Here is a 144,179-nt window from a genome sequence, read left to right on the forward strand (position 1 = left end):
GCACTCCGCTGTCTGACCAGTGTGGAGAGGGTGGTCAGGGTTATCCAGGATAGACAAAAGCTTGGTGAGAGTCCTCCTCTGGCAGCAATGCGGCGCATGGTTGGGTTGAACCAACCATGCGCCTATTTGAGCAGAAACAATCTGTTTGAAGAGTGTCAGTCTGGATTTAGAGCTCATCATAGCACATTGACAGCACTGATGAAAGTCACAAATGATCTTCTCATGGCCTCAGATAAAGGACATCTGTCTGGACTCATTCTTTTAGATCTCAGTGCTGCATTTGACACTATTGATCACAATATTCTGATACAGAGGCTAGAACATGTTATTGGGATTAAAGGGTTTGCATTAGGCTGGTTCTAGTCATCTTTATCTGATCAATTTCAGTTTGTTGATGCAAACGTTCAGTCTTCTTCACACCCTAGGGTAAGTCGTGGAGTTCCTCAGGGTTCTGTACTTGGATCAATACTTTTTACATTGGAAAGAAAATGGCATTCATCAAATTCAAAATTCATAAAACAATTAAACCAAAAACAATCCAATTTAACATCATTAAATATAAACAATGAAACAAATAAAAACAATTAACAATAAAAGCAATAAAAGCAAACTCATTCTGGGTGAAATGCCAGTGAAAATAGGTGGGTCTTAAGAAGGGATTTAAAACTGGATAGTGGAAAAAAGTTCCACAGAGCTGGTCCCGCCACAGAAAAAGCCCTGTCCTCTCCGAGCTTCCTCCACGTTCTCGAGACCTTATGGAACAGATGATATGCTGACCGGGTCCGGGAAGGGAAGGACAAGTGTAGCAGCTAAGAGTGGTAAGGTGGGGAAAGGTCATTTAAAGACTTAAAAACAAATTATAGGATTTTAAAATGAATCATAAAACAAACAGGCAGCCAGTGCCATGTGGCTAACATCCGTGTTCCCTTCAGTAGACAAGCTGCAGCATTTTGCACCAACTGCAGATGGGACAAACATTTTTGCGTGACACCAAAGTAAAGGGAATTGCAGTAATCGAGCCATGTTGTTATAAAAGCGTGAATTACTGCCTAGAAACAATATGTTTAGCCTTTGCCTGTTGCCTCATTTGGAAAAAGCTAGATTTAACCACTGCAATGATCTGCCTGTCCAGATTAAAATCACCTAGATTTGCGACAACAGGTCTTCAATATTGTGCAAAATGGCCTAAATCAGCAGGAGAAGACCCACTAGCACCAGGACTAAAAAGCATCACTTCTGTCTTCTGCTCATTAAAATGAAGAAAATTAAAGGTCATCCAGGCTTTGATCTCGTCAAGACAGTTTAAAAGTTTTTGTAGAGTCCTTGCGTTTAAGGGGAACATAAACCTGACTGTCATCAGCAGAGATGGAAAGCACAATTGTGCTTCCTAATGACCGACCCAAGGGGACGGTGGTATAATGAAAAAAGCAGAGGCCCCACACAGTGGGTACGGTTACATGGTGTTTTTTTAATTCGGAATTAATGATTCGGAATTAACTTAATTCTCTTACGATTTTACTTGAAGATAATAACTCCGAATGAAGGTTTATATGAAACACGTCCTCACTTAATTCCTCTTTAGAGCGGCGGGTGGGGAAGGGTTCTGATTGGACAGAGGGGGCACATGACGTATGACATATACCAGAAATAAACAAAGTTGGCTCCCTGCTTCTCGTCTTTTCAGTCGTAACTTGTAGAAACTACATAATAAGTACCAGTTTGACCAATCTGCTATTCTTATTATGATATTGAAGTAGCTGCTCAAAACGAGTATACTACTTCACTTTTTGCAGCAACTGAGAAGAAGAAAGATATACCACCGAACACGGGAGGCAAAACAATGTCATCCCAACAGGACAAGGTAACGGGCATGGTCAGAGGGAACAGAATTAACTTAGAGCCAAATTAAGGTTTACATGACAGAGGAATTAAATAGTTCAGAATTAAAATGCGAATAAACCAGCCACTTACATGGGAATTAAGTTTAATTCTGAATAAAAATTAGCATTAAGTGTTTACATGGTCATTTTTCATCAGTTTAAAGCAGAATTAACTTTTATTCTGAATTAAACAGGAATTAAAATTCTTATGTAAACGCACGGTGTGTGGGATAGTGTTATTACCTTAACAAGTGGGTTGCATTTAATACAAGCAACATTTTACTGGGTGGTAAAATAGTTCAATTTTACTAGTGTTTGAGTGGAAGGCCTTATTCGCCATGCTGCAGGGAGTCTTGCAAATTACTTTTGCCAAAGAACGAACATGCTTTCTTGTTTTTTCATCTTCAGGTTTGACATATTGTGAATCTAGACAGACAATCACTGGCTCCTATCGAATTGTTGTTTGGACAGGCTCCAGTTCCCCTACACCAATTCTACATGGAAAGTGGCTGGTTGAGATAATGAATGGATGAATAAAGTTTGGGGCGTCAGACTGGTTGCTTTTTTTTCCTCCTTCAAAGCAAATCTGTTCCAGTTTGTTCAGCCTTGAATAGATCCCACTGCAGGTTTTTCTTGTACCCCCCTATCTCAATGGTATATTCTTAGCAAAGCAAAGTACAGATGCAGTAGAGAAGCAGAATGATGATCTGGATGCTGTATTCTGCTGAGCAAATTTACTTTGCCATGGTTAAAATTCTTGATATTCTGGATTCTTATTTTATTTTTCTTTATTTGCATAATTTTTTGTATTACAGAGTTTGTACTTCTGGTCCGGACCAGAGGGGATAGAAGAGGAACAGAAAGAGAATCGAAAAAAAAGAGAAAACAGAAAAATACCTTGTAGAGAGAAAGACAGAAAGAAAGAATGAGAGAGAAAAAAAAAAAAAAAAAAAACCTCCATACACACACACATATATATATATATATATATATATATGTGTGTGTGTGTGTGTGTGTGTGTGTGTGTGTGTGTGTGTATATGTATGTATACATACACATATACACATTAGATTCTTGTTCCCTTGGTGGCAGGACGAATCACTCAACTGTCAGGAGAACATGAACATAAGAAGCTAAATCAAAAATAACTACATGTATATGACTAAAGCATGTGTCTAACTAAGTGCATCCCGCTGTTTATTTGTGAGCATGTGAGCATGCTAACTGAACAAGTCTGCATATTCAATGTTCTCTTATGTGCTGTAATGTATTTTCCTCGTATATAGATTGTGTATGTGCTTGTGTGCACCTTGTGAAGCACTGGTGTGTGTCAGCAGGCTGAACCTGATGTTCAAATGTCTGCGCACGTCGCAAGTCGGATTATTATAACATGTAAAATCACGGTTAACAGTAAAAGGGTGAAATAGAGAAAAAGTGAAAAGTGATTAAACTGACAAGATAAAAAAAAAGATAATGAAAGAGGCACATCAATGGTGTGACAGTGTAGTGAGGAAGGGAGGTGTATTTACTTTTAGGGCAATTATCCTTAAAGGCAGATTTGCCATTCACAAAATATAAGGAAAACTAGAAATGCAGCACCTGAGATCAGTAGAGGCATGGACCGGTGTCCAGGTCACGGTACAGCTATCCATTAATAAATAATTTGTCCACCGCGATCGTGGACACCGTGATCAAAGATCTCTTTAGGAAACTGATCACTTATCCCATAACTAAGGCCTTTAAGTTGGCAACCCTGACTCTTCACCTACTCTTTCTGTTTGTTACAAACAAACTTTGCTATAATGGCTCTTGGTCTGCTGGCACCAGGTTGTTTTCCACCCAAACGATGGACTCTGTGGAAGATGTTTTTCACTGTTTCTTCCAGGACCTTCAGGTGAGTTTGGATGAAGGTTTTCACCGTGGTTTCAGGGTCCTCCGCAGTCTGTTCTGGTATTCCAGAAAACCCCAAATTCTCCCTCATGCTCTGAGCCTGCAGATTGATCACCGCTTCTTTCATTTTTTTGTTTTCGTCCGAGAGTTGGACGAGTCATTCCTTCCACCTGTCTCTGGCTAAATTCCCGTGAGTCGCGGATGGCCTGGAAGCCCTTGTGGAGGATTTCCAGGAGGTTCAGATGGTTGTCATGACTGGATAATTTCTTATCAATGTTCTTCTCCAGGTGGTGAAATGGCTTCGGGTGAACCTGCATTTCTCGGTTGCTTTGCCTTGGCTGAGGTGGTGGAGTGGATGTCTGAGTCAGCTTCCCAATTACTGGTCTGTCGTAACACCAATCTACATAATTTGTCGGACTGGTCAAGTCCCCCTCTCTGTGCTTCAGAGTGTACCCTTACCTAAACTATTTTCCTAGTTTACAGAGTAAATTAGGAACAGGTGTGCATTTCAATAGGCAAATTAAGCAACGTTTAAGCACGCTTTGTGGTTTGTATCTACCCACTCACAGCAATTACGTCACTACAACATCACTTACCTGCACCCCAGCGTCACTTACCTCCCTCCATCCTTTGTCTTTTTTCTGTGGAGTGCAGTTTAAATAAAAATGGATTCCACATAAGTCGTGCCAAAGTCAGCACTCAGATCTTTTCTGCAGATATAATTATAGGCATCCAACACACACAATGACACTCCTCCTGATCTGTCCTTTTGACCAACATGAGATGAATTATAATGTGGCAGAGAAAAAAAACAAAGATTGTCAGTTAATCAAGTTTCAGAAAACGCTAAAACAGAGAAGGAGTGTGAAAACGATGATAAATGGATTCACAGATGATCATGGTTTTTCGACATGAATTCAAACAGAATACAAGTGTATTGTTTAAACCAAAACATTAAACGGAATGGAACTGTATCCTTTGAACCGTGGCAAAAATCAAAGGGAATGCAACTGTATTGTTTGAACCAAAACAACATCAAAAGGATTGGAACTATATTGTTTTAACCACGGCAACGTCACACAGAATGGAATTGTATCATTTGATCCACAAAAACATAAAAAGTAATGGAACTGTATCACTTAAACCAAAACAACATCAGACAGAATGAAACTGTATCTTTTGAACCATGGCAACGTCAAAAGGAATGGAAGAGTTTGGTTTGAACCACAATAACATCAAACAGGGAGAACTGTATTGTTTGAACCATGGCAACATCAAACGGAATTTAACTGTATTGTGCCCAAGGACATAGCAGTAAAAGGAGTGGGGAGCACATGTGGTGTGGGCAGCACTCTGGTTGGAGCTTGAAAGATTTGAGTCTTTTAGAAGCACTGAAGTGATGAACTGCAACTCCCGGTCATCTTCAGAACCTTTTTCTTCGTCCTGCTCCTCAAGTTGATTATTATTTACTACAATATTGAATTTCCCTTTGGGGATTAATAGAGTATTTTTCTTTTCTTTTTTTTCATTTCATTTCATTTTCCACTCAGCCACTCCCCCTCAAGAAAGATAGAGGGCTTGAAATTGAGGTGCTGTCCAGTCTGGCTCAACATGTAACCAGCCAAATGTGCTGTCCTGTGAAAACTGTCAAGTCAGACACCATGCATGTTATTAGTTCTCACATTATTTCCAAATAAAAACTGACTTGTACTGTGTTGTGAGTGCATAATTGCTTTAGTCACACAGAAGTTGATCTAAATGACTCATACCAGTGTCTTTGGTTGGAGGCCTGAAGGCTGGCAGATATGGTCTTCCCAACTTAGTGTTGACACACTAAGCCACATCCCCAGCATAGGTAAGGAGAACATTGGCATTCATGGTTAAATTAGATATTCCGGTTTAATACAATACACTGATCCAATTAATGTAAGGTAGGTATGTTGGAACAAGGACACATAGAAAAGTTGTGGCACAGCGGCCCTATAGGACAGATTCTGGACACCTGTAAGCTGTACAATCCTTGCCCAAGAAATGTGACATGTAAGAAGACAGAAGAAGAGGTTACCTGTAGTTTAGGCCATCCATCATCACTTGGAAACTGATCACTTTCTCAGTGTCTGTTGACGAAAACCACGCCCACAACACGAGGCTAGCGCTGCTATGCCTAACTATGTGGGATTGTGTTCCAAATATAACCAGCATGGCTATTGGGATCAGCTTGGTAGTGTTTTGCAAATGTGGAACTGAACGGGTGACAAGTTCAATACTAATAATCACTGGGTGGGCTTGAACCAATATCCTTTTGATTAACAGCCGAACAGAAACTGAGCCATGACATTACACATTGCGGTAGTGGTTTTGAAAAGTACGGCTCTCCTTTTTCTGATGAATTGGATTCCTGGATTCTCGTATAGCCGTGATTCTCACTGTTAATTTAACATTCTCAATGTTAATTTAACTCAATATACTTAGACAAGAGCCTCGCTCCCCCAAAAATGTATCTTGTTATGTTGCCAAATCAGTAACATTCAGCTTGTTAGCAAGGAATCATTATCCTAAATATTGCACAGAGTAATGGCATTCTTATGCAACAGTATATGGTGAAAATACAATAATACCTCCGGAATTTGGGTGTTTCTTTTTCAACTCAACTCAACTTTATTTATGTAGCACTTTTGCACACCAGCTGCAACAGAGTGCTGCATATTAAAACATATAGAGAGATTAAAAACAGTAAAAGTTAAAGGAATAAAAAAAAAACAATACATAAGAGAGAAGAAAAAGCAGAATCTCAAACTGCATAAAATGGCAGATCATAAAAATGGGTCTTTAGACGTGTTTTAAAAGTTGTCAGCAATGTGCATTCTCTAATTTGTAATGGCAGAGAATTCCAACGTTTTGGAGTAGCAACTGCAAATGCTCTGTCCCCTCCGAGCTTCTCCCGAGACCTCAGTACCACTAGAAGGAGCTGATCAGCTGATCTGAAGCACCGGGCAAGTATGGGGTAAGCAGCTCAGAGAGATACGGAGGGGCGAGACTATGTCGGGACTTAAAAAAAAATAAAAGAACCTTAAAGTGAACTCTAAAATGTACGGGAAGCCAATGAAGTGCTGCTAAAATAGGTGAAATATGTTCCCTCTTATGTGCTCCAGCTAAAACACGAGCAGCAGCATTTCTGACAAGTTGGGGACGAGTTGGAGATGTGAGAGCAACAACTGGCCAACCCCAAGATAAAGTGCATTACAGTAATCCAGCCGGGAGGTAATGAAGGCATGGATTAATGTCTCAAAATGTGGAGTGGTTATAAATTACTTTATTTTTGCGAGTTGACGAAGGTTAAAAAAGCTTGAATTTACTATCGATTTATTTTGACTGTCCAGTTTAAAATCACTGTCCAATTTAAAACCCTGGTTAGTGATAGCAGGTTTTAGAAAGCTGGACATGGGACCCAGATCAACTGGGGAGGGGCCACTGGAACGATTTCTCCTTGTGAAGCACTGGTGTGTGTCAGCAAGCTAAACCTGATGTTCGAATGTCTGCGCACGTCGCAGGTCGGATTATTATAACATGTAAAATTATGGTTAACAGTAAAAGGGTGAAATAGAGGAAAAGTGAAAAGTGATTAAACTGACAAGATAAAAAAAAAAGATAATGAAAGAGGCACATGAGTGGTGTGACAGTGTAGTGAGGAAGGGCGATGTATTCACCTTTAGGTGAATTATCCTTAAAGGCAGATTTGCTATTCACAAAATATAAGGAAAACTAGAAATGCAGCACCTGAGATCAGTAGAGGCATGGAGTGGAACGATTTGGCCCAAACAATACAACTTCTATATTTTTTTCATTAAAATTTAAGAAACTCAAGGCCTTCCACTCTTTGATATCATGCAGGCATGAAAGTAGCGGTGTGACGGAAAAGACGTCCTTTTCCACTCCTGCTCTTAGCGAAGGCGGACGCTTTTTCTCTGCTCTCCTCTTCCTCCCTCCCTCCCACTCTGGCCTGCGACTTTGTCCTATCTGACTTGGAGCCTGTTTTTACATCTCTTTACTCTTCACTCAAATTTACATCCTGGATTTGATCAGCTGGTCTCTCAACACAATTGATCAAATTTTCTCATCTTTAGATTATTGGTGATCGGGATTCTGCTGATTGGCGCTAGCAGAGTTCTGATCTACCTAAAGACCCGTGAGATTCTGGCAACAACTAGCAGGTTGCCAGAATTCTGTAACGGAATCAGCTGAGCTAGCAGTGCACAGACACATGCGCTGACCGGACTCAACCGTAAGCAGGATGCCAGTCTCGCCCAAACTGGTCATTTGGCCGAGGTCCCGGAGCTCATCCGCAGAATTGACAACAACATGGAGAAGATGTCTGCTAGGATCGGTCGAAATTGACCTCCATTTGGCTGTCTGGAGCTGCTAGCCTAAGACCTGCTATGGACTCAAGGCCGAGGGCAAATTGTTTTCCTATCCTGGAACCCAAACAACAATCATATCTGGATTCGGCTTCCCAACGGTCTTGGGCTGGTGCAACCCCCCCTGAGAATGGAAGAAGAGATGTTCATAGACGCTCTGTCCCCCTCCTCCTCCACCCCTGGTCCCCTCACACAAGATTCATGTGTGTCTTGTTAGAGTTTGTGCTCAAGTGTATGAGGTTTTTTTCTCTGCCTCTTCAGATTGCATCATCTAGTGGTGCGGCCCAGAGTTACATGACCTTTTTTCCCTCGAGCCCCCATTATCCTACTGTATCACCGTTCTTATCTGTTACAAGGCGGTGCCGGTGATAAACTGGCTGCGTGGCCTAAGTTTGAACTTGGTTCTGTACTCTTCTTTTGTCATTAATGTTACGTGTCTGCATGTCTAAGCATGGATGAGCTGGCTTGAACTTTGAATTTTCCCTCAGGCATGAATAAAGTATTTTTGATTTGATTGATTTGATTTCTTCTTTAGGGGTAGATATATCTGACTGTCACCAGCATATAAGTGGAAAGAGATGCCATGTCATCGCAGGATGAACCCTAATGGGCATCGCGGCATATTATTGTTTTTATTTTTCTCTGTCTTAGGATGATTATTGTAATGTTGGGCTTGTTTGAATGTATATCCATTCTGGATTATGTTGGAATGTATAGTTGTTTTGCAGAACAACTGAAATTTAAGAGAAACTTTATATTTTGCCAGCTAATGGGATATATGCCAGACCCACTGATTATAAATTTCCGCTAGATTTTTTGCCAGTGCAGCCATTTCCAGCAAAAAACACAGAGCAGGCTATTGTACACTGTACAGCTAATCTTGTTAATGACTCAACCAAAAATATTAAAATTTCAGAAAGTAACAAGTAGTTCTACCCCAGAGCATTGTGTTCCCTCGTGTCAGGTTTCAAGTAGGGATAACTCACTTATTAGTTTTCACTCTGTACCTGCTGATCCTGAAACCAGAAGGAAATAGACGGCAGCCATTTGCCAGGACAACTTCTCCGTGACCAACCGTATCCAGGTGTGGAGTCAGCATTTTACCACCAAAGATTTCCGTGAAACAGCAGGACAGCAGCTACTGAAGAATAACGATGCCCCCTCACTGTTTGCATGGAATTCATTTACCCTTCCACCACAAAGACTGGGAGTTTGGCAAAGGATAGAGTGACCAGCGGGAGCGACAGACTTGAAGGATCCATCAGAGGAGGAAGAAGTTAGTATGAGCTCTGCCCCTGATCACGACTATGTCTGCCCCCTATCCTGCAGTTGAAGACATTGCTCTTGATTAAAACAGCTTCTTCCGAGACATCAACCACTTAAGGAAAGAGATAGCATCACTGGCATTGAGGCAGCGGTTTGGCATCCACCGTTTCGCCCACTCAGACCAAGACATTCAGTTTTTCACCAGGTAAATAGGCTACTCCGTTAGGCTCCAGCTAGGCTCATTTTAGCCGTTGTTAAGCCTGCAGCTACAGTATCAAGTAGCGATGATCCTTGTTTGGGTATTTGTAATGTCCTTATTTTTCATATGATAATACATCCATTGGCTTTTGTTTAGTTTTGTTTTGGGTTCTTTTAATTATTTTGTGATAAATTGTGAAGCACTTTGTGATTTTTAGCTTGATAAGCGCTAAACAAAATATACATTTTCTTACTTTACATCCCTGGTTGTGATACGTCAGTAACTTTAATGACAGCTGTGTGTGGTGGTAAGGGGAAGTGTATCAATTATCATATCTCTAAATTTGTATTTAACAGCAATACAAATTTAAATGCTAATATTATGAAAGAGCGTGAGTGGTTGTTCGTCTCTCTGTGTGGCCCTGCGATGGACTGGCGAGCTGTCCAGAGTGTACCCTGCCTGTCGCCCAAAGCCAGCTGGGATAGGCTCCAGCTTCCCCGCGACCCTGAATTGGATTAAGCGGTTTAGAAAATGAATGAATGAATGAATGAATATTATGAAATGTACACTTACAGGTTTGCATCATATTCTTCCCTCATGCACTTCTGGGCCTTGATAGAGCCTGCATTACCATCTATAGTCCATGTGAGACATGCATACCAAAGAACCTTCCCAGAGCACAGTTCAACATTAGTAAGTACTATTTACAATAACTAATCTTTACCGTGATGATTTATAAAGTAAATTATAAAGGTCAGGATTAATGGAATTAAGTTATCAACTAAAATGTCCATATATTTCTTTACTTCTTTCTAGTGCACTATTAGTAAAATAAGAAATGGGTCCACCAAGCTGTAGCAGCACTACAGAGGACTAACATTAAAAGTTAACTAAATGGTTACTATAAAAACATAACTACAAGTAAATATCATTTTTATGGTCAGTGAGAATCCGAATGCCAATTGGCATGCATTATTTTCATATATATGCATAGGTAGTTCAACAAGTTAAATTACTATTATATCACTCTGTTAGGGGTGTCAGCAACAACTGCATATCAGCTGGTTTAGATCAGCTGTCTTTTGACAGATAGATGAGAGAAACATGACTACAGTTGTTTTCCATCAAAAGTACATCAAGGTCAACATAAATTACTTCCAGTGCTTCAGCATTTTAGCAAGATTTGTAAAAGAAAAAAAGAGAATAATTTATTTATAGAAATTAACTGAGACTGTGGTATAATTGGATTCTATTCTAGATTGCGCTGTCTGATGGCAGCAAATTGTAGCAGCTCTGACTTGGTCTTCTCACAAAGATATTATCTCAAATTAGGTCTTTTTTTCTGAGGATTTCATGCCGGTTCGGAAGGTGTGCTGCAAGGGAGTTTTTTCTGCATATTTTTGGCTCTCTCAAGACTTGTTATGATGAGTCTCAATGGCAATGAAAGACTTGTTTACAATCGGGATCAACTAAATAAACTCTCCCAAATCAGGATATGGATCAGCGAAACAACACATCAAATCCCGATGGAGTTGAAAAGAAAGAGAAGAGGATGCAGAGCGGGAGTGAGACAGAGAAGAAAGCGATGGAGATTTAAACCATATCAACCAACCATCCTAATGGGTAATGTGAGATCGCTAGCTAACAAAACGGACGAGCTTGAGATGCTAACAAGGTCTCAGAGAGAATACAGAGAGTGCAGTATTATGTGCTTCACCGAGACATGGCTGCATGAACACATCCCTGACTGTAATGTGTCTGTACTGGGATTTAAAACGGTCCATGCAGACCGCAGTAGACAACACAGCGGAAAGCTAAAGGGTGGTGAAATTGCAGTGCTGGTTAATCAGCGTTGGTGTCATCCTGGACATATTACTGTCAAGGAGAAGATATGCACAAGGGACATGGAGCTGTTAGCTGTGAGCTTCCATCCATATTATTTACCCAGAGAGTTTACCTGTGTTATTCTGGTAACGGTTTATAATACCTGGTACCGCACCAGACACAGCCTGTGACGTCATCAGCTCCGTCGTTGCCCGGCTGCAAACACAGCGTCCAAACTCATTCATGGCGATCTCCGGAGACTTCAACAACATCTCCCTCTCTGCAACTCTACCAACATTCCAGCAGTTTGTCAGCTGCTCCACCAGATAAAATAAGATCTTGGACTTATTTTATGCAAGTATGAATAATGGATACAGTTGTTCTGCCCTGCCTCCTTTAGGAAGATCTGACCATAATCTGGTTCTTCTCACCTCCACCTACAAGCCCATCGTTCAGCAGCAACCAGTCATCACAAAGACTATCAAAATCTGGTCTGCTGAAGCTGAAGATGCTCTTAGAGGAGGCTTTGAGGCTACAGACTGGAACGTCCTCTGTGAACCTCATGGAGACGACATCAACGCCATGACTGAGTGTGTGACAGATTACATAAACTTCTGTGTGGACAGCATCGTCCCAACAAGAACAGTGAGGTGCTTCCCCAATAACAAACCCTGGATCACCAGTGACCTGAAAAAGCTGCTGAATATCAAAAAGAAAGCCTTCAGGGATGGAGACAAAGAGTTATTGAGGGCAACACAAAAACAACTTAAAACACAAACTAAGAAGTGCAAGGAGGACTACAGGAAGAAGTTAGAAAGTCAGCTCCAGCAGAATAACCTGAGGGATGTGTGGTCTGGAATGAAGAAGATCATCGGCTTCAAGTTAAAGGGGGACCAGCCTGATGGAGGTCTGGACAGAGCTAATGAGCTGAACATATTCTTCAACAGGTTCAGTTCACCCCCTACCTCCAGCCCAACAGACCACACACCCTCCATAAGCCCACTGCTTTCCTGTCACACCTCCAGATGGTGTCAGTCCCAGAGTTCTCAAGACCTGCTCAAAACAACTCTGAGGGTCATGTTCTTTCATTTCTCAAGTGTTTTTAATACCATTCAGCCTGCTTTGTTATGTGAGAAGCTCCATAAATTCCAGGTGGATACCTCCACAACCACCTGGATCTATGACTACCTCACAAACAGACCCCAGTTTGTGAGACTGAAAGGTTGTGTGTCTGAGATGGAGGTCAGCAGCACTGGTGCACCACAAGGAACTGTACTCTGGCCATTCCTCTTCACGCTGTACAGCTCAGACTTCCAGTAGAACTCTGAGTCCTGTCATCTGCAGAAATACTCTGATGACTCTGCAGTTGTGGGGTGTATCAAGGATGGACAAGAAGCAGAGTACAGAGAACTGGTCAGTCAGTTTGTTAAATGGTACGGTGACAATCATCTCATATTAAATAGCAGCAAAACAAAAGAGATGATTGTTGACTTCAGGAGGAAGAAGAATAAACAAAGCACTGTTTCCATCCTGGGAGAAGAGGTGGAGGTGGTGGAGGAATACAAGTATCTTGGAGTTCAGCTGGACAACAAACTGGACTGGAAATGCAACACTGACTACATCTACAAGAAAGGTCAGAGCAGACTGTACTTCTTAAGGAAGCTGAGATGGTTTAACGTCTGCACCAAGATGTTGCATATCTTCTATAAGTCTGTTGTGGAGAGTGCAGTCAGCTTTGCAGCCATCTGCTGGGGTAGTAGCACCAGAACCAGAGACTTGAAGAGAATCAACAAACTGATCCAGAAAGCTGCTTCTGTGCTTGGAGTAACTCTGGAGCCGCTGGAGCTGATTGTCCAAAGAAGAATGCTGCACAAGCTGATGAAGATGATGGAGGATTCTTCACACCCTCTCCACAACACAGTGAGGAAACAACAAAGTGTGTTCAGTGAGAGGCTTCTTCAGGTCTGATGTAAGACTGAAAGATACAGAAGATCATTCCTGCCAGCAGCCATCAGCCTCCAGAACAAGACCTCCTCAAGTTAATTATTATTATATACTACAATATTGAATTTCCCTTTGAGGATGAAAAAAAATATTTTTCATTTTTTCTTTTTCATTTTCATTCATTTTCATATCACCATGGTTCAGACAATCCAGATCCATTCCATTTGTTTTTGTTCAAATGATACAGTTTTTTTCCAACTGATGTTGCCATAGTTACCATGATTCAGCTCCATTCCAATTGATATTGCTTTGGTTTAAACTATACAGTTCCATTCTTTCTGATGTTGCCATGGTTCCGACAATCCAGTTCCAATCCATTTGATTTTTTTGTTTGTTTGTTTCAAGGATCTAGCTTCATTCATTTGATGTTGTTTTGGTTCAAAGGATACAGTTCAATTACCGTTTATGTTTTTATGGAAATATCATATATATATATATATATATATATATATATATATATATATATATATATATATATATATATATATATATATATATATATCATATAAAATTATATCTTTAAAATGAAATTATATGATATGAAATTATATATACACATATATATATATATATATATATATATATATATGTTTTTGTATGTTAGGGCCTGACCGATACATCGGCCGGCTGATATTATCAGCTGATATGGGGGTCCAGGGTGATATCGGCTATCAGTAAAAAATTGCCGGTTTATTTTTGTAACATATTTGTGTCTGCATCTCCATTAATGAGACTGCCCAGTTAAAAATATAATTGGGCGCCCCCGCTACTTATTTGTTGGATAAGTAGCGGGGGCGGGGTCATCCTTGCTCATGGCTGCCTACCGTGGATGCCGAGAGCAAACTGGACGATGAAACAGATTGAAGCTGAGCCAAGTAAAGTGAAGTCTGCTCACGAGCATTTTATATTTTGTCACTGGTAGGTTGAAATGTTAAATAAACAAACACAGTTATGTTTCCCCTCTTACATTCTCTACAGACTTGTCATTGCGTGCCTCGTGGCCGCGCTGTGTTTAAAGTTACAATAATTCTTACCTTGCTAAAAGTTAAGCATGCACAAATAAAATGTGAAGCATAGCTGTCTAAGTGCATAAAAGCATCATAACTGGTGTGTTTTTAGTGACATAAAGTTATCATGTTTCTTTCTCTCACTTAAAATAAGTGTAGTCTTCATCAAATGGCTCTTTGCCATCGTAAAAAATATGTAGCAACCTGCTCTGTTAATACATCCATCCACACGCTGGATTCTACTCTGTTACTGCAATAGCAGTGCAGTACATCACACCATGCAACATTTTCAGGCCCAAGCATGATTAATATTATATACAATAAGAAAGATGTTGGGGTTTTGTGACATATAGACAGACAGGACACACTATGATTAAGTTAACTAGCGACTATCATCATCATCTAAAAATAGCCATCATCCGATGACAATTTTTTCCAACGATGTCTTTAAAAATGACGACTTTACATGTTATAGAGGCGCCCCCAAAACACCCGCATTCATGAGGAAAGTCATAAGAGTGAGGAAAACTTGATGTTTTGCAGCAAGGAATGCAATGCTTAGTGTTTAGCCTCATGAACATGTGTGAAAGTTGGTGGCTGCGTGCCATTTACACAACTTCTGAATACTTATTATCATTAGTGGTGGAACGGATCATCATTGATCCGCGATCCGTTTGGATCAGTATCTATGGTTCGGCACACACGTGATCCGCCGATTGAAATAAAAAAAAAAAAAAAAAGCTGTGTGCATAATAGTTCCACACAAGTGCAGCGTGGTCATGGCGAGCAGAGGAACTTGAACGCCTCAGTTCATTCCAATCCCCTGTGTGGGAACACTTTGGTTTCCCTGTCAGATACGATGAAGAAGGAAAGAGGTCAGCTGATAAAACAGTGAGGGTGTGTCGGCACTGTGGAATAAAAAAAAACGTATTTACATTTTTTAAATCAGTGAATAATTCAGATAGTTCATGGTATCTAACAGGTAGACATGAGTTTAAGAATGAGCTTAGAATGTAGTGTTTAAGCTTTGAGTAATATTTTTGAATTTTTTTCTGGTGGATGGATTTATCAGCCATCGGCCTGCTCTAAAGTCTTTATATCGGTATCGGTATAAAAAATCCAAATCGGTCGGGCCCTCGTATTTATACAAGCACAACAAAACAATCTGCCCAGCGTCTCCTCCCCATCAGAGAAAAGCTAAGAGACATCCTCCTGGACCGCCAACAACACCATCCTGGGCCCCATCATCCTGTTTGTGTGATCATTTGGGACAATGTCCACTTCCACAGAACAAACCAAATCAGACTGGTTCACCACCAACAGTGACCAGTTTCTAAGTGTCTATCTGCCACCCTACTCCCCTTCTCTGAACCCTATAGAAGAGTTCTTGTCATCATGGAGATGGAAGGTTCATGACAGATAGCCATAACCACAGATAACCACCTCTTTTTATACAGTCAATGATTGAGATACATCCTTTTTTCTCCTCAGCATTCCTCTCACATTTTGCATACCAACGTTGACTGAAGGGGCGGCCATTTTCCAGGAGAACTGACTGGTTAGGATGTGGCATTTTTGTACTCATTAGCCTCTTATCCAGAGCATAACCTGTTCTGAAGCAGGTTAGCCATTCAGTGCAACTTAATATGGAGAGAAGTGAAGCAGTTTTGTTGTACAGAAATCCCTGTTCTGACTCTGAAGTCACCTCGATAAGAGAAAATCCAGCTTCATAGTACAGGCCTCAGGTGGTTTTTGCCAGGAGTTTGTTGGGAAGGAGGAGATAAGTTAAAATAAAGTGTACAATGTTTATAGAAATAAAACACAGATCAGCAGTGATTAAACATTTTTTCATCTGCATATCAAGTCTTGGCTTACAGAAGAGCAAATATTGGCATTTAAACTAAAATAAACATTTAATAACTTTTTCCTCCAGGGGGATTTTCTATTTAGCTATTTATGCCTCTCTTTATTCTCCCACGACCCGCTGCTTTTTGGTCCCACCTTGCATCAAAACTGTCTTCTTGGCTTTATTCCAGCCATGGAGGACCATTATTTTTCTTCATTTCTAGGTCCAAATCGAGGTGTATTAGCTACATAGTCGTGATAGTGGTCTTTTTTTATGACAAAAATATGATGAATAATGGTGTTATCATGGCTCACTCATTGTGGATTTACCAAATACCTGGAAAACTTCCAAAGATCACCTAAAGGGGAAGATATTCATCACAATTTACCCCACAGAGCGACACACAAATTCATAGGGTGTTTCTCAATTCAGGGTCTGCACACTTCCAAGTGCGCAGACTACGTAGGCAACGAAGTGTTCTACGTGGTCTGCACACACCGAAGTGCGCTTACTGCCAGTAAAATGAGACGGCCTCTCTAGTGGATGAGAATTACCCATAGTGCTCCAGTCCTCCGTTGCCTGGCAACTACATATGACAAGTTCATCTAATTACTGATCCATTCTTCCACAAAAAGACACTAAACTATTTTTTAAATAACAGAAAATGGTTCCAGTAATTAAACTTTGATTTATTTTATTTTCCTTTGTGTGTAAATGACCAACATGAGGCGGTTTAGACGAGCTCTCCTCTGGAGATATATATATATATATATATATATATATTTTTTTTTTTTTTTTTTTTTTTTTTTAAATTTATTTATTTTATTTTATTTTATTTTATTTTTTTAATCCTTTGTTTTCACTCCAGTCAGGTGTTTTCTGTTCCTCTCAGTCAGACCTCTGCACCTGTTGACAGGTATTTTGTTCCACTGTTCAACAGTAAGATGCTCTAATTTGTCCAGGATCGATTTGTTGTTTTTTTTTTTTTTTTTTTCTTTAACTCAGAATGACAAAACAGTGTCTTATATCACTGGATTATAATTTAGCACATTTTTAATTATTGTTCCTTATTCCAGTCTCCAGTTATCTGAGTGACTGTAATAAATTCAGCCTTTTCTTTAATGAAAGCTGACGAAGACATCTGCGGACGACTGGAATGAAATTCATTTGTGGTTATTGGACACAAATAAGTATGTGTGTATACATAAAAATAAATAAATAAATGGTCTGGCTGGTGTAGTACCTACACCAGCGCTCTGCTACTCATTATTTTATATCAGGAACACAATGAATTCTGGGATAGGAGAGGGTACAAAGGATACATCTCTTGTATTCTTCGTTTTAAGCTAATCTGGAGCCAAATGAAGTGCGCATTTGAAGGGTGGATTCGAAGGAACCTTTGAATTTACACAGCACTTGGCGCGCCACGATAACACATGCAGCCGACGAAGCCGCACTTCGAAGTGTGCAGAACCTGAATTGAGAAACACCCATAGATCAGGGGTCTGGGGAGGCCAACTCTGGTCCTCAAGAGCCTCAGTCCTCCATTTGTTGGGAGTTTCCCTGCTGCAACACACCTGGCGCACATCAGACCTAATTAGCTAATTTGTGCAGAGTTTGATGTCAAGTTCGGCCCAAGTGTGCTAATTACCAGTTGAGTTGGCCACCCTTGTAATAGATTAATAGATTCCACTTCCAGCACACACACTCACATACTACACACAACTATTGGACTGATTAAGAGACAGGACAGGAGAGACAGGACACCTGACCAGAACCCACAATGTCCACATGGATGCTGTAGGGCAAAGTTTGCAGACCAAACTCAGAAGAAAAGATTATGTTTATTGTTGAAAGAGATCAATGGAACAAACACTTTTTCACACAAGATTATGTTTATTGGTGAAAGAGATCAATGGAACAAACACGTTTTACACAAGATTATGTTTATTGGTGAAAGAGATCAATGGAACAAACACGTTTTCACACAAATATGAAAATATAAAACTCACCATTTTGTAAAAACCTGTATTTCTGGATTATGAGCACATATGGCTACGGGCACGTGTGCATGTTTATGAAGGCTACATGTTACCAGCTACATTAAAATATGACTCAGATATCATAAAATAATCAGTTCTGATGAATTAACATGTGTCAACTTTGTCATGTCCTCCTCAGCACGGTCCATCTTTGGTGATCAATATGTCAGCATTTTTCTCCCTAAGCAGAAAACACCAGCGATTAACACGAACATTACTCATGGAAAGGAACTAGGAGACAATAATCTGACGAAATTGTGACAGATAACTAAACCAAAGCAGATCCATGGGCCCTCAGCTATGGGTTCCTCTCTGCAGTTCAGATCTAACAGTAACAGAACATGTTGCTGGGGGTTTACATTACATGCTTCAATCGTCTTGAGCAGTTGCTTTGTCATTATTGGAAAATTCTGCCTGGTTATGTCCATTTTCATGAAATTAGGATGACAGGGAGGCTATGTTTTTATTAAAGAGATAACTTCTGGTCTCTCTGCATTTTCCCTGATTACAGAAAATGAACAAACATTGACATAATTCATGCTTAAGGAAGTATTGCGTACTCACAGCCTGTGGACACACAGAGAGCATTCGTTTGGGTAGGTCACACCATTGCTGCCACACACTGGTGAGTAGTTTAGAGGACACATCTGGGTGATACTCATTCCCACACAGGAGGGCTGCAGATGAGACAGATTAAACATATAAGTAAATTTCACAATTGGATATTTAGGGTTGGGCTACTAGAGACACATGAAGGTTAAAGTCTGGTACAATGATACATATTAAACATGTTAGATTCACAATAGTTTCCAGTGAGCAGACTACACATTGCAGAGTTCTCCACTGGCCACCGGGTGTCACTAGAAGCCAGATAAATATTAGACCTGGTTCAGCTAGCAGTCAGTCGTGTTTATCATTGTTCATGGAAAGGCAGAGGTGATAAGCTGTTCAGCTTATTTCCTGTAAGTTTGTTTATGTTTTACTATCGCTGCTTGGCTAATTTAAGTTTCTAATATCATCCATTAATCATATCTATGTTGAGATTGCATTAGCTTATGTTTATACTGTTGTACTGTTGCAGGGCTTCCTCATCATGTTTCTTTATACATCATCTCAGTTAATCAAGATTTTCACATTTGAAATTTAAATTAACCATAAAGATGCTGAAAACATCAGAATCCAAGTTACTTTATACAAATAAAGCTAGGGCTACATGACTTATATAAGGCAGAGGTTAGCAAACCTCTTACTTGATATAAAAGTAGCTACTGGATGGAAATGTGGACAAATATTTCCTGTAGCCAGTCTGGTTTTTGTAGAGGAAGTTATAAGAAGACAGAGGGAGGTATTTTAGACTTTTAGTCAATAGGAAGGACACAGTTCAGACTGAGACAGATCCCAGCCCCAGTATCAGCAGCTACCCAGCATATATCTCGCCACACAAAAATCCAGTCTACAAACACCAAATAGTAAACCAGAACTGATCCCCTACTACCACATCAAGCTCCACATACTGGACCCCAAATAACCAACTTACCTTTCTTTAGGCCTTTTTGGACATCTAGCAAATATTTCCACTTGGTGTACCAGATTATTTATTTTGAGATGTTTTATTTCTCGTGTTTCTCTGATGTGACCACAGTGTTAGAGAGAGACTCATTATCATTTCCTTGATTGGTTGGTAACCTAAGAATATGTCCCTTATACACATCCTGGTGAGCTGCAAGATCAGATTGGCACAGAGGAGGTATACCTAGCTCCATAATTGGGTTCTGGGGTATTTGGCCTCAGCGCTGGAGGACGACAGGGATCTCAGCCAATGCCATATCTTTTTAACACTTAGCCAACTTTCCAGGTGACAATAAGCAAATCAAGCCCTCTTGTTTCCATCCAGGCCTTTTGTCAGTAGCCTGGGACTCGGAAAAGCATGTCGTCTGATTTCAGCACACACCAGCTTGTGTTCTGGACGAGTCCTATGGTTCAGATCCTGGTGCTATATCCTCACTATCAAGCTCCCCAATGGGAAGACACGATTGAAGAGGCATTACAAAGGAAAAGGCTGTTATACACCAAGCTAGCGCCTGAGACATGGGCAGGCGTGTCTGGTGGAGGTGGGCTGGGCGGGATTTGTGGCCAAGTACACTAAAAGGCTCCTCAAGGATGTAAGTATTAGATGGTAGGCAGATAACTGACACAGAACTCATGACTACCTCTGACTGGAGTAGCCAATGGGTGTTACTGAAGCACAGGGATATTGAATAGGTTGCCAAGTGACATGTCCTCATATGAAACCATAGACTGTACATAAAGGATGGACGTAGCCTCCATGAGCTCACCCATAGGTTTCTGAAGAGATGCATTGAAGCTCGATGGGTGGTTCCTACCATCGCCATCTTGGCAGGGGCATGTGTGTCGTCTCGACCGGAAAATACAAATATGAGCAAAGAGGTAGAGCTGAGAGGGGGGCTGTGAGCGTCATGGTGGATGATTGACATCGAGCGAACTCCGAGCTTTCTGCAGCTAAGAGCTAACCAAGCTAGCCTGGAGATAACAGGAGCTAACCAGCAAATGGAGGTAAGGGGGCTACAGCTAAGTCACGTTGTTAACCAGCTAATAACCCCGGCTGTTCTACGTTCTTCTGACTTGAAGCGGGAGATTGGGTACCTGTCAATCAAAAGGACACCACCCTAAATGTGCTGTACTTCAAGATTAAATTACTTTTAAATGGGCGAGTTAGAAAAAAATTCACTCCCTCCACAGTTGTCATGAAGGTAAACCTGATCTATTAAACCTAAAATGAACCAGGCTGTAAACATGTTTATTTCTTCTGTGAAGTTGTTCTTTTTAACATGGGAGTCTACGGAGATTCGCTCTGTTTTGGAGCCCCTAGTGGATGGAGGGGGAACTGCAGTTTTATGGACTTCCGCATAGGCTTCACTTTTAACCACCGGAGGCTCCGTCCATCTTTCATATATGGTCTATGTATGAGACACACACCCAGGGAAGTTAATCAGACCAGACCAGCCATTGTTCAGCCCTTTATTCATCCACCCCTTATTGAGATAAAGGGTGGAAAAACCCAAATGGTACACAACTGACGCTGGTAAGTGTATGGCCATTTAAAACCAATCCAAAAGACTGTTGATGTCATCGTCAAGCCAGTGATGACCTATGAGTGATTGTAAGACCCTGTCCTTAAATTGAATTACATAGTAATTGTTGAAGTGGCTTTAAAAACTGCTTGTAACCAACAAACAGTAGCATTATTCAATTTGTCCCAAATTTTAAGTGTCATCCATGGTTCTAAATCAGGGCTTCAAACTCCAGTCTTGCAGTCCGGGAGGTTTTCGTTGTTTCGCTGGTTCAGCACAGCTTATTAAAATTAATGGGTCATTGTGATGAAGTTGACATCTGAGTTGGCTCAAGTGTGTTGGACCAAGGAAATAACCGTCCAGATTGCGGCCCTTGAGGACTGGAGTTTGAGATCTCTGTTTTAAAAAAGTATTTTTTCTTTCAGCAGCCAGTGAGGCTACTAGACTACTGAGGTTACTGGCCAATCAGAATCTCCACTAGCCACATTAGCCACAGTAGACTGAACCATACCAGTTTGTTTTTATTGATGTTTCTCTTATGAAAATGCAGCTGAAGGGAGCTGTGGGCGTATAGTAGTTTGTGCTTGTCCTGGCGGTAAACCTCAAAACTCGCTGGTTGGAGGAGTTCTGGGGAGTCCTGTTGGGCCTTTTAGCCTGTATGACTGGCAGCAGCTGATACGAACCCGATAGATGAAATGTGCCATCATCATTGTGTAGAGTAGACCAGCTCTACACTGGGGACTCCTCGTGGGGAAAAGGGGGTTCATCTAACCTGTCTACATGTACTTTGTGGATGTGGAGATGTAGTTCAGCTGTGCCATGAGAGGAGTGCTTTGGGAGTACGGCGCACCAGACTCTCTGGTAAGGGCCGTCTAGTCCCTGTTTATCCAGCACCAGGGCTTGATCTGGCAAGAAGTCATCATTGTTTCTGGTGAGGTTAGATTCCGTCAAGGCTGCCCTATGTCATTGGTTCTGTTCGCAGTGTTTATGGACAGAATTTCTAGGTCCAGCTGAAGTATTGGGGGCCCGGTTAGGCGGCCTGAGGATTGGATCTTTGCTTTTTGCAGATGATGTAGCATTCTCTTTGCTTCATTTGGCCATAATCATTTGCTCCCACTGGGGAGGTTTGCAGCAAAGTGCAAAGCAGTTGGGATGAGAATCAGCACTCCTAAAGCTGAGATCATGTCCCTCAGCCAGAAAACAGTGTCCTGTCCTTTCCGGTTCAGGAATGGGACTGCACACCAAGTGTTGAACTTAAAGTATCTTCAGGTCTTGTTCATAAATGAGGGAAGAATGGCGGATCGATGTGGTGTCTGTAGTGATGCAAACTTTGCATTAGTTTGTCGAAAAGTAACATGCCCAAAGACAAAGCACTTTATTTCCTGTGTGATCTAATGATCAATGTTCTTACCCTCAGCTACAGTAATTGTCACCAGATGGGGGTAATGACCACAGACTGTATTTACCTTCGGCGGTAAAGAGTTAAGCCTATGCGGAAGTGTATAAAACTGTAGTTCCCCCCTCTTCCGCTAGGGGCTGCAAAACAGAGCAAATCCCCATAGACTCCCATATTAAAAAGACCAACTTCACAGCAGAAATAAACATGTTTACAGCCTGGTACAAAAATCCATTGTAGGTTTAATAGGTCAGGTTTACTTTTATGACAACTGTGGGGAGAGTGAATTTTTTTCTAACTTGCCCGTTTAAAAGTAATTTAATCTCGAAGTTCGGTATATTTTGGGGCGTGTCCTTTTGATTGACGGGTACCCAATATCCCGCTTCAAGTAGGAAGAACGTAGAACAACCGCGGTTTTTAGCCGGTTAACAACGTGACTTAGCTTTAGGCCGCTTAACTCTGTTAGGTGTTTAATTCCTGTTATCTCCGGGTTAGCTCGGTTAGCTCTTAGCTACACGCAGCTCGGAGTTTGCTCGATGTCAATCATCCACCATGACGCTCACAGCCCCCCTCTTTGCTCTACCTCTTTGCTCTTATACATATTTTCCAGGCAAGACGATGCACATGCCTCCGCCAAGATGACGATGGTAGGAACCGCCCACCGAGCTTCAATGCAGCTCTTTAGAAACCTACGGGTGACGTCACGGAGGCTACGTCCATCTTTTTATATACAGTCTATGGTAATGACCAAAAGAGACTGCAGACACTATAAACTTAAATGAGTTTCCTCAGCAGAATTGCTGGACTGTCTTTTACAGGATTCGGAGGGGAGCTGAACTCCTCCACATCCAGAGGGGCTAGATCAGGTAGCTTGGGTTAGAATACCTCCTGAAGACCTCCTAAGACTTTCAGGGATATTGCACTGGAAAGAGGCCCCAGGGAAAACCCAGGCTATACTGGAGAGACTTTGTCTTTCAGCTGGTCCACTACTTAGACATCTACATGACTGCTATGAAACATACATGTCCAAATCAAACAGGACAAGAGTTCCATCACTGGTTCTGCTCATAAATGTAGGATACTGAGACATGCTCAGGTTATATAAAAAGATCTGTATAATGTACGTCTGTTTCTTACCTTCCTGTAGAGCCTGGATTTGTCCTCAGCATCTGAAAACAACACATTTATTTTATCACACATTTATCTCATAATATCTGTATAATGTCTTTATTAATCATTATTCATATGGTTGACCAAATTCTGTGACAATTCTTTCACTTTACTCGCAATATACGTCTGCTGCATGTCGTATTACCTGCTGAGAAGAGGACTGTCACACAGATGAGAAGGGTCCTCAGAAGCATCCTGAATGAAAATCAGATCAAATCCAATTGATGAAGAAACTGAATCTGTATTTTCCAACTGTGTGGTGGGCTGCTGATGTTTCCGTGTGCAGGTCCTCTGTAAATGTGATTCCACCTTTTACGTGTTGTCATATGGAGGATGAGTGCTGTGAAACAATGTGAGCTGCTGTTGTTGTGACGACGCCTTTTGTTCAGGCTTTAATCTCTGGATCAACATTCTGTCTGAGGTGAAATGTTGCTGACTGAGAGAAAAACTGTGGGGAAGACTGAAGCAGAGTAACTCGATGGTAAACACAAGAGCAGAAAAACAAACCTGGTGAAAAAAAAAGCTCAGCTCCACAAAATGCATATAAAAAAACAAAACAGTGATTGTTCGAGCAGACTGGTTTCTGTCTGAAGAAACCGTCTGGAACTTAAAAATATTGGCTTTGCCTTTCTGAAACCAGTTTTCATACTATCATCTGTGTGACTTGTTGTCTAAAGACTGTTTTTGCATTTGTTAAAGTCTGATTGATATTTATATCAGATTTAAAAACACAAAGGTCCACAAGTTTAGCACTTATTGAATTGGTAGAAAATATTGTAGTTGCAACTGAAAGGAAAGAATATACAGTCGGGCTGTTTACTGATATATGCAAAGCTCTTGACACTGTTAACCATGAATTGTTGTTATCAAAATTAAACAAATATGGCATTAGGGACACAGCACATCAGTTACTATAGTTACATTACAAACTGTCAACAGTACAGGTACATTTTAATGGGCTAAATTCAGATATAAGAAAAATCTCATGTGGAGTTCCTCAAAAGTCTGTTTTAGGACCTTTGCTCTTTATTTTGTTTATCAATGGCATGTGAATCATGTAAAGTGTAAAATTTTTGCTGTTTTTCATCCCTGCTGTATACTGTTTTTGGTCTATTGAATTTGTGATTTCCTCAGCTGAGTCAATTAAAGCTGTGGTAGGTAATGTTGAGGAGCTAGCGAGATGTGAAAGTGGCGCCATGTCTTGGCTCCTCCCCTCTGGTTCTGCACCTTGCGTGAGCCAAGTCTTTTTCATTTGCTGCTTTTTCCACCAACGATTTTCTTTTTCTCGGCTGTTTAGCGGGAGGAGGCAAATAAACCGAGCCAGATTGGAGAAATCCTTCCTGCATTTTCTCAGCCATGTTTTCCTTCCAAGTTTCTTCTTCTCTACGTTTTCTTTAATTTTTGTTTCCAAGAGTATCTCTACAGTAAAATTTTTCATATGCACAATTCATGTAATTGCTGTATACATTACCCCAGTTTTGTATCATTTAATCATTTTTTTTTAATGCAGTCATTGATACTTCCGTTCTTCTTCTTTATACATTTTTTTACTTCTAGGTAGACAAGTCTTGTAGTCAGTGTCATATATTGTGAAAACGGGCCGATGGTCACTAATGTCACTGATAAGTATTCCACTTTCTGTACTAGTTGCGATGTCATTTGTAAGTATATTATCAATGAGAGTGGCACAGTGGGAGGTTATCCTAGTGGGTCTGGTGGTCTGGTGGTAAAGGTTCATACTATATATTAGGGGTGAAAAATCGAATCAAAGAAAATATATCAGGATTTTTTTGCTTCACAATTTTAAAATAAAATTTTTTTGTTGTTGAAAAATAGATATAGATAATGCGTTATAAAATTTTTGTCCTTTTTTTATTTTCATTGATCTTTCTACTTGTATTTTTGAGCATTATAGCAGTAGAATGATGGTCTGGCTACTGTTGTTTTTTCCTGATTGAAATCTAGAAAAACGACAAGCAAATTAAGTTTTTTACTGTTTTGGTTTTTTTTTGTTGTTGTTTTTAGTCTACAAAATCAGTAATATTGAAGAATCATGAGATTTGCGAATTAAATCAGATGAAATTGGAACAAAAGCATATAGTCACAGCCCTACTATATATTGTGTCAATTAAATCATCAGTCATTTTATGTTTGTTTGAATTAAGATCAATATTAAAGTCTCCACATAGAACTTTTTTACAGCTCTTATTGACATACATTTCTTCCATCCAGTCCTTGAACAACTAATGAGTACAGGTTTATACTTTTCTTTGTGTCATTCAACTGACCGCCATATTTTACAAAACCCGCAAGTTAATATTTTGGTCCACATATATTGCAGATTCACCTCCTCCTTTATTTTGTTGAGCCATATGTCATGTGAGGCTTTACGCGTTTCAGGTTCCTGTTTTATTTTGTAGTTGCCTGTTCAGTTTCCTGTGTAGCCTTTTTGCCTCTGTTCATAGTTTTCAGCTGGTCTCGTTAGGTTAAATTACTACATCTGTTTCTTGTTTGGTTTCCAGGTATTTGTAGCCCTGTGTTTCAGTTCAGTTCGCTGATTCATTGTGTTCGCTTCCTTTGAGTTCTGAGAATAGTCTTCATCCAGCACCCCTGTTCCTGCATTTGGTTCCACAACACTATATGTACAAACTCTTCACCCTGCAGCTCAAATTTCACCCCTTTTTCTACATTTAACAATGTTTCAGTTACTGCAATGACACTGGATGATTGTGTGAATTGTTCCAAATATTCCTTAATGCTCATGAAGTTTGCATACAGACTCCTGCTGTTAATGTGCAAAATTAATAGCTTCCCATCTTTATTGATTTGGTTATATTGATCCTAGGTGAAGTAGCAGTACTTATCCGGGTCTATGTCTATGTTTCATATCAAATACATTGTGATCAGTATATTGAAAGGCACACTGAAAATCCATCTTGTCAAAGCGTCTTGAATAGAAGTCAGATCGTTCACTCCTGGGCCTGTTTAGACGAACACAAAGCTGCTTTTTAGACGAATTGGGTGAAGTTGGATCATTTCTCACGGCACACCTAATCTCACACAAACCAGTAGTATGAAACTGCAGTGGTAGAAAAAAGCTGCATTAAATCCAGGTCAAGATCGCTCACCTTCACCAGTTTCTTCGCAGTTTGACTTTTGAAAACCTATCAGGTCTTTTGTTGAGACTGTACTTATGTGGATTTATTTTAACGTATATTCTGATGTATGATGAATATATATGTTATGTTGATGAGCAGATTAATTAATCATCAGCTGTCTTTAACAGCTCTCAGTGGACACTAATTGCTCATGTGAAAAAAGTTAACAAGACACCTAAACAAAACTGATTTATTAACTATTACAAAAACAAGCATACAGAAAACTAAGAAATTTCTACTCCACATCCTGTTGAAACCTCACGCTTGCATCTGACTGGCTACGAGGACATCATACGAGGAGCGATGCTCATCGACATCAGCTCCTGGAAGAGAAGCTTGCAGGCGTACGGCATCCGGACCAGAGAGATCTGCAGCAACAGGAAATAAATTGGTAAAGTCAAACAATAAAAACCACAAACACCACTGAACAGAAGATGCTTCAGTTATTGATCGTGCGTACCTGCGTCTTGTTGCGGCAGCCGCGACACTCATACGTGTGCGTCCGTGTGTTGGCGATGGCCATCAGACCACACAAGTTGCAGACATGTACCTGATACGGGTCAGAAGCCTCAAACAGACGTTCTCTAAGGAACTGAGCGGCTCCGTGAGCAATCTGACAGTCACGTTCCATCTCACCGAAACGCAGGCCGCCATCACTGCAGACACACAGGTGACGTTCAGGTATCACAGGTGAGACAGGAAGCCAGCAGAGGACACATGATTTTATTCTCCTCTCGGTGTGCAAACAGGTGTGAGACTGAGTGCGAACAGGTGCGTAGACGCGTGCAAACAGGTGCGTAGACGCGTGCAAACAGGTGCGTAGACGCGTGCAAACAGGTGCGTAGACGCGTGCAAACAGGTGCGTAGACGCGTGCAAACAGGTGCGTAGACGCGTGCAAACAGGTGCGTAGACGCGTGCAAACAGGTGCGTAGACGCGTGCAAACAGGTGCGTAGACGAGCGAACAGGTGCGTAGACGTGCGAACAGGTGCGTAGATGAGTGCGAACAGGTGCGTAGATGAGTGCGAACAGGTGCGTAGATGAGTGCGAACAGGTGCGTAGATGAGTGGGAACAGGTGCGTAGATGAGTGAACAGGTGCGTAGATGAGTGGGAACAGGTGCGTAGATGAGTGAACAGGTGTGTAGATGAGTGAACAGGTGTGTAGATGAGTGAACAGGTGTGTAGACGAGTGGGAACAGGTGTGTAGATGAGTGAACAGGTGTGTAGATGAGTGCGAACAGGTGTGTAGATGAGTGCGAACAGGTGTGTAGATGAGTGCGAACAGGTGTGTAGATGAGTGCGAACAGGTGTGTAGATGAGTGAACAGGTGTGTAGATGAGTGGGAACAGGTGTGTAGATGAGTGGGAACAGGTGTGTAGATGAGTGCGAACAGGTGTGTAGATGAGTGCGAACAGGTGTGTAGATGAGTGCGAACAGGTGTGTAGATGAGTGCGAACAGGTGTGTAGATGAGTGAACAGGTGTGTAGATGAGTGAACAGGTGTGTAGATGAGTGGGAACAGGTGTGTAGATGAGTGGGAACAGGTGTGTAGATGAGTGAACAGGTGTGTAGATGAGTGGGAACAGGTGTGTAGATGAGTGAACAGGTGTGTAGATGAGTGAACAGGTGTGTAGATGAGTGAACATGTGTGTAGATGAGTGCGAACAGGTGTGTAGACGAGTGGGAACAGGTGTGTAGATGAGTGAACAGGTGCACCTCACCGTGATCTGCCCTCCATTGGCTGTCTGTTGAGGATCTGGACGGGGCCCCGGGCCCTTGAGTGGATCTTATCGTCCACCATGTGTTTCAGTCGCTGATAATAAGTCGGACCAATGAAGATCTGAGATGTCAGCTTCCTCCCAGTAAAGCCGTTGTACAGAACCTGATCACAGATCAATAACATTGATTACAAATCTGCTGAAGCAGGTCAGTGACTCATCAGTATAACTTGGTTTTTCACCAGTATGTGTTACCACATACCAGTAACAAATACCACTGGTTATTTTGAGTTAATTAGGCTCCGCCTTTCTCCTCGTCAGTGCACTCTGCACGATGTATTCACATGCAGAGCAGATGTTGCACAGCAAAGTATCCTACCGCTACAGCGCCTCTGGAGGTGGAAATGCAGGTCAAATTAAATTTAGGGACAATTCTAGCCTTTCGTGAAGGTTTTCAATCTTGCCTTTAAGTGCAACGTTTTTTTCCGGGAACTACGTGATTAATTACATTTTGTGATTAAAAAGGTGTCAATTATGTTAGCAGACCTCAATAATGAAGCCAGATGTAAACACTGATGACTTTCTGTCGGTCTCCTGACCAATCAAATGCTCAGATTTCTTCTTTTGTTATTATGACGGTGACATTCAATCCCTAAAGATCAGCGTTAATTCAAATTAAAATGGTTATCTTCTGGTATCGAAAACAAAGTAATAATAAAGTTTTTTTTAAAAAGTAAAACAAAAAGCAGGCCGGTCCAACAGTTCATCCCCGGGTAGTGTGAAAAGTGTGATGAAGGCTTCTGTCGTGTTCCAGACAGAAACTGTTCCAGGCACAAGAGGTGAGAGGAAACGCGAATGGAAAAATTTAAAAATGTGAATAGTGTTGTTTGCATTTATGTTAGCATGTTGGGATCTTTTTACTCCTGATAGTAAAGGCCTGAGAGAAACATATTTATAAATGAAAAAGCTTCCACATTGTTGATCTTTCCCTTTATTTTTTTAATTAAATTCTGTGACATTCAATTTTGTTTTTATACTCAAATACCGACAAATCCATCCATGTGGCATCAGTTTACAATACATACTATTATTGCTGCAGTTGTCCTGAAAATAAAGATGTTCATTAGTTGACTGTGTGTGAAACGGTTGAGATTATTGCATTAACAGACGGAGAGGTCAGGCAGAGAAAAAAAGAGCAATAAACAGCTTGGAGTTTTAAGGGTTAAGATATCTGGACTGACCTCATTTCCCCTCAGGTGGTATCCATACTCCGACAGCAGGTTCGACACTTTCTGCACATTAACGGCGTCGTTGAACGGCGTGGCGTCACCGATCTCACCTTTGTTGGCAGAAACCTGAAACCATTCCAGACAGTGACATCAGCGATGATGTCACAGGAAGCACAAACACAGCTAACACAATAAAAGCTTATTTAAAGCAAAAACTTTTATTTTCCAGCTTCAAATTTGAAAATAATCAACAACCAATCAGAACTGGTTCCTTCGAAGTCACAACTGATCCTTGATGGATTATTGATGATTACCTTTCCCTGCAGACACTCGATGAGATGGCCGACTGTCATTCTGGACGGGATGGCGTGAGGGTTGATGATGATGTCGGGTGTGATCCCCTCACAGGTGAAAGGCATGTCCTGGAAAACAAACCACATGTTTCAATCCAGAACGGCAGGTTGATTTTCAGCGATGACATCTGCTCTCGTCCTGGAAGAAGGCGGAGCTGCTGTGTGTTATCGTTATCCAATACTGATAGATTAATTATGAAGGGGGTGGTGGCTTCAGATCCACGTCTCCCAGCGGGGAGGAGACATCAGAGTGGTGGGAGGTATTTATGATGGGGAATAGGCACATCAGGGAGCCACTTAGGGTTCAGTGTCTTGCCCAGGGACACTACGGCACACAGTCAGGGGAAGCCTGGAATCCATCTCCCAACTTTTTTGAGTTGAAAGACGACTGCTCTTCCTCCTGAGCTACAATCCATAGCGATGGCGTTAAGGGTCCTCTGCCTCGTCTGGTGTTCATACTGCGTCCATTGTTGCAGTGGATTTCTGCAGTATACTTGCATAAGACACAATAAAAACCCAAAACAGCCATAGTTTGGTCTCCATGTTTAACTGGCAGGTGGAGGAAACAGTTTTCTTCTTCACGCCGGTCTGGTCCTCTCTTCTGCTAAATACTAGTGCAGCGCCACCTCTGGTGGGAATGGGGAGATATTATTCTAATGGTTTGACTGGTCTGACCAAAGTGCAGCGTGAACACGGTCTCGGTCTGCATTAGGATGAGGTATCGATTCCAGTTAGAAGAATTGATTCAATTCAGATTCTGAAAAATTACAATTGATTATCACAACTGGATCTGATTTGTTCTAATCTAATATGGTTTTGGGTCAGTATTATTAAACATTTGTTTGTTTAGTGACATGACTGTGTTGTCATATATGTGGTATATATACATATTAATATGAGTGTTATATTGACATTTAACCACAAATTAATGAAGTATTGGAAGTTAAAGATGGCTGTAAGGAGCAGTCCCTTTCCCAGAATGTTGCCTTCACAAGCATGATGTGGGGCAGAATTATCAAACCAGGGCAGCGGTGGAGTGTGTTATCACACTCGTGTAAGACTCTGTAGACACGGATGTCTAGGTATCACATGTAATTCCCACCCTCTCTGCTGACTGAAGTTTATTTTCACATTTTCTTTGACCGACTGGTCCATGTTTGGAATGACTTTCTCAGACAGACGTTTGTAAGGCACCATAACGTGGTGCCGTTCCACTACTTTCATTATCCACCTGAAACCTTCGTTTTCAACGACAGAATACATATCCCTAAAAATGAAGCCTGCAATCGCCTCAGTTATTTTGAGAAAATGTGCAGAATTGGCCGGATAATTGTAAAGTTTGCTTCAGTTTCATCTGTTGCGGCCCGGTGGACGACTTAGACACAAGATCATGTCTCAACATGCAGTTACTCAGGTTTGTCGTATTTCCAGAAAGCTTCACCTCCGTTTGGCATGTCCTGCAAATCGCTTTGCTTTTGTAGAGTTCGTCTTTCTGTTTGTCTTTTCGGAATCCAAAATGTTTCCAGATATCAGTCTTAAATGTTTCGGGCGTTTTCAAAGCCGGGGCTTGGCTAACAGCGCTAGTGCCTGACGCCATGGTCACTGTTTTAAAGTCTCCACACGCGTATGAGTGAATTCAGTGACGCAGCAAAAAGGTTAAAGTTCACCGGGGAAACATTTCTTTGGACTTATGTATCGATCTTTAGAAATTAATAAGAAAGCCGATTCAGAATTGCTGAATCGATCTTTCAAACACACCTCTAGTCCGCATGGATAAACCCTCCTACAACCGGACCGAGTCTCCAACCAACCGGACCAAGTCTCCAACCGGACCGAGTCTCCAACCGACCGGACCGAGTCTCCAACCAACCGGACCGCGTCTCCGACCGACCGGACCGAGTCTCCAACCGGACCGCGTCTCCAACCGGACCGCGTCTCCAACCGGACCGCGTCTCCAACCAGACCGCGTCTCCAACCAACCAGACCGCGTCTCCAACCAACCAGACCGCGTCTCCAACCAACCAGACCGCGTCTCCAACCGGACCGCGTCTCCAACCGGACCGAGTCTCCGACCGACCGGACCGCGTCTCCGACCGACCGGACCGCGTCTCCGACCGACCGGACCGCGTCTCCGACCGACCGGACCGCGTCTCCAACCAAGCGGACCGAGTCTCCAACCAAGCGGACCGAGTCGCCAACCAAGCGGACCGAGTCGCCAACCAAGCGGACCGAGTCGCCAACCAAGCGGACCGAGTCTCCAACCAAGCGGACCGAGTCTCCAACCAAGCGGACCACGTGTCCAACCGGACCACGTGTCCAACCAGACCACGTGTCCAACCGGACCACGTGTCCAACCGGACCACGTCTCCAAGCGGACCACGTCTCCAAGCGGACCACGTCTCCAAGCGGACCGAGTCTAGCGGTGTGTTTTTTGTTTTCTTCTATGAGAAATGGTTGTTATGCAAGTTAAATTACTTTTTGTATCATATTTTAGTATATTATGTTTTATTTCACAGATATATTTTTTATTTAAAGTCTGTTTTTTAGCTTTTGGATGAGTGTGAGAACGATGAGGGAAGGCCGGTGTGTTTTTTTGGTTGGAAATCAGTGTCAGGTGTGAGACAGGATGAAAGTATTTTTTGACCACTTTCAGGCCTTTTGTTGGTTTTTGTTGACTGGAACAAATATAGAAATAAATAAATATAATGATCCACCTTTAATTTATATTTCTGCTTAAAGAAAAATAAATTATTTGTAATTTTCTAAATCTTTTCCTTTTTTATTTTCATTTGGGTTTTAGAAGTGCGTACAAAAATCAGACAGTCCACGCTGCCACCGCCTCTTAACGGTGAAAAGGCTGGTAAAACCCGTCCTGATGTGAACGCACCTGAAGCAATCATCAGCGGTCCTTGTTTACCTCTTGTCTGTACTGGATCCCGCAGGTTCCCTTCTGTCCGTGTCGGCTGGCAAACTTGTCTCCAATCTGAGGAATCCGGACCGAGCGGACCTGCAGGGCAGCAGATGACGTCTCGTCAGAGAAGACAACAAGCGGTCAGAACCGTCCAGTTGCTGAGTGAACTCACCCTGATCTTACAGAACTTGTAGCCTTCCTGGTTCAAGGTCACCATGACCTGGTCCACAATACCCGTCTCACTGGTTCTGAGGAAGGTACTGCAGTCTCTCTTGGTGTAGCGACGGTTGGTGCTGTCCAGCTCGTCGTCGTTCTCTGGCAGCGTCACCGTCTTCCCGATGATCACGTCCTCTCCGGACACTCGGACACCGGGAGCGATGAGTCCGTCATCATCCAGCTTATCGTAGATGGCGTGTCTCATACCTGAGGACGGGTTCATTTCCTGTCAGTCTCTGAAGCAACTTCACCCCCGCTCCAATCGGAGCTAAGTCCCACCTGTCGGACCGGTCCGTCCTCACCTTGGCAGGTCTCCCGGGTCGGCTTCTCAAAGATCTCCTCCTGATCAAAACCCTTTTTAGACTCCTGCTCTTTGTAGGACCGATAGAAAACGGATCTGCAGGTGGAAACACAACTTCCAGATGCAGCACAGACTCAGGTAAGGTAAGGTACATGAAACAGGTCTGGTGAATACCTGAAGAAGCCCCGGTCCACAGCAGATCTGTTCATGATCACAGAGTCCTCCTGGTTGTAGCCGGTGTAGGAGGCGATCGCCACGATGGAATTGATCCCTGAAATTAACATGAAACAAACTGAAGGGCTCCACCTGACAGTCAGCAAGCAGGGCGTAAATAAACCCTTCATCCTTCACTCTGGCAGCAGAGGAAATGTGGATTACCTGCAGGAAGCTCTCTGAAGCGCAGGTACTCCATAGACCTGGTGGTGACCAGCGGCTTCTGAGGGTAGTACAACACGTGAGCCAGCGTGTCCATCCGAACATGGAAGTTGGTGATGTAGACGCCCATAGCCTGTTTGCCCATAGCGGACTGGTACGTGTTCCTGGGAGACTGAACGGGAAAACAAACAAACCTGAAAACACCTGAAGACGCCAGAGAACTGAACTCTGAGCCAGGTGTTGGTTTTCCACCAGCAGGTCCAGATCGATACGGGACGGTCTGGTTCGGTAAACGGCCAACGTGCCTCTAGCTGGCACAACGGGCAGAAGTAGACGCGTCGTTTACGTATGACGTCATGGCAGTATGAATCATAAAGCTGAAGCACGTGACATAAAGACAGAGGAGTGGTGGACTTCCAGCAGTTCATGTGGTTTTTAGAAAACAAGAAGAATCCATGTTTAAACATGGAGCTGTTCCTGCTTTGTGGACACGGCCACATCGCACAGGAAGGGACGATTCTTTCGACCAATCAGTGGATGGCAATGTGTCAAGCTCCGCCCTGTTGGGGTCAGACCAGTAAGATTGGCTCCATAATCAGACATTCTGGTCCCCTCGCCAGGTTTTTTCACCTGGAAACCCAAACAAATGGGAACTGTACTGAAAAGAAATTCAGTCCAAAAGCTACGATCATGTCTGTCAGAATGTGGTGTTTGTCTCGCAGAAACCTTCAGTTTCTGCAGATATAAACTAGTGGAGATGCGTTCTTTTAATTATATTTATTTATTATTTATTCAAATTTAATAATTCAATATTGATTTATGAAGCTTAGGTTTGTTTGTTTTAAAATATAAATGTCCTTTTCCAGTGGCAGCACTGCTGCAGTCACATGATGTTCTGGTGCTTTATGAAATTTTAGCAAATATACACAACTGTAAATTCCCCTGTGTCAATTCTGTCATGAATCAGCTTTTTAGCAAAGATGCCAAAAAAAACTATTTTTAATATTTATGATTTGGTATTAACTTTGTTTCAGGAAATCCAATGTTAAAATGTAAAACTAGAAAAGAATCAGAAACTTGCATGAATAATTAGCATAAAGTATTTTTTGCTGGATTATGTTGAAGATTCAGCTCCTCAATCCAGGAAAAGGCAAAATTCTGATTATTTTCAGTCATCGTTGGGTTACATTCACCTGTATACTATTGCAGCTTCGTACTCTCAGCAACTAGCAACTAACGCTAAGACGTGGGCTTTAACATTAGCAGCTAATGCTAAAACCATGTTCAACAAACACAAAATGTTTTGAAAATAACAGGAAGTAACATCACCATGCACGATAAAGGCTGGTAAATGTCAATCTTTTAAATATGCATTACCGGAGAGCATGTCAGATTTCAGTAATCTAATTACTCCCAGATATCTAGTCGTGCAAACAGATTTTTATTTAAAAAATAGCTTTCTCAAAATGTCTGGTGTTAAATAAATATCTGTAAATTCATATCTAACTGCATCGATTTGGGAAGTTTGTGCTGATACCAAGTCATCATTTCCTCATTCAGTTTATGGAGATTACACCAACTGAAAACTACACCGAACCAGAAAAACATGGAGAACACAACGATCAGCTGATCAATCCGTGTGAGAAACAAACTGATTCCCACAGGAACATCTGATGGACGCCTGGGTTCTGTTGGTACCTGGTTGTGGTCGGGGAAGGGGATGATGGAGGCGCAGACTCCGAGGATCATGGACGGGTGGATTTCGCAGTGGGTGTAGGTGGAGCAGTAGGCCACGCCTTTCTCCTGGAGGTCATCAGGAGTCATGGCGAGCATCACCGTCTCTTCCTCCAGGGTGTCGATGTACTCCACCACGCCGCTCGCAACCAGGTCCTGCCAGCTGAGACGCAAAGCACGTCACCCAAAGAGAAGGACCGAACAGAGTCCAGAAAGCCAGAGCCAGGCAGAACGGAGTCCAGAAAGCCAGAACCAGGCAGAACCGAGCCTCACCTGTAGTTGTTGTATTCTCTCTCCTTCAGCTGGTCGATGTGTCGCCTCTTCAGCAGCAGCTTCTGTTTCTCTACGATCAGCAGCGGTCTGCAGATCCGCCCAGCATCCGTGTAAATCCTGATCTCACGTTCTCGGATGTCTCGGATCATCGACACCTGGAAAAAACGCGCACAGTTCCCGACATTATTCCATCTCCGTGACGTCTGCTGTCGTTTCAGCGACAAACTACAAAATTCTAACATTTCTTCTTAAAAAACGAGCAGAACTGCAGACTCTGTTGGTTTTCTGAGGAAATCCAGTTCAAATATCTGAATAATTGATCCGGTTTCATCTGGTTACCTCGGAAACAATGATGTCCATCTGTCTCCGGAGTTTCCTCAGAGTATTCATCAGCTGTTCGGGATCTTTGTGGATTCCAACCCAGCAGCCGTTGACAAAGATTTTTGTTGCACTAAAAAACAAAAAAACACACATCTTACAGTCGCGTTGGTGAGTAAAGTGATTGATTACAACCTAATCGATTGAACGGACTCTGCTATGGCTGCAGGAGAGATCTCCTCCAGGTTCTCCATGCTCCACTCTTCCAGAAACTCCAGGATGGGTGATGGCTGCGAGCCCACAGAGATGTAGGCCATCAGGGCCAAGTTCTTCACCAGACCCACAGCGTGACCCTGAAATCAGGTATCAATAGCATCATCAATACAGCTGATCAAACACCCGAAGCAGGCCAGGCGAGAATTCCCAGCTGTTTGTACCTCAGGCGTCTCCGCTGGACACACCATTCCCCACAGCGTGTTGTGCAGCTGTCGGGGTTTGGCCAGTTTTCCGTCCCTGCCGATGGGAGAGTTGACTCTACGGAGGTGGGACAGCGTGGAGGCGAAGGTCAGACGGTTCAACACCTGGACCAGAGAAAACACGGGTCAGATCCTGATCCACATGTTGGATGACACCACGCGGGGCAGGTAAAGCATCTCACCTGAGACACTCCTGCCCGAGCCTGGTGAGCCTTCTTCACGTCGCCCCAGTTCCCAGTGGCCAGCGAGTACTTCAGTCCATCCGAGATGATCCGAGTTTTGATGGCGAGCTCCAGGTTGAAATCTTTTCCTCGGTCGATAAACTTTTGAGCGTAAATCCGGATTTCCTTCAGGAGATTCTTGAACATCCTGAACAAATGGAACAAAACCAGTTTTACAGCATTACAGTCTCAGTAAAACCAGTTTCAGTCGCAAACAGACCAGTTTCAGTCGCAATCAGACCAGTTTCAGTCCCAAACAGACCAGTTTCAGTCGCAAACAGACCAGTTTCAGTCGCAAACAGACCAGTTTCAGTCGCAAACAGACCAGTTTCAGTCGCAAACAGACCAGTTTCAGTCCCAATCAGACCAGTTTCAGTCACAAAACTGACTACAGCATTTTAATCTGAACTGGTTTTGCAGGATTTTATTTGAAAAGAAACCAGTTTCAGTGTTTCAACTGGAACAGTACTGGTTCCACAGCGATTCAATCTGCAAACCGACCCGCGGATCGTCTGTGTGTTTTTGGCGCCTACAGATCTACCACAGCGTCTGTAAAACGTGTTTGTTCCAGGTGAAACGGCGTGTAAAGGAAGCCCCACCCTCTGAACAGGAAGGCCAATAGTGGCCCTGCAAGGTCCAGCCTCTTGTTTCCATAGTGATCTCTGTCGTCCAGCTCTCGTCTCCCGAGAGCAGCGAGCAGCAGCCTGTGGACCATGTACCTGAAACACACAACACACACATGAAACACCTGACCCACCTGGAGGTCCGACACACACCTGGACAGGTGAGTCTCAGGTGGCATCAGAGCGGACTCACCCTAAGAAGTACGCCTTCTTGGTCTCGCAGAAGTCGCTGACGCCGACGTGCGGCAACATCTCTTTCTGCAGAACCTCTTTGGCGTATTTGATCCTTCGCTCTTTCGTCACTCCCGGTTTGGCTCCTCTGGACCCGATGAAGTTCAGCGCCACGTTCTGCTCCTGGATCACGAACGCTTCGTCCAGAGACGGCTTCACCTGAAACACAGCGCCATCACGGCGCTCTGCTGTCACCACGAAAACGGACTACAATGAACCGTTGAGAAGTGCTAAATCAAACGTGCCATCTCCATCATCTCGGGGTCGTCGAAGTCGTAGATGATGTGTTCCAGGATGTCGCGGTCCGACACGAAGCCCAGCGCTCGGAACACGATGATGATGGGGACTTCCTGTCGGATGTACGGCAGCGTGGAGACGATCCTCTGACCAATCGCGCTCTTCTTCACACCCTGAGAAACAGTTGGTCAGAGACCAGTAAGTGGACTGGTTACATCTGTCCTGTGATTGGTCAGACACGGAGCACGATGGGAATGTTTTGTTCCCTGCAGGCGAGCAGCGGAACCCACCTGTCCTCCTCTGGCCATCATGCTGACCCAGATGGTGCTGGTGGGTCGAGACGAGTTCTCCAAACAGGACCGGCACTCGGCCGTGTAGGCGTACTTGGAGTCCTTCTTGGCGAAGACGTACACGGTGTTGGTGGCCATCTTCTCCTGAGCGATGAGCACCTGAAGCCAAAGCAGATCCGGTTTCACGTTGTTTCCGGTGTGAAAACCAGAACCAGAACCTGGTTCTGATGTCAGAGCGTACCTTCTCTGAGCCGTTGATGATGAAATAGCCTCCAGGGTCCAGCGGACATTCGTTCAGCTCGCACAGGTCTCGGTCTGTCAGCCCACTCAGCAGGCAGTAGGTGGAGCGAAGCATGATGGGAATTTTACCGATGAAGGTCTTCTGGTGTTGGGTCTGCAGCTGGTCCTCCCCTTCCTTTATGATGGTCTTTGTGATGTCGACGTAGAGCGGTGCCGAGTACCTGGAGACGCACAGGAACACAGAACCGGCTCAGACCAGTTCAGACTGTGTGGAAGGGAAGGCGTCGTCGTGGCAACGTGAGCTGAGACCTACGTCAGGTTCCGCAGGCGAGCTTCGTTCGGCATCATGGGAGATGGGGCGCCGTCTCTCTCCCAGTGGGTCGGCTTGGACAGGTAGATCTGCTCGAACTTCAGCAGGTACCGAGGCTGAGGGAGGAGAGGAGGAGTTACAGAACCAGCAGAACCAAGGAAAACCAGAACCGGTCTCTTCAACAAGGAGCCAGGATGTAAAGGTGTGTGTGTGTGTTTGTTACGACTGCGGTCGTCTTGTGTGTATGTTTTCTTGTGTTCTTTGTTTTTTCAGGTGTGCACCGATGGACCGATGCGCCACCCGACATCAGCATTGGACCGCATTTTCTCTTGTTTTTTTTAGACAAGGAGGTAAGAACCTGATTTTTTTGTTTTCACATTTATTTTGCATCGGTAATTTCAGCACACACACTGCACTACGTTTTCTGCCCTTTTCAGTGTGAAATGGTCCCACACTTGAGACTTTTTCTGTCTTTTCCTCTCCTCTTCTTCATTCTCTGCCATTAGAGACCAAAGCAACGAGAATCTTCAGACAGAAAGCAAACCGCTCGCCGCTGCTGTTTGCTGTCTGTCATCAGTCCGGGTTAAACAGTCATACTGTACAGACACACCGTAGGCGACAGGTTCTGTTTTTATATATTTCATAAATGTTGAAATATTTTATATGTTTACTGAAACAATGATGTAGTCCCTCCGAACAGTGCAGTAGTCTGAGAGCGCCACGATGATGCATAAATCAAAATATATCACCACATGATATTAATTAAACGACACCTCGAGGCAGATAATTTGCCTCGATCAACTTTTGTACTCGAGTTACTCAAGTTACCCGAGTAATCGTTGCAGCCCTAAACCAGACGTGCTGTGGCGTTCTGAATCATCTGCAGAGGTTTAACAGAGCATGCAGACAGACCTGCCAGTAGGGAACTGCCGTTAATGATGTGTTAAATGACCAGAGCCTGAACCAAAAGCTGAGTCGTGTGTTCTGTCAGGTACGTCTGATTCTCTTGATGTTGTAGAGACCAAATCGGCAAGTACGGGGAACCGAGGCAACATGGACCTTAAAGGTCAACTGGTCATCCACCATGACCACAAGACTCCAGGCAGCAGACATGGGAAGTGTGATAGAGTCAAGCTTCACACTTAGTGGAGGGAAGGAAGGGTTGGCTTGTATGAAAGTTGAACATAAGAAACTAAACCTCACAGTGAAAACAGACTAAGATACCTTTTCTCCATTTCAGCACATGGGTCCAAGTCCTTGCAGTTTGTTTAATAGTCTCGTTTAATCGCCTGGACCTTGTCCACCACTTACCGGTTCCTCCACTTCGCCTGAGGTGTGCTGGGCCTCTGCCTGCAGGTCGATGGGAGGAGCATCCTCCACAATCCTCTGAACAGACATCTGGATGAATTCATCAAAGGAATCCAGCTGCTGCCGGACCAGACCCTTCTCATCAAAGTACGAGCTGCAGGAGGAGCAGATCAATGAACGTGATTTACAGGGAAACAGCCTTCAGACGGGAGGAGGAAGAATCTCTAGCGATGATGCTTTAAACATCAAATCAGCTGTTTACCTGATGACAATCCAACAGGCTTCCTGCCATAGATCTGGAGTGATTTCATCATCATCTTCATCATACTGGTTGTCTGAAAACAGATAGAAGCATCGGCTGTAAGTGCATGTCATCAGTAACTGTTACGATGTGTTTAGCATTACATTGTTGTTTTTTACTGCTGATAAACAAGCTGTGGTTGTAAAACTTCAGTTTTCTCTCAAAACAAACAGTAAACTTCATCAATACTTTTGTTTCCACACATTTGTACTTTAAGGAGATGCCTTCCTTTCTGTATCTAATCCAGTGTTTTCCAACCACTGTGCCATGGTACACTAGTGTGCCGTGAGAAATTATCCAATTTCCTCTAATTAGTCTAAAAAGCAGCTCTGTGTTCATCCAAACAGGCCCCAGTGAAAGATTATAAAACTCCATTATGTTGTGTTTATCTGATTTCTATTCAAGATGTTTTGACGAGATGAACTTTATATTAATAATATAGACTTTTTAAAAATAAAAACATCTTGGTTTGTGGTGTGCCTTGTGAGTTTTCAGTGAGAAAAAGTTTGCCTTGTCTAAAAAAAGGTTGAAAAACACTGATCTAATGATTGAATAATCTCAGTTATATCTAGTTTACGGCAGTAAGTAGATCAGCCTGTTAATCGGTGATTAAACTAAACACCTGTATGTGTAGTTATATTCAGTGGAAGTTTTGTTAATCAGAACTGTGATTATTCAATGTTTGACTCTCAGGCGAGTAAAAGTTAAACTAAAGTTCTTGTTCCAGCCTCCTGTAGAGATGGCAGTGAAAGGTATCATCACACACAGCCTCTTCTGGACAATCTTTCCCACCATAGCCCTGCCTCCTTCTGGAAGGAAGCATTTGGGCTCTTGGGGACCATCATAAACGGAACCAGAACCTGATCCAGACTACAGATTGTTAATTGTAATAAGATGAAGGTTACTTAGTTAAGCCCCCCCAAAAACTAAACTTTAGCACATGACAGTTTTGTGTAGAGGCCCTAATAAGATAATATGATATTTTCTGTCTCTTTCACATGCACTTGTTCTGAAAAAGCTACTTTCTTTGATAAAAAATAAAAACAAAATTAAATTGAACTAAAGAGCCGCCGTGATCATCAGCAAAGCTGCTCTAGTTAGCATGACTAAAAACTCTGTCAGAAACACAAACTGCCCGTCTGTCTCTGTGTGTTAACGTGAATAGGTACAGATATAAATAATCTGAAATATTATAAACAGAATTATTATATAATATTATTAACAGTCGGTCTGATCTAAGCATTAGCATTAGCATTGGAAACGTACAGAGCTCCGTTTTGTGGTCAAGATTTGGTTGAAAGTAGAAGTCTAAATCAAGTCTAATTTTGTGAGAAATGTCTCAGTAAGATGCATATGTGTGTTGAATCAACGTACCTTCATCCTGGTCATACATGATTTATCCCTAAAATGTTTTAATTTATTAAACTTTAAACTGCGGCAAAACCAGCAGCTCGACCCGGAAGCTGTTTGCGCTTCTTCTTCTTCTTCTTCTTCTTCTTCTTTGCCTCCAGGAGGTTGTAAAACAGGCACGCCGGCGCCAACTAGCGGGCAGTGTTGCAAATTTTAATAAACTGAACTGAATAAAAATCAGAATCCATCACACATCCACATGGCTTTTTGTTTATGCATTATTATTCTTATTAGATATACCCACATATATCCAGTGTGATTAAGTGAACTGACGCTGTCCAGAAATTTTTTCCTCCAAAAATCTATACAGGTATCAAACTCCAGTCCTGGAGGGCCGCTATCTTGCAGGTTTTTGTTGTCTCCACGCTCCAACCCACCAGATCGAAATTCAAATATTGGCTGACAAGAAGCTGCTGGATCCATTTGATTTGGATCAGCTGTGTTGGTAGAGGGAAACAACAAAAACCTGCCGGTTACCGGCCCTCCCGGACTGGAGTTTGTCACTCCCTATACTATGTATTGGCTATTAAACAAATCAGAACATAGAGTGAAAATAAAAAGTTATTTACTAATCTAATAATATAAACAAACATGAACAATAACCTAACGTACTGACCAAAAAAGGAAATTTAAAAAAAAAAAAAAACCTAACGGAGAACTAAAAAGAGCAAATTGATTCAGAATTCAAAATGACCAAATTCATGATCTGTGTTAAGAAACTTAGAGATTAGTTTTCTAAAATCATATTTATCTTTAGACATTTATGTTTGTTGTAGATAAGGATTAAATTAAGGGTGATATAATAGCATTATTATATATATATATATTTTGCTGCAAAACGTTTTTGAAGAAATAGCTCATTTTTTATACCAACAATTCATAACACTCCCTGATGAAGGCGACTGGGCTGAAAAGCACTGGTGTCTTTAAAAGTCACCATGACTATCCCCAAAAACAAATCCCTTTTAGTTACTATTAAAGACGAATGCTTTGGAGTTTGTTGTCAAACCTTATTTTCCCGAGCTTATCAAAAGAGAACGTTGTGGTGTATCCAGAAAAATTTTTTCACTTTGTTCAAACGTTGTTGTCTAATTTGTAAGATTAGAAATATTAGATTTTTACTTTTGACAAAGATATGGCAAATTTTTCACACATGCACATCCAGGCATCAGTGATCTCAGCAGCAGATTTTGACCAGCAGAGGGAGTGAGGGGTCTGGTTGAGGGATTATTTATGGAGTTTTATCACTAATAAGAATGAATCTGTTTATTATTTAGCTTTATTTAAAAGAAACGCCTGACACCAGGTCTAGTGATACCTTTAATAAGTAAGGTGGAGTTGGTTGGTCTGTTGAAACTGGGTGCTACCAGGGTTTAAGTTGGGCTGAACGGTTTGCTGCAACATTTGATCTCAAGCCATAAATATACTACTCTATCACACACTAACATGTCACATATTAGCATTAAAGTTAACATGACTCAGGATCAGTAACACTGAATATGAACCAGAATGTTTCCTTATGTGCTCGAAGCAGGAGCACAGACGGAAAAATGATGCCTCGTGTAAATGAGGCCTGAAAAAGTTCATTTCAATTTTAAAAAGCAAAAAAACAATTATGTTTGATTATTAATAAGCATTTTGCTAAGAATAATCTTGTGCTGTTTGACTGTGATCATTGCTGTATGAACGCTTACATGTCATTAATAAAACGAAAACTTGAAGTTGTGTTTTATCTGCATCTTTACAGGTCAACTTTGCGCAGTCACACGGAAACAGTCTGGGCAGAAAAATATGACTACGCTGTAGATGAGATGATGCTGCAGTCCTGCAGGTTTTCATTGTCTCCCTGCTCCAACAACAAAACTATCCAACAAACTATAAAGTTCTGCACAATGACTCATTAATTTCAGTCAGGTGTGTTGGAGCAGGGAAACAATGAAAGCCTGGAAGGTGGCCCTCGAGGGCCGGAGCTGGACACCCCTGTAGAAGTTTAAGTATCTACTCAGCTTTTTTGGTCAAATACAAGTCTAAAGTATTGGTTTCAAAACTACTTAAAGTACAAAAGTAAAAGTAATATAATGAAAAAAAATGCTGTTAATGAGAAAACCTGTATGGTCCCGCGAGGTACAGCCTTGGACCATAGTCCACGACCCCAGCTCCCACATAAAAATCATTATTCTAAAGCCCATAATTACTATAATTCTACATTATAATGTTAATGTCGGATAATTTGGGACGTTATACGCCACTTTGTCTCTCGAGTCTCTGTCATGGACATCTTGGTCCAAGGCTACATAAGTCTGCAGTGTCCTTGCTGGACTGTGATGTGATTTGTGTTCTGCACTGGAGCAAACAAACCAGTAAAGTCCAAATATTTACTCTGATTAACGTCTTCGTCACAAGGCCTGTTTTCTTTAATGATCAGAAGTGGACGGTGATGTTCTCATGTTTCCTGTTTGGGGTTTTACTATGTTTGGTTTGGATGCTGGTCGAGTCTTTTAGCTGAGTTTCTCTCCGTCATGTTGCTATGCTACATGTTAGCATTAGTGCTGCGTAGCAAACATCTTGTGTTTTGCTGGATCTCCTGCTGCTGCCCGTAGAAGACGGGTCTCCTCAAGACGAAGTTCATAAAGTTTTTTTTTTTTTGTAACAGCTTAAAAAGATTCCCAAAAACATTAAAATGATGTTGTTTTTTATTACACAACGATAGATGAAACAGAATGAAAACAAACAGGTAAACATGTTCTGCTCACACGTCAAATAGATTTAATGTTGTTGCTGCCATGGTAACCAGCAGTTTACCTGCTTGGCTCCGTCTGGCGCTACTTAAAAGAGATAAATGTCTTCTCAGGAGAAAAATAAATGAAAAAATGTTAAATGTTAAAGTTCAAGAAGGGAAAAGATGTGAAACAAGATTTTTTTTTTTTTTTACTTTTCAGTGAATATTCATATCCTCGCGCTTCCTGTGATGTCACTGATCAGCTGATCAGAGCTCCGCCTCCATCACTGAAAGGAAATGACATCATCATACTGAGAAAACTTTATTGTCCACAAACACCAACAAAATACTGATTAATAATAACTGAGAAAAATCTGTAAAACATCAAAATCAGTAAAAGTCGGTTTTTTTTTAAAAATCACTCATAATAAAATATTTATGATATGGATGGATGGTGAATGGAGATGTATTGATCTTATTGATTGTAATTTTGCAGAAGTCTGATCCATTTCTTTCCTTTTTTAATTTTTTTAAAATTGTTTCACAAATAAAAACATAATTTTCTGAACATTTTAAAGGAATTTTAAATGATTTTATTCCTTCATTTAAAAAGCTCATTCTTATTTAGTTTGGCTGTTGATGATGTCATTATTGATACCTTTCTTGGTGGTGATGTCATCAGTGGACTCCACCAGGTGAATGGATCCAACAGCTGACGCTTCACCTTTGGAGTTGGTGGCGTGACATTCGTACGATCCTTCGTCTTCTTTGGTCAGAGGGGAGATCTGAAACACATCGGGTCTGATTGGTCCAACAGCGAGCTGAAGTCATGACATCACTTCCTGTGATGGTTTGCCTTGGAGTCTGTTTTTTGTTTTGTTTTTTTTTTTGTCTTTACTGCTGTCTGGTCTATTGTGGCCAAAGAGCAGGAAGCGCTCCCACACAAACTATTTTTTTTTAAAAATCCTTTTAAATCTGGAAAATCTTTGGTGGGGGGGCCATGAAGGGACCCTTCATAGGGGGGTCCATCTGGAAAAGAGCCGCATCTGCAAATGAAAGCTTAGAAATAAATATATAAATTGAGGGAAAAAGATCTAAAGAGGCAACTGACTAAAGTGGTCACATGATGTAAATATAAAGCAACTTATGCAAAAACAAACAGCCAGTAAACAGTTGTTTACGTCTGATCCTGGATTTAATCACTGCAGCACTTTTACCGGAGAAACGTTCAATAAAATCACAGTAAAACCGAAAACTTTTTATTTACAAAGTTTTTCTGTCACAAAAAACAGCAACAACCATTAAAATGGTCCATAAAATGTATAATACACACACACAAGCACACACACACAGCAAATCCCAATTTAATCCTGAGTCTAAATATTTAACTTATTATCACTCTTTTATTTTTTTTCCTTTTTTCTCTTGGTTAATTAACATGTAAACATGGCTACATGCACACTCCTAGTTTCATGCCTTTTACTATCACACGTATACATTTTACTGAGACTGGTTGTGTGGCTTCACACGTTTTTGTGTTTAGAATAAAATAAAATAAAATAAAATAAAATAAAATAAAATAAAATAAAATAAATTGAAACTCACTAGCACCCAGCCGGTCACTTCGTGTTTTTCAGGTCCTCCTCTGGTCTGGATCGCCAGATTGTCTCTGTCACCTGGAAGAAGTTCCATCCTCCTCTTCTCACCGAGGACCTGAAGGAAGACACTCATCATCATCATCATCATCATCATCATTCTGACTCAGATGCTCCACCAGTCTAGTCAGACTAAAACTGCGTCACGTCAAAGTTTCTTCATCTCAGAGCAGGATCTCCTTCCTGAGGAAGATCAGATCACTGGTGACCAGGGCCATCATGCTGACAGAGCAGCATCAGCTCCAGGGATGCCGGCAGGATCAATAAACTAATCAATGAGCCTGGTAAGATCCATAGAAACAAACTGGTCTCCATCATGAACACCAACTACACAATAAACTGGAGAAACAGTGGAGATCATTTTCAGGCAGACTGCTGCAGTTCTGAAGTCACAAGAAAAGGTTTAAATAATCATCTATCAAATCTAATCTGATTTATTTGTACAGAACAGCCAGAAGAACAACTGATTGAGCAAAGTGCTGAAGAATTTACAGAAACGAAGGATAAGCATTTGTTCCAGAAAACACATGCAGTAAAAATGAGAGTAATGAGAAGAATAGTTGAAAAAAAATAAAGTTTTCTAAATTATAAGAACAAAAGATTTTGAAAGTTTGGTTTTTAGTTTAGCTTTGACGATATCTAAGCTGAGTCTGAGACAAGAAGACTGTTCCAAAGCTTCGGAGCTGCTTTGGAAAACCACCGTTTGTTGCTTTTGGATGAGAAAACAGCGATGAACAGATCTAAACCATCCAGAGGCTTTAAACGGCGGGAAGGCTCGCTGTAACTCTGTAGAATAAACTCTTCATAAGGGAAATGATCACATCGGTACACTGCATCCATATACATAGTCTGGTGGTATATCTCTATCTATCTATCTATCTATCTATCTATCTATCTATCTATCTATCTATCTGTCTGTCTGTCTGTCTGTCTGTCTGTCTGTCTGTCTGTCTGTCTGTCTGTCTGTCTATCTATATGAATGAAGTGTCATTTTATTATCTTTAAAATAAAAAACCGCTAATGACACCTGAAGGTGGGACAGGGACAAACGCAGCTTTCGTCACGTTTATGGAAGTTTGAGGAATTGCCTTCAGGGTCACTGAAAACTGTTTTCTGAATTCCTAATTTTCCAGTCCTTCCATCAAGTAATGCCGTGTTCCACCAATCACAGTGACAGAGATTTCCCTCCATACAAAATACACCCATTATTCCAAACTGGCGAGTTATGAGGTGTAAGATTCTGTTTTTAAATCATTTTCCAGAACCTGTTGAAGGATGATTCCATGGGGAGCTCACTGAAAGTTAGTTTCCTGTTTATGTTTCTGGGTGGAAACGTTCATTGTTTCAACAGGAAACAGGAAATAAGTCGAAGAACCAGGAAGCGGAACCAGGAGGTCACCAGTTCACCACTATCTGATGTCAGAACATCAGATTTCGAGCTGCACACAGAGTCACTGGTGGACTGATTACAGATAAACTCACTTTCTTCCAGGTGAGGACAGGTGTGGGCACGCCCACTGCCTCACAGCTCAGGTACACCTGGGAGCCGCTCACGTTGTACACCTCACCTGGAGGAGTGACGATGGATGGAGCTGCAGATGAGACACACAGAACAAGTTCAATCAGAGACCAGAAAAGAACCAGACAGGTCCAATCAGAGACAGAACGTCCTCGGTGACCCGACAGGAATGTGCACTGAGCATGCTCAGTAGCGCCTTTCCTAGCCAGAGGAATGTGATGTTTTGATGAAGAGGATTATCAGAAACGACACCGGTCAGAGAGAGTTACAGTCAAACCGCCAACAGAAGCCATCTTTGATTCAGAACTGAGTCTCAGTCGTTCTGGTTACTAAACTTCAGGTTTATTAGCTGCTCATGTCATCCTCACCTCAGATGTACCTACCTGCCAACATGTTTACCTACCAACACGTCTACCTACCAACACGTTTACCTATCTACACGCCGACTAGCCAACATGTCTACCTGCCAGCATGTCTACCTGCCAACACGCCAAACTGTCAACACGCCAACCTGCCAACACGCCAACCTGCCAACACGTCTACCTGCCAACACGCCTACCTGCCAACATGTCTACAGTCCAACACATCTACCTACCAACACGTCTACCTACCAACACATCTACCTGCCAACACGTCTACCTGCCAACACGTCTACCTGCCAACACGTCTACCTACCAACATGTCAACTTACCAACACGTCTACCTACCAACATGTCTACCTACCAACACGTCTACCTACCAACACGTCTACCTACCAACATGTCTACCTACCAACACATCTACCTACCAACACGTCTACCTGCCAACACGTCTACCTACCAACATGTCTACCTGCCAGCATGTCTACCTGCCAACACGCCAAACTGTCAACACGCCAACCTGCCAACACGCCAACCTGCCAACACGTCTACCTGCCAACACGTCTACCTACCAACACGCCTACCTACCAACACGTCTACATGCCAACGAGTCTACATGCCAACACGTCTACCTACCAACACGTCTACCTGCCAACACGTCTACCTGCCAACACGCCTACCTGCCAACATGTCTACAGTCCAACACATCTACCTACCAACACGTCTACCTGCCAACACGTCTACCTACCAACATGTCTACCTACCAACACGTCTACCTACCAACATATCAACTTACCAACACGTCTACCTACCAACATGTCTACCTACCAACACATCTACCTACCAACACGTCTACCTGCCAACACGTCTACCTACCAACATGTCTACCTGCCAACACGTCTACCTGCAAACATGTCTACCTGCCAACATGTCTACCTACCAACACGTCTACCTACCAACACGTCTACCTACCAACACGTCTACATGCCAACACGTCTACCTACCAACACGTCTACCTACCAACACGTCTACATGCCAACACGTCTACATGCCAACACGTCTACCTACCAACATGTCTACCTACCAACATGTCTACCTACGAACACATCTACCTACCAACACGTCTACCTGCCAACACGTCTACCTACCAACATGTCTACCTGCCAACACGTCTACCTGCAAACATGTCTACCTGCCAACATGTCTACCTACCAACACGTCTACCTACCAACACGTCTACATGCCAACACGTCTACCTACCAACACGTCTACCTACCAACACGTCTACAGGCCAACACGTCTACATGCCAACACGTCTACCTACCAACACGTCTACCTACCAACACGTCTACCTACCAACATGTCTACCTGCCAACATGTCTACAGTCCAACACATCTACCTACCAACACGTCTACCTGCCAACATGTCTACCTGCCAACATGTCTACCTACCAACACATCTACCTACCAACACGTCTACATGCCAACACGTCTACCTACCAACACGTCTACCTACCAACATGTCTACCTGCCAACACGTCTACCTACCAACACGTCTACCTACCAACACGTCTACCTGCCAACATGTTTACCTACCAACACGTCTACCTGCCAACATGTCTACCAGCCAACACGTCTACCTGATAACACGTCTACCTGCCAACACATCTACCTACAAACATGTCTACCTACCAACACGTCTACTAGCCAACACGTCTACCTACCCACACGTCTACCTACCAACACGTCTACCTACCAACACGTCTACCTGCCAACACGTCTACCTGCCAACACGTCTACCTACCAACACGTCTACCTACCAACACGTCTACCTACCCACACGTCTACCTACCAACACGTCTACATGCCAACACGTCTACATGCCAACACGTCTACCTACCAACATGTCTACCTACCAACATGTCTACCTACGAACACATCTACCTACCAACACGTCTACCTGCCAACACGTCTACCTACCAACATGTCTACCTGCCAATACGTCTACCTGCAAACATGTCTACCTGCCAACATGTCTACCTACCAACACGTCTACCTACCAACACGTCTACATGCCAACACGTCTACCTACCAACACGTCTACCTACCAACACGTCTACAGGCCAACACGTCTACATGCCAACACGTCTACCTACCAACACGTCTACCTACCAACACGTCTACCTACCAACACGTCTACATGCCAACATGTCTACCTACCAACACGTCTACCTACCAACACGTCTACAGGCCAACACGTCTACATGCCAACACGTCTACCTACCAACACGTCTACCTACCAACACGTCTACCTACCAACATGTGTTATCAGGTAGACGTGTACAAACATGTCTACCTACCAACACGTCTACTAGCCAACACGTCTACCTACCCACACGTCTACCTACCAACACGTCTACCTACCAACACGTCTACCTGCCAACACGTCTACCTACAAACATGTCTACCTACCAACACGTCTACTAGCCAACACGTCTACCTACCCACACGTCTACCTACCAACACGTCTACCTACCAACACGTCTACCTGCCAACACGTCTACCTGCCAACACGTCTACCTACCAACACGTCTACCTACCAACACGTCTACCTGCCAACACGTCTACCTACCAACACGTCTACCTGCCAACATGTTACCTACCAACACGTCTACCTACCAACACGTTTACCTATCTACACGCCAACTAGCCAACATGTCTACCTGCCAGCATGTCTACCTGCCAACACGCCAAACTGCCAACACGCCAACCTGCCAACACGCCAACCTGCCAACACGCCTACCTGCCAACATGTCTACAGTCCAACACACCGACCTGCCAACATGCCTACCTATTAACATGTTTACTTGCTAACATGTTTACCTGGCAACATATCTACCTGCTAACATGTTTGCCTGCTAAGAAGTTTCCCTGGCAACCCATTTACCTGAGAACATGTGTACTTGCCAATATTTTACTTGGTCAGTGGTGTATTCCAGGGTATACGTGGGTATACAGAGTATACCCACTTCTATTTCAGTCAGCATCAGTCAGCATTGAGTATACCTAGGTGTACCTAGGTCGCTCTGCACTGGTACAGTTAGCCTTCAGCTGTGTTAACTTTAGACATCATAAAGATATATGTATGTGTGTCTATTAGCTTGTTTCAGCCTGTGTGTCAGTTCTGGTTGAATAATTTCATAACTCTTCTTCTCTGAAACCAAAGAGCAGAAATTATGTGACCATGAGCAAGTATATTGATGGATTTTGGGGTAAACTAAATAGAGTAGTCTTACATGTCACTTTTTCTGGAACAGTGTTTTTCCGGGCTACTTGGGAGTATACCCACTTCACAAGGGACCACTACACCACTGGTTCTGGTCCTGTTTCAGATCTGAGCCTCCTCCCGGTCCAATCCTCCGCCTGATATAATCCTCCTGATTTGATCCTCCTCCTTACATTTACAACATGTTTACCTTCATACTTGTTTACCTAACACACACAACATCCCCTTCCCTGACCAATCATCTTGATGTTCCTCCCTCCTGATCTGATCCTCATGATCCAGACTTCCTCTTGATTTGATCCTCTCCCTGATGTTGTCTCCCTCCTGATCCAGTCATTCTCTGGATGTTGACCTCCTTCTGATCCGAACCGCCTCAACGTCTCGGTTGGTCAGATAAAGCTGCCAGTACCTGTGTGTCTCTCACCTGTGGCGCAGCGCCCCTTGTTCTGGAACCGAACCGGTTTGTTTCCGTCCCTCTGGGCTGTCAGACTTGCGCTCTTCAGAGCACAGGCGCTCCGGTACGTTATGCCATCGTTTCCGCAGACCTCGTAGTTATTTTTGCACGCGCACACTCCTATCTTGGACTTCTTGTCCTCGTTGCTTTTGACGCACTCCAACCCGGAGCCGCAGCGGCGCGCGGTCGCGCGGGCGCCGCCGCAAAGCTCGCCCTCAGCGGCGGCGCACACCGGGCAGCAGCCGCAGGCGTCTTTCAGAGAGCCGGCAGGACAGCCCTCCGCCGGGAGGGGAGCACACTGAGCCGGATCACACGGTCCGCATCCCGGCCTGGCCGAGAGGACCGAGACCAGCGGAACCAGACACAGAAAGACCCTGAAGGACTCCATGGTGGTTTTCAGAACTGGACTGAATCAAAGTCTGATTCCTTCTGGGCGGTGATGAAACTCTGAGCAGCTCCAAACTGCTGACTCCGCCTCAGACTGATCCCAGACCTGATCCTAGACCGAGTTCCAGAGCAACTCTGGTCCCAGATCAGCTGTCAGAAGGTTCTGGCTCGGTTTTAATCAAGTTTGCGTATACAGTAAAGTAAAAAAGTAAATTAAAAAAAACACGTTTAAACAATAAAATGTTTATTTTGTCCAGTTGAGGATCAGTAATCTGACATCAGGTCTGGATGAAAAATAGTTTTGTGTTTTTTATTCGGCTATTTTTAGCTTCTTGTTTTTGGCTGCAGAGTCAGAACTTCAGGATCCGAATCTGTGGGAAAAAGCAGAAAATCCTCCAGAGACTTCAACTTCCTGTGATTGTTTAAACTTTATTAAGCTTCAGACAAAACAAACAAGCTCGTCCAGACTTCAGGCCCACAACTCTCTGGATCTTTCAGTTCGGCAGTTTCTGATCCGGTTTCTGATCCAGTTCCCGATCCGGTTTCTGATCCGGTTTCTGATCCCAGTTTCTGACGAAGCAGAACTTTCAGGACCGTCTGAAGTACTTGGAGACGAAAGCAGACCCCAGGTCTCGGTACGGAGTACTGGATCGCGGTGTTGGGAGTTGGAGGAGTTTCTGGATCCTCGGAGAGCGAAGGAGAAGATTGTGACTGAATCCCACCAGACTGGAGGAGAACCAGTACAGAGCCATGGACTGGAGACAGAAACAGAACCAGGTTCTGGTGAAAAGACGGGAACTACAAACTCCACATTAACCCAATACACCAGTTCTGTAGGTAAAAGACCCAGTTCAGCCTAACCAGACTCAACTGGACCAAACCAGACCGAACCAGACCATGTGAGTCTGCAGAGGTCTACCTCTACCTGAATTCATGAAAAAAATAAATAAATATAAAACATTCAGCTGATTAATCAATAGTCCTGATCCTAGACCAGGTCCTGGTCCCAGTCCAGATCTTAGACTACGTCCTGGTCCCAGTCCAGATCCTAGACCAGGTCCTGGTCCCAGTCCAGATCTTAGACCAGGTTCTGGTCCCAGTCCAGATCTTAGACCAGGTTCTGGTCCCAGTCCTGATCTTAGACCAGATTCTTGTCCCAGTTCTGATCTTAGACCAGGTCCTGGTCCCAGTCCAGATCTTAGACTACGTCCTGGTCCCAGTTAGAATATTATACTAGGTTCTGGTAAAAATCCTGGTCTTAGACAGGAAGTCTAGATCTGAATATCTAGAGATGTGAGGCGTGATGCCCGCCGTTCCCTCGACCAATCAGCTGACGGAGAGACGTGGAACTCACCGAGGGAACCGTGGCAGCGATGGGGATCATTAGCAAGGAGAACCCTCTGATGCCGTTCAACACCAGGCGCTGGACCCCAGACACCCTGACTCTCTGCAGCGAAAACACCTGAAGAAGAGAGCATGGTGGTTACCACGACGACATCACAGGTCAGGTGATCAACCTCCCGCTCCAAACTAACCTCCACGATAAGCAGGTTGGCGAGTCCCAGACAGACCGGCAGGATCCAGGTGGAGTCCGGGACGGTGAGGTCGGAGAACCACAGAGCGCCCCCTGCTGCCAGCTCAGCCTGCAGTTCTGCATGAACACACGGGTCAGAGACCTGGTCTTGGACCTGGACCTGGTCCTGGTCCAGCTCCAGGTTCCTGGACCTATTCCTGGACCTGGACCGGGACCTGGTCCTGGGCTGATCCAGTCAGACAGATCCAGACTCCACCTTCCTACCTGACGGGTCCAAGCTCAGGTTCCGGAGCGCCAGAGAGAGACTGATCCAGAGGGGCAGCTGGACCCAGACCAGCAGACTGGCTTTGAAGGGGTGACAATTGTCTCTGATGTACAGCTGAGAGACGAGGCGCCGCAGGTTCTTCTTGAACTGGAACCTGAACACACAGCAGACGACGTAGACTGGTTTTACCTGGAACCTTTCAGAACCAGAACTTCTTTAGAACCAGAACCAGAACTTAAAAACCCGGAATGCCTCGAAGAAGAGAACTCCTTCAGAAGCAAACGTTTGGTACTGAACCCATGTGGACCTCTTCTGGTCTGAGCATGACCCGTTTTCTCTCTCTCTCACACACACACACACACACACACACACACACACACACACACACACACACACACACACACGCACACACACCAGGTTGTGTGTTCTTACCGACTCTGTTTCTCTGTCCAGCCTTTCTCTCTCGCTCGGACTGAAACTTCGTATCGAAGCCTCTTCGCCAGGTCAGCGACCTCCACCTGCAGCGCCTCCACCTGCGCATTGGCTGAAGGTTACCATGGTTACCGGTCAGTAGCGTTAAACTGGTTAGGTGTAGCGGTCCAGATCTGGTCATCAGCCAATCAGATGCAGAGATGTTAAACTCAGCATCAGAAACAGGACTCAGACGGACCTGAACTTAGACCCGAGCAGCTCACCTGAAGGTCCAGGTTTAGTCAGGTCTCACCTGGACCTCCAGGTCTGGTCCAGGTCAGAACATGGATTTCCAGGTCTGGTCCATGTTAAGTCAGACTGGGACTAAACTGGTTTCTGACAGGGTTCAGACTGGACCAATCCTGAAACGCGTGACTCCACAAGTCTCACCTTGGAGATGATGACCATCTGGTAGGCAGCCAGCGGCAGAGTGATGACCGTCCGGACCGACACCGTCGCCGCCAGGATGCTCAGCCACCATGGCAACCCGCTCACCTGCTGCACGCTCACCAGGAAGTGTTCGCACAGGTGAACCGGAGCCGAGTCCGACAGGCTGCTGTACCACCCGCCTCCCCCCGCACTGCTGCCCGACACCGTCCGAACCGCAGACCAAAGTCCATAACTGGGTCCAGGTGGGACAGACCTCCTGAAAGGTCCTCGCGCCGGGAGCTGCAAGACAGCGGTCTTTACCAAAGCCCCGAGTCGGAGCATGCTGTCGGTCCGTCTCCGACACCGTCCCACGTCCGTCCAGCAGACACGACCGGAACCGGCATGCGTGACGTCACGGATCAAATAAATCTGAAAAAAATTAAACTTCTTTTTAAACGATAAAAAAAAAGATTAAAATCCAATTTCACCTTCCATCTCCATGAAAAGACTGTCCTGTGTGTATGACGTCATACTGTTTATCACTGTGCGTCGGGTACGTATTGCGTCACGGAGAGTGAAAAAAAAAATTTTGTTTGTAGAGTGAATTAAAAACTAAAAGTACAAACACACAAACAAAAAAGTAACATAAATGTAATTTCAAGTATCCGAAAAAGGGATATTTACATTTATTCATCCTTATTTCAGACCGGAAACTGAGTCAGTCATTCACAATAACAAACAGGACACGGTCTCGTGAACACTATGATTCATTAACTTAATTATCTCCTCGTAAATTATTACAAACTGATTGTTCTATAATCAAATTATGTTAAAGTAATCTACTTCCATCCGAACCAGCCCTCCGTAGACCCGTTAAACTGTCCATCTCTTTTATTGTGAAGGCGTCTACAGGAAGTGATGTTGCGGATGATTTGGTTACCAGACAGATTGGTTCCTCCGTCCGACAGCAGTCATGGCGGAGTACAGCCAGGCTGGGCTCCTGGCTGCTTTACTCCTCTTCACGGCTCTCACTCTGCGGGATGTTTATGTCGGCAGGTCGAATCTGAACCACCGACAGCAGCAGACCGAGAGTCCTGGCTTCTCCCAGGACGGGTTGCCAGACACAGAGCCCGGGAGGCCCGCCAAGGCCTCAATGTACACCGGGCCTGTGCTCAAGTTCCGGTACTGGTAAGTTAGCACGGAAGCTAACAGTTAGCATCGTCAGATTTATTTTATTTTAGTTGATTTTAGTTCCGTTTATTTTAGTTCAGTTTAATTTTTTTTATTCTATTTTAGTTTAACGTGGTTTATTTTAATATATGATATTTTAGTTTAGTTAATAAAATTTTTGTTTTGTTTTTTTGTGTTTGTTTTTAAGACCTCACATAGTAGTTTAGAGACTTAAATTAAATTCTTGTGTTTCATTTAAGTTTTTAGATGAGTTAGTTTGCCTGTTGAATCAAAACCAAATGTTGACAATTAACATGGTCACAAATAACAGCTTTTATTGCTAATCAACTATTTATAAGACTAAGAAAGGAAAAAATCTTTATATAATTGGCACTTTACTTGAAGACCCCCAGCATTTGTCACATTGTTTGTGTAAATAGAAAGAAATAAAACTTCTCTACAAGTCAGACATACAATGGATTAGAAGTATAAAATGCTTTCCTGCTGTTGTTACCTATCAATAAGGCTTCGGTCTGCATCACAGTGCATCATGTTGCAGGAGACACAGCTTTATTCTATGTTTACTCCACCTGTTTGCTGCATTGTGATAATTTAGTTTTATTATTTTTACCCTTTTAATTACTCTTTTACTTATATTTAGCTATCATGATTAACATCTAACTATTATGTGGACTAATTGGGACTATTGAACCACATTCAAATGTCTGCATGTCTTCATTTAACATTTATTTATTGATGGAGGAATAACCCCTTGAGATGCAGCATCTTGTTTTCAGAGGGGTCCTCTAATTAAATAACAACACAACACGTCACAGGGAAAAAAAATAGATAAATAACAAAAGAACTAAATAAAAATAAATAACATGTAATATATGTAATAATTATCATCAATCATACATCCATACAAACACACACACAAACCACTCTCGTAACCCCACCATTCGACCGATGCTCAAAACCTGTACATGTTAAATACATAGAGACAAAGTGTGAAGATAGCCACTCAGGAACCAAAAAGGGAGTGAGAGGGAAGAGATGGGAAAAAATGGGCAAAAGGGTTTGGCTTTGTGCTTTGAGGAGGAACGTGGAGAGCAAACTACATATCTGATGGTTGATGGTTAAAAACGGGTAAGTATCTTTGCTAAGTTACTGACAGCCCTAGTTTGGCTTTCCAAACATTCAGAAGCTGCACACCATGTAAAACCCTGCACATTGCGAAGTCTTCGATTCACGTGTAACAGGGCCAGGACCTGGTCTGAGATCAGCGCTGGGGGACCAGGAATATTTTTAATGAATTCAGGTAGACCGCTGCAGACTCACGTGGTCCGGCTTGGTCTGGTTTGGCCCAGTTTGGCCGGACTTATCGAGTCCGGATTCAGATGTTTCCCAAGTTTAAATCAGTTTTTCATGATGCAGAACTTGACAACAAGCCGCTGGAGCCATTTGAGCCTTCAGTCTAACGGTTGCCATGGAAACGCAGGGCCATTTTTTAACCCATCCAGCCGGGTTTTTCAGCATCGTGTAGCAGCAGGTTTATGGTCCAGCTTGTGAACTGATTCCATTTGAAACAGGAATAAACCGTCTGAGATGGTTCTTCTTCCTGTTTCTCGCCGTCAGAGGTGGTTCTGACTGAGATGGTCCTGACAGTCTGGTCCGGTTTGTCAGATCTGTGTCTGGCATCCATTTCAGAACCACCTGACTGTGCCTGGCGTCACCTGACAGGTGTGTCGCGCGTGTGTGTTTGCAGCATCTCCTGAGGCTACAACAAAGTCTTCCAGGACTACTCTCGCGCCATCAGCCAGGTGTACCCGGACATGCGGATAGAGGGAGAAAACCACCCCCCCACCCCTTTAAACAGGTGAGCTGTGACATCACTGAGCCAAACGTAGGGCCTGTTTTCACAGAAAATTCACATTAGAAGCAGATTTTATTCAGTCGACTCACGGAGAAACTTCACGTCGCAAAGAAAACTAATTTCTCTGTTTCGGATTTTTAAAATGATCAACATGAACAACTCCTCCTCTTCCTCCTCAGGTTGCTTGGTAACCTGATCTCTTACCTGAAGATGTTGTCCATCCTCCTCATCGTCACCGGGAAAAACCCCTTCACCCTCCTGGGACTCAACACCCCCCATGCTTGGACTTGGAGTCAGGATAACAAGGTACCTGAGCCGAACAGCTGTTACCGCAGCAACGGATGCTGTTACCGCAGCAACGGATGCTGTTACCGCAGCAACGGATGCTGTTAACGCAGCAACGGATGCTGTTAACGCAGCAACTGACTTATTCCTGCTTCCTGTTGCTCAGATCTTCTCCTGTCTGATGGCGTTCTTCCTCTGTAATATGATGGAGACTCACTTCCTGTCCACCGGAGCCTTCGAGGTCACTCTGAATGGTGAGTTGTGATTGGTCTGAAGCCTATGACATCACTGATGAGCATCCCTTCCAGGACAGATGGGAAACAGACCGGCGTGGCGCAGAGGAGTCCCTTCCTGGTGTAACGCTGTTTGTCGTCCCCCTCAGATGTTCCGGTCTGGTCGAAGCTGCAGTCCGGTTACGTCCCGAACATCCAGGAGATGTTTCAGATCCTCGAAAACCACCTGAAGATGAACCAGGTGGATCACATGACCTTCTCCTCCCCTTAGAGCCGCATTGACAGGTAAACACACACACACAAACACACACACACACACTTTTAGGGAGCAGCTCCATTTTTTTTTTTTCCACCAATCTGATTGGTCGTTAAAAACTGTTGGTTACCATAGTGATCGGTTGCCATGTGAACTTGTCATGTGACCTCTCGCCCGTCTGTCTCCTCAGCTGTGCTGCGTTCAAAGGTCCGGGCTCAGGAGGATTTTGAGCTGCTGGCATTCATGAAGGTCCGGCCTTAAATCAGACTCTGTGGGGCTGAACCGGATTTCCTCGCCGGCAGATCAGACCTCCTGCTAAACCGGATCACAACCCAGCTTCTCCAGAACCTGCAGTCGAATCTGAAAGCAGACAAGTCCACTTTTGGATCCTGGTCTACATGCTCCGATCCCGGACTCTAGTCTCTGATCCCGGACTATGATTATTATTATTTAATCATTAATATTGATTGATACTGATCAACTCATTGATCAGCTGATCAATAAGCTGATCAGCTGACTTATCAGCTCTGCAGGAAGTTGTTCATGAAACTGATGGTCTCCCGGAGGCCGATGGTCTCCCGGAGGCCGATGGTCTCCCGGAGGCCGATGGTCTCCCGGAGGCCGAACGTCTCCCGGAGGCCGAACGTCTCCCGGAGGCCGATGGTCTCCCGGAGGCCGATGGTCTCCCGGAGGCCGAACGTCTCCCGGAGGCCGAACGTCTCCCGGAGGCCGAACGTCTCCCGGAGGCCGATGGTCTCCCGGAGGCCGATGGTCTCCCGGAGGCCGAACGTCTCCCGGAGGCCGAACGTCTCCCGGAGGCCGATGGTCTCCCGGAGGCCGATGGTCTCCCGGAGGCCGATGGTCTCCCGGAGGCCGATGGTCTCCCGGAGGCCGAACGTCTCCCGGAGGCCGAACGTCTCCCGGAGGAGACAAATTTCCAGCATCATCTGCTTCACTGGAACCTGGATTTCTTTCCTCACTCTCCAGCATTCCGACGTGTTTTCCTCTGAGTTGAATTATCGTTGGAACGCTGTTTCCTGTTTACCTGCAGACTCTCTGCTCAGGTGTTTCTTTTAGAAATGTTCGCTCGTTCCACCAGTTTTTGATCAGATCAATAAAGATAACTTTATTTCTGTTTTCAGCTGTTTGACAAACGTTAAATAAACCAGTTTCTTCGGCTCCTTTTGGCTGATGTGATCCAGTTCTGGTATGGTGATCGCGTTGAGAACAGGAAACTGATCAGTTGTGTAATTTCTGTCTTCGATTCATATCTGATGTTAATGTGATCTGATTATTAATTATTGATCTCAGATGTGATGTGATATGAACTCTGATGGAATGAAGTTTTTATTTGATGAAAATAAACTTTTTGTTGGTTAATTTCTGGTCAGTACCTGAAAGGAAACCAAGCTGGACTTCCCCCAAGATCATTTGGATCATTTCTTCGTCCCTTTGTCTCAGTTCTGTTTCTCCAATTTACCCATAGCAACATCCAGAATAGCAACAGTTACCAGGACGACTAAAAAGAAACATAGCAGGCAGATTTTTGCCTTCTTGGGTTGTGGAGACACATCTTGATGTTCTTCATCACAGCTGGAAGAACTTTTCTTTCTCTCTGACTGAGGTTTTACCTGCACAGGTAAACCCCAGCTGGGATCAGGTCAGGTGTTTTCTTAGTGTTTGGACCATTTGGACACTTGATCAGAGGTGAAGGCTCATGTTCTTCTCCAGGAAAATTTCCTGCAGGTGTCAGAATAACTGATTAATGATCAATAATCTGTCAGAAACCTTTCCGTTCAAGTAATTTTCTCACCGGTTACTGGTATCAATAACAATAAAAACCAATAAGACCTCCAGTGTGGTCTTGTTAACCTAACTGTGCACCCATCACACCAGGCCTGGACCTTGCTAAATACTGGACGGGTTTCGAAGGTGGGTCCTTCCAACATTTACGTTCCAGCAAACACAAGACTGCCCTGACATTCAGGAACACACACAGGCTGACAGATGCAGGACATCGACATGGATGTACAAATGGTCCTGTTCAAGACGATCAGTTGTTTTTTTAATTTTTTAATTTAGATTATATAGGTGAAAAACTTGATTTAACAACAATAAAAGTCATCCCCATCCCAATACTTAAGTCTGATGAATACAAAACCTGATAAAACTGAAGCTACTTTTTGTTTCGGCAATTGTATCATATAAAAAACGTTTCATATATTTCTTAAGTATAAAAAAGATTTTTAAATATAAAAATTGATATGATTGAATATAATATTTAAAAAAAAAAAAAGAAATTGGAGGAAGTTTGGTACGCTCTCCACAGTTATCTGTTCATCCTCCCAAACAGCAGAGGGCGGTAGAGAAAAGGCTTCATGTCGTCTGACAGCTACTTAACAAAGAAGAAGAAAAAAAACCCAAAGAAGAATCAGCAGGACTGATTTTTCCATTTTCGTTATAATCAAGAAGAATCGTTGTTGAAGCGGGATTATATGTTTATGTTAGCATCAGTGTTAGTTGTTGTTCGGGAAAGACTTGCTGTTGGTGTGTTTATTTGTTCCGGCTCAGAGTGAAACTGGAGCGGAACCGATGCTAACAGCTAAATCAGCTGTTTCCCCTCAGAAACTGTTTTCTGTCAAACCGACATCTTTCCATCTGTCAAACCGGAGTTTATCCGCATTAACCGTACTGTGTTTATCCGCATCACGTCGCCGGGAGACGGTCAGAAGATCCTCCTCTGTGTTCGTCATGAGCAGCTCTGTAAGTAGTCTCCAGGTTTGGGTCAGGGTGAACCAGAACCGGCATGCCAGCAGGGTTCTGTTGGGAGGGTTTTATACTGGCGGAACTACTGGTACCATTAATGTCACGGTGGAACTGGTGTGGTTCAATTCAATTCAGGTTTATTTGTACAGCGCCACTTCCCAAAAATGTTGTCACAGGACTCTTTACATACACATTATTTCAAGCCAATTCACACATATCCTATAGTAGAAACCAACTGATTGCATCGAATCATCCTGAGCTGCATGAGGCGACAGTGGGAAGGAAAAAACTCCCCTTTAACAGGAAGAAAACCTCCGGCAGAACCCGGCTCAGGGAGGGCAGCCATCTGCCTCGACTGGTTGGGGTGGAGAGGACAGGAAAGACAGATCAACATGTACAACTGCACTTATTCAGGAAGACCTGCGAAAAAAAGGAGAAATAAGTTAGAGACGGCAATATTGGCATATATTTATACATTAATATATTAGAGAAATAGACCAAGGTACTTCTCAGTGCATCAGGTAACATCCCCATTGCTACATAAGTAATGGATGGCTAGACTACCCATAACTATAAGAGCAAAGAGCATAACCTGGACAGTTGGGTCCCGTACATGCAGACTCCAACTCAGGAGATGCTCATATCCTAACTATAAGAATCATGGAAAAGGAATATCTTAAAGGTGTGAAGGGAGTCTGCCTCCCGAACCCACGGTGGGAGCTGGTTCCATAAGAGAGGAGCCTGATAGCTAAAGGCCCTTCCTCCCATAGTACTCTTTGAGACTCTGGGAACCACCAGTAAACCTACAGTCTGAGAGCGAAGTGCTCTATTTGGAATATATGGAACTATAAGATCTTTTATGTACAATGGAGCTTGGTCATGGAGAGCTTTATATGTGAGCAGAAGAATTTTAAACTTAATCCTGGATTTAACAGGGAGCCAGTGTAGAGAGGCTAAAACTGGTGAAATATGATCTCTCCTGCTAGTCCTCATCAGAACCCTCGCTGCAGCATTTTGGGTCAGCTGGAGACTTGTCAGGGCATATTTCGGACAACATTGTGCAACAAATAAGGAATTGCAGTAATCCAGTCTGGAAGTAATAAAGGCATGGACTAATTTTTCTGCATCTTTCTGAGACAAGATGCCCTTAATTTTTTGCAATATTACGTAGGTGGAAGAAGGTGGTTCTAGAAACCTGATTTAAATGTGAGCTAAAAGACAAATCCTGGTCAATGATGACTCCAAGATTTCTCACAGTGGTACTGGAGGCCAGGTTAATGCCATCCAGATGAATTACAGAACTGGATAATTTTTCAGACCCAAACATAATGACTTCTGTCTTGTCTGAGTTTAAAAGGAGAAAATTCGAAGTCATCCAGGTCTTGATGTCTGAAAGACATCTTTGTAATCTAAGAAACTGATTGGTTTCACCTGGCTTCATGGAAAGGTAGATCTGAGTGCCGTCTGCATAGCAATGAAAATTTATACCATGATATTTTCTCAGGAAAGTTTGTATAATGTGAAAAGTACTGGTCCAAGTACAGAACCCTGAGGAACTCCATGACTTACCCTGGTGTGTGAGGAAGACTCATCATTTACATTTACAAACTGAAATCTATCAGATAAATATGACTGGAACCAGTCCAATGCGGTCCCTTTAATCCCAATAACATGTTCCAGCCTCTGTAGCAGAATATTGTGATCAATAGTGTCAAATGCAGCACTGAGATCTAAAAGAATGAGTCCAGACAGAAGTCCTTTATCTGAGGCCATGAGAAGATCATTAGTGACTTTCACCAGTGCTGTCTCTGGTATGATGAGCTCTAAATCCTGACTGTAACTCTTCAAACAGATTGTTTCTGCTCAGACAGGCGCATAGTTGGGTTGAAACTGTTTTCTCAAGAATTTTTGACAAGAAGGAGAGAGTAGATATTGGTCTATAATTAGCTAAAACTCCTGGATCCAGAGTTGGTTTTTTAAGCAACGGTTTAATTACAGCTGTCTTAAAATATTGAGGTACATATCCTATTAATATAGATGAATTGATCAGGTCCAGTATAGATGTATTGATTAAGAAACATATTTCCTTGAATAATCTGGTTGGGATGGGGTCTAAAACACAGGTTGAAGGTTTAGATGAAGCTATTATGTTGGTTAACTCGGAGAGCTGTACAGGCAAGAAATGGTCCAAATGATAATCAGCTTCTAAAGACGTTTCTAAGGCTGCTGCAGATGAAATAGCATTAGTAGTGTTAAGGTTATTACTGATTTCCTTCCTGATAGAAACTATTTTGTTTACAAAGAAACTCATAAAGTCATCACAGCTGAGGTTGAAAGGAATAGATGGCTCAACAGCACTATGGCTCTTCATCAGTCTGGTTACAGTGCTGAAAAGAAACCTGGGGTTGTTCTTGTTCTCCTCTATCAATGATGAATAATAAGCTGTTCTAGCCACACGCAATGCTTTTTTGTACACTATTAAACTTTCTTTCCAGACTATGTGACACTCTTCTAAATGAGATGAACGCCATTTTCTTTCCAAACGTCTTGATGTCTGTTTTAAAGCTTGAAGCTGGGAATTAAACCACCGGACTCGCTTCTTCTGAGTGGTTCTCTTCTTCTTTAGAGGAGCAACATTATCTAGTGTTATACACATTAAAGCTGTCATTCTAGCAACACATTCATGTGTGTTGGAGTAAAGCTCGGATGGGTGTTTCCTGTCAGGTTAACACATGGTATTGGAGGAAATACTGCTGAAATAGACTTCTTAAATTTGTTGACAACACTATCTGACAAACATCGACTATAATGAATTTTCTTCTCAGCCCCTGTGTAGTCAAGTAAAGTAAACTCAAAAGTTATTAAAAATGATCAGACAGAACAGGGTTATGAGGAAGAACTGTTAGTTGATCACTTGATGCCATATGTCAGAACAAGATCCAGAGTATGACGATGAGAATGAGTTGGTCTGTGGACATTTTGCAAAAGTCCAATTGAACTTAATATAGAGTTAAAGGCAATGGTTAAACTGTCATGTTCATCATCAAGATGAATGTTAAAATCCCCCAGAACAATAACTTTATCAGTATTCAGCACTAAGTCTGATAAGAGGTCTGAGAAGTCAGTTAGGAACTGTGAGGAAGATCCAGGTGGACGGTAGACTACTACTAGGAGAAGTGGCTTCTCTCATTTCCATCTTGGGTGGGAGAGACTAAGTCAGGTGTTCAAAGGTATTGTAACTGTTTTTATGTTTAGGACTAATCAATAGTTCTGATTTAAAGATAGCTGTCACACCTCCTCCTCGACCTGTAGTTCTGGGAACATGAACATTTAGACTATCAGGTAGAGTTGATTCATTAATACTAACATGATCCTCCTGCTGCAGCCAGGTGTCTGTAAGACAAAATAGATCAATAAGATACCATCATTATGGGTTTTGGGGAGGGTGGCGACAGGGGTGAGATTACAGAAAAGCATGTGAGACTACAACTCTGCTTCCTAGTCTGTCGTGAACAGTCATGGGTTTAATTGACGAATAAAATGATCCATGTTCCTTTAAATGAGAGCTGCTCTATCCATTGTGGGATGAATCCCGTCTCTCCTAATAAGACCAGGTTTTCCCCGTTCCAGTTCGAAACTACTGGTACCGGTAATGTCACTGTGGAACTGGTGTGGTTATGGTTCGGAACTACTGGTACCGGTAATGTCACTGTGGAACTGGTGTGGTTATGGTTCGGAACTACTGGTACTGGTAATGTCACTGTGGAACTGGTGTGGCTATGGTTCGGAACTACTGGTACTGGTAATGTCACTGTGGAACTGGTGTGGTTATGGTTCGGAACTACTGGTACTGGTAATGTCACCGTGGAACTGGTGTGGTTATGGTTCGGAACTACTGGTACTGGTAATGTCACCGTGGAACTGGTGTGGTTATGGTTCGGAACTACTGGTACTGGTAATGTCACCGTGGAACTGGTGTGGTTATGGTTCGGAACTACTGGTACTGGTAATGTCACTGTGGAACTGGTGTGGTTCCGGTTCGAAACTACTGGTACTGGTAATGTCACTGTGGAACTGGTGTGGTTCCGGTTCGGAACTACTGGTACTGGTAATGTCACTGTGGAACTGGTGTGGTTATGGTTCGGAACTACTGGTACTGGTAATGTCACTGTGGAACTGGTGTGGTTCTGGTTCAGAACTACTGGTACTGGTAATGTCACTGTGGAACTGGTGTGGTTATGGTTCGGAACTACTGGTACTGGTAATGTCACTGTGGAACTGGTGTGGTTCCGGTTCGGAACTACTGGTACCGGTAATGTCACCGTGGAACTGGTGTGGTTCCGGTTCGGAACTACTGGTACCGGTAATGTCACCGTGGAACTGGTGTGGTTCCGGTTCGGAACTACTGGTACCGGTAATGTCACCGTGGAACTGGTGTGGTTATGGTTCGGAACTACTGGTACTGGTAATGTCACTGTGGAACTGGTGTGGTTCCGGTTCGGAACTACTGGTACCGGTAATGTCACCGTGGAACTGGTGTGGTTATGGTTCGGAACTACTGGTACCGGTAATGTCACTGTGGAACTGGTGTGGTTCCGGTTCGGAACTACTGGTACCGGTAATGTCACTGTGGAACTGGTGTGGTTCCGGTTCGGAACTACTGGTACCGGTAATGTCACTGTGGAACTGGTGTGGTTCCGGTTCGGAACTACTGGTACCGGTAATGTCACTGTGGAACTGGTGTGGTTCCGGTTCGGAACTACTAGTACTGGTAATGTCACTGTGGAACTGGTGTGGTTATGGTTCGGAACTACTGGTACCGGTAATGTCCCCGTTTAACTGGTGTGGTTCCGGTTCGGAACTACTGGTACCGGTAATGTCACTGTGGAACTGGTGTGGTTCCGGTTCGGAACTACTGGTACCGGTAATGTCACTGTGGAACTGGTGTGGTTATGGTTCGGAACTACTGGTACCGGTAATGTCATCGTGGAACTGGTGTGGTTCCGGTTCGGAACTACTGGTACCGGTAATGTCACTGTGGAACTGGTGTGGTTCCGGTTCGGAACTACTGGTACCGGTAATGTCACCGTGGAACTGGTGTGGTTATGGTTCGGAACTACTGGTACCGGTAATGTCACCGTGGAACTGGTGTGGTTCCGGTTCGGAACTACTGGTACCGGTAATGTCACCGTGGAACTGGTGTGGTTCCGGTTCGGAACTACTGGTACCGGTAATGTCACCGTGGAACTGGTGTGGTTCCGGTTCGGAACTACTGGTACCGGTAATGTCACCGTGGAACTGGTGTGGTTCCGGTTCGGAACTACTGGTACCGGTAATGTCACCGTGGAACTGGTGTGGTTCCGGTTCGGAACTACTGGTACCGGTAATGTCACCGTGGAACTGGTGTGGTTCCGGTTCGGAACTACTGGTACCGGTAATGTCACCGTGGAACTGGTGTGGTTCCGGTTCGGAACTACTGGTACCGGTAATGTCACCGTGGAACTGGTGTGGTTATGGTTCGGAACTACTGGTACCGGTAATGTCACCGTGGAACTGGTGTGGTTCCGGTTCGGAACTACTGGTACCGGTAATGTCACCGTGGAACTGGTGTGGTTATGGTTCGGAACTACTGGTACCGGTAATGTCACCGTGGAACTGGTGTGGTTCCGGTTCGGAACTACTGGTACCGGTAATGTCACCGTGGAACTGGTGTGGTTCCGGTTCGGAACTACTGGTACCGGTAATGTCACCGTGGAACTGGTGTGGTTATGGTTCGGAACTACTGGTACCGGTAATGTCACTGTGGAACTGGTGTGGTTCCGGTTCGGAACTACTGGTACCGGTAATGTCACCGTGGAACTGGTGTGGTTATGGTTCGGAACTACTGGTACCGGTAATGTCACCGTGGAACTGGTGTGGTTCCGGTTCGGAACTACTGGTACCGGTAATGTCACCGTGGAACTGGTGTGGTTCCGGTTCGGAACTACTGGTACCGGTAATGTCACCGTGGAACTGGTGTGGTTCCGGTTCGGAACTACTGGTACCGGTAATGTCACCGTGGAACTGGTGTGGTTCCGGTTCGGAACTACTGGTACCGGTAATGTCACCGTGGAACTGGTGTGGTTCCGGTTCTGATTTGTTCCTGCTGTTTATTTGTTTTAGCCCAGTTTACCTGGAATGATTGTGGTTTCCTTACCTGTCAGGTGGGTGAAGCTCCGCCCACTGATGACATGTCGTCATGGTTTCAGGCTCAGAGGAAGAGGGGGTCCACAGGACGTTCTCTGGTTTCCAGAACCGGCACCAAGACCAGCAGAGCAGCAAATGGCAGGACGGTAGCTAGCAGGGTGGCGTCTGCAGAAGGAGAACCCGCTCCCCTCGCGGAAACCATCGACGTGCCGGACAACTCCGAGGACGGTCAGTACCAGCCAGTCACATAAAGCCCAGACACATCAGAACCGGGTCAGATGCCCAGATCTAGTCCTGACCCATCAACAGCAGTCAATCACTCACTAATCAATCATGATTAAGTGTCAGAACTTGTTTCTGTTCCCGGATTGTTAAACCTGTTTGTCCACGATGGGGTCCAAACGGTCCGTCGGCCCGTCCACGCTGCAGGTTCTGAGCGCCACGTCTCTGATCTTCCTCACACCACTCGGTGTCATCACACGTGATCAGAAAATCGTGCCGCTCCGGGTTCTGGTGCGTTCAAGTGCTGATTGAAAGCTGGGTTATTCAGAGTCTCATCAGATTTGCTCATCAATGTGACGTCTGAACAACATTTAAGTCGATATTTTCTGGGGTTTTTTTTGTCACAAACTGTGTTTTAAAAGAGTTTAAAAACGTCCTTACAGAGAGAATCTCTCAGTAAAGTCATGATGAAGCCAAAGCGGATGGTTTAAAACCACAATATACTGACCGGGTTCAGATCTCTCCTCCTGTTTTAGTCTCAGACGTCGGCGTTTACCTGCTGTAGGTGGAACTTTCCACACCTGTCATTAATAATATATAATAATTAAACACAGATCACGTGTTCATGCAGCCAGAAGCATTATAACCTACAAACTGCAGCATCACACTCATCATTTATTGCTCTGATATTTAGATTGTAAGATCAACCAGCCGTTCATCTGCTGGACTTTCAGGGTTTTATGATACGCAGGATTACATCATTACTTCAATTCATCTTATTTAAGCAAATGGAGAGAAAATATGAAAGAAATCTCAAAAAGAAATCATAAATATTTATTTATCACAGGAATAATGGATGTGATGTCGTTTCCAGTCTGGAAGCTGTGAAACCAGTAAACATAACTGGGACTCTTGTAAAGGAGAAAACGATAAACATCACAGGCTGGTGGAGGAAGGCGGCGTTCTCATCCGTACGTGGAAGGTTAGGCCGCATCGGTGACGTTTCCTTTCAGATCCTGCAGCCTGTAACTCAGCACGCCGTCCCTGCTTCTCGCTGACACCTTGTTGCTCCAAACCGTTTCTTTCCCAGTCGTTCCAGTGGAAGGTCACTGGAGCTGGAGCCCAGCAACCAGCCTGTTCTGTCTGTCCATCCAGACATAACTTGTAGAAAACCCGGATGACCCAGCAGCACTTGAACGCAGCTGTGCTTCACTGTCTGAACATGACATGATCACGTCTGAAGGGAAAAAATCTGCCTGTAAAACACTGATGTTTGGGCTTTTTTCTCATTTGTGCATCTTTACATTTATGTTGTTTGTAATTACTGATATTTGTTCATATCAACAGGTTTATCAGTTTACAGATCATAAATCTCTTTTGCCTCCATGTAAGCTGGACCCTCATGTTCTGTCATGTTCATGTTTTCTTCTTCCGTCGTCTGCAGATCATCAGAACTTTTCTTGCTTTGTGTGTAACGTCGCCATCTTCTGGCGGCAAGAAACAAGTGACCAAAAGGCTCGTTCACCTTCATCTTTTTAACAAATCTTATAAAATTTGTCTCAACTTTTACTTCAGAAGTTTTTTTTTACCTAAAAAGGGAACACGAGGAACAACAAGCAGATGACAAAATAATGAACGGAAACAAAAAAATCCACATTGTTTCATTTTTACGTTGATAAGTTATAAATAAAAACATGCAGATCGTATAAAAGCAGCTTTGTGTAGAAAATGGTCCTTAATTCCTCCTGAAGGTGGACGGCAGGACAAACATCCTGCTGGTGGTCCAGCATTTATACTGCCTCCTGGACGCCGGTGTGTGACCAGAATATATGCTTTGATGGGTGTAGAGACATTTATTGCGAGATACTAAAGTGATGAGCAGATAGCCATGGGTCAGAGCCAGGTTAGGTTCCACTCAGACTGTATAAGGTGGAACTAACAGAGCTGTCTGTTTCCTGATGCGTTCAGTTGTGGAGGAGGTGGTGGATCTCACCTGTGAGGCGTCAGAAGCTGCTGTGGTGGACCTGACAAGCAACGACTCAGTGCTGGTAACAACACTGGTCAATCTGTCATCACTACAACCAACAAACACACTTAACCTAACGCTTCCTTTCTGCTTTCTTTGCTGCTGTGGACCAGCTGGTGGATGAAGGTAAAACATTGTGATGGAGATTAGACATGTCCACATGGTAGTTCCATTAAAGGACTAGTTCAGCATTTCCATGGTTGTCTTCTACCAGGTCCCCTCAACAGGAGAGTCCCTGCAGGTGAAAGCTATGTGCTCAGCAGTGATGAAGATGACGACACGCCCCCTATCCTCAATGCTGCCACTATGTCCTCTGCACACGCATCAAGGTAATAGACTGAGCCGAGCTGCCGTAACACATTCGGGTAATATACTAAGCCAATCTTCCAACACGCATCCAGTTGATATACTGAACCCTGCTGACATGGTCTTAATAACATATCTAGGTAGTACACTGAGCCGAGCTGCCGTAACACATCCAGGTAATAGACTGAGCCGAGCTGCCGTAACACATTCAGGTAATAGACTGAGCCGAGCTGCCGTAACACATCCAGGTAATAGACTGAGCCGAGCTGCCGTAACACATCCAGGTAATAGACTGAGCCGAGCTGCCGTAACACATCCAGGTAATAGACTGAGCCGAGCTGCCGTAACACATCCAGGTAATAGACTGAGCCGAGCTGCCGTAACACATCCAGGTAATAGACTGAGCCGAGCTGCCGTAACACATCCAGGGAATAGACTGAGCCGATCTGCCGTAACACATCCAGGGAATAGACTGAGCCGATCTGCCGTAACACATCCAGGGAATAGACTGAGCTGAGCTGCTGTAACACATCCAGGTAATATACTGATCCCTGCTGACATGGTCTTAATAACAAATCCAGGTAATACACTGATCCTTGCTATTGATGTGTTATGTGATGTCTTGGTTCTTTTAGTAGAACTCAGCAGGTTCTGTGTTTCAGGTCGACTCCAGGGCTGATCAGTTGTCCCGTCTGTCTGGACCTTTACTCTGAGGTGAGACGCCGTTGGGTCACATGACACCAGAAACACACGCTGCTGTTGCAGTTCTACACTGGTAAACATGCAGGAACCAGTCTGTTCAGAGAACTGGTTCATTACCAGGTCTCTGAACCAGAACTGCAACAGGTCCAGTTATGGACCGCCCGTCCCGTTCGCTCTTCTTTTCTTTCCATAACGTAACGTAACGTTAAAACCACAGAAGAAGTCATGTTGCGTACAGTGTCCTGTGAGGCCCATCCTGCGCTCTAACTGGTCGTGGTTTCCTCCGCAGATTGTCGAGAGCGGCCGATTGGTTGTCTCCACGAAGTGCGGTCACGTGTTCTGCAGCCAGTGCCTGAGAGACGCCCTGACGTCATCGCACACCTGTCCCACCTGCAGGAAGAGACTCACCAGTCGCCAGTACCACCCCCTCTATATCTGATGTCATCGTGACATCATCCCTCAGCCCTGCTGCTATTGGATGCTGGCCTACTGTCAGTGACATCATCGGTGATGTTACTGCAACTTTTTTTCCCTTTGGTTGCCATGGACACTGATTGATGGGAGGATATTGATTTCTGTTCAGCTCAGATTCCTGTTAATAAAGTTTAAATATTTGGAGTCAACTTTGCTGATCGGATGGTTTAATTGATCAGGATGGGTTATTGGATGTTGGGTTCATTGATCTGCAGGTGTGATCGATAGATCTGCAGATCAGCCTGAGTGGAGACGGAAGAGGTTTCACTCGGAGGAACATGAAGCATGTTTGCCGGCGCTGGAGGAAATAAACCAGAGAACGTTGAACAGGGAATGTAGCCATGGGAAGGACGGGATTGTAAGTGATCCATATTCCATATCGATGGATGTGAAAAACGTGTCTGACCAATGTCCCCCAGCAGTTGCCATAGGGACCCCCCCCCCCCCCCCCCCCCCCAGGGGAAATGACGTCTCCAGAGGAGCTCATGGTGGGAGTCGTTGCCAGACAGGTGTGTGTTTACCTACACCAGTGTTTCTCTAACCCAGGACCCCCTCCCCGCCCCCCCTCTCTTCAGGTATGGTTCAGTCGGGGGGTCCTGAGGACCGGAAACTCTGGCCAGCCCCAATCGACGAACGTACAGGCGGAGACGTGAATACTCAACAGCTGTATTTTTATTGTAAATTTGCTTTTAATTCAGTTCAGCCACAAACTGTCTTGAAAAATGAGTTCAGATGAGAAAAAACTCCACCCTCCCCCTCCTCCCCCCACCTCCCCCAGGGGTGAATCACCCTTCTCACTGACCCTGCAGGTTTTAGATGTTTCCCTGCTCCAAATGAACCCTTTCATAGGTAATCAATACAACAGTTTACTGGTAAATGAATAAGAACAGATGTGTAAATTACACACTTAAAGGTTCCTTATTGTCCTAAACTCCCTTTTCTGACAGTTTTCTACTGTCAACTTTTTAGTGAATTTGTGTTCAAGTTTTCCCTTTATGACCTCAAAAAGGGACATAGCCACGCCCCCAGTAGTGATGCCGTCAACGACACGCCCGTCCGGCTAGCCACGCCCACCAGTAGTGATGCCGCCAACGACACGCCCGTCCGGCTAGCCACGCCCCCCAGTAGTGATGCCGCCAACGACACGCCCGTCCGGCTAGCTACGGACCTGGACCTGAGGCCTCTTTGGTCCATCATTATACACCTGGGATGTGTGTGTTTCTTTCACCTGTTTCAGACTTGGACACGACCTGTTGTCCGTCACCGCTGACACTTTAGGAATGGCTGAAATTAAGGAGCAACAATGTTGACAACCACATGAAATGATTGAAAATGTGTATAATATGGGACCTTTAAGCAGAAATTGGTGCGTAATCCACGCTGAAACTTAATAAATAATAAATATAAAATTCCGAATGCATTTCTTCTCCTGGATTTTCTCACCATTTATCAGAGTTACATACAGATAAAGTGAAAACGGACCTTTCTGACAATGAGAGGAAACTCCTTCACAACGTTCCTGCATCCAGACACTGATCCGGATCCCTCCCAACGTTTAATGGAGCCTTATGTTAGAACCGTTCTCAGATTAACATGAAAACTTTCCAGTTTTCTGTACAGTCACAGACAGACAGCAGGAAAAGCATCAGCTCCCTGTGGAGGTAAATACTGGGCAACTGGAGCTTAATGGATTTATTTCTGACACAAACGTAATAAAACTATTAAACAGGTGACTTCGTTCACATCTTGATGATCATACCGACGGAGTCTGACTCCGTCTGCAGTCTGTAAAATATAATGTTCCTTTTCCACAGAGCTACGACCGAGTCCGTCATGCACAGTTAAACTGGTCCCCCAAGAAGTGGAGATTCTCTTAATCTGTTGTCCTTTTTATAAAAACAGGAAAAAGTAGCGCAGAAAACGCTGTTTTAGAAAAAGTGACATGTAAGACTGCTCTGTTTAGTTCACCCCAAAAATCCATCAGTGTATTCAATATCTGAATAAACAATAAACATCTGAATATCTGCTCATTGTCACATAATTTCTGCTCTTTGGTTTCAGGGAGGAAGAGTTATGAAATGACTAAACCAGTGCTGGGACACAGACTGGTGAGAGACATAGACATATATCTGTATTATGTCTATGTTCAGGCTAAAGTTAACACAGCGGATGGTTAACTGCACCAGTGTAGCATACTGGTAACCCTAGCTGGGCTGCTGGGTGATGTAGCTACATGTGTAGGGATGTTTGTCATTCTAAAAGCAGCATCTCAGAGGGTTTAGAAGTAGGTTTACTCTATGTTGACTGAAAAAGTGGGTATACGCCGTATACCTGAGTATACCCTGCAATACACCACTGATCGTGAGGTACGGCGTCACCAGCTGGTGAGGGAATTAAACCATCAAATGAACTCAGATCAACGATCTATAAGAACAGCTGGTGAGATGATGGCTGATACAGACCGTGACCAGGACGTCATTTCACAGGAAAACAACATCCTACCCAACAGTTCCTGCGTTCTGCATGCAAATCTATTGTTAGAAAGCCCCCCACATTCCATCCCATCCCATGCCCAACCCAACCAGTACAAACATTCATCTGTCCAGTATGAGCAAACATGGTGACATTAATCATGAAGGAGGAATGTGTGGACAACGTATTTGCATTCTTTCATTAGTTATGCTTTTCATTATCTGTTCCATGATATTTTTATTCTTATATCTGGTTTTGCTGTTTTTATTGTTGTTACTGAGCAGCAGTGAGCCTCACACTGAAAATGTCTCCAAATAGAGACACAAAAGAAGCTCCAATTTATCTTCATAACATTAATCAGCAACACAGAAACATCCTGATGGAGGAGGTTGTCTTGGCGGTGAGATGATGTTCTGTCAGATCCACCTCTGACCCACCTCTCTGGATAAGGTGAGGTTGAGTTCAGCGACGATACTTTGTCAGGTTTGACTCCAAACAGACAAATATTTCTTTATCTTTAATTTGTTTTATAACTCTGCTCAGCCTCGAATTAAACCTGCTTTAAAAAAAACAAACTGCAACGTTTATTATGAAGATGAAAAACAGCTTGTTGAGTTTGGTCTTGTGGAGTCATTTCACCCTGACTCACCGTCACCTGACCCAAACTCTGCTGTGATTGGCTGCAGGAAGGTCAACCCTGAGTGATGTCACTCCTGGAAACATCTAGACAAAAACAAGAAAACACAAAGAAGCTTCATGATCAGGTGACGAGTTTCTGATGACATCATGCAGATATCAGACTTCAGGCAGAAAATGATCAGATTCCCACCAAATCTTTCATTTGAATCTTTTTACTTAAATCTTTCTGGATTCATTCAAAACTTCACCTATGAATTTCTTAGTTTTACTAAAGTTGAGATTCCTCAGGTGGGGAGACCTCATCTGCTCCTGTTTCATGCATGGTTTTCTATAAATATTTAACTCTGTTGTAGGTATGAACAAATCTCACACAGATTTCTTATATATTACCATTTGAATGGAGAGTCTTTTGGCAGTAGAAAAAAATAACAGCATGAAAGCCATAAAACAAGGTGATGAATATATATGAATAAAAGAAAACGTGTAATTAAGTAAAAATTAAAATGAGGATGACACATGTTGAATGTCCAACAGAACAAACAGCATTTTTCATTTCAATCATTTTAAAAGGGCTGAAAAATCTTTTAGTCAATATATGAATTTGAGAGTAGCTTTAAAAAAATTTCTCTGAGTGTAGACAGCATTTGGAAACAATTATTAGAAATGTAATAATTTATATCATCAGTCAACATGCATTTAAACATAAAATATTCACTTTAAGACATTTTACAAAACATTTAATACAACTGCCTGTCACTGTACATGTCTGTATTCTGCTGGTATATATGTATTGTTTTATTATCTAAAACTTGCTATGGGATGCAAATTAGCTACTAGGCTAGCTCTGTGCAAGATGACACTCAATATATTTAACTCAGGTTTATTAAAGTGTATCATATAAATATATATATATATATATATATTAATCTTAGATCTTAGAAATTTCTTTCATTGATAAATTTATGATCTTCAATTGAACTTTTTTGGGGAATGATGAGGCTTTGGGAGATTGAAACGAAGTGAATCGAGTTGAAATATAGTCTGTGATTAATCATCAATCAATAGAATCTGGTTTCAAATGGATTGAACTCAATTACTGATTAATTTATTTATGTATTAGTTAATTTATTCAACTGGTTATAAAAACAAAAGTTTACATATATATACATATATATATATATATATATATATATATATATATATATATATATATATATATATATATATATATATATATATATATATATTGATTTATATATATGAACTTGGAGATTGTTCCCGCTGTGGACTGATCCCTAATAAAGGAGATCTTTCAATAGCCTCTATGTTGCGTCGTCACGATGACTCCGCGTTCTCCATCTTTCGGAACCCAACTGATCACGTGACTCGGTGGAAATTCCCTCATTGGAATTCCACTGAGTCATTCCTCGGCCTCCCATTGGCTGGAAAAGCGGGATGGACCAATGAGAGGCCGCGCCAGTGTTTACTTCTGCTTGCGTCAGTGACGTCGCTGGCGGAAGTAAACATAAAAGAAGCTGAAAATTTGTCGCTGCGTCACAAAGTTAGAGATTTTCTCTGAGACTGTGGAAGAGTTTTATATCAGCTCGGTTCGGTTCGGGTCAACAGCAGCAGCAGGATGTCGGTGATGGTGAAAGCCTACCTGCTGGGGAAAGACGAGCAGGTGAAGGAGATCCGCAGGTTCGCGGTGGACCACGACGTCTCGTCCAGCTTCGAGTATCTGAGCAGGAAAACCACCGAGGTGTTTCCCAACCTGAAGGCCTCCAACTTCAAGCTGTTCTACAAAGGTGAGCGTGACGTCATGACACCAGTGACGTCAAACAGCTGAGAGAATATCACAAAGTTTGTTGACATCACGAGTTACAGGAAAGAACGAGTCTAAAACCATCCAGGTGTGTTTTGCAGGTAACTTGTATGGATGTCAGATCTGTGTCGGTTTACAGAGTTTTCTGAACCCAAACTCAACCAAATGTTTAAGTGACAGCTCTGTGGTTTCAGGTGTTTTCACCTGGTTGTTTATAAGCCTCATGTTTACCTGTTGTATGGCGATAGGGGGCGTGGTCTCCAGCAGAAACGTCAGATTATGTTGATGTCATGTTTGTGTGAAAGGTCGGACAGGTATTGTCTGAGAACAGGTACTGCTGACTACAAGTGTGGTGTGAGGACAGGTGCATTCTGACTACAGGTGTGAGGATAGGTGTCTGATGTTTACGGCTACTGTTTTAGATGAAGATGGAGACCTGGTGGCGTTTTCTTCTGATGATGAGCTGATGATGGGTCTGGGCTGCATGAAGGACGCAACCTTCCGCCTCTTCATCAAAGGTAAACTCACCTGTTCGAGTCACATGACATCTTGGTCATCGAGAATTTCATGTGTTAAAGTTTTCTTTTTGCAGAGAAAAAGGAGCACCGTCGGGACTTTCCTCTTCATGCCTTTCCTCCTTTTGCCTTTGGTCCCCCTGGTGCTCCACATGCCCCACCCCCTCACCTGGGCCCCCACCCCATCCTGCATCCCAATGTCACCTGTGACGGCTGCGACGGTCCCGTGGTGGGAACTCGGTTCAAGTGCTCTGTGTGTCCAAACTTTGACCTTTGCTCTGCCTGCCAGGCTCGCGGGGCGCACACTGAGCATGCTCTGCTGCCCATCTGGCACCCAATGCAGGTGAGCTGCCTCCTGGGGGGGACAGGTGAACCACAGGTACAAAGCAGGTCACATTAAGGTTTGTTCTGGACCACAACGTCAAGAGCATTGTGGCCAGAACTAAAACATCAATTCATGAGTTAATTTCCTGATTTAGCAGGATATTTACACTGTTTTTTTTATTAGACTTGATCAAAGCTAACAAGGAGAATAACAAAGAACAAAGGCGTTTACACCTTGATAACTAACAGCACATTTAGCCCTAATCGTTGACTAATAGCACATTTAGCCCTGATCACTAACGCTGCATTTAGCCCTGATCTCTGAGTAACAGGGTGTTTAGCCCTGATCTTTGACTAACAGTGCATTTAGCCCTGATCTTTGACTAACAGTGCATTTACCCCTGATCTCTGACTAACAGGGTATTTAGCCCTGATCTTTGACTAACAGTGCATTGTGCTGTATCCGTCTGTAGTGGTTTCCTCGGGGGAAGTGGATGAAGAGGATGAGGCACTGCATGTGGAACCAGAACCAGAACCAGGCTCAGGACCAGCAGAAAGACCAAAACCAGCAGCAGGCTGGTGCTTCCAGAACCTCGGCTGAGTGCAGCGCCCCCTCTGGTCAGTTCACAGACTGAAGAGCAGTAACCTGACGCTCTGTTTTATGATGACATCATCAGTAAACTGACCTTTTTGCAGCTTCTCAGGCCGACGTGGACTTCCTGAAGAACATTGGCGAGGGCGTGGCCGCCATGTTGAGCCCGCTGGGTGAGTGAAGCTCTCAGGAGAGATCAATCACTCTGATCAGCTGTAACAGGAAGTGATGTAATTTCTGATCAGCTGTAACAGGAAGTGATGTCACTTCTACAGGTATTGACGTGGATATTGACGTGGAGCATGAAGGTCAGAGGACCAAAGTAACTCCTCCCACTCAGGGGGCTGGAGAAGACGAAGATGTGGAGATTGATGGAGAGGGCGGAGCCAGTCCAGGACCAAGGGTCAGATAGAGTTAATCATCAGTAACAAATCAATTAATCTGATAACTCGGGGACTAAAACCGCATCAATCTGGTCTGCAGGTGAGGCGAGACTCCGACGAGGAGTGGACTCACCTGAGCTCCAAAGAGGTCGACCCGTCCACAGGAGAGCTACAGTCCCTGCAGCCCGGAGGGCGTGACCAGGGGCCGCCACCGCCGTCGGGCGGGCAGCAGGGGCCGCTGCCGTCGGGCGGGCAGCAGGGGCCGCTGTCGGGCGGGCAGCAGGGACCGCCGTCGGGGGAGCCACCATCGGCTGGGCAGCAGGGGCCAACGGGTCTGAGGGAGGCGGCCATCTACCCCCACCTTCCTCAAGGTAAGACCTCTCATTCTGCCACCTATATGTTGGCTCCGCCCCCTCAACCTCATTAGCATTGCCCCTCCCCCCTTCAGAGGCCGACCCCTGCCTGGTGGAGTCTCTGGCACTCATGCTGTCCATGGGTTTCACCGACGAAGGTGGCTGGCTAACTCGACTCCTTCAGGCAAAGAACTTCGACATCGGCGCCGCTCTGGACGCCATCCAGTACGCCAAGCAGCCCCGCCCAAAGAAGTGACATCATCAAAGCAACGCCGTTTCCTGTTATGAATTTATATCCTGTTTTCTCTTCTGTTTAATCAATAACTTTACTCGTTTTTACTGTTTCCTAACCTTATTGATGACATGTTGCTCCTTCCTGATCAATAAAAACATGACCAACTAAACATCTGAAAACTTTATTTATACATTAACAACAAACTGTTACGATGTAAACAAATCGTCAAAATCTAAATCTTCGCCGCTTTCAAACATGGAGCAAAGTGGATGTTGGGGGCGTGGCCTGGTGATGTCATCGCAGGTTTGAGCAGCGGCTCGACTCCGCTCTAAAACTGAAGGATCCTCCTGGACTCGAAGTCGTGCCACGCGGCCGGGTTTGGGAGGGCTGCTGGCTCTGCTGTTATGGAGACCGATGGTTCTGGCAGCAGCTGACAGTTCTGGCTGCAGAGGAAGAGACGATCAATAAGTCTGATCAGGTCGAACGAACTGAGCTTTTCTTATCCGGAGTCAGGACAAACGGATCTTTGCTGCATCGCTACCGTTGTCCGAAGCATTCAGCGCGGCTGGAGAACGGTGATGTTTGACATATTGATCAGGAGATGATTGATCTATCGGATTGATGTGTAAAGCATTGATGGAGCGTTAAAGCTTGTTCCATCCTCCACGAGAAGTGAGAACTTTTTTCTTGTTCTCGAAGCACCGAGAAGAAAATGACGTCATTTTGTTCTCGCGGATGCGTTTGAAGACAGTTCTCGACACATCGGACTGGCAGAACTTTTTTCTTTCGGGGCTCCGAGAAGTACCGTGTGATTGGTCGGACATGTGAGGTGGGCGTGGTTAACACGGAGAAAGCAGGAAGCGGAGTTGCTGCTTCCGTGTTTTTACTGTTGCCGGCAATGTTTTGATAAAACAGCTGATCGAGGAGGTGAGAAAGTACGAACATTTTTACATGTGGCATTAAAACATTCGGACCCAGCCGCGGACGAAGTTGCTCGTTGAATAAGTAACTAGAAAAGCTCTTGGAGAGCGGAAACCTCCACCAAGCACAAAGTTAAAGAATCCTTTTAATAACATTCCTGGATCCAAACGGTGATCCGAATCGCCACCAGAATTTAATCAGTTCTTCATTTTCACATTTCCAACAACTCTTGAAATCTTTATAAAAATCCGTCCGTAACCTTTTGAGTTATTGTGAGCACGAAGACGTCGGGAAAAACAAAACCTCCTTGGTGGAGGTAACAACCGGGTTCATGGTACATAAAGCAGACATCTCCCCACGCAGTGATCCTTCCCCAATGCAGACCTGTTTTCTGGAGGATGGATGGACCTGACAAAAGTTTTTTTCTTGTTCTTGCAGCCTCAAGAACAAGACAAAAGTTCTCGCTTCTGATGGAGGATGGAACAAGCTTAGGGTTCTGGAATTGTGTTGGGAAAGAAAAGGCGCATCTGACGGTTTACTTCTCTTTCTGGGAGACAAAACACAGAGTTTCAAAACACTTTCGACATGAGCCGTTTCCTGGAACGGACCCCAGATCATGTCTACAGGAGGACCCAGTCCAAAAGATCCAGCGGACCCTCGGAGGTCTGCTTGTTTCCAGGAAGTTCTGACAGAAATCAGGTCTCCGGGTTGCAAATGGAGAAAATATTTCTAACTTCCAGCCAATGAAAACAGATTTTCTGCCCCTTGTCTGTTTTTCAGACATGTACCACGTTCCAGGACCCAACCGGTCCTGTCAGGTCTCATTCCAGCTGCTGCAGATGTGTCATGTGACCAAGAAAGCAGTTTCAGCAACACAACTGGTTAAAAGGTTGTCATTCAGACAGACGATCAGTCTGCTCACATAGCTGCACGACTACAGGTGATCACACATCTGCATCACATCAACCAGCTGAAAAATCAGACAAATATCAGCATTTACCCGACCTGAGAGGTGCAGACGAACACCCAATCAGAGTATTTCTCCTGCTGCGGTGTTCGCTCCAGATGAACAAGACGAACGTGTCCGTACAGGTTTTATCGATCTAAATTCAGCAGAGCTGCTTTTAAGATTGATGAGATTTACATCCAGCTTATAAAAATGAAAAACGTATAAAACCAACTCAGAAAAGTCCAAACAGACTAAAACCCAGACTGTATATAAAAAGATGGGCGGAGCCTCCGTGACGTCACCCATAGGTTTCTGAAGAGCTGAACTGAAATTCGGTGGGCGGTTCCTACCATCGCCATCCTGGCAGGGGCATGTGTGTCGTCTCGCCCGGAAAATACAAATATGGGCAAAGAGGTGGAGCTGAGAGGGGGGCTGTGAGCGTCATGGTGGATGATTGACATCTAGCGAACTCCGAGCTTTCTGTAGCTAAGAGCTAACCCGGAGATAACAGGAGCTAACCAGCTAACGGAGGTAAGTGGGCTAAAGCTAAGTCATATTGTTAACCGGCTAAAAACCACGGTTGTTCAATGTTCTTCTTACTTGAAGCGGGAGATCAGGTACCTGTCAATTAAAAGGACACACCCCTAAATATGCTGAATTTCAAAATTAAATTACTTTTAAATGGGCGAGTTAGAAAAGTTCACTCCCCTCACAGTTGTCATGAAGGTAAACCTGACCTATAAACCGAAAATGGATTTTTGTACCAGGCTGTAAACATGTTTATTTCTGCTGTGAAGTTGGCCTTTTTAACATGGGAGTCTATGGTGATTTGCTCTGTTTTGCAGCCCCTAATGGATGAAGGGGGAACTGCAGTTTTATGTACTTCTGCATAGGCTTCACTTTAACCGCCGGAGGCTCTGTCCATCTTTCATATAGGGTCTATGCGGGCATATACGGGCGTGCACAAATCCAGTCCTGGAGATCTACCATCCTGCAACCTTTAGATACAACCCCTGTCCAGCACAGCTGAATTCCTCTCCTGCATGCCATCCAGCTCTGCAGAGGCCTGCTAATGAGCCACTTATTTGATTCAGGTGTGTTGGAGAAGGGTTGCACCTAAAAACAGCAGGATGGTAGATCTCGAGGACCGGACTTGGGCACTGCTGGTCTATGCTAAAAGCTCAACACACAACGGGGGGCGAAGAAAAACAACAAATAAGCCACATTATATGTAAACATGGAGCTGCTCCGGATTTGTTCCGACTGAAGTCTTACAGGAAGTGATGATCCTGTCCACCAGTCAGTGGACTGCATCGTGTCAAGCTCTTTCTGATTCAGACCCCATCTGAAGGGTCCCAAATGAACTGGGTCAGATACTCTGAGAACATTCCCAGTTTTTGCCTGGAACAAAGTGCACCATCCGGTCCTGAGTCACACCTCCTGGTAGAATCAGGTCTGTAAACAGAATCCAGTCCATTTCCACCCGATGTTCCTTCCAAAGACCCGTCAGAGTTCCTGCCCCATCTAACAACTTTCCCAGCAGGAATTTTTATAAATCCTGAAAGTTAAAGCAGCAATTTTAAACCAGTTTTAAATCCATTGTCTGTTTCTGAACATCGATCCATCTTCAACCTCTAATCCAGGGTCTTCCGGAAATCCTCCTGATAACGTGGAATGTTCTGTCCGGCCTGCACAACTGATCCGATCCTCTTTCAGGTTTCTCTGGTTCTCCGCTGGACAGAACCAACCCTATCCGGTACCATCTCAGTTCTGTCGGTGAGTTACCTGTGCAGGTGTGCAGATGTTAGCTGGTCCTTCATCTTCTGGTCTTTGTCTCTTCCTGCGAGGAAGACCATGTCAGACTTATTGATCTGAATTATAATTAACGACTGACCAGAGATGACTGCATCATTCTGCCAATGATCAGCTGTCACCTGCTACTTGGTCTGTTGCCATGGAGATGCTGTCTCGCCATCGATCCGCTCTCCTTCGGTGCCTCCTTTTCAGGGTCCATCTCCTCAGCAGGATGCAGGTACTTGCTCCAGCGACTCACCTTCATGTCGCCCACCTGCAGGCAGCCAATCAGAGATCAGGGGGGAGGAGTTTAAACCTTTACCACCACCTTCAGGGTCCAGGATCCTCCAAACAGAGCACCTGTCTCACCTGCTTATCTCTTGGCTCCTCCTCCCCCTCTTCTTCACATTCCTCTTCCTGTTCACTACGACAAACATCACAGAACAGCTCAGGTTCAGGAAAAATGCCCAGACCCGACAGGCGAGGAGGCCTGGACCTGGACTGACAGGTGTTTGAGGTTTGTGGTGTCAGAAGCTCTGCTGCATCTTTAAGAACCAAAGTCTTTGATTCAGAGAATCTGAGTTGTACAACTAGAACCAAAATGATGATCAAATTAATGAATAAAGAACATTTTCTCTTTTTTTTTTAGTAATTAAATGTGAATTTGGTCCAAACTTAAATTTTTTTCAAAGAACGTCTCAGTTTTGAGCTTGTTGGGTTTGTTGATATGGAAATGTGAACCAAGGTGGTTACCATAGCAACCAGGTGTTGCGTTGCTGTTCCTCCATCATCGCTCCTCTCATGGCGTTCAGTTTCTGGACGTGACGGCGACAGTCAGCTCCAGATCCCCTGCCGAACTCCTGTGGATCAATGATCCGATCAGAACCATCATAAGAACTGATTAACGGTGCAGTTCAGACTAGTATCTGCTGCCGCTTCAGAAACGTTCAGCTCATTTATTTCTGGTTCAATGATTTAAGCAACTGGAGTTTAGAGATGGGCAGTGACCATGTTCTGTTTGGTTCTGTTCTCCTGGATCTGGTTCAGTCTTCCTTCTCATCTCCTACATACTTTACTGAATGATGTCTTTTTTAGACATTTTTTTTAGACTGGTTGGACACTTGCTCTCTGAAATGAAGCTTTTGCAGCAGAAAAAAATAACCTTTTTACAGTTTAGAAACTGTAATTGTTTCAGCCTGTTGGATAAATAAGGAATAACTGGGGAAAAGGAAGGTTTTGACACTCGATGTGCTGAAATGACCTTGGTTTTAGGGCTGGGCGATATATAGAATATACTCGACATATCGTTGCTAGTTCTCTGTGCGAATATAGAAAATGCCTATATTCGTCATATTCGAGTATCCTGTTGTCACGCAGTTGTTTTTAGCTGTGGGCGGGGTTTTCTCACTCCTCCTCGACTGCACCGCTTTGCACAGAGAGTTAAAGCAAGCGCACCTCGTTACGTACATAACGTGAGCTACGTGTTACGTCAGGAGAGGCAGCGTGTAGCGACTTTCTCGCTAAATCTGGCGACTTCCTGTGAAAAGCGACTAGCGACAAATCTAGCAACTTTTACAGGAGTTATTGGAGACTTTCCTGGTGTTTTGGCGACTGACTTTAAAGCGCATATTGTAAAGTTATTGTCAGAAGGAGAGTCTCTCCCCGTCCTAAAGCACTCAGTCGCTCCGGCTGCAGCTGCAGCCAGTCAGAGGAGCAGAGAGGACACCTGCACGACTCCACCTACAGTCACAATGAACAGCCAAATCCACCACTTATCCCACTCTGGATTACAGAGTGGGATGTAAATTGCAAAGTTTTTCACGTCACGCAAAAATAATTAATTATATTTGATTACATTCACAGCCTCTGTCACTTACTCACCTCATCCACTGTGTGTGACACAAGCATATTTATCTAGCTCGTCATGTCTCTAGAAAGTACAGAAAGGAGTGGGAATCAAATCCTGAATTAAAAACTGTCTGAAGCCCTTTATTGGAGACGATACGAGGACATTCTGCCTGGATTATAAGACTGATTTCTATGCTAACCTCTGCGATTAACAGAAATACAAGACAACTCAAGAACGTATCCATAAAGCAAAGCCTTATAATAGTTCATCATTTGAAAAGCCCCCCTCTAGAGCACCTATTTTCATACGTTGCATTTATTACATCATGCAAAGGCACTTTATTTTGTTTTAAAATGACATGTTTCTGCCACTGCTTTAACTGTTCAATAAATGCGGTTTTGATCAGCTTGCTTCGATACAATTTCATCCTTTTGGCATAAATGTTTAAAATCAGCATATCTTAATGCAGTCGGAACAATTATGTTTTAATGGAGACACAAAATCATCTTACTGATGTGATTGTATGCACCAAAGCATTCATTCAAGGCTGAGGTAAATATCGAGATATATATCGTATATCGTGACATGCCATAAAAATATCGGGATATTACTAAAAGGTCATATCGCCCAGCCCTACTTGGTTTATCCAACCTGAACACAGCGGAGAGCACATCAGTTTATTAGCAGATAAACGTGTTGGGTTGGAGTTTGATTCTGACCTTCAGTAGCGACTGTTTCTGTCCACACAGCTTACATGTCCACCTGTTCACCTTCTTCACCTGTCGGACAAAACAAACATCACGATGAACAGCAATGACACACTAAAATATAACCTTCTAGGCCGTTTTCGGGTTAGTAATAAAGTTTCACATTACACTTCTCACATAAACGTATTTCAAGAAATTTCACTCAAGTTGTCAAACAAATTTTTAGCTCGCTGTTAACCCGCTTCTGGCCTGCTGTTAGCCCGTTGTTAGCCTGCTGTTCGCCCGTTGTTAGTCTGCTGTTAGTCTGCTGTTAGCACTCAGCCTGCGGTTATTCCGCATCTCCTAAGTTTAATTAATCACCTGATGAACCTGGAAGCTCAGACAGGAAAAACACCTGACAACGTGGAACTCCTGTACCATGGTGGACCGGTACCAGATGCCACTGGTTCAGCCTCTACTTCATGATCCTCCACCTGTTTTCGCGGGGCCATTTGAACGACGTTACGTACGGCCTTACGTCACAGCAACGTGAGTTAAAATAGCACGCCGCCTACCGGCTGGAGGTCGCGTCCCTGCGCTCTGTCTGTATAAAAATAAGCGTTTCCATCACACTTTTGTGACATAGTTAACTGTTGACACATCTAAAAACCACCTCATTAGAGCATAAAAATATTTCAGCAATATTTGAAAGTTTTTTTAAATTAGTGTAATTCCATTAGCATTTAAAAAAAAAAAAAAATCATGTTTTGTGTAATTCTAGGGGTAATGGAAAAGCAGCTAATGTTTCTCAGTCCTACGTTTCAGGGACCCCTGTCTTGCATGTTTTAGAGGTAACCCCACTTAAACACACCTGACTCAAATTAATTGTTTTGCAGACTTGTGAAGAAGTTCATCTGAATCAGATGTGCTGGAATTATAGAGAACTAAGACCAAGTACACACGTAGCCAGTTTTTGTAAAACTGAAAGAATTGTTTATGATTGTATAAATCTGTATTTTGTTGTAATTGACATATACATATATATATATATATATATATATATATATATATATATATATATATATATATATATATATATATATATATATATATATATATACAATATATATATATTATACAATATATATATACAATATATATACAATATATACAATATATATATTATATACAATATATACAATATATATATATATATACAATATATATATATTGTATATATATATTATACAATATATATACAATATATATATACAATATATATATATATATATATATATATATATATATATATATATATATATATATATATATATATACAATATATGTATATATATATATATATATATATATATATATATATATGCATGAGCAGCAAGATCAACATAGAGAGTAGCACAGCCGTCACGTGGTCAGATGGTATGAGGACAAACCTCTTGCTCAGACACTGTCAAACTGCCACACAGCCACATACCAAAAATAAGTGGAGTCACTTCCTTGTTATTGCCATTCCAGTGAATGTGTTCTTTCAAGTTCTGCAGGAAGATTTGATGCCAGTGGCTTTTAATCCTCCTCTGCTGATGATCAGTGCTAAACTTTATCACTTTTCTGTTTCTGAGATTAGCACGATTTCACATGTCTTTATTAGAGGACTCTAAATCACAAATACACCATGTTTTTTAAAACACAAAACTCCCTCTGTCTCAAATCTCATGCATATTAAGTCTGTATGAAATGAAATTAAATGAAATGAAAAATTCTTTATTAATCCCCAAAGGAAAATTCAATATTGTAGTAGATAATAATCAACTTGAGGAGGTCTTGTTCCGGAGGCTGATGGCTGTTGGCAGGAATGATCTTCTGTATCTTTCAGTCTTACATCGGACCTGAAGAAGCCTTTCACTGAACACACTTTGTTGTTTCATCACTGTGTTGTGGAGAGGGTGTGAAGAATCCTCCATCATCTTCATCAGCTTGTGCAGCATTCTTCTTTGGACAATCAGCTCCAGCGGCTCCAGAGTTACCTAGTATAACTTTTTATTTTTAAACTTTGGACTATCTGCAGATCTCAGCCACAAAGCTATCATATTTCACTGTTGTGTGTGTGTGCCTACAGCAGGGGTACTAAAATTCAGTTCTCAAGATCTACTGTTCTGCAACTGGTAGATGCATCCCTTCTCCAACACACCTAAATCGAATGACAAATTCACTCATGCATGTCATTCAGCTCTGCAGAGACCCATTAAGGAGCAGTTCATTTGATTGAGGTGTTGAAGCGACACGTTTTATTTCTTCTGTTTAGGCCTTGTCTACACGTAGCCGGGTTCCTATAAAACCAAATATCTGAATAGCATAACAGCGTTGTTCAGCATATTCATAAGCATATCAAACTTTTAGGCGCCCCAATCCTGTTCAATCACAATAACCTTCCAACTCATGGCGTCACTTTCACAAAACACAAAACATTTCTCTAACATGATATGGTTGTCTATCTAAAAACAAACACAAAGTACCTGGACAACAGATAACGCTAACACATGTTTGAGAACGTCCATGCTGTTGAAAATTGAGGTTGTATATGTGATGTCCTGGTATTTTTGTCGTAGACTGTGACATTTCTAAATCTAAAACCTCCGGTTATATATGTCCACATGCAAACAATTTGCAAGTCTTCATTTTGGTCAGAGGTTTTTAAAAGAATAGTTTTTTATTACATAAATCTGCATCTTTGTGTTGATGACAGGCCAAACCATAGAAAAATGTCTTCGTTTTGTGAGATACCTGCTACGTGTGGCCAAGGCCTTAATTTAGGATGCAAGGAGAACAGAAGTAAACAATGAGTTAGGGCTAAGGTGTTTCACTAAGGGTGTGTGTTTGTGTGTGTGTTTGCATGCATATTTCTGAGAAAAAAGATCTATTGTGTCTCTCAAGAATTTCTTCTTTACAGAGATCTTACTAGAGGTCAATGGATACAATGTTTTCTGGGCAGGTCATTTATTATGGAGGCCGATAACCAATATTTGTATATTATTTTATGGTAAAAACTCGTATTTTGTAAATTAATCATAGAATTTGCAAACACTGGCAGGATTTTTTTATTAATATTATACATCACTAATGAAAACTGTTCTGTTAAACTGGTAAATAATCATGGTCATCTTTGCCACAGTTTAGTCTGCTGGCTGTCTTATAGTAGAGACAGGAAATCATAAGCTAATCAGCCCTACTTGCATTAAAACTAACCTGAAATGATGGGCTGGCTATTTATTGATTTGATAAATGAACAGTTTCGTAGCGATACAGAAAAAAGAAAGACTCTAAGTTCTTACATCATGGTGTTTTCACTTGTTCCATTCTTAGGTTGGGCCTTTTGCATCACTACTTGCACTGGAATGTGATATTTATTTCCGCTTCACTTGCAGTCATGTCTGAACTTACCTCCATTTCTTCATGCTCAGAGTATCATGTCCTCAGTCCCTGTCACACTCGGTGGAAGTGGAGCTTCCATCACTGATAGGCCGTTATGCTCAGTGTAACCCTCCCAAGGTACAAAACCCAAGACATAGAAAAGTGAGAGAAAACAGGAGGAAATAGTGTATCTATCTTATCGGACATCCAAAACATTGAAAAGCGGATATCCTATGAATGTTAAAACACCAAATACTGGCTCCAATGATCAGCCAAGCTGACACTTGGTCAACTCCTAGTTTATATACAGTCTATGGTTCTTACTGACAGTCTGCTATGATCTACAGCAGCCCTAACAGTGCAGTAGGGCTGATGGAGTCAGTCAGCAAAATCCCATCTTCTGTTCAAGGAGTTTTCACCTAGAATTTGCCCTTTTTCAAGTTAAAATATGTTTTAGATGCGTTGATAGTGCTGGACGGAAGTGTAAACATCCCAGACGGTCGAGTTTTTCCATCTGGGAGCTTCATTAACAACAAAACTGCCCACAAGGCTGAACTTTTGCAAATGCGTGATTTTTATTTGCTATTGGGATTTAGTCATCCTGGGGAGCTAATTGCATAAACCTACCCATTTTCTAGGCCTAAACCCACCCCTCTTCTACGCCTAAATACACCTGCTGGGCCTGCCTCAGTCGCAGTTATCAACAAGTTGTGAGAAGATGTGGAAGCAGCGGTCCACTGCTCAGTTGTCTGTTGCCAAAAACCAACACCGAGATGTTTTTGCTCCCCCTTCATCAGCAAACCAAACTATCAGGGAAGGATGGATTACATAATTGTTTCTTGATAATGCACCTGGATCTCTGGCGGCTACAGCCTGCTCATGCATTTTCCAAACATTTGGGAATAAACAGGAGAAGACATCAATCCTGCTGCTGCTGGAGAAGGGCATTTGCAACTTCAAGCAGCTCACCATCATTGCAGTCGGTAAATTTTGCTACTGATATAAAGTTATTTTTTGCCGTGACTGAGACGTGACTTAACCTGATGCAGATAATGCTAACGCTAATGCTAATGGGACAAGCCTACAGGTTTAACCTCCTGCTGTGTCCAAATGAGCATCATGTTTTATTTTCTTTTATCTATCTTATGCTCTGCGAAATAAATGTTTGTAAAAGACTTCTCTATTTCTTATTTTTCATGCCTGCTACCACACAGTAAGTACAGTATTCATGATGCATGTGTGGTCACAGTGATGGATGTAGTTTTGCTCTTCCCACCATGACATGGCAGTTGTGATCATTATAATGACAAAAAGGTGACCATCATGTAGTCTGCGTAGGCATAATTTTATCAGGAAGAATATGTATTTGCGTTTTTAAAAAAAATAGTGACGTTCTAATGCCTCCTAATTTCTATCGTCTGATTTATTCACCGAACCAGAACCCAAAAGTTTTATTTCTGACATTTTCACGTCATAAATGTAAAACAGGAGCTGTGCAGGATGTACATTTTACTGGTAACACTGGGTAGAAATGAGCCTCCCGGAAGCTAAAGCTGGTAAACTGTCCGTGTTCCAGAAGCTGCAGTGTTTGTAGTCCCTATATACTTTACTTTTTGCTCCCACAAGGTCTGGTGGTGGAGGGTCCTGCATCACAATGTTACCTGTGGACTCCACCTGCTTTGATCTGGGTGGTCGCTGTGGCAACAGCCTCTGTGGATATGGGGGTCTGACTTCTGGTGTGGACCGATCTGAAAGATATGTTTCCTCACACTGGCATCAAGCCAGATCTTTATTACTTATATATTTTTATGTATTTTTATCTACATGAAGTGACGAGACAGATGTTAGGAGTCATGTTTGTATGTGAAATAAAACTAGTGTGTTTTTAATATTTTGTTGTATATTTTGGTGTGTGAAAACCTGTTTTATTTAATATGTTTTTTAAAAAGTATGCAAAGCACTGTGTGTTGCCTTTGGCATGGAAGTGCTTTATAAAATTTAATTTGATACACTTGTATTACAGTATTTTGATAATGCATAAACTGCAGGTGTTTACACCTATATCTATTTATTAGATTATGTTTTTTTTTCTAACTTCTATTTGCAGATTTTAGTCCAGCACATCTTACGCCATGTGCAGCACCAGCTGTCTACAGGTAGATGTTGGCTGATAGACTGACCGGGAAATGCAGGCAACAACTGGAACACTTTTTCATTAATTTTACATCCAGAAAATGATAATCAATCAAACACATATACAGTCTGAATTTCCCCTCGGGAATGAATAAAGTATCATTGATTTGATTTAATTGATTGGATTCTTAATGAAAGCTAAGAGGCACTTTTATTGCTTGTTTTGATGTCAGTATCTGGTTCTGTGCTGGAAGGAACCCAGGCGACAGCAGTGAGGATGATTTAGGAGTCTGCACATCTGTTGATACCGTGGTTCCAGCTTTCCCTGCGCTGAACAGCCATCCCTGAAGAAGCCTCAACTCAGTCTGGAGGAAGATGAAGACGATGATGGTGGAGGCTTGCTCATCTTTAGTGGCTACACAGCCACGGGAGTCCACATATAATCCAGAAAACTGAACTACTGTGTTCACAGAATCAATAACTAAGAAAAATTTCAACATTTTTTCTTTTCTTTTCTTTTTCATAATATATTGGCAAATCCAAAAAAACACAACCACAGAAAATATACTCCAAAGTTACAACAACTAATACAAACCCATTGTGGTACATTTCATGTAAAAAAAAAAAAAAAAAAAAAGGAGAAGAAAATTGGAGTAGGAAGAAGAATTAATCTTATAATGGGATCATTTACGGCAAACACTAAGAACAAAGCACAGGTATAAAATACCTTATTACATTAAAAATGGGCATTGATTTTATTTTTGTACACTTATTAAGACATTTTTTGTTCATGAGTTGTTTTTTTACTTCAGATTTACATTTTACATTCAAAATTTAGATGCAGAAATATGTGTATGGTAAAGTTGTGTATTTACTGTTTTTCAATTACTTTTGTCCTAAGTGACTGCAGCAAAGTTACTATTTGTTGTAAGTGATATGAAATGGCAAGAACATGTATAATCATCTTTCACAGTTATTTGGCTTTTGATTAGCTTTATTTCTGAATTTTTTGGGTATAGAGGAGAAACTTTCTCTTCATTCCCTCCAAAAGGTAAATGTACATCATCCTGTTTAAGAATGTTTCTTGGATTTTGTAATGAAAAAGCATTTGAACAGACAGGTTCCACACCAAGATGTTGGATCAGACACGGGGGAGTTTGGAGCTTCTTCCTTCCGTCTGAGCACCTGAGAACTGAAAAAGAGACATTTTATTTTCTAAGCACAGTAATAAGTACTTTCTTGCTGTGTCCCTGTTCTCTTTCTATTAGCAAAATTTCCACATATGCAGCTTAACAAAGACAATAATTAGAACAACATAAAAGATGGTAGGTGATGCTGCATATATAAAACACGGGTCCACATAGATCAGCAGGAAGCCTCATCAGGATGTTGCACCCAAACCACAATGCTTGATTTATACAGGATATTTAACTTCATGTTATCTGTACAGTAACATGACCGCATGGTGGCTAATTCAACTAGAAATCTATCATGTGGAAATCACATTTTCCAGACTCCTCGCTAAAACAACACATCTAAATAGGCTAATCAAGATAAACAATGATGGTAAATAAAACCTAAAGTAAACACACTACTTTGTGCACTTCCATGTCGTTATAGTGTGTGTGTGTTTATAATGTGTGTGCCTATCTGGCTACCAGTAAGTTTGGTGTGGTGTGAGTGTAAATTTGGTCGGAAAATATAATCCAGCGGTCAACGATACTTCTTTTTTTTTACATGTCTAACTTCAGATTATTTAAAAAGTACATTCATAGTTTTAAAAAAAAGTGGTCCAACACAGAATAAAATTGAGATGTATTAACATGAATGACATGCCTTGTTGTCAACATGCTATCTGACTTTACAGCAAGGTGAGCAGACATGAAAATGACAGCTTTACCATTCAGAGACAGTTTGTTGTAAATGTGCTCCTTCCACCATCTCTGTATCTTCTCTCTCAGGCTCAGAGTCGGGTTAAAACATAAATGGTTGAATTCAGAAAGCTACTGCTGTCAGTTAGCTGCTATCACTAGCTACTGTTTTTAGCATCGGACGTACTGGGCCCGCCCCCCTTCCGGCGCTGGACTTCCAACAGCCAATCAGCATACACCTCATTGACATTTTTTTTTTTTTTTGTCTTTTCCAGCATTTAGGCAAGCAGAATGATGGTCTGGATGCTGTGTTCTGCTGAGCAAATTTTCTCTGCTAAGGGAAGCTTTATAGATATAATGATCCCCTTGACTTTCTGAATTTTTATTTTATTTCTATATTTATTTTGAATTGTAGCGTTTGTACTGCTGGACCAGAGAGGACAGACGAAAGACAGGAAGAGAAAGGAGAAAAAACACCTCATAAGAAAAGTGAAAGAGATAAAGGGAGAGAAAAAAAACAAACTAAAACATAACCCAAAAACAAAGAAAGAAAACAACCTACAGATGTATACATACACACACATACAGGCATACATACACATACATATACACACACGTATACACACATAATATATATATACACATATATATATACATATGTACACATATACATATACACATACATACATATACACACACACCTCTATGCACACACATACACACACATACATACGTACAAACATATACACACTCGCCAGTATTAACACATATACATACACATACAAGCCAACTTTAGATCATAGTAACTAAACTATGAATCTAAAAAGTTAAATATAAATGAGAAACAAACAGAAATGAGAAAACTAGCTGCTGTTAGTGAATAAAACTGCGTGACGACTCGGTGACTGTGTCACATGCAGAACATGCAGAGTGGAACGTGTTCCGGAAAAGGTGATCATGCCAGTGTGACCCCTCCCACACAAAGGCAAGAGGCACGCCAGGAGTACCCCCGAGACCAGGGCCATCGGCAGCCACCCCCAGGCGCAGACCCCAACCGCCCCACCCCGGAGCCAGCCATGCACCGACCCAGGAGGAGGCAGAGGGGGGTCCCAGCCAGAGTCCCCCGCAGTCAGGGGGAACAGGCCCCAGCAGGCCCGGACCAGCGAGGACCGGCCCCGCCGGGCACCGGCCACCCAGGGCAGACAGAGCGCGGGCCCCACGGCCCCAAGAGCCCGGAAGCAACCCCCCACCCCCGCAGGCAGAGGGCCCAGCCCACACCGACGGAGGGCCGGGATCCCCAGACCGCCACCGAGCGGCAGCCAGTGCCAGTGCACCAGCAGCGCTCCCCGAGCACCAAGACCCTCCACGCACCCCCGCACGCACGCACGCACGCACGCACGCACGCACGCACGCACGCACGCACACACACACACACACACATGTGCACACACACACACACACACACAGGCAATATGGAGACCAGAAGATATGGAGACCAGATGATATGAGATTTTTATTTTTCCTGAATAACTCTGGTTGACAAGAATAAAATATGTCATGGATCCTGTGTTCATATCTTTATATGGTCATGCTTGTCTCCGCCTCCACACCCGACTCATGGCATTTAGTTTCTGATTTCTCTAACCGGTTTCACCTGCTCTCCTCTCCTTACAAGGAGCTTCTGCCAGATTGTCAAAAAGCTTCTTGTCAGCCAGCAGCTTTCCAGCATTCTGTTTACTGCATCTGTGTGTTTAACTGATCTGACCCTGTTTTCTGCCTCTGTCCTTTCTGAATACATGAGTTTGTGACCCATGTCTGTTTGAGCCAAGATTCTGGATTGCGGACTTGGATAGCCGGCCCAGTTCTGACCCTGGACTGTTGGCTGAACAGTGTTCAGTGAATAAACCCTCTTCTGGATTTTTGGATAACTTTCATGTCTGACTACTGGCCTTGGATACTCCCCCAAGATTTCAGAGTTCGATTGTACTCTTGAGTTCAGTATTCTACAATCTGTGTAACCTCTAGCTTCCTTCAACAGCCATTGTTGTGCAGTTTGTATGTGTTTAGTTATCTGCCACAGGAAGAACAAAAATATGTATATAAATAGCTGTAGGTAAGCAATGCAATAAACATCGATGTAAATGACCCACAGTACTATGGAAAATCATAAAGAGGGAGCTCTAACCCCAAAGATGAAACACAGTGGAAACTGCAGAGGGCTCCAATGAGAGTGGCGACCCTCTTTGGAGTCGGCAAGAGGTAAGATCTCTTTACAAGAGTGTCACACTTACTTAATGGCACTCTTTAAAACAGGGCTACATGAACCACGTGACCGCATGTCAGCGAGTTCCAAGTGTGCCTGTCGAGCCACAAAACAAAATTATTCGACTATGAGAAGGCAGAACTACAAGAAGCCTGGCACTTTCTGGGTAATGTAATCTCCGTAAGAGCACAGACTTTTGACAAAATGCATTGTATGTTGGAAAATCCACCTAACCTGCGTGTCTCTAGATGACACCAGAACTGCCTTTCTGTTCACCCAGCCAGTGCGCAAGTCCACAAAAAAAACCTCATTTAACTTCTACTTTATTCTGTTGTTGCTGGTCCCCTTGAGTCCATCAATGAAAACTTTGCAAAAAGAAAGTTTAAATCTCTTTGTGGTCATCTAAGAATTGTATTCTGATCATACTTGTCAAGTTCTGGCCACCCATGGGCTCACCATCTGCGGGAGGAGCTGTAGGGGTTGGATGCAATGTGAGCTGGGAAGCAGCAAGAGGCAGAGACCCTGGCAGTCCAGTCCTCAGCTGCAGAAACTGTCTCTAGGGACGTGGAATATCACCTCTCTGGTGGGGAAGGAGCCTGAGCTTGTGCGCAAGGTTGAGCGGTTCCAGCTAGATATAGTTGGACTCACCTTGGCTTGGGCTCTAGAACCAGTACCCTCGAGAAGGGCATATGTGAGATAGAGAATGCAGCATGTAGTGTTTAAGTGATCAAATACAACTTGAAGAGTTTGGTTCATTTGCCTTCAAGCTTCCTCACAAGTTGCTGTCTGACTGCATTCATCTTAAACTGGTTTAGATGGGTGGTCTTTTGCTCAGTCCTCTCTTTATCATTGCTCTCCACTTCACCTGCAGTTGCTCATATGCTGACAGGGAGGAGAAGACATGATCACATTAATCAAACATTCATTGAAATTTTTGCATTTTATTCTGGTTTTGTAACATTAATTGTTTTGTTTTTATTTGACCCCACTTTGGGAAACAGAGCTTGTTGTAAATGTGCTATATGTGTGACGTGTCAGTCTTTGATGAATACAGCGCCACACTACTGCGGTTCCATAAATGACAAATGACCACCAGGTGGATTGCAAGGGGGGGTTTGCTCCTGCTACACAGCAGGCAACACAAAACAACACGATATGGCTATGGTCAATATGCATCACAGCAAGATGGTTTCTCCTCTGTGCAATCACAGCAAATAAAACAAAACCAAACAAATTGTGGTTATATAAAATGAAAAAAAAAATGATCCCAGTGATCGTATAGTATATATTGTTCCATAAAACATAGGTTAAAGCTCCCCAAATAATCCATTATATATGGCATTAAACAATGCATCCAAAGCTAAGAACAAATTAAGCTATTTAACAAAATATATTAAGAAACTCAGTTTCCAGAGACATATTATTTCACAGAAATGTCAAGAGAATAAAAATAAAAATGCACAACACATTACCTGCAACACAGCAGGCATCACAAAACAGCATGAGATGGCACCGGTCTCGGACGATATGCATTTGAACATGTGAGCGAAAGTAACATTTAAGCTAGGTTAGCTTAACCAAGAAAAGTCCACACACAGCATTTTTTAGACAGAAAACAACTGTAAACGCTCAACCCAGCTGGCATAAAACACAACTAAAACCATTCAGCAGAATATTAAACACATGAAACCCTCCAGAAAATCAATATTTATCTCCAACTCTAGAAGAGCATGTCTTACCACAGCAAGATGGTTTCTCCTCTGTGCAATTCCCACGCTGTGCTCTACATCAGCAGATGCAGGTGTTGCACCTTCTTTGTCATAATTTAATATGGACTTTTGTACTCTGTTACATATGAATAGTTGAACTTGACATGAAGCATCTGAGCCAGTCAGAGAAAGACGTTATCATTTTACAGCACAGATTATGGGAAGGAGGATTTAAGTGGATTTTCAAATTATTGGTTTGTGTTTCTGCAGATGGAGGTAGAAAGTGTGAGCTGACGTGAATCCAGCAGCATGGATCGGTGTGAGGACAGAGAGGGGGGGGGGGTCCCTCCCTCTAAAACCACTCTCGAAACAGAACATGAACGCCAGAGCAAAGCTCAGAAGTGAGATGATCCTCTTTAACTCTCCATGACTCTTCTCTATGTCAGAGTTCAGCAGTCACACGACTAAACATCTTGATTTACAGGAAGCAATCTGAACCTGAACCTGAACCAGGACCTGAGCCAGGACCAGGACCTGCTCCTGAACCCAGTTGTGTCTCCTTGAAGAGCAACCAGTCCAAAGATGCTTTAATTTTTTTTAAAGTTGACAAAGGGTAAAATATCTTAAACTACATTCATCTTATATTTTATGTGTTTAAACTATATTCACAAGGTTCATCCTTAAATGCACATGCAAACTTCAATCATTTTCTGTTAGGATCCATCAGAAACCTGAACCTGAACCAGGACCTGAGCCCAGCTGTATGTCCTTTACAAGTCGCCAGTCGAAGAATGACCCTCTGAGTTTTAATTCAGATCCAAAGAGGTGAGGTGTGTTCTGTGTTTTCTGAAACATGTTGGATGTTCCTCGGTAGCAACAATCACCATCATTTCCAATGAAAATATCTCCAAAGTTTCTCTCTCGGAGGACAGTTTTCAGGGGGATGCTTCAGTAACATCAGAGTTGCTGTGTCTGAGTTCAGAGACCTGCAGAAAGTTGGCCCTTTCACCTTAAAAGCCACTTTTCTTATGAGTTGAGAATAATCCGCTCCACAGGACTCCCTAACTTCAACTGGTTCTGGTCCCAGTAACAGATAAAAATTTAAATGAAGGCCCAGTTTTACTGCTTGACAAAGGGACAAAATTGAAGAAAGTGGTTGCGTGTGGTTGAAATTGAAGAACTAAACCACATTAGACACATTAAGTTGGTAAAACTTAATACATCAGTTTTATGCAGTCAACTGAATACTGTGATTCTTGAATTATGTTTTGCTGTAACACAAAACAAAAACAGGGAGAGCAACCTAATGAAGAACAAGTGCTTCCTCCTTCTCCATTAAGGAAGTCAAAGGTCAAGATTTCTTTCAAAGAACCTTTCAGAAGACAGTGATCATGCTGCTGACAGGTTTATTAGTGTTTTAACAATTTAGAATTCGATCAGGGATGACTACTTATTACTAAAGAGAATAATAATTTGAAGCAATTATAAGGTAAGATTTGCATCAGAATTATTCAGATTTACACAACAATATATACTCTGTGCGAATTATTCTGAAATACTGTTAAAAAAAATTGTGTTTTCATGTTGACCATTTCATAAGGTGGCTCCCCATCCTCATGCTTTCACAGTGAGAGGACTGTTTTAGACTTTCATCAAACCAAAAGACTTTGTGGCACAACAAAAACCAAGCAGATCACAATTAACTTCCATGGATAACAATTTTACATCAAATCTTTTAGTTATGCACAGTCCTTACAATAACAATAATCATTAAAAGAAAAAAAGTGTCAATATAAAATGTACTAAACAAGATTTTTAAAAATACATAAATGCAGAAAAAATAAAAATAGAATAAACTCAAGTAATGGTGCATATTTTGGGAAGCATTTGGGATGAACCGCTTTCCATATTTGAATCCAGTCTGATGTCTTTTGCTCTTTGATTATGTCACAATAAAATTAAATGACACGTCTCATAAATTGCCTTTCACGCATATACTTGGACTGATCATTGTCAATTATTAAAGTCAAAGCAAACTATATCACAAATTTCATAATGTATTGATGATAAATATGTAGATGCATTTGGCCTGAAACACTGATTGAGACCAGTGACTTTTTTACATTGGAAATAAAGACCTTTAAGCTTTATGCCTTTCTGGTTCACTCTTTTGTCTAAATTTTGCAATTTGTGAAACTTAAACTACGTTGTACACTTAAATAACTCACTTCTGTTTCTAGTTTCTGATCCAGTTCCTTCAGGGTTCTCTCTCTTATTGCAATAATAAGATCCACTTCCTAAAGCTGACATAGTCTTTCAGATGTGTAGTGACACATCTGACCACTTCAACACATGAATCAGATTGATTACCTTTCACTTCACCCACAAATACCGCTATTAGTTAAATGAATAATTTCGTTTCTTTAACATTAAGCTGATCCACTGCTGTCTGCAAAAATGTTCTTTTATATTTTGAATTTAAATTATTGTTATCTTTACACATAAAGTGTTGAACATCACATACAACAGCAAAGAACACCTGCTGGTTCACTTTTATTTTATTAAAGGCCATGTCACTAGAGTGAGGAAATCTCATCCTCTGCACAACTTCTCAGACTTATGTTGTTAATATAAAGAGGATCATAATAGCTCAACTTATTATGGACATAACATTAAGTACTGTCACGTAGCTAACACCTTTTGAATTTCTAACTGTTAGTGCAAAACTATATGATCTGTTATTTTCCAACAGCATGAACTTCCATGAGTCTTTGTAGTTGCATTAACTAAGAATGTCATTATTTAATTCAGTTCTGTTCAGCTTAAGACTAATTCACAAAAACATCTCAGGCCACTTTACAGACAAATCAGTTCAAGTTAATGTGAATGCCCATGGGGCATCCTGTTCGGCCATTTTTATTATTATTCTGCCTAACTTTGCCGCGCTACTCCTCCTGTGCCATTCAGGTCACTTCAGTTGTTTCCATCTCAATCCCTGCAGCTCCTTTGGGAGATGTGTGCTACGACAAAATTCGTAGCACACATCTTTGTAGTTTTTGAGGTATTTAGCATTTTGTAAAAAAAAAAGAAATTCAGCCTTGTGATGGGATTAAAGTCTTTCAAACCCACTGTGTATTAGACATTGCAAAATTTCAGGTCTGTGGTTGGTTTCAGGGGTTTCAGGGCTCTGCACCAGTTTGCAGTGTCTGGTTCATCAAGTTCCCGTACCTATTGTCTTTCTTGCTAAATATTTGGCATGCTGCTCCTCCTACACCATTAAATATTCATTTTTTTATTGTCAAAAGGCTTCAAACAGAACAAAGTTGTCTTTCCTGCAAGATGTTTAAAATGTTACTCCTCCTACACCTTCAGTCTCACATCAAGCATTCACGCATTGAACTCTTCAAACAATTCAGCAGATATGTGCTGTGACCTTTGGTCTTTGTAACATTTATACTTTTTGAGTTATTCAAGTTTTTGTCAATTTTTAAAATCCGTTCCTGTGATTGGACAGCTTCAGCTGCAAGATGTGCATTGAATATGTGGACTGCCTGCACAAAAAGTCAATGTCCGATGAGGTTTGACTTTGGCTTTGGCTTTGTTTCTTTTTCTCTTTATCTCTTTCTTTTACCCCCCCCCCCCCCATAACAGTGTTGCATCATTGTATGTATGTATGTCTCCTGTCTCAGCAGGTCTCCCTGGCCGGGAGTGGCAGTTCCTGTTGTCTGTTGTCTTTCTGTCCTCTTCCCCCCACACAGCAGAGGCAGATGGCTGCCTGTCCTGAGCCGGGTTCTGCCGGAGGTTTCCTTCCTGTTAAAAGGGAGTTTTTTCCTTCCCACTGTTGCCAGTGTGCTTGCTCAGGATGGGAGATTGAGTTGGACTCAACTCAATCTGTTGGTTTCCTTATATAGGCTGTTATGAATTGGCCTTCATTATGTTTTCCCCTCTGTCTGTAAAGCGTCTTGAGATGGCATTGCCGTGATTTGACGCTATATAAATAAAGTTGAATTGAATTGAATTGAATTGAATCTGATCAAAGAGCTTTGACTTTGGCTTTGGCTTTGTTTTTGGCTGGGAACTTTTCAATTGAAGTTCGGGCTGTCTGCACAAATAAGACATATCCTGTCCAATGTCTCTCATTAAAAGTTGAGCAATTGATACGAAGGGTTAGTTCAAGATGAACAAATAAATAAAATGCAGAAATGATAGTTAAATATTACAGTTTTGTTGTTAAAGTGCTTCAAATGGAACAACATTGCTCACGTTGAACAATAAAGTCTTTAACTGATTACACAAACATTTCTAAATGGTTTTCTGCAATGATTTCCTGCAATGATTGATGTAGTTTCACTGCTGACTTTACAATTTTAGTTGTATTTACAAATTATTATACCTTTCACATCTTTTTGCAATTCTGCTGATTACACACTGGTAGCAAAGCAAGCCCATACCAATCGCAAAAAATATTAGCACTCCTGCCAGGGTGTGAAGAAGCATTGTAGTGCCATAGTGGTAAAATGAATAACCTCTTATTCAGAAGGTCATGAGTTCAAATCCAGGTGCTGGATTTCTATAAATCATATGAGATGGTTGTACTTCTTATTGTTATGCTGATCTATATCTAATAGATCTTGTGTGCTACTTTACATAAATCTTAAGTGCTTTTGCCGATTACACATTGCAGAAATTGTGAAAAAAAAAAAGACAGTCCAATTCCAATGATAAACATTTTTGATGATTTTGCCAAAGCCCGGTGGAGAGCTGTGCTGGTGTTGTGGTTAAAGAAATGGGCTTTTGTTCAGAGGTTCATGGGTTTGAATCCTGATTCATTACTGTGATAAATTAAGTTGCATAGTTATGCTGCTTCCCCAAATGGTTATGCAATTGCATATCAATCATTCAGCATAGAAGGGCATTCACATTTGCTCTTCTTCAAGAAGAGCACTTTTCTAGTGTTTTAATTGTCATCCAGTCAGTAGTTATCCAAGTCAGTTCATAGTAACGAATAGGCCAGCAAAGAAAAACCAACAAATTACATCAATACAATATTATTTAATTCTTCATAATCCTGATTTTGGCCTCTAGTTGTTGCTGGCTTGGTGTGAAGTAAAAGAAAAAGAAAAAACTTAATTTTGATGGGCTGAGCAGTAAAGAACAGTCAGGCACCGGTTAAAAAAAAAAACCATTTTTATCATAACCAAAAAAAAAGAACAAACAATTTTAACATGAATGACTAAATCGGGCTCATGAAAGAGGTCAACGTAACAAAACTATACTCAAAGAACTTAAAAAGTAACAAACTCAAGCAAACAAAATTAAACAAACTGACCTAACAAACGACACACACGGGGAAACTTAAATAGTGGATGATCAGCCCAAACAAAAACAGACAAAGTGGATGACACAAAAACTTCACTAAATAAACAAAAGAAAACCCTAAATTCCCACTCCTATTGCAGTAACTGGTCTGGTCCAATTAGCTGGCTCCACCCCGTGGCCACCTGCGGGTTCACAGCCGAGGGACTGGAACTACTGAAACTCAAAGAGAACAGAAAAATTAATAAATCACACCACCACAATATAAACTAAAATGTGCGATAATTCAGAATAGTTGTGATGCTAAATGAAGCTAATGTCTAATAAAATAATATTGGTCTGTAAATTAAATCCTGGTTAAAAAAAAAAGAATCTAAGTGTATTTGTGGTGCAAATTGATACCACCTATGTGTGGCTGTCTGCACAGCAATCACATTTATCCACTAAAGGTGAGATTATGAATTTATTTTTAGGTAAGCAGCAGCAACCTATCCATGTCAGCATCAGTCAACCTGTAATCATGGTCTTCTAAAGACAGCTGTGAACAAGCATTCAGTAAGGTTACGACTCCTGGCTGTACTTAATCATTCACTGCTTCTCTGCCATGATGTTTGTGAAACAAATTAAGCCAGGAAGCTCTGAGAATACTCCCAGAAAGGTGTTCTGTGCAAACATCAATGAGAGGAGTCCCTGTGAAAGACTCAGAACATGCTGGAGAGACTACGTCTCTCAACTGGCCTGGGAATGCCTAGACATCCCCCTGGGATGAGCTGGGAGAAGTGGCTGCTGGGTGAGAGCTGCTGAGATCTGTCCAAACTAAGTTGAAAGCTTCATCTACAGACTAAACTGTTGGACCTCAGTAAACCGTTCCCACAGCTGTGATTCTCTGTCCATGTCCACAAATCACTTCATAGACCTTGACCTTGTGTTTGCCTCTGTGTGGACGGACAGAATGTCCACTGATTCTTCATGATTCCTCCACAGTGTGGACCAGCAGAGCTCAGATGGTCGCAGTGCTCAGCCTGCTCAGCAGTATCAAACACAGCTGAACTCCATATTCAAGGTCTGTACATGTTCGACCACGACTTTTCCATCTCTTTTGCTCACAGTCATCTCCATGCTGCACTTTGTAGACATGTGGATCATCAGTGTGTCCAACATGGATCTGATGTTTGGCCTCATGATTGTTTTCTGTTCCAGATGCTGGAGGACAACATGGTCACTTTTGTGAAGAACGAGCTGAAGAAGATGTTGAGGATTCTGAGTCAAGATGATCCAGAGTGCTTAGTGTTGGAGGGTGAGGATGAAGAGCAGAGGAGCAGCAGTGAGGCATTTGTGAGGATCTCAGTGGACTTCCTGAGGAGAATGAAGCAGGAGGAGCTGGCTGAGCGTCTGCAGAGCAGTAAGAGGATTTTCTCCCTTAGTCTTCAGAAAATTGAAATGTTGATGTACTGATGCCATTTGTTGTTTTCATTCAGAACTTTATGAAGAACTTTGTGGACGGAAACTAAAATCTGCTCTGAAGAGGAAGTTCCAGTGTGTGTTTGAGGGGATCACCAAAGCAGGAAACCCAACCCTTCTGAATCAGATCTTCACAGAGATCTACATCACAGAGGGAGGAGCTGCAGAGGTCAATGATGAACATGAGGTCAGACAGATTGAAGCAGCATCCAGGAAAGCAGACAGACCAGAAACAACCATCAGACTAGAAGACATCTTTAAACTCCCACCTGGAAGAGATGAACCAATCAGAACAGTGATGACAAAGGGAGTGGCTGGCATCGGGAAAACTGTCTTAACACAGAAGTTCACTCTGGACTGGGCTGAAGACCAAGCCAACCAGGACATCCAGTTCACATTTCCACTGACTTTCAGAGAGCTGAACGTGCTGAAGGAAAAGAAGTTCAGCTTGGTGGAACTCATTCATCACTTCTTTACAGAAACTAAAGAAATCAGCAGCTTTGAAGACTTCCAGGTCGTCTTCATCTTTGACGGTCTGGATGAGTGTCGGCTTCCTCTGGACTTCCACAACAACGAGACCCTTACTGATGTTACAGAGTCCACCTCAGTGGCTCTGCTGCTGACTAACCTCATCAGAGGGAAACTGCTTCCATCTGCTCGCATCTGGATAACCACACGACCTGCAGCAGCCAATCAGATCCCTCCTGACTGTGTTGGCATGGTGACAGAGGTCAGAGGGTTCACTGACCCACAGAAGGAGGAGTACTTCAGGAATAAGTTCAGAGATGAGAAGCAGGCCAGCAGCATCATCTCCCACATGAAGACATCACGAAGCCTCCACATCATGTGCCACATCCCGGTCTTCTGTTGGATCACTGCTACAGTTCTGGAGGATGAGCTGAAAACCAGAGAGGAAGAAGAGCTGCCCAAGACCCTGACTGAGATGTGCATCCACTTCCTCGTGGTTCAGACCAAAATGATGAATGTAAAAAATGATGGAGGAGTTGAAACAGATCCAGTCTGGAATCCAGAGAGCAGGAAGATGATTGAGTCTCTGAGGAAAACTGGCCTTTGATCAGCTGGAGAAAGGAAACCTGATCTTCTATGAATCAGACCTGACAGAGTGTGGCATCGATATCACAGCAGCTTCAATTTTCTCAGGAGTCTTCACACAGATCTTTAAAGAAGAACGAGGACTATACCAGGACAAGGTGTTCAGCTTCGTCCATCTAAGTGTTCAGGAGTTTCTGGCTGCTCTTCATGTCCATGTGACCTTCATCAAGTCTGGAATCAACCTGATGGAAGAGGAGCAAACAGCCAGCAAGTGGTCCATGTTGTTTATCAAACAAAATCTAAAACATCTCCATCAGAGGGCTGTGGACAAAGCCTTACAGAGTCCAAATGGACACCTGGACTTGTTCCTCCGTTTCCTTCTGGGTCTCTCACTACAAACCAATCAGAGACTCTTACGAGGCCTGCTGACACAGACAGGAGACTCACAGACCAATCTGGAAACAGCTCAGTACATCAGTGAGAAGATTAGTGAGGATCTGCCTGCAGAGAGAAGCATCAATCTGTTCCACTGTCTGAATGAACTGAATGATCGCTTTTTAGTGGAGGAGGTCCAGCAGTTCCTTAGATCAGGACGTGTTTCCAGAGAGAAACTGTCTGCTGCTCAGTGGTCAGCTCTGATATTCATCCTACTGTCATCAGAAGAGGATCTGGAGGTGTTTGACCTGCAGAAATACGGTCCTTCAGAGAAGGTTCTTCTGAAGCTGCTGCCAGTAGTTAAAGCCTCCAAAAAAGCTCTGTGAGTACATATATTGTGGAATATATAGAAATATTCTACTTATGGGGCTGCACAGGTTAGCACTGTGGCCTCACAGCAAGGTCGTCGCTGGTTCGATCCTTGGCTGGTTTGGTCAGTGGCCTTTCTGTGTGGAGTTTGCATGTTCTCCCCGTGTATGCGTGGGTTCTCTCCGGGTACTCCGGCTTCCTCCCACCATCCAAAGACATGCATGATAGGTTAATTGGTCACTCTAAATTGCCCCTAGGAGTGAGTGTGAGCGTGAGTGTGGTTGTTCATCTCTCTGTGTGGCCCTGCGATGGACTGGCGAGCTGTCCAGGGTGTACCCTGCCTGTCACCCAAAGCCAGCTGGGATAGGCTCCAGCTTCCCCGCGACCCTGAATTGGAATAAGCGGTTCGGAAAATGAATGAATGAATGAATTCTACTTATGTTTTTATAGGACAGCGTCGTAGATCACTGCTTATTTTATTCTATTTCTATTTCAGGCTGAGCAGCTGTATCCTCTCAGGTGCAGGATGTTCAACTCTGTTCTCAGTTCTCAGCTCCCAGTCCTGCAGACTCACAGAATTGGACTTGAGCATCGAGGACACTGGAGTGAAGCAGCTTGCTGATGGACTGCAGAGACCACATTGTAAACTGGAAAATCTAAGGTTAGGTTTCTTTGTGACGTTGACAAGTTTATCTACTGTTTCAGCTTCAAATAGACTTTTGTAACACAATAAACTGAAACATTTTCACAACCATTTTAGAATACACTAAATCATTAAATATTTGCGGATCTCTGTTATTTTATTCCGATCTGATCTGTACTGCAAATACTGCTAAGACTCGGACCAGAGTAGCCATCTGTGGAAAGTTACCATCAACAAGACCCCACTGGTAATCTGAAAGTGTAGGGCCTGTAGTTTGGTCTGCTCCCCTGTCTGATGTGCTCCCTAATGGTCAACAATGCTCGATGACAAAGTCGAGATACTGAGAAGGACAAAAATTTGGTATGTCAGCTTGTATGGACAGGGTGCTCTGGGATGACCTGTCTTCTGCCCTGCTGAAGAATACAAGTGCACCAAAGTTAGACTGGAAACTGCCTCACAGGCTGACTGAGTCTCATGATGCAGCAATAAAAGCTGATGGGAGAAAATGGGCTCCATCAGTAGCCCTACAGCAAGCCAAATCCACCCTCAGACAAGGAGATGTAGTAGAACATGTTCAACAGAGAAGAGCAGGGTTTAGAGTAGGGACAAGTTGACCAACATGGCACAAGGCTTCATCCACACAGAGAGGAAAACTGGGGGCTTGGTTCCAAGAGGAGGTAGAATGATCCACAAAGGCTGTCTCACAGTCCAAACAGCAACAGCGAACCAACTGGGAAAATCTGGAATAATACAAGCCCACCAGAGGGATTTTTGAGAAATGGAATGAAGAAGACTCAGTTTCATCACAACAGCCACCTACTATCTTCCTTTTTTTTTTCTTTCTTTTTTTTTTATTTTTAAAAGAATATGTTTATTGAAGTTTACATGGTGAACAGTCATGAAATGGAATAATTTGTACTCACAGATATTAATTCAATGAATCACAGAGCAGAACAGATAAGTTTCCCAACCCATAGTTCCCATAGTTAAAAGGCAAAGGAAAACTAGCAATTTAGATAGTGAGAGACAAACCTGGATACAAACTATCTCAGCAGTCCACAGTGACCTGACACCCTGAGGTTTTAACATAAGACAGAAAGGGCTACTATGTCTTCTCAAATAAGGCAGCTTTAGTCAGTCAAATTGTAATCGTGTCATCGGAGCTGCGGCCACATGCGTTAGACACTTAGTTGAAGGAGGCGGGTCCATCAAACAGTATAAGCTCAGATTGAGGAGGACCGGTTTTCATCCTGGTCCGGAACGGTGGACCAGCTCTATACCCTTTTTGGGGTCCTGGAAGGGCCATAGGAGTATGCCCAACTAGTCTACATGTGCTTTGTGGACTTGGAGAAGGCATTTGACCCTGTCCCCAGGGGACTCCTATAGGGGGTACTCCGGAAGTATGGAGTACCAGATCCCCTTGTATGAGCTGTCCGGTCCCTGTACGACAGGTGTCAGAATTTTGTCCGCTCTTGCCGGTAGTAAGTCAGATTAATTTCAGGTGATGGTTGGACTCCACCAAAGTTGCCCTTTGTCACAGATTCTATTAATAACTTTTATGGACAGAATTTCTATGTGCAGCCGAGGTCTTGAGGGGATCCGGTTGGGTGACTTCAGGATTGGGTCCCTGCTTTTTGTGGATTACGTGGTCCTGTTGGCTTCATCTAGTTGTGATCTCCAGCTCTTGTTTGAGTGATTCGCAGTCGAGTGTGAGGCGGCTGGGATGAGAATCAGCTCCTCCAAATCTGAGACCGTGATCCCCAGCCGGAATAGGGTGGATTGCCCTCTCCGGGTCGGGAGTGAGGTGCTGCCTCAAGTGGAGGAGTTTTATATATCTAGGGGTCTTGTTCACGAGTGAGGGTAGAATCGAGTGTGAGATCGACTGGCAGATCTGTGCGACATCTGCAGTAATGTGGACTCTGTATCAGTCTGTAGTGAAGGAGCTGAGCCAGAAGGCGAAACTCTCGATTTACCAGTCAATCTATGTTCATACGCTCAACTATGGTCATGAGTTGTGGGTTGTGACTAAAAGAATGAGATCACACATTCAGGCAACTGAAATGAGTTTTCTCTGCAGGGTGGCCAGGCCCTTCCTTAGAGATAGGGTGAGGAGCTCGGTCATCCAGGAAGGGCTCAGAGTAGAGCCGCTGTTCCTCCGCATCAAGAGGAACCAGTTGAGGTGGCTCGGGCATCTGGTCAGGATGCCTCCTGTATGCCTCCCTGGTGAGGTGTTCCGGGCACATCATGTTATTTAGAGAATCTGTGGTCTGAGATAAATCATAATCACACTTGGCTTCTTCAATGAAAGCAGTAAACTTATTTTGGTCATTGTCCAAACCAGACTGTCGCATGAACTTGAGACAGTCTGACCAGCTCAGGATTGAACAAAGGGCTATCAATTGCATAAATCCTCAACTGACAAACAAGCCATTTTTATTGTTAAAGTAAATTTTTAATTTAAGGAAAATCATTCCATGCCAGATTAACATCGATGACAGCAGAATTCTTAGTTAAATATTTAAAATCCTTAAGAAAGGTCTGTGCACAAAAGACAATCTTTCGTATTTGGTTTGACTGTGTGCTTGTTTACGTTTTTATTCAATTTTCACATTTATTGGTGTTTTTATGCTTTTTATGACACAGACTAGTTTCCATTGTACCTGTTTACAAGAACAATAAAGGCTGTTCTCATTCTGATATTTTTATTCTGAATCTGGAAATAATTTGTAGTAAATTACTGAGAAGTTACCTTTCATGAATGAAAGTTGTGGATTACATATTGCCCAATGAAATATTACAATATGACACACAATTAAAGTTTTGTGATAATCAACAAATTTAGAAACTTTCAAATCAAAGATCTGTTCATATTTCACTTTCTCCATGAAATTATGAATCAATCAACAAAGTTCACACTAAACTTTAAATGTGATTCAATTTAATCATAGTCACTTATTTTGTTCAATATCTTCTCCTCAGGCTGAGTGTCTCCAACCTCTCGGAGAGAAACTGTGCAACTCTGTCTTCAGCTCTCAGCTCGCGGTTCTTCAGTCTGAAAAAGCTGCAGTTGAGAAATGGCAACCTCCAGGATTCAGGAGTGAAGCTGTTGTCTGGTCTGAAGAGTCCATACTGTGAACTGGAAAGTCTTAGGTGAGGTTATTTTCATCCAGAGCATAGTGGGATGAGTTTATATCACTACAGCCTGTGATTGAATACTTAGATTCATACTACTTGGAATAGATTCAAATACCAGCTATACATCCATCCATTCTCCACCACTTATTTGAGTTTGAGTGATGGGCAATGCCCTAAGCAGAGATCCGAAGGTGTTCCCAGACAAGTAATCACTCCAGTATGTCACGGGTCTTCCCTTGAGCTTATTGTGGTGGGACATGTCTAGAACACCTGACCAAGAAGGTGTCAAGGAGGCATCATTACTAGACGTCCAAACCACGTCATCTGACTCAGTGGCAGATTTAGGAGATTTGGGGCCCCAGGCAAAGGCAGGCATGGGGCCCTATGGTAAATATTGCACTTTCTACTCCACTACTGTATATTATTTGCGTTGCCGGTTACATATTTCAAACCCTTCCTGCTCAGTGCAAACCAAGTATCCCCAAAATAATAATACATGGTAATATTTGTAATAAACTGAAAGTCATCCTTTGAGGGGTGAACTCTTCAGCCACAACTCTAAGTATCATCTTGGACCTGCTGGGAAATGCATCATAAAACAGACTGCATGTCACAGGAAAAACTAGTGATGCAAATATGTAAGAAATGCTTAAACTACCCAACAGTAAACCAATTAATTAACATTAAAGATCTACAGCAGTAAATGATAATACGCAATAAAACAACATTAATACAAAGCTATAAGATTGATAGGAATCAAGAATTTGGTGTTGGTAATGCGGCCAAACTGAGATGGATTTTTTTGGGATGATGTCATTTATATTTAGCAGAAAAATATTTTGAATTGATTTAATTGAAAAATAATTTTGTGACCTGTTTTTTTCTGGGTGGAACAGTGGTTAGCACTGTGGCCTCACAGCAAGAAGGTCACTGGTTCAATCCTTGGCTGGGGAGGGGTTTGGTCAGTGGCCTTTTTGTGTGGAGTTTGCATGTTCTCCCCATGTATGCATGGGTTCTCTCCGGGTACTCTGGCTTCCTCCCACCATCCAAAGACATGCATGATAGGTTAATTGGTTACTCTAAATTGCCCATAGGAGTGAGTGTGAGTGGTTGTTCATCTCTCTGTGTGGCCCTGCGATGGACTGGCGAGCTGTCCAGGGTGTACCCTGCCTGTCGCCCAAAGCCAGCTGGGATAGGCTCCAGCTTCCCTACAACCCTGAATTGGAATAAGCGGTTCAGAAAATGAATGAATGAATTAATTTAAAACAATATAATTAATGGCCGTGTGATGAACTGGCGACCTGTCCAGGGTGTACCCTGCCTCTCAATTATTGCTGATGATGATGGGATAGGATCTAGCTTCCTGTGACCCTGAATTGCTCGAAGTGGATAAGAAAATATGAATAGATAAATAAAATTAAAGCCGCAAGCAGCACCCATCAGGTCCAAGCCTAATGCCGAAATCCCCACCCGAATCCTCTCATAATGCAACATGTTAAGGACCCACAGAGCCAGTTCATTTTCATGGAGATATACAATTCACATAAAGAGTTTAAAAAAAATGGGTAAACGCCAAGATGGCAGACAACCCGTTGCCATGGTAACAGGTGCTTAATACATTTTTTTGCTTGTCTTGGGATGTTACACGTGTGTGGAATTTCATAGCCCTAGGTCAAAGTAGACATTTGGGACCCTCGGGACCCCCCGTACAATACATGTTTCAATGTGTTAAGGACCCACCAAATATGAATGCTTTAAATATTGGTGCAGATCGCATGTATTTATACAGAGAAATAAGCAAACCGTGTTTCATGGCAAGACGACTTTTTCCATGGGTTGCCACGAGAACACGCTTTGTCCTACTGAAAAGATGAATGACTTTTGGTCCCTATCTTGTCACAAAGCTTCCTGCAGAATTTGAAGTCAGTCGTGTTGATGCCCTCAGACTATTTCGTTCAAATACTGTGTACTGAAAGGCATAAAATGGCCATAAACGTTAAGATGGCGGACACCCCGTTGCCATGGCAACACATGTTTCATTGACTTTTATACTTGTCATGGGTTGTTACATGTGTACCTAATTTTGTAGCCTTTGGTCAAAGTGGACCCTCGGGACCCCCAGGACCCCCCCAAAAAAGTGGCCCCACACAATGCATAGTATAATGTGCTAAGGACCTACCAAATATGAAAGCTTAGTTTTGGTGCCGATCGGATGTATTTCTGTGAAAATATGAGTAATCCGTGTTTCAGGGTGAGGCAGCTTTTTTCCCCCTATGGGTTGCCACTGTGACACGCCTTCTCCTATTGGAAAGATTTGGATAAGTTTTGGTCCTCATCTTGTCATGAAGCTTCCTGCTGAATATGGAGACAACTGCATGAAACCCCTCAGACTAGTTTGTTCAAATACATTGCGCTTAAAGTGACAAAATGAGCATAAATGCCAAGATGGTGGACAGCCCGTTGCTATGGCAACACATGTTTTTATTGACTTTTTTGCTCATCTTGGGTTACACATGTGTACTGAATTTTGTAGCCCTAGATCTAAGTAGATGATCGGGACCCTCGGGACTCCCCCACAATTTACCTGTAATGTAACAGCTGGTGAATATTGGACTCAAGACCAGTGCTACTTGATTGACAATATGTTTAATAGTGGTGATCTTTGTTGAAACTCCAGGACTGAAGGATTGCCAGGGAAAAGCTGCCAAACAGAGGAGACCGGATGCAAACCTGGTTTGTTCTAGAAGTAGAGTGGAGTTATTAAATACGCTTAAGGGGAATTGTATAAATTTGGATACACTCACATGTGAGCTGAAGAAGCAGCCGGAATGGGAAGAGAAATCCAGGTCCTGAGCAATCCAGAGGAGCCAGAGGCAGAGAGCAGGTTCAGGGTCAGATCCAGAGCCAGTTAGATCAATCCAGGAGGGCCAAAGGCAAGAAGCAGCTACAAAAACAGGCTAGAGAGCGGAGTTAGGAAATTCAAAGCTTAATTGAAAATTATCAATAGGCTTTCCACTCTTTAAAGAAATATTTCTTATATAGAAGAGACACTTTTCACACTCACACATCATTACCCTCGACATGATGGGCCCTCCCCAACAGATGTCGACATTGTTAGTTGACTTGCAGCGAAGACTGTATCATCACTTCACGTAACTTTGAGGGCAGCTTTCTGCTTCCCTCCTTCTTTGTTAACTTTATAGCATCACCGTGGGATAGCTCCTTGTCATTTTCTTTTCTTATCATCCTCTTTTCTTATTTTTTCTTGCCTCTTCGCGTCTTGTTTTTTACATGGTTTGTGGCCTTCCTGGATCCTTTCTGCACATGTGCAGTAGCTACAATGGACTGATCCAATATAGTGGAGACTGAAGGATCCCTGAGACACACATAATATAATAGGCATTCTGCCGGCAGTTTAGCGTATGCATTTTAATCAAAAACATAATTTATGTTAGGAATAAGTAACTAAGTAATGAATAATCATAAGTGTATGACAAGTTTTATGGGGCCCTAAAGAATTGGGGGCCCTGGGCAACCGCCTAGTTTTGCCTAATGGTAAGTCCACCCCTGATCTGACTTCTCTAGGTGTAGAAGAGCAGCTGCTCTACTCTCAGCCCTTCTTACATGATCAAGCTTCTCACCCTGTCTGTTACTCATAGAAAGCTCAGACACCCTCAAGAGGAGGAAAATCAAACTTAATTGTATCTGCAATGCCATTCTTCAGGGGCTGTCCACAGGGTACTAAACTGCAGTAAAACCATCCATCCATTTTCTGCCACTTACCTGGGATCGGTTTGCAAGGGTAGCAGCCTAAGAAGGGAAGCCCAGACTTTCCTCTCCCCAGCTATATTTGCCTGCTCTGCAGGGGTGATACTGAGGCATTCCCAGGCCAGCCGAGAGATAACATCCCTTTAGCATGTCCTGGGTCTTCCCCGATGACACCTCCCATAGGGACATGTCTGGAACACCTCACCAGGGAAACCAGATGCCTGAGCCACCTTAACTGGCTCCTCTCAATGCAGAGGAGTAGCAGCTCTACTTTGAACCCCCTCACATGATCATGCTTCTTACCTTATCTTTAAGGGAGAGCCCGGCCACACTGCGGAGGAAAATCATTTCAGCAGCCTGTATGCACGATCTCATTCTTTCAGTCATGGCCCACAGGTCATGACCAGGTAAAGTTTGGAACATAGATTGACTGGCAAATCAAGAGCTTTTCCTTCTGGCTCAACTCCTTCTTTACCATGACAGACTGATACAGAGTCCACATTACTACAGAAGCCGCACAGATCTGCCAGTCGATCTCACACTTGATTCTACCTCACTCGTGAGCAAGACCCCTAGATATATAAAACCCCTCCCCTTGGGGCAGGAGCTGACTCCCGACCCGGAGAGGGCAATCCACCCTATTCTGGCTGGGGATCACGGTCTCAGATTTCGAGGTGCTGATTCTCATCCCAGCCGCTTCACACTCGGCTGCGAATCACTCAAGCGAGAGCTGGAGATCACAACTAGATGAAGCCAACAGGACCACGTAATCCACAAAAAGCAGGTACCCAATCCTGAGGTCACCCAACCGGATCCCCTCAACACCTCGACACACGATCTCATTCTTTCAGTCATGGCCCACAGGTCATGACCAGGTAAGGTTAGGAACATAGATTGACTGGCAAATCAAGAGCTTTTCCTTCTGGCTCAGCTCCTTCTTTACCATGACAGACCGGCGCAGAGTCTGCATTACTGCAGACATTGCACGAGCCATCTGTCAATCTCATGCTCCATCCTTCCCTCGCTCTTGGACAAGACCCCAAGAAATTTAAACTCCTCAACTTGGGGCAGGACCTCACTCCAAACCCAGAGAGGATATTCTACCTTTTTTCAACTGAGGACAACAGTCTCAGATTTGGGGGCACTGATTCTCTTCCAACTCTTCACACTTGGTTGCAAATCGCTCATGCAAGAGCTGAAGATCACGACCAGATGAAGCCAGCAAAAGCACATCATCTGCAAAAAGCAGGGTCCTGAACCTGAGGTCACCAAACCGGATCCCCTCAAAACTTCGGTTGTACCAAGAAATTCTTTCTATACACCTTACTGGGAAGGCTGAGGAGTATGATCCTCCTGTAACTGGAGCACACCCTCCAGTCTACCTTCTTGAAAAAGGGGACTGGAGTCAGTCCAGAGGAATTGTCCCCAATGGCCATGCGATGCTGCAGCCCCACAGCATCCAGAGCCCTAAGAAAATCTGGGCAAATCTCCCGGAACCTTGCCACCAAGGAGCTTTTTGACCACCCCAGCACCCTCAACCTCGTAGATAGGAGAGCCCACCCTTGAGTCCCCCAGCTTTGCTTCCTCATCAGAAAACGTGTTGGTAGGAATGAGGACGTCTTCAAAGTATTCCTTCCACCAACTCACAACATTGGAGTTGAGTTGAGGTCAGCAGCTCCCCATCTCTACTGTACATGGTGTTGACGGAGCACTGCTTTCCCCCTTCTGAGTCGCCGGATAGTGGACCAGAATTTTCTTTGAAGCTGTCCAGAAGTCATTCTTCATGGCATCGCCGAACTTCTTCCATACCCCAATTTTTGCCTTTGGCAACAGCCGAAGCCGCATCCCTCTTAGCCTGTTAATACCAATAAGCTGCCTCCAGATTCCTACAGGCCAAAGATGCCCAATAGGACTCCTTCTTCAGCTTGACGGCATCCCTCGCTGTAGATGTGCACCAATGAGTTCTGGGTTTACAACGACCTTACAGCCACAGTTCCAGCTGGCCGCCTCAACAATACAGTCACAGCCAGCACCACCAGGCACAGAAAACATTCAACTTGGACTCAATGTCCCCTGCCTCACTTGGGACATGGTGAAGCTCTTCTGGAGGTGGGAGTTTAAGCTTGTTTTGACGGGGGACTCTGCCAGATGTTCCCAGCAGACCCTCACGACACATTTGGGCCTGCCAAATCTGACCAGCTTCCTCCCCCACCATCTGAGTCAACTCACCACCAAGTGGTGATCAGTTAACAGTTCCACCCCCCTCTTCACCCGCGTGTCCAAGGCATGTGGCTGCAAGTCAAATGATACAATTACAAAGTTGATCATCGAACTGCGGCCCAGGGAGTCCTGATGCCAGGTGTACATATGTACACTCTTATGTTTAAACATGGTGTTCATTATGGACAATCTATGATGAACACAGAAGTCCAACAACAAAACATCACTTGGGTTCAGAGGAGGGGAGGGGACTGGGCCTCAGACAGCATAACATTCAAGGAGATTCCAGATAACCAGCCTGCCCAAGCCCAGCGAAGGTACCCAGATTCAGAAAACAGCTTCATTTTGAGTCAGGCTGAGTGTCGTTTGACTCATCCTTAAGTCCTTATGTGATCTCAGTTGAACTCAGAAACAGCCAAATTGGGTATCAGTTTTCCCCAAACCGATCATCAGCTTCTCAGAAATGTTTCCAATGAGGTAAACAATGAGGAACAGTGCATACATGGATATTGTCATGATGAGGTGGAGGTGTGGACCCAAATGCAGAGATGGAGAGTAAGTTCCGGGAACCTTGTTTCATCAACTAAACCAAGGCAGACGACTAAACTCAAACACAATGAACCAGCAAAGTAAACCACATGTGGCTATAAATACACAGAACACAACGAGACACAAGTGACGCAGATGAACTAAATGAACCCAAGTGAACTGATGAACTCATAACAAGACTAAACAGGAAACAAGATACAAGGGAACTAAACAGGAAAAACAACCAAATAAAACAGGGACCCAGAACTAAAGACACAAAAGGTCCACACCACAATAGTTATAATAGAGAAACCACAGTCTAGAACACCATGGCACACAGCGAAAGTGTATTAAGACGGTTGTAATGCATAGATCACAAGTTGTTTTATCCATTAATACCATGGTCCCACACAGAAAATATTTTAGAACTATTATTTTTCTTTTTTATAGAACTTGCTAGATATGCTAAAGGATAGGAACTGTTTTATGTTGGCCTCGATGTAGTTTTAATGCTGAACAACAGTTGTCAAGCTACAGCGAGTTTCTTTCATTCACCGGTCAAAAGCCAGCTGATCTGATTCAGTTTATTAATGGGTTGCTATGGTGATGCCTGTAACAGAGTGATATTACAGTGATTTACCTCGCCGAACTACATATAAATATGTAAATAATGCATGCCAGCTGGCAGCATTGCAGCACCACAGACCTGGCATTGATAATGAGTTTTTTCACTGGACTTGTGTGGATTTACACCTTTCTGGAAAATATTTGTCTTTGTAATAATTTTTTTTCTGAAAACAAAATTGGTTTGTCAAGATCTGATCACAGATCTTTTTCTTTGTGACTGTTTCTTCAGGTTGAGTGTGTGTGGTCTCTTAGAGAGAAGCTGTGAAGCTCTGTCCTCAGTTCTCAGCTCTCAGTCCTCCAGTCTGACAGAACTGGATCTGAGTAACAACAACCTGCAGGATTCTGGAGTGAAGCAGTTGTCTAACGGACTGAAGAGCCCAAACTGCAAACTGGAAACTCTCAGGTTAGAATTCATCAAACTATTAATAATTTCAAATCACTTTGGTTTGTTGAGCACTAATTCAAAACAAAGTAATCTAAAATATGTGACTGAAATTCAAGTTGAGTCCATGTATCAAATGAACTCTCTGGTTGTAGCACTTTTAGTCATATTTTGACTACTCAAAGAACTTTTACACTATATCACACTGACCTATTCACACAGACCTTCTTTTTGTTATCTATTAATTGCTTTTCATCTACTTTTCACTGACTTTCCAGTTGATAGGCAGCTGTTTTTCTTCCTGAGCTACAGCTGCCCCAATTTCAATGGTCTAATTTGAAAACCCAGTAAGATTAAAAAACTTCTAGTTTAAGAACAGCATTAGAATAACTTTACCCACAGCTCTTTTATCAGTTTAACTTCTATAAAAACAAAGACCTGGAAATTCAAAATAACAAGATGTAACAACAAAAACATAAACTTCTTTAACATAAGCGAAAACCCTGTGCAAGTCACTGCACAAACATGGTCCAATAATGAGAGCAGTGAAACAATTGATCTTCAATCTCCCCCTGCGAAAGACACAAATAAAAATTCTGACCTTCAGTGTGTTCAACTTTTTCAGGAAAAACTAAACAAAACAAAGAAATTTTAACTAACACTGAAGGATGGCCTGAAGCAGGGGTGTCAAACTCCAGTCCTAGAGGGCCAGTTTCTGGCAGGTTTTTGTTGTTTCTGCTACCAACGCAGCTAATTCAAATCAAATGGATCCAGCAGCATCTTGTCAACATATTTTATGAATTTCAGTCAGGTGTGTTGGAGCATGGAGACAACAAAAACCTTCAGTATACCAGCCCTCAAGGACTGGAGTTTGACACCTGTGACCTAAAGGCTCATTTATGCTCTCTTACATATGTATCTATGAATACCCATTTCAAACATTTTCATACATCCCCACCCTCATTCTTCCATGCGTCTTTCACATTGCCATGGTTGTTAAGTCAGTTTATCTGCTAGTGGGCAGTGCTGAGCTCAGAGTTCACTTATGGACATGCAGTCTCTCTCTTGAAATGATACTACCAGTTGTTAATATTGTTGTTCTGTGTTGTATTCTTCTTGTTCCTCTTCCTCTCTGTCCTTTTGCTGGTTGCATTTCAGATATACAACTCACCACTGCCCCCACAATTTCCAGTGGTGGTTTTTTAAGTCAAATGATTGATAGCTAAGCTCCTTGAAAACTGACCAAATAGCACAAGCAATTGACGTGTGAGGCCCATAAAAGTGTCCATCTGTCTGAATATTCATCATTTGCATTGAGCATGAGTAGGCCTTTAGAAATGTGATTGCTACTGCTGACAGAAACATGGTAATACTTGAAAAATAAATCAATCAACTGAAATGCCATGCTGTATCTAACATGGAGACTCAGATCATTTGAAGTTAACTTAAAGCATCAAAACAGTTTTGGGAAAAAAGTTATCATGAATTTTGGTGAGAAAAATCAAACTAAAGTTGATTAAGACTTATGCATGAGGATACCTTCATGCAGATCCACAAGGTGTCTAAATGAGTACTTTGCCCACAAGAGAGAAGTTCAGCATTTGATAGCTGACAGGAGATGTGCATTCTTCACAAAGGTGAAGAATACTTGCATGCTTGGATGCACTTCGCTCAAGTTTGGTGTCTTATTAACTCAAATTGATTAAGTAGAAACAATAGGAAAATAAATGAAAGATTAAATTCCACACAGTCCTGACTGTCCAGGTGGTGGAGAAAGAAGAGAGTAAGACCTTAAAAAGTTGTGTGTTCTGACAAAAATCTATCTTGGCAGCCTTTAGGCTGAGTGTGAAGAGTGAGAGTTTTTGCTGATACAAATCACTGAGTTCTTTTTATTTGTGCCACTTACTGTCCGCTGCCCTGAGACCTGCTCTGTGACGTCTTAGAACCTCTGTGAGCCATGGACTGGGTGGATTTTGTCTAGCTGGTTTAGACAGCAGAGGACAGAGTTTGTCCAAAGAGGAGGTGAGAGAAGAGCAGAGTTTCTGTCACCTCATTAACAGACAGTGAGGAGAAGTCTGAGTCAGAAGGGAGGGTCGAGTGAACTTTGTTAGACAGCTGTGTAGGGCTGAGAGATTTCCGGTTTCTGGTGTAGGAAACCATTTTTGGAGCCTCTTAAGTGTCATGAAAGAGAAGTGGTCTTAGAGGTGCAGTGAGGTGACTGACAGATAAGCTGTGGAGCGGTTTCTTGTCAGTACCAAATCACAGAGACAGACTCAGTTGTTAAATTGTAGAGAGAAATGCCCACAATAGAGCCCAACACTTGCAGTGCAGACAGTAACCTGAGTGCAAATATCAGTGAACTAATTCTAGGTCAACTAAAGTGGACCCCTGCAACACCCCAGCCACATATTCTTTCTATAAAAAGGTTTTGAATGTAATCAGTGACGAGAGCAGCCCTGGCAAAGTCCAACTCTGAACATCACTGTCACCACTGCCAAATACCTTAAATTGTCATGTCAGAGAGCACGCGGAAGCAGGATACAGGTGTGAGTAGTGACAGTTTATCACAAAAGTAGAGGGTGTCGCTGGGACAGAAAGATGAAACTAGAAAGGTCCTTCTCATCTGTTCAGAAGAGAGACAAGGATCTGTGGAGCATGCTGGCTGGTACGCAGTAAGGACTGCAATCAGAGCAGCGAAACCACACTGTGTGAGAGATGGCTGGTTGTGAACGTTCTCACCTGTTCACAGGTGAGAACAATGAGCCGGTGCACAGGTGTTTGGTATCAGGCTGCAGACTGCTGATTAGTAGGCTGGTGATGCGGAGCGTTGGAGGGAAGGAGGAGAGGATGTTACAGATATAGAATTTAAAACTTTAAAGATTATGCTTTGTATATGTACATTATGTGTGCTGTAGAAAATTACCAGTATTATGGCATCTTGATTAAAAAAAAAAAAAACATTTACCAAATTACCATCTGAAGTGTACAACACTGTGAATAACCAATTAGCAAAGTTTTAGATGAAAAATGCCACTTCACTCAGGAACAAACACGTTGCTTATAAATTACAAAACAAAGTTTTCCCAACAAGTCTGCATGTGTTTTGTGGACTCGTAAAAAGGCGTTCAAATGTGTCCCCTGGGGACTCCTGTGAGGTGTACTCCAGGAGTATGGGGTACCAGACCCCCTTGTGTGAGCTGTCCGGTCCCTGTATGACAGGTGTCAAAAATGCAGTTGGTCAAGGCGGCTCCTTTTTCCTCCAATTCTGGGAGTGTATGTTAAGATGCTTCTTCTATCCAGCTGGCAATGAAAGAGACCAGCTGAATGGTCTCTTCCATTAGCAGATCTTACTTTTCTTTTGCGGATGAAGACGGACAAGGGAAGTAAATCAGACACGGGCGTTGTTGAAGACCAGCATGGGGAGGAACTTCTCCAGTTTCTACGTCAAAAACAGGAAGATTTTCACCAACTAGAGACACAAAATTTCAGTCAGTTACACCTTATGTCCCAATGTTTACTTTGATATGAATTTTTGGTCTGTTCATGACTTCGAGCACCACAGTAGACCATGTTAAGCACTTAGAAAAGTGATTTTTGCATGTCCTCTTGAGGTTATTAATGTTCCAGCTCCAGTAGAATATTTGTCGAAACCTGAAAATGTGACATTTGTCAGAAACTGAGTCATGCAGACAAAAAGCCAATAATAATCAGATGTAGCTTGCTTGAAAATTTGATGAGCTACAGCTCTATTTTAACTGCAGTCCTCTGAGAGTTTCTGTCCTGTGTTTTGTTTTCTGTAGTTTGTCAGGATGTCTGATCACAGAGAAAGGCTGTGCTTCTCTGGCATCAGCTCTGATGTCCACACCCTGCCATTTGAGGGAGCTGGACCTGAGCTACAACCATCCTGAGGAACCAGGCATTAAGCTGTTGAAGGCTGCCCTGAATAATCCACACAAACTCAGGTATGAAGAGGCTATGGCAGCCATCACAATGTTTAACAGGAAACATTTTCTGTCCTCCATTCTGCTTGATTCTGAATATTAAGGAATGTTTCCTCAATTTCATAATCAAGACAGGAAAACCTTTGAACATTTTCTATCCTTCTTTACATCCTTAATTAAATTTTCCACCAAAACCCCAACAGTGTTTTGTTGGTTTTTTTTTTTTTTTTTTACTTTCTTTGCATTTTCACTTTCATGTAACTCCTAAATTTAAATTTATTCATCTCAAACTTTATGACTTTTCCGAAAATTATAATTTTTGTGATTCTTGACTAGCCATGTTATAGCGTTGCGAGGCAACCAGGCTCTTGCACCATAAAAACACAGCTAGAACATTGCACCACAAACAACCACACACATACAAACAAAACCACAACAACATGCATGAAGTGCCGAAGTGCAGTCTGTGCATGTGTGCTGGATGGACCCTGCATGCGTTTCCTTATTCATTTCAATAAATTTGTCAACCGTTCTTTTCCATTTTAGTCATAAAGCCAAAGTACACATCAACCCAAAGGAAAAAGCATAAAAAGGCAATAATCAAGCCAAATCAAACTTTATTTATAAAGCACTTTTCTCTGCAGCGTTGAGGTTCACTGGCAGGATGTTCCACAGATGACAACAATGATAATGAAAAAAGGTGAGGTCGGCTTTAGACAGGGACAAGAGGGGCCAGCTGCTCTCCAAACCCCTTGCCTCCTCAAATAAAATCCACAGAAGAAGCCACAAGCTTCCTAAACTTTCTGTCCATTCTGCACCACAACTACACAGGATCTACTGCAGAGGTCGGCAACTGGCGGCCTGTGGGCCAAAACGGGCCAGCATCTGGCCTGCCAGATTATACTGATCAGTCTGATTAAAAGCGTTATTTGTCAATGTGCAGATCTGATGCTGCTTACAGTGCTGTGTTAATAGCTGTTATCATGACCCCTTTAAGAATGGTGGAGCTAGAGAGAGAAGGGAGAGACGGACAGCAGTCAGCTGCATCAGCATCAGAGAAAGTTAGCCCTGTTTAGTCATGAATGTTTTGCTACAATCTTTAGCAATAAACACCACACAACTCTTCTATATTCCAGGAGAGTCCTGTGTTCACTTCACTGCTGCTGGGTGAAGTGAAGAGAATTTACCCCTACGCCAGCTGCAGCTAATAGATATGATCACCCAGACCCTGGTCTATGAGCTGTACCTGCAGGAGCTTTGGTTTCAGGTGGGGTACCCAAGCTGGACAGGTCTTAGGGTAGAGGCCTGCAATCCATTTCGAGGGAGTTGGATTCTGCTAACAACCAGCTTTATTTGGGAAACACTTGTCATGTATGCATCCCTATAGCCGGAGTGGAAAAGAGGTCTCACCTTAGGTTTAATTACTAACTTTAGGAACAACTAAAAGCCAGTACCAGAGAACCTCAGGGTCCATGCAGGCTCATTATTTAACAGGTCAGATAAATAATAAGGCCCAAGACCATTAAGACATTTATGAACAGGATAAATAAAATATACAACAAAAAATACACCTTAAAATGTATCCTGAAGTTTGAGTCCCTGAAAGAATACAGTGTTACAGGTTAGCATGAAGATGTCCTTTAAAATGATATACATCCATAAATTATATAAAATATATGTGTTAATAAATAATATAAAAGGTCCTTGCCTTGCATTTGTCATATTAGAGGGCTGACTCTGCCCTGGCACAAAATATACAGTCTGTTCTGTCCTGAAATGTGCTTCAACTACAGCTTCTGGTTCTGCAGGCTGGGAGAACAAAGTTAAGCTAACATCTGCAGCAATTTACTGATTAAACATTTAAATGTCAAAATAAATTTTACAAAATGCATTTAAAATGTTTTTACCACAGACACAATGAATTAGCAGTTGTTATTTAAATCGTAAGGGCACATGTACCTGAAAAGTAGGAATCCACTGACAGAGACTCTCGCGCTGCTCAGTCATGGACACACGTCAAGTGTGCATCCGCGGTGTGATTTAGCGTCGAGGAATTATTTAAACTCTGTAGCCTGTACCTCTCACAGAATCTGCAGGCATAATTTATCCATCAAAAGTCTTTTTTTTCAGGCTCAACAGATAGCTAAGCTGGGAAATATGTTCAAAACCGTTTTAACATTAACAAAATAAAAAAATGAAAAAAAAAAAAAAAAAAAACTCTTGGTGCATTTTCCAGCGTGAGATATTGGTGATGTGGCATGAGAGCGTGTGAAGTCATGCAAATGCATGAGTCTCACGACCAATGCGTGAGAGTTGGCAGCTCTGACTTCTTTTCTTCATGTGCTTCATTTTTCTGTCTGTGAACATAAAGCTAAGCAAAACAATATCTTAGTTATGTGGAATATATTAAAGCAACTTATAATATTCATGATGTTACTTATGGAAGAAGAATGGCGAGCTCCAAGTGAAACTCTACCCCTTTAGCTTTGCCAGTGTTCTCCACTTTGAATATACAAGGTCATTGTTTCCACCAATCTCCCCCGAGTCCGTGTGCTGCATTCTGCATTCTGGCTGCACTGTGGTTGCAGTGGAAACACACCTGAAAGTCAATATAAAGGCCTTGTATGGCATCATGCTATGTTCCAGATGAAATTGCATCTCTAGTTCGTCAAATAGACTTTTTTTCCAATTCCAAAAATAATGAATTTCCACTTTTTGCTCTTTTAAGCATAACTAGTGGATATAAAGCCTCTTGTAAATGTTGACATTCAAGGTGCATTTAGAACAGGAAACCTTTTGGTCTTTGAACTCTCATTCCCTCCCAATTCTTTCACATCACATACGGTATCATTGCAGCATTCATCAGTTCACTTCAGCTGTGTGTTATGAATTGCAGAGTGGAGCCCGCAGGAGAACAATGGTTGAGACCAGGACTGAGGAAGTGTAAGTGTGTTTTTCATCACATTCATCCATCCTCTCTCTGTTACATCATGTATTCATCAGACATTACTATAGTGTCAGTAGATCCATGACTACAACTGCATTGTGTTTGTTCTCTCCATCAGATTCCTGTCAACTCACCATCGATATGAACACAGTGAGCAAAAACCTCAAACTGTCTGACAACAACAGAAAGGTGACAAGTGTGTTTGGGCATCAGTCATATCCAGATCATCCAGACAGATTTAACCATCCTCAGCTGCTGTGTGGACAGATTCTGACTGGTCGCTGTTACTGGGAGGTTGAGTGGACTGGCTCCATTATTGTATCAGTGAGTTACAGAGGAATAAGTAAAGACGATCTAGACTCTTTGTTTGGATTCACTGATCAGTCCTGGAGTTTGAGCTGCTCTGATGATTATGGTTACTCTGTCTTCCACAATAGAAGAAGAATACCCATCCGCTCCTCCTCCATCTCTGACAGAGTAGCAGTGTACGTGGACTGTCCTGCTGGATCTCTGTCCTTCTACAGCGTCTCCTCTGACACACTGATCCACCTCCACACCTTTAACACCACGTTCACCCAACCTCTCTATGCTGGAATTGGGTTCTGGTTCATTTCTGACTTTCATTCTTTTTCCAGATCCTCTGGTTGGTCAGTGTTTTTGTGATGACACTAAGGAGTTTTGTCCAGTCAGAGAAACGCTAGCTGTTTAATAGCTAATTCAGTGTATTGATGTCTTTTTTAACCAAACATTTCCAGGTTCATGGATTAAGTGGGTTTCTGCTTAAAACCCTTTCAAACGAAGGAAAACCCTTGGAAATTCCATCTTCTTTTAGTTCTTGCAAAGATGGAAGATGTGAAGGTGTGATTCTTTCAGAATTTATGTTTTTTGTGTGTTTTTTTTTTTTAATTTCCTCCAGGGAGTCTAACACTTGGTAGAAGCAAACACTAAGTTTGACAATACTGTTTGTATGTTGTTGTTGTTTTGTTTTTTTTTAAGTAATCAAATTTTTCAGAACAATTACTGTTGAGTTTTTAAAGAAGTGTTTTTTTCATGTTGGCTTGAAAGGCTGTGCTGATTTGTCTGTATACTTTGGACTTTTCAAGTTATTTACAAATGGAAATAATTGATTAACCTGTACAAAATCAAGATAACCAGTGAAATTATTTACAAAATCCCACAAAAGATTTGAAAAGAAAGTGAAGAGGATGCCAGGTGGGAGTGAGGCCGAGAGAGAAACAGGAGATTCAAACCATTTCTTCCATATGTTCTGATGGGTACCTACTGCTGGGCCCCTGGACTAATATTTGTAGTCCCTATCCCGTCCTATAAATGTACCGAGTGTCATTATAGAAAATAATATCTAGGTTTCCACTGAGTTTTTTCTTTTCTAACCCTAACCCATATCAATAACATGACTATAATGAATGATAATGAATACAATAATAAACAAATAAAAAATAAAAGCAGCAACTTTGGAAAGCCATGCAGCTCGGAGTTCACTCGATGTCAATCATCCACCATGACGCTCACAGCCCCCCTCTCAGCTCCACCTCTTTGCCCATATTTGTATTTTCCAAGTGAGATGACACGCATGCCCCTTCCAAGATGGTGATGGTAGGAACCGCCCACCGAGCTTCAACTCAACTCTTCAGAAACCTACGGGTGACGTCACGGAGGCTCCGCCCATCTTTTATGTACAGTCTATGGTTTATACTTATGTTTACCAAAACATTCTGTTTATGTTTATACTTTCAGTAATGTCAATCATTCCTCTCCAGAATTTCTTTTCTGAGATATCTTTTCTTCATTGACAGTGCCTACCTACAATCAGTGCTACTGTAGGGTGTGAATGGGTGGGTCTTGTTTTTTATTGAATAATTGATTGGAAGTGATTAGTGTATAAAAATGAACGTTGAGAAGTGTATAAATGTTAATATTAACGTGTGAATTATCATTTCATGTGCTGGATTATTTGCTGCGAGATGTTTTCAGAATAATTGTTTTCTAAATAATTCTGTTGATTGATTAATTTCAGAAATCAGTGGAGAGTGGCTTATTGAACTGAGAGGGTGGTGCCTCATAATATATATACAAGGTGGAGCCCAGCAGACTGGTTGGTCTGCCCAAGGGAAACTTGGCCACAAGCTTGGCAGTTTTCTATGTAAAAATATATAGATACGTGATTTTCTGCCAGGGTACGTGATTTTCTGTCTTTACTGATTTGTTGTCTTGCCACACCTCCATTACCAAAGGATTCTTTGTTCTCCTTTCTGGACCAACCTTAGCCGTCTGCTGAACATTGTGGATTTGCACAATGAATCCTTGAGGCCATATGATGCATGGCGGCGGATGGTCAAACTCCTACTGTACTGTCAATTTCCATCAATTACCATTAATTACCATTAATTACCCTTTCAAAATAATGGTAAAACCAATAAATTCAAGTTTTAAAGGTGAAACCAAAAGGTATAAACTCCAGTCAACAACCTGTACAGATGGCATGAAGCTGCTGAAGTATGACACAAGCCATCCGCCATGTTTATTGATTCCACGTCAGTGCTTTTGTTTTGACAAGCTGTCGATCCCATTTGTGCACAGTAAGTGCATACTTTGGACTGGTCTAAGTCTTCCCACAGAGGTCTGGGTCACTGCTAACAGGGTGGTTTGGCTCGTCCCCCTCTCTGATGCTGGTGTACCTGCCGCTCCTACTCCGTCCTGCCTGCCTTCCTCTCCTGCGGCATCGGCGCAGGTCCTGCTGCTTCCTCAGGTGGGTTGGATGAGCAGTTCCTCCTTTGTCATTCATGTGAGACTAAAAGAAATTTGAGCGCTTCAGGATGCTCTTAAGTCATTTTCTTTTTTAAATCTCCTTGTTCTGTTTGTCATGAGCTGATTTTCTTTTGGAAGCACCATTCTTTTGGCAGCCATCATCCTGTCTCTCTATCAAAATGGTAAAGCATGACCTGACTGACATCTGGTTCTGGTTCTGCTGCCCCAGTAGATGCTTAAACTGACAGAACTTTCCACAACAGAATTAGAGCATGCAGACATTGAAGGTTCTCAGCTTCCTTGAGAAGTAGTCTGTTCTGTCCTTTCTTCCAGATGCTTCTGCATTGCATGAGCTCCGAGGTACTTGTACTCCTCCACCACCTCCACCTCTTCTGCCAGGATATAAACAGTGTTTGTTTACACCTGTTCCTCCTGAAGTAAACAGTCATTTGTTTTGTTTTTGTTCAAGATTAGGGGATTTTTTTCTGCAGCAGGTCACAATCTGACTGAGCAGTTCTCTGTTCTCTGCTTCTTGTCTATCATTGATACTCCTACAGCTGCAGAGTAATCAGAGTATTTCTGCAGATGACAGAATTCAGAGTTGTACTGGAAGTCTGAGGTGTACAATATGAACAGAAATGGTGGGAGAACAGTCCCTTGTGATGCTCCAGTGCTGCTGATCACGTTTCAGGTGGGTTCCACCTGGATTTCCTCACATGACAAGACAGATTGTCCTAAAGGCGCTTGAGAAATAAACATGATCCTCAAAGTGCTGGATGGGTCCAGATGAGAGTGGGCTCTCTGAAGCTGGTAGATGATGTTGTCTTCAACCTGAAGAATATTTAGATATGTCCTAAAGCCTGCCATAGCATTAAAAAAATGGATTCACAAATAGTAATAAATAAAAATATAATCTTTTTTCCTGTAATAATGTAGTTATGGACATGGATTATGCCTCCTAATCCATGACCACGCAGTGGTGTTTCACAGGCATGTAGAAGATAATCTGTCTGCAGACCAAGCCACCCAGCCTTCCGTGAGTGAAGTCAGTTGCTCCAGGTGCGATAACACACAAAGTAAAATCAAACAAGTAATGCAAGGAATGTCGCTGTTGACTACGTCCAATGATCACTTGCTAATTACTTGTGCGTGTGATTTGTTGGATCATATTTCTCCAGTTAGTTTGGATTCTAACAAACACAAGAGCAGTTTATGAAATGTTTAGACATTAAAAATAAAACTTGGAGAGTTGCTGTTTCAGGGTCTGCACCTTCAGTGACGTTTCCGTCGACATCAGCAAAGAGGCTGATCAACTAAAGCAGGCTCCATTCTGACTCTCTGACTGAGAAAAATAACTTTCGTAAGAACAAGTAGTGGAAATGAAAATGTTTGTGTGACCTCTTTGCATGTAAAGAATAACTTCTAATATTTTTCTGGCTTCTTTTTCTGTGTAATAATTTTCTAATCTTGATGAATCACGATGGAAATAAAATTTTAATTGGAAAGAATTCCTGTTTTTTGGTGGAAAAAAGTAGCCAGAGTTAGTAAAAGAGGTGAGAAATGAATAGGAAGTGTAGCAACCTCCCAATCAGATACAAACTCAGGATTTTCTACTTTAAAGGAAGTCCATCCACATGTCTCCGAAACAGAGACCAACGAAAGCCATAAAATTCAGATCCATCTCAATATGGTAGACAGACCCCCACGTTAAACCAGGAACCCTGCTGGTTTTATATTGTCTTTTCAGCAAACAAACTGTTTTTAAGATTCATTGTTATAAGAATCATTCATACTTCTACTCATCTATAAATGGATTTTCTAGACATGTTTTGAGGTTGGAAAAATGCTAAGTTTAATTCCCCAAAAACTTAGTATTTTGACCAAAACTTTCAGACCCCATTTTCCTGACCCCTGCGCTCTGATTAGATAAGCTAAAGTCTGCCCCAGAGGGCAAATTTAACTGCGGGTCTTCCCGGAACTCGCTCTCTCTGGTCGTCTTCCTTTTTTTCCTTTGTCCTCTTTTTTTGGTTATCGCTTCGTTTTTCCTTCTTCATTTGTTTTACTTTTTTCTCTTTTGTTTTCGTTTGATGTTTGCTTTAGTCGTGTTTTTGTCCGTCTGGCACCATGTTCGTTTTTATTACAGTAAGCTCGCTCGACTGCTTAACACCAGAAAACTCATCCAATTCTGGCTGAACAATTTTTGCTTCTGACACACCATCGAAGCTGCTCTCCCGGCCCACAAAGACTGTGACCAGTAACATACGACCCGAACATTACTACTCCAGCTAACCCCAGGACTTTGCCGGCACCCGTGACCCGTGGATTTTTATCAGAGTTGGGTCCAGCTTCAGACATCGAACCAGGCGGTTCCAGGTGAGCTCCTGACTTCTGCGGAGGTCCCCTTTGAACAAGTATCAGGCTGACCACTGAATCCTTGTCTACTGGCTCCAAGGTTTGGGTTCTTGACCACCGACACTGAAGTGAGGTAGATCCATTATTCCTGTCACCGATCACCAGCTGGTGTCTTAGTCAGCAGAAGCTGCCCTTTTTAAATCCATCCCCCCGGTATCCACCTGAGTCTATCCTGACATAGGACTAGTTAAATTTATTAGACTTGCGTAACAAGAGTGATATGTCTCTCATTCTTTTATGTTTGGAATTTCACCAAATCCTGATCTAAACCAGGAAATCTCCACTTTATTAATGTTCAGATTGTGTTCAACAAATTGTCTATACTCCAGTTTTAATACTGATACTGCCCCTTTAAGAAGTCGCTGTCTGATGACGTCAGCACTGCATTGTTCTCAGCCCGCGCTGCGGAGCTCTCAGTTCGTGCTTTGCAGTCTGAGAGGAGGGACAATGGGCCATTTTTCTGCTCGTAATTAACAGTGTTTGATTATTTTGACTGTACAAATTGAATTTTTATGATTGTTAATTTATAGGAGCTGCAGACACGAAGTTTTGTGCTGTTTATTTTGTGCATTTACTCGAGTTTGTAGTATTCACACATATCATGCAGCTACAAGGTCTTCCTATGTGTCTGCTAACAGGAAGCTGATGACCAACCTGTGTGAAGCAAGCTGCATGTTACAGCACTTTTCTGTTTGTTTGTACAGAATGCTATTAAAGAACAACTAGCAGCTGCCGTGGTCCAGATGTTTCCTTCAATGTCACGTGCAAGAACACAACGCTGAAAGAACAAGTAATTCACGGGTGTGGACAAGGTCAGGAAGACCAAGAAAGGACAGCAGACACACTCCCGTTACACTTGCCATCTTTCCAACCTTCCTAGTGCTCAAGCCTTAAAATGCTTCAATAACTTTACTTTAGGAAATTTTTATTTTACATTTTTGACGTTGGCTCAGCTCGAGCTTTTCATACTCTACCTCTCTCTCTCTTATTTTGGCTAATTTATTATTTGATGCTTGCTGCCGCTATTTCTGGTTTATATGATTAATGTAATTTTTGCCTGTTGATTTTAACCGGCGTGGTTTTAATAAAGTGTGTTATATTTTAGAGAGTCGTGGTAGCGTGATCGATCTTTGAGAAGTGATTTGTTCCCTCTGACAAGAACTTATGGTAAGCGTATTTTGAGGCTGATGGTTAACTGTTAATAAACTAATATTGTCATATTACGGTATTCCCTGCCTAATCGTATAACAAATTTAGGGCTGGGTGGTGCCCCGAGATTGTCCGCTTGTCTAAGGACACAGCGAATTAATAATAAAAACACCCACTGTTGCTCAGACATTGTATCACGGATTACCGTTAAGGAGAATACGCTACAGAAGTTTGGTACAGGTTTCAGGAAGCTCAGATTTAGAAAAGGCTGCTAAGAGATGTTACATAATAAAATAACAGTGGTGCGCTAATTAAACGCAAACAACCGAGTGGTGTTTTCTGGCTCCTCACCACTATCGAAGCCACAGACAGTCACAAATATGAAAACATCAGCATTTTCCACAATTTGGAGTCCTATCAGGGGATGAGGTAAGAAAGATACATGATTCTGTTTCATTATTTATGAAGATAAGTTACAATAATGTCCTCCAGTTGTTTCTTACCAAGCTAATACAGCAAGTAGCACTTTTACAAATCGGTTGAAAAAAATGATAAAACATGTTCAGATATTTATTTGCGTACTCAAGTTGTAAATACTTTTTGTGTATTTTTACCAAGTAAGATGATGTTTATGATTCTCACCACTGTGAGGCACAAGTTTTTAAGTCAGGGAAGCATTCTGTGTCATCACATTAATGTTTAGAGAGCATCCCTAAGTTATCTTCTTCCCATTATCCAATGAACATTATGGGCACGGGCCCAGGGGCCCACACCCTCTCGGGGGCCTTGTGGGGATCGCGTAAGGCAAACATCAGCAGTTTGGACATGAAACAAAATATACACAAAAGACAGATAGTTACACCACAGTGTCTAGTGTATTGCTAATGGTACCACTGACTGAGATGTTAGAAATGTTGTTTCACAATTCATAATTTCCACAATGTTATGGTGTGGAACAGGGCCCCTGGAACACTCTTGGCCCAGGGGCCTCTGCACTGTTAATCCATTCCTGGATATGCTACTTCCTAGAGAGCAGATGTACTGTTGGTCTTTTCTGACAAATAAATATGCCACGGAGCTAAAGAGGATCATTGCCTCCATCACATTCCTTCGACTTCAGTGCTGGTGATGCTGCAATGCTCAATAAAACACACACACATATAATTTATTTAATTGAGGAATCTTTTTACACTCAAGTCCAAAAAATAACCCTAAATCTTTGTTGGGGGAGGGGGGGAATAACGCTGTAGTCAAACTGCATTATCAAATCAATGAATATAATCAGATAAAACAATAAAACCATTAAATGCAGCTTATAGAATATCAGATCTCTTGTGTCTAAGTCTCTGTTAATCAATGACCTGATTACTGATCATCATATTGATCCCTTTTGTCTTACAGACACCTGGCTGCAGCAGGAGGATCATGTTAGTATTAATGAATCAACTCTACCTGATAGTCTAAATGTTCATGTTCCCAGAACTACAGGTCGAGGAGGAGGTGTGACAGCTATCTTTAAATCAGAACTATTGATTAGTCCTAAACATAAAAACAGTTACAATACCTTTGAACACCTGACTTAGTCTCTCCCACCCAAGATGGAAATGAGAGAAGCCACTTCTCCTAGTAGTAGTCTACCGTCCACCTGGATCTTCCTCACAGTTCCTAACTGACTTCTCAGACCTCTTATCAGACTTAGTGCTGAATACTGATAAAGTTATTGTTCTGGGGGATTTTAACATTCATCTTGATGATGAACATGACAGTTTAACCATTGCCTTTAACTCTATATTAAGTTCAATTGGACTTTTGCAAAATGTCCACAGACCAACTCATTCTCATCGTCATACTCTGGATCTTGTTCTGACATATGGCATCAAGTGATCAACTAACAGTTCTTCCTCATAACCCTGTTCTGTCTGATCATTTTTAATAACTTTTGAGTTTACTTTACTTGACTACACAGGGGCTGAGAAGAAAACTCATTATAGTCGATGTTTGTCAGATAGTGTTGTCAACAAATTTAAGAAGTCTATTTCAGCAGTATTTCCTCCAATACCATGTGTTAACCTGACAGGAAACACCCATCCGAGCTTTACTCCAACACACATGAATGTGTTGCTAGAATGACAGCTTTAATGCGTATAACATTAGATAATGCTGCTCCTCTAAAGAAGAAGAGAACCAGTCAGAAGAAGCGAGTCCGGTGGTTTAATTCCCAGCTTCAAGCTTTAAAACAGACATCAAGACGTTTGGAAAGAAAATGGCGTTCATCTCATTTAGAAGAGTGTCACATAGTCTGGAAAGAAAGTTTAATAGTGTACAAAAAAGCATTGCGTGTGGCTAGAACAGCTTATTATTCATCATTGATAGAGGAGAACAAGAACAACCCCAGGTTTCTTTTCAGCACTGTAACCAGACTGATGAAGAGCCGTAGTGCTGTTGAGCCATCTATTCCTTTCAACCTCAGCTGTGATGACTTTATGAGTTTCTTTGTAAACAAAATAGTTTCTATCAGGAAGGAAATCAGTAATAACCTTAACACTACTAATGCTATTTCATCTGCAGCAGCCTTAGAAACGTCTTTAGAAGCTGATTATCATTTGGACCATTTCTTGCCTGTACAGCTCTCCGAGTTAACCAACATAATAGCTTCATCTAAACCTTCAGCCTGTGTTTTAGACCCCATCCCAACCAGATTATTCAAGGAAATATGTTTCTTAATCAATACATCTATACTGGACCTGATCAATTCATCTATATTAATAGGATATGTACCTCAATATTTTAAGACAGCTGTAATTAAACCGTTGCTTAAAAAACCAACTCTGGATCCAGGAGTTTTAGCTAATTATAGACCAATATCTACTCTCTCCTTCTTGTCAAAAATTCTTGAGAAAACAGTTTCAACCCAACTATGCGCCTGTCTGAGCAGAAACAATCTGTTTGAAGAGTTACAGTCAGGATTTAGAGCTCATCATACCAGAGACAGCACTGGTGAAAGTCACTAATGATCTTCTCATGGCCTCAGATAAAGGACTTCTGTCTGGACTCATTCTTTTAGATCTCAGTGCTGCATTTGACACTATTGATCACAATATTCTGCTACAGAGGCTGGAACATGTTATTGGGATTAAAGGGACCGCATTGGACTGGTTCCAGTCATATTTATCTGATAGATTTCAGTTTGTAATGTAAATGATGAGTCTTCCTCACACACCAGAGTAAGTCATGGAGTTCCTCAGGGTTCTGTACTTGGACCAATACTTTTCATATTATACATGCTTCCCTTAGGAAATATCATCAGGCAGCATAGTATAAATTTTCATTGCTATGCAGACGGCACTCAGATCTACCTTTCCATGAAGCCAGGTGAAACCAATCAGTTTCTTAGATTACAAAGATGTCTTTCAGACATCAAGACCTGGATGACTCTGAATTTTCTCCTTTTAAACTCAGACAAGACAGAGGTCGTGATGTTTGGGCCTGAAAAATTTAGGACAAAATTATGCAGTTCTGTAATTAATCTGGATGGCATTCATCTGGCCTCCAGTACCACTGTGAGAAATCTTGGAGTCATTCTTGACCAGGACTTGTCTTTTAGCTCACATTTAAATCAGGTTTCTAGAACCACCTTCTTCCACCTACGTAATATTCCAAAAAATTAGGGACATCTTGTCTCAGAAAGATGCAGAAAAATTAGTCCATGCCTTTATTACTTCCAGACTGGATTACTGCAATTCCTTATTTGTTGTACAATGTTGTCCGAAATATGCCCTGACAAGTCTCCAGCTGACCCAAAATGCTGCAGCGAGGGTTCTGATGAGGACTAGCAGGAGAGATCATATTTCACCAGTTTTAGCCTCTCTACACTGGCTCCCTGTTGAATCCAGGATTAAGTTTAAAATTCTTCTGCTCACATATAAAGCTCTCCATGACCAAGCTCCATTGTACATAAAAGATCTTATAGTTCCATATATTCCAAATAGAGCACTTGGCTCTCAGACTGCAGGTTTACTGGTGGTTCCCAGAGTCTCAAAGAGTACTATGGGAGGAAGGGCCTTTAGCTATCAGGCTCCTCTCTTATGGAACCAGCTCCCACCGTGGGTTCGGGAGGCAGACTCCCTTCACACCTTTAAGATCTTCCTTTTCCATGATTCTTATAGTTAGGATATGAGCATCTCCTGAGTTGGAGTCTGCATGTACGGGACCCAACTGTCCAGGTTATGCTCATTGCTCTTATAGTTATGGGTAGTCTAACCATCCATTACTTATGTAGCAATGGGGACGTTACCTGATGCACTGAGAAGTACCTTGGTCTATTTCTTGAATAACTGAATGTATGAACATGTCTAATATTGCCGTCTCTAACTTATTTCTCCTTTTTTCCACAGGTCTTCCTGAATAAGTGCAGTTGTACATGTTGAGCTGTCTTTCCTGTCGTCTCCACCCCAACCAGTCGAGGCAGATGGCTGCCCTCCCTGAGCCGGGTTCTGCTGGAGGTTTTCTTCCTGTTAAAGGGGAGTTTTTTCCTTCCCACTGTCGCCTCGTGCAGCTCAGGATGGAGGATTGGATCAAAGACATGATTCAATGCAATCAGTTGGTTTCTATTATAGGATATGTATGAATTGGCTTGAAATTATGTGTATGTTGATTCGTGTAAGTCAAGTGCCCTGTGACAACATTGTAGTGGAGTGGTGCTATACAAATAAAAGTTGAATTGAATTTAAATAGTTTTGAAGTGTTTTTTTTTTTTTTTTTTTTTTTTTAAATAATTCCTTTACACGTTGGGGATTTTCAAATTCTAAGGCGAGGACATCCATCACCACCCTTCTTGGACCTCCTGTCTCTCTTTGCAACGCCATGTAAAATGCCGCGGATGCGCCCCTTGGACTCATGGGTAATATAGTCTCCAGGTGTGACCGACACCTGAGCAGGTGTTGTCTTCTGTAAAAGTAGAGGAGTGAGAGCTCCAACCTCCCTCCGACCACGTCCTATCTCTGGTCGAGAAACACCAGTGCACCAGCTGCTGCTCCTCACACCTCCTCTTCCTCCTCAGACCTCCGGGACCAGCCGCCGCGTGAGAGGGCAGCGCGCGAGACGCTGACTGATGCGAGGCGTGAATTTCCGGAGTGAAAAGTCTCGTGGTTGATCGGAGATGCCGGTCCAGATCCCGGACGACTCGGACTTCTCTTCGTTCAGGGACCAGTGTCTGAGCGTGGACGGATGGACGAGCCGCTACAATAAAAGCGGCGTGACGGTGTGGTGTCGCGAGGAGGACAGCTGCACGGTGCAGAAGCTCAAGGTGAGGGGCGCGCGGGCTTCCAGCTCATCAGGACACATCTACTGGGATGTCACGCACTGATCTTAACAAATGTGTTGGTTTAGATTCAGTTTAAACTTTATTTAAAGAGTGAAGTCTTGAAGAACCAGTTCTGAAGGGAAGAGGACGTGGTTTAGGAGAAGAGAAGCAATATGAAACTGGTTTTCACTGGACCTTCACCTCCACACCTGTCTGGGTCACATTTGTGTACTTTTATCTCAGGATTTGTACTTTGTGTGGTTTCCTTGGCTGAGGTGAGATGCTGGAAGAATATATCTGAGGTGGGTCATTTTGGTTCTGGAGGTTGGTCTTTCTGTTGCCATTCAGACTTTCAGCTCCATGATTGATGAGCGCAGAGTCCCTGAAAGAAGACCTGATACCTGATCCGGTGATCTGTTGTTGACACGATCTGTCACAGTGAATCAATTTTTCCACAGCCATTTAGCTGCAGGTGTGACCTCATCCTCCAGGTGTGACCTCATCTTACAGGCAGTAGTGTAGTCCAGGGTATTCGCAGGTCTACGACGTATACCCACTTCTAACCCCCTGTGATGCTGCTTTTACTATGACAAACATCCCTACACATGTAGCTACGTCACCCAGCAGCCCAGCTGTGGTTACCAGTATGCTACACTGGTGCAGTTCACCATCAGCTGCATTAACTTTTGCCTGAACATAGACATAATAAAGATACATGTAAATATGTCTATGAGCCTGTCTCTCACTTCTGTGTGCCAGTACTGGTTTAGTCATTTTATAACTTCTCAGTGGACCACTACACCGCTGCTTGCAGGCAAACACCAAAGACTTCCTGCAGACTGCAGGTTCAGCTGATGGATCGTTGGAGGACTTAGCCGTTTGTTTTAAAGCCAGTTTCTGGCTTTAGAAATGTTGGACCGACATACCTGATCCATGATTTCTTCGTGGAGGTTTCAGGAATTTCCTCACTGAGCTGCAAGCGTTAGCATCAGCCTGTGCTAGCTAGTGTTAGCATGCTCCATTAGCTTCACGCTGCAATGCATGATGGTCTGTCTGTGTTGATGTGGCGAAGATCATCATCAGAAACGTGGAAGATCAGCTGACAGGACGTAAAATCCTCCAGCAGACGACTCAAACAGCCGCAGCAGCAGCTGTGTGTGAACACCTGCAGAATGCCGCCGCGTGCCGGTTCTTCTGACCAGGTGCAGGTTAGTGATGGTGAAGATAAAATCTTCATCCAGAGAAGTCTCAGTCTTTTCAACCAGGAAAATGTATTAAGATTAAAAATCCATTTTATTAGAGACTTCTGGCTGAGAAAGAACCAAGAGAAAGAAAACCTGTTAAAGCGTGTTCAGTCTGGTTTGGTGTCGTACAGCGGGACATGGTGGGCTGCAGTGCATGCTGGGAGGCTGCAGGTACACGTCACCGCTGCAGACATGTCACCGACCGCCAGGCGTGAAAAATGATGTCCAATAACTAGGGCTGTGACGATATGCTTTTGTCCCGATTCGATTTAAATTGTGATTCTCACAATTCTTTGATATTGATGATTTTTGTAGATTAAAAACAAACAAAATGTAGAAAACTTTTTTTTGTTGTTCGTCATTTTTCTTGATTTCAATGAGAAAAAAAAAAACAGTTGCCAGACCATCATTCAGTTGCTATAATGCCCAAGAAGACAAGTTAAAAGATCAATAAAAATAATAAAAATCACAAAAAAATTTTAATGGATTATTTCTACTTTTTTGAAAAAAAAAGAGTTTTAACAAAAACATCAATTTTAAAATTGTGAAGCAAAAAAAATCCAGATTTTCTGTTTCTTGATTCGATTTTCCCACCCCTACTAACAACTAAAACATTAGATTGGTGTTTTTCTGAAGGACGCTTACTTCAACATGTGGACATAGAAGTCAGGAATTGAACTTGCGAGCCTTGCTGAGAGCCGCTCTGCCTCCTCAGCCACAGCTACCGTTAGGAAAGGCTGTGGAGGTTTTCTCTGAACCAGTTAGTGGGGGAGCTAACTGCCTGCTGTGAAAGACAAGACGTTTGACCTCTACCTGGAAACCAAGCAAGACGACACCGAACCAGGACCTGATCACCGTGACCCGGTTCCACGCCGACTCCTTCCAGGAAGTCTGAACCTGAACGCACCACCGAGGATGTTGTTGCTCTGGTTTTAGCTTCAGTCCTCAGCAGGAGGTCGACTCCAGTGAGTCTTATTCTGGTCTCAAACTGAAGGACTCTCGCAGAAGGCTCGGTTCTGTCCAACATTCAGGCCAGTACTGTCTGGACCTGGTCTCAGAACCCTGTCACCAACGCAGCCACACATGTCCGAGCTGCAGGAACGTCACGTGGAACCACTGGGATGTCGGTACCATCAGAAACCAGCTGATCACTGAAAACCACTGAACCTGCGCTGTGTGATGGATCCGTCACAGTTCTGAAGTCGCCATGCGATCCGGTTCAGTCCGATTTCCCTGGCAGCAGATGTCCGGACCCAGAAGGTTTTTCTGGTTCTGACTGAGCGGAAAGTTTCAGGTGTTCCTCCATCACCTGGTCACATGTTTAATAGCTCCAGTCAGGTCGACAACGCTGATCAATAACTTCCAATCAGACAGACATCGGTGATCTGAACGAGGTGGTTTCATATCAACAGGCTTTCATCAGATCAATATTATTGATTAATGAGAAAGTTCCGTGTGGTTCAGAATAAATCTGCAGCTTCCTGTTGGCCTGATTAATCCCCGATCGGTGATGGCGATGAAGAGGATGTTGAACATGACAATGATAGTGATGAAGATATTGATGAAGATTAGGATGATGATTATGACTAATGAAGATGAATTTGATCTTGACTATTATGATGATGGTGATGATGATGATAACGGAAGTGATAATGAATATAACAATCATTAGTGATGATGATGATGGTGATGTAGGTGATCATGAAAATGATGAAGATTATGATGATGGTGATGATTAAGATTGAGGATGGTGATGACGAAAGTGATGATAATGATGATTGATGGTGATGATGATGACGAAAATAATGAAAATGACTAATTATGAAGATATTGATGATAATAGTGATGTAGATGATCATGAAAATGATGAAGATTATGATGATGACGCCGGAAATAATGACTAATTGAAGATGATGATTATGATAACAGTGATCAAGAAGGGGATGATGAAGATTATTAGGACGTGATGATGACAATGATTACTGTGATTAAGAAGTAGATGAAGGTGAAGATGATGATGAAGATTAAGGATGGTGATGATGATGATGAAGACTGTTCAATCATTCAGTGAGCTGTTAGTTGCAACTCATCAATGATTTACGTGGAACAAACAGAACCAGATGGAACCACAGAGGGAACCACAAACAGAACCGCAGACGGAAACCGGAGATGGAACCACCAACGGAACAGCAGACAGAACCGGAGATGGAACCACAGACGGAACAGCAGACAGAACCGGAGATGGAACCACAGACGGAACATCAGACAGAACCGGAGATGGAACCACAGACGGAACAGCAGACAGAACCGGAGATGGAACCACAGACGGAACATCAGACAGAACCGGAGATGGAACCACAGACGGAACATCAGACAGAACCGGAGATGGAACCACAGACGGAACAGCAGACAGAACCGGAGATGGAACCACAGACGGAACAGCAGACAGAACCGGAGATGGAACCACAGACGGAACATCAGACAGAACCGGAGATGGAACCACAGACGGAACAGCAGACAGAACCGGAGATGGAACCACAGACGGAACAGCAGACAGAACCGGAGATGGAACCACAGACGGAACAGCAGACAGAACCGGAGATGGAACCACAGACGGAACATCAGACAGAACCGGAGATGGAACCGCAGACGGAACATCAGACAGAACCGGAGATGGAACCGCAGACGGAACATCAGACAGAACCGGAGATGGAACCACAGACGGAACAGCAGACAGAACCGGAGATGGAACCACAGACGGAACAGCAGACAGAACCGGAGATGGAACCACAGACGGAACAGCAGACAGAACCGGAGATGGAACCACAGACGGAACATCAGACAGAACCGGAGATGGAACCACAGACGGAACAGCAGACAGAACCGGAGATGGAACCACAGACGGAACAGCAGACAGAACCGGAGATGGAACCACAGACGGAACATCAGACAGAACCGGAGATGGAACCACAGACGGAACATCAGACAGAACCGGAGATGGAACCGCAGACGGAACATCAGACAGAACCGGAGATGGAACCGCAGACGGAACAGCAGACAGAACCGGAGATGGAACCGCAGACGGAACAGCAAACAGAACCGGAGATGGAACCGCAGACGGAACAGCAGACAGAACCGGAGATGGAACCGCCGACGGAACAGCAGACAGAACCGGAGATGGAACCGCCGACGGAACATCAGACAGAACCGGAGATGGAACCGCCGACGGAACAGCAGACAGAACCGGAGATGGAACCACCGACGGAACAGCAGACAGAACCGGAGATGGAACCACCGACGGAACAGCAGACAGAACCGGAGATGGAACCACCGACGGAACAGCAGACAGAACCGGAGATGGAACCACAGACGGAACATCAGACAGAACCGGAGATGGAACCACAGACGGAACAGCAGACAGAACCGGAGATGGAACCACAGACGGAACATCAGACAGAACCGGAGATGGAACCACCGACGGAACAGCAGACAGAACCGGAGATGGAACCACCGACGGAACAGCAGACAGAACCGGAGATGGAACCACCGACGGAACAGCAGACAGAACCGGAGATGGAACCACCGACGGAACAGCAGACAGAACCGGAGATGGAACCACCGACGGAACAGCAGACAGAACCGGAGATGGAACCACCGACGGAACAGCAGACAGAACCGGAGATGGAACCACAGACGGAACAGCAGACAGAACCGGAGATGGAACCACAGACGGAACAGCAGACAGAACCACAGACAGATCTACAGATGGAAGCTTATAATGATTCGAAGTCAGTGCTGACAGAACCGAGCCTCTGAATGAGGTTAAAAAAGAACAGGTTTAACCAGAACCAGATCAGAGTTCTGTTGTTCCAGATCCTGGATGGCGCTGCAGAACTTCACCTGTCTCCAGGTGTTTCTGGACTCAGGTGGACGTCTTCGTAGACGGGGCCGAGTGACATATAAGACTCGGATCTCAGGACATCATGAATGATTCACGCTGCAGCAGAATCCTGCTGATCCGGTTACGTGGAACATTTTCCAGCTCCGGCTGTCGCCATATCTGATGACGGCTGCTCAGCCGAGCCTGACGCTCCCGAAGATTACAGAGTGGAAAAAGGGACGTGGTACAGTAGACCGCTGTCTCACATGACCTCCACCAAACTGAGACGGGGAGGAGGCAGAATGCCGATGGACCCGTCTGGGCGGATCCTGTTTCCTCTGGTGGAAGTTTAGATGATGTCAGAGAAAACTAGAAGCAAATGTTGGTCAGAACACAAACATTATGATTCGCCTCATGGTTCTGCAGAACTCTGACACCATGGTCCGGTTTCTCTTTAGTCCATTACCGGAATCATCCTCCATCTTTGTCATCTTGTTGGTTCAGGTTCTGGTAATCAGCTAGATGGTTTCACACTGGAAGAAAATATATCAAGAGGTCAGGATTGAGCGTATCCATACTCAGAGTCGATACTTTGACATCAGCTGGTTAAAATATCGGATTTAAAACATTTTGAGCATTGAGATACCACTTTGCTGATACGAAACCATAGACTGTATAAAGATGGGCGTCACCCGTAGGTTTCTGAAGAGCTGAATTGAAGCTCGGTGGGCGGTTCCTACCATCACCATCTAGTGGATGAAGGAGGAACTGCAGTTTTATGCACTTCCGCATAGGCTTCACTTTAACCCGCAGACATCACGCCGTGGAGGAGGGCCATAATCCACATGTATTATTCAAAACTATTAATTCAGTACTAAATGCCTCACAGCCTGCTGGCTTCAAAGCATCTTCTGAGACTTGCAGTAGTTTTCTGCACTTTGTTATTAACAAAGTTTCTACTGCAAGGACTGTGATCTCTTCACCTGCATCTGACCCTTCTGTCTCTGTTCCCTGCTCTGCAGTTCTTGATCAATTTGAGCCGGTATCCTTATCATTTTTGGAAGAGTTGATTGGTGATGTTAAGCCATCAGGTTCTCCCCATGATGTCATTCCTCCTGGTCTTCTGAAAAAGGTCTTTCCTAGAGTAAGGAAGACAGTTCTTGAACAGTATGAGACAGTAGTTTGTCATCTGGAGTTGTTCCATTAAGTTTTAAACATGCTGTGGTCCAGCCCCTACTTAAAAAACCTGGTCTGGACAGCAGCGTGCTGGCTAGCTTCAGACCCATCTCAAGGCTTCCTTTTATTTCTAAAATTTTAGAAAAAGTTGTCTATACTCAACTCAAGCTGTTTTTAGAGGAACATGATATTCTGGAAGTGTTTCAGTCTGGTTTTAAAACATTACACAGCACTGAGTCAGCTTTGTTAAAAGTATTTAATGACATTCTCTTAGCAAACGACTGGTGATTATACAATTCTTATTTTATTGGGCAGCATTGCAGCGTTTGACACTGTTGGCCACAACACTTTGTTGGCTCGGTTATGCCACCTTCTGGGTATCTGTGGTACTGCATTGGAGTGGTTCAAGTGCTATCTGTCAGACAGAAGCATGAGTGTGAGTTTAGGAAATGTTGAATCCAGCTCTGCTCCACTTCCTTATGGGATTCAACAGGGGTCGATTTTAGGGCCCTTGCTTTTCTCTTTGTATTTACTGCCCCTGGGATCAGTCCTGAGAAGGCATGGCATCTCATTTCACTTTTATGCTGATGATGTCAGATATATATGCCTCTTAAAAAGAAAAACGCCTTCTCCATTGCCCTTATTTTAGCATGCCTGGAAGACATCAAAGCCTGGTTGGCTCTAAACTTCCTACATCTTAATGAAGAAAAAACTGAAGTAATGGTGTTTGGTCCCAGTGGAGCTTGTGAACCCTTGCCTGTTGATTTTGGCCCTTTGGCAGGTTTTTTAAAGTCAACAATATCTAACTTGGGTTTTAAGATGGACAGTGATTTTAAACTGGATCAGCGAATCAGTTCTGTAGTAAAGTCGAGCTTTTTCCACATCAGACAGCTGGCTAAAGTAAAACCTTTTCTTGCACAACAGCACTTAGAAACAGTAATCCATGCCTTCGTTACATCCCCACCGGTTGCACTACAGGATTCATTTTAAGATTCTTTTATTTGTTTTTAAATCTTTAAATGGTCTGATCCCTCCTTACCTCTCTGAGCTCCTCCACCCCCACACTCCTGCCCGGTGCCTCAGGTCAGCTGACCTGCTGCTCCTGGACGTACCGAGGTCCAAACGGAAGCTCAGGGGGGACAGAGCTTTTTCTGTTTCTGGTCCAAAATTGTGGAATAAGCTCCCCCTCCACATTAGACAAGCCTCCTCCCTGTCCATTTTTAAAACTCATCTTAAAACCATTTTTACTCCATGGCCTTTAACCCAACGTAAGACAGTGTGCCTTATTTTTATTATTGGTTTTTACTTACTATTTTATTTAGTTTTATTGTTTTAATTCCGTATTCCTTGTATGACCTCTTGTTTTTTGTGTGTGTGTGTGTGTGTTATTTAGTTGCATTTGAATTGTTTTATTCTGTTTTTATTTTTGCTGATTGTGTCCAGCACTTTGTTTCAACTCTGGTTGTTTTAAAGGCCTTTATAAATAAAGTTGAGTTGAGTTAACCGCTGGAGGCGCCGTCCATCTTTCATATATGGTGTATTTGCAAAACACGCCATTTCTTTTTACCTCTGAGTTTTTGGTGATAAAACTGCCTGTGAGGCTCAGAAACAGTAAATTCCTTCTGTGTCACATGATCACAGCAGCCTATCAGATGTCACAAAAAAATTATGCTGGTGATGATGAAGTTTTGTGTTTTTCACTGGTGCAGTGCAAGTTATTCCTCATCATGTTTCATTATACTTATCACATTACTTTGACTTATTTTAATTTTAAATGAAATAACTGAATAATCTTATAGTAACTGTAGTCTTTTTTTTTTTTTTTTTTTATTAATTTTCTAATGATGTAGCTTACTTTATTAGTTTGATTATTAGAATACTTTGTTTTAAAAACATTTCTCTTAAGGATTAATGATCTTGATTAACAATCCTGAATTTCTTTTAAGAGGCATAAAGTATCAAGATTGATGGAAAAATTTCCACAAACTGATGACTTTGTATCGATAGGAACATTTTTGGTGTCGCCCATCCTGACATGATGTCGCATATTTCTGGCAAGTCAGCTAACTGTTTTCTAAACTGCTGCAGCACAGACAAGCTAAGTTTGACTCGGCAATGAATTTAGTTTCCAGCTCCAAACCATCACAAAAACAGTGATACTGATAAAAAATTATCATTGAAATAATTTATCCACATTTTGGTCTGCTTGTTTGTTGTTATTGATGTGCACTTCTACCATCTACATCTCGACTAATACATAGCTGAAACTAGGAGCCATTGCTGCTCAAAGCAATACATTCAGTCATTTATATTCTATACCGCGTAGTCCAATTCTGGGTCGCAGGAAGCTGGAGTCTATCCCAGCAATCATTGGGCGAGAGGCAGGTACACCTAGACATGTTGCCAGACAGGGCCAGGGCCAACACAGAGAGACAAACATCCAGAAAGGTCACCATGTCCCCCAGCTGAGGCTTGAACCAGCAACCAGTGGTAACCACTAAGCCCCATCGCTGCTCACTGCTGGAAAATTTATTCAGACCCCTCGAGCGACTTGTCAAAAAAGTGACGAGCAACAAATCTAGTGACTAGTTCAGGTGTTATTGCAAAGTTTTGGAGACAAACATGAAAGTCTGCATCATTTTCACTCTTCCCAATGAGCAGCGGTGCTGCGTAGGCTCCTCCCTCAGTCAGCAGGTCCGGACCTCACGCTGCAGGACCGGGCTTCACTTAGAGCAAATGTTGACATCTGCGCCACACTCGCCTTCG

At 42.9% G+C, this 144,179-nt stretch overlaps 8 protein-coding genes across 10 annotated transcripts in view; 5 read left to right on the forward strand and 3 right to left on the reverse strand.

Moving 5' to 3' along the window:
* Positions 1–27,424: 27,424 nt before the first annotated feature.
* Positions 27,425–42,352, reverse strand: polr2b (RNA polymerase II subunit B). The gene is made up of 25 exons (XM_079249831.1): positions 42,228–42,352; positions 40,815–40,887; positions 40,556–40,706; positions 39,248–39,360; positions 38,936–39,155; positions 38,695–38,853; positions 38,413–38,577; positions 38,130–38,326; positions 37,913–38,032; positions 37,275–37,461; positions 37,054–37,197; positions 36,830–36,969; positions 36,638–36,749; positions 36,299–36,453; positions 35,990–36,188; positions 34,295–34,463; positions 34,091–34,187; positions 33,918–34,012; positions 33,572–33,822; positions 33,406–33,495; positions 30,450–30,557; positions 30,148–30,261; positions 28,910–29,070; positions 27,650–27,845; positions 27,425–27,557 (listed from the first exon to the last, which is right to left on the reverse strand). Exons 1-25 carry the CDS (start codon positions 42,244–42,246, stop codon positions 27,468–27,470), a joined length of 3,525 nt encoding a protein of 1,174 aa, XP_079105957.1. The 5' UTR covers positions 42,247–42,352; the 3' UTR covers positions 27,425–27,467.
* Positions 42,353–44,954: 2,602 nt separating this feature from the next.
* igfbp7 (insulin-like growth factor binding protein 7) lies at positions 44,955–52,766 on the reverse strand. Its single transcript, XM_079249750.1, has 5 exons — positions 52,226–52,766; positions 48,120–48,229; positions 46,588–46,695; positions 45,641–45,767; positions 44,955–45,269 (listed from the first exon to the last, which is right to left on the reverse strand). The coding sequence occupies exons 1-5, from the start codon at positions 52,641–52,643 to the stop codon at positions 45,250–45,252; spliced, it is 783 nt and encodes a 260-aa protein (XP_079105876.1). The 5' UTR covers positions 52,644–52,766; the 3' UTR covers positions 44,955–45,249.
* A 273-nt stretch (positions 52,767–53,039) lies between these two features.
* cox18 (cytochrome c oxidase assembly factor COX18) lies at positions 53,040–55,799 on the reverse strand. Of its 2 annotated transcripts, none has more exons than XM_079249749.1 (6): positions 55,303–55,513; positions 54,874–54,985; positions 54,441–54,595; positions 54,178–54,293; positions 53,997–54,104; positions 53,040–53,397 (listed from the first exon to the last, which is right to left on the reverse strand). In XM_079249749.1, the coding sequence occupies exons 1-6, from the start codon at positions 55,391–55,393 to the stop codon at positions 53,230–53,232; spliced, it is 750 nt and encodes a 249-aa protein (XP_079105875.1). In that variant the 5' UTR covers positions 55,394–55,513; the 3' UTR covers positions 53,040–53,229. The 2 variants fall into 2 exon arrangements, with proteins under 2 accessions (XP_079105875.1, XP_079105874.1); XM_079249748.1 differs by having other exon boundaries at positions 53,043–53,397; positions 54,874–54,974; positions 55,303–55,799.
* Positions 55,800–56,231: 432 nt separating this feature from the next.
* Positions 56,232–59,759, forward strand: selenot2 (selenoprotein T, 2). Its single transcript, XM_079250540.1, has 6 exons — positions 56,232–56,469; positions 58,220–58,330; positions 58,507–58,633; positions 58,779–58,866; positions 58,995–59,130; positions 59,292–59,759. Exons 1-5 carry the CDS (start codon positions 56,255–56,257, stop codon positions 59,114–59,116), a joined length of 663 nt encoding a protein of 220 aa, XP_079106666.1. The 5' UTR covers positions 56,232–56,254; the 3' UTR covers positions 59,117–59,130; positions 59,292–59,759.
* Positions 59,760–61,522: 1,763 nt separating this feature from the next.
* Positions 61,523–71,894, forward strand: rnf4 (ring finger protein 4; the record flags this gene model as incomplete). Of its 2 annotated transcripts, XM_079250551.1 has the most annotated exons (7): positions 61,523–61,864; positions 68,116–68,281; positions 70,244–70,323; positions 70,415–70,427; positions 70,516–70,630; positions 71,270–71,321; positions 71,599–71,894. In XM_079250551.1, 7 exons carry the CDS (start codon positions 61,694–61,696, stop codon positions 71,746–71,748), a joined length of 747 nt encoding a protein of 248 aa, XP_079106677.1. In that variant the 3' UTR covers positions 71,749–71,894. The 2 variants fall into 2 exon arrangements, with proteins under 2 accessions (XP_079106677.1, XP_079106678.1); XM_079250552.1 differs by lacking the exon at positions 61,523–61,864 and having other exon boundaries at positions 68,098–68,281.
* A 4,524-nt stretch (positions 71,895–76,418) lies between these two features.
* Positions 76,419–79,287, forward strand: sqstm1 (sequestosome 1). The gene is made up of 8 exons (XM_079250386.1): positions 76,419–76,699; positions 77,139–77,234; positions 77,309–77,574; positions 78,029–78,173; positions 78,252–78,320; positions 78,423–78,550; positions 78,631–78,901; positions 78,979–79,287. The coding sequence occupies exons 1-8, from the start codon at positions 76,531–76,533 to the stop codon at positions 79,137–79,139; spliced, it is 1,305 nt and encodes a 434-aa protein (XP_079106512.1). The 5' UTR covers positions 76,419–76,530; the 3' UTR covers positions 79,140–79,287.
* Positions 79,288–97,028: 17,741 nt separating this feature from the next.
* On the forward strand, positions 97,029–124,147 carry LOC306763046 (NLR family CARD domain-containing protein 3-like; the record flags this gene model as incomplete). Its single annotated transcript, XM_079249715.1, is given in 10 exon segments — positions 97,029–97,120; positions 103,020–103,098; positions 103,236–103,437; positions 103,514–104,553; positions 104,555–105,306; positions 108,916–109,086; positions 116,444–116,617; positions 120,397–120,558; positions 123,434–123,480; positions 123,603–124,147. Coding segments are annotated over 10 exon segments (3,264 nt in total).
* A 10,822-nt stretch (positions 124,148–134,969) lies between these two features.
* Positions 134,970–144,179, forward strand: part of stard15 (StAR-related lipid transfer (START) domain containing 15) — a gene marked incomplete at both ends in the record, with an annotated part of 17,142 nt that continues 7,932 nt past the window's right edge. The window contains one exon of the mRNA XM_079249945.1: positions 134,970–135,116. Within this exon, the coding sequence (XP_079106071.1) occupies positions 134,970–135,116 (147 nt within the window). The remainder of the gene's footprint in view (positions 135,117–144,179) is intronic.

Source organism: Telmatherina bonti (genome assembly GCF_933228915.1).
Source record: "Telmatherina bonti genome assembly, chromosome: 12".
NCBI lineage: Eukaryota > Metazoa > Chordata > Actinopteri > Atheriniformes > Telmatherinidae > Telmatherina > Telmatherina bonti.

Coding starts and splice junctions, on each gene's coding strand:
- polr2b (XM_079249831.1), bottom strand. Junction 38,854..38,935: donor TCATCAACGGCTCAGAGAAG/GTACGCTCTGAC, acceptor CTTTGGCTTCAG/GTGCTCATCGCTCAGGAGAA. Junction 38,578..38,694: donor TGATGGCCAGAGGAGGACAG/GTGGGTTCCGCT, acceptor ACTGTTTCTCAG/GGTGTGAAGAAGAGCGCGAT.
- igfbp7 (XM_079249750.1), bottom strand. CDS start 52,643: ATGGAGTCCTTCAGGGTCTTTCTGTGTCTGGTTCCGCTGGTCTCGGTC. Junction 48,230..52,225: donor CAAGGGGCGCTGCGCCACAG/GTGAGAGACACA, acceptor TCTCATCTGCAG/CTCCATCCATCGTCACTCCT. Junction 45,768..46,587: donor AAGTGACCGGCTGGGTGCTA/GTGAGTTTCAAT, acceptor GATGTGTTTCAG/ATCTCCCCTCTGACCAAAGA.
- cox18 (XM_079249748.1), bottom strand. CDS start 55,623: ATGCTCCGACTCGGGGCTTTGGTAAAGACCGCTGTCTTGCAGCTCCCG. Junction 54,975..55,302: donor AGATGGTCATCATCTCCAAG/GTGAGACTTGTG, acceptor GCCAATGCGCAG/GTGGAGGCGCTGCAGGTGGA. Junction 54,294..54,440: donor CCTGAGCTTGGACCCGTCAG/GTAGGAAGGTGG, acceptor GTGTTCATGCAG/AACTGCAGGCTGAGCTGGCA.
- sqstm1 (XM_079250386.1), top strand. CDS start 76,531: ATGTCGGTGATGGTGAAAGCCTACCTGCTGGGGAAAGACGAGCAGGTG. Junction 76,700..77,138: donor CTTCAAGCTGTTCTACAAAG/GTGAGCGTGACG, acceptor CTACTGTTTTAG/ATGAAGATGGAGACCTGGTG. Junction 78,551..78,630: donor GAGCCAGTCCAGGACCAAGG/GTCAGATAGAGT, acceptor TCTGGTCTGCAG/GTGAGGCGAGACTCCGACGA.